Source organism: Somniosus microcephalus, unplaced genomic scaffold (genome assembly GCF_052327205.1).
Source record: "Somniosus microcephalus isolate GS21.2 unplaced genomic scaffold, FLI_Smic_1.0 unresolved_chr1, whole genome shotgun sequence".
Classification (NCBI taxonomy): Eukaryota; Metazoa; Chordata; class Chondrichthyes; order Squaliformes; family Somniosidae; genus Somniosus; species Somniosus microcephalus.
This window is the reverse complement of record NW_028225179.1, coordinates 47,850,811-47,994,989: the sequence shown is the minus strand read 5'-3', so window position 1 is coordinate 47,994,989 and position 144,179 is coordinate 47,850,811. Positions and strand designations below refer to the sequence as shown.

General features: G+C 49.6%; 1 protein-coding gene across 1 annotated transcript; it reads right to left on the bottom strand.

Moving 5' to 3' along the window:
* Positions 1-83,038: 83,038 nt before the first annotated feature.
* On the bottom strand, positions 83,039-137,582 carry LOC147094910 (BTB/POZ domain-containing protein 17-like). Its single transcript, XM_085974531.1, has 3 exons — positions 137,525-137,582; positions 125,184-125,300; positions 83,039-85,424 (listed from the first exon to the last, which is right to left on the bottom strand). Exons 2-3 carry the CDS (start codon positions 125,208-125,210, stop codon positions 84,111-84,113), a joined length of 1,341 nt encoding a protein of 446 aa, XP_085830657.1. The 5' UTR covers positions 125,211-125,300; positions 137,525-137,582; the 3' UTR covers positions 83,039-84,110.
* Positions 137,583-144,179: the final 6,597 nt, after the last annotated feature.

The following is a 144,179-nucleotide window of genomic DNA, read 5'->3' as shown; positions in this document are numbered from 1 at the left end:
TAGACACTTTTATTGAGCCATGTGGACTAGGTACAATATCTGTAGAGGCTTCCATCTTGACTGCTGCCTTGTGGGTAGCCTAGTGCCTCATGGGTAATGTAGTCTTAATATCATACAGCTGGGTAGTGTAGTCTTATACATACAGCTATATACAGCTCTACACAGCTCTACGGCTCCACCTAGTGTCCACTATAGAATGACATGTTATTGATCATTACATCCCCCTTTCTTTGAGGTTTAACAAAATCAATATCAATCAACTTTCAAGAAAACAATAAAGATAATATCAGTAACACTTTTGTTAGTGCTCTATAAACATAAACATTTTCAAAACAGTCAACACATTTTCAAAGCTTTACATTGTACTCAAAGATTAAGTCTATCAGGCTTTTTTACTTCACGTGTGGATCTTCTCAACACGGGTAAGTCTGGTGTGTCTTCATGAGATTGTTCTGGCGGTGAATGACAAGATGCAGTTGCGGCATTGTCATCGATCTGCTCTTGTATAGATCGAGGTCTCCTTGCGATCTTTGCTTGGAGAGGGTTTCAGTGTTTCCTTCACTCTTCATGCCATAACTCTCAATGTAGTCAATACACTCTCGAAAAACTGCTGGCAGCTGGATCACATCATACAGCATAGTCCTCTCAGCAGCCTCGGCTAATGGAACACCAAAGATTGGCCTGAGGGAAGAAGGAGTATCCACCGGAACTGCTTCCTGCTCTGGTGCAGGCTTCTTCTTTTTCTTTTTCTCTTTCCACTGCTTAACAACATCTGCTGCGGTTATATCTTTGGACTTTTTCTCCTTGTGTTTTTCCTCTTTGTGCTTTTCTTCCTTTGGCTTCTCTTTGACCTTAAAGTCTTTTTCTTTCTTCTTGGAGAAACTAGGCTTTTTGAAGACATGGATACCCTTTGGCCTTTTCATCCTTGATGGGCTCTCTGCTTCATCACCTGAGTCATCTGGTCTGCTTATGGCACAGTTTATACGGTAGACTCTCTTGACCAGTTCTAAGTCTTCACAAGCTTTGTCACCTAGTATCGAATCAAGTCTTTCAGCCACAACAGAAAACATGAGATGATGCACTTTGTCTTTGACTGTCACTTTGAGTGTGCATACACCTAAGCTATCTATTTTCTGTCCATTATAGTCCTTCAGTAGTACTGACTTTTTCTGTATTTTGGGCTTTCCTTTCATGTTTTTAATGTCACTCATACTGATTAAGTTTGCTTTTGCCCCAGTGTCCAGTTTCAATGTAACTAATGCTCCATTTATCTGCAGTGGGATCATCTATTTGTCCACTTTCACTGCATTGACTTTATGTTCAGCATTGTCCATTTCTGAGGGCTGCACGTTTTCTGTATCTTTTTTGATATCGTCACATGACACCATTCCTACAAAAAATGTCTCACTTAAATCAGTGTCCTCAATCACATTAACTCGTTGCCCTTTCTTAGTTTGTACTTTTGAAAAGCATTGTTTGGCAAAGTGATTCTTTCCATTACACTTTGTGCGCATTTTTCCAAACGCTGGGCATTGTCTTAACTGGTGTTTGTAACCACAGCGTTTACAATTAAAAATTTCATCCTCCGATTGCTTTTCATTTCTGTTCTGCCCACGTTTCTTCCCCTTGTAGGACACAGCACCGACAGCAGCATTATCACTCATTACAATCGCATCATTATTGATTTCACTGAAAGTCTTCGCGTGCTTTCGAGCTAGCTCACTGGCTTGGCATATTTTCACCGCATTTTCCAAATTTAGTTCGGTTTCTCTCAACAGACGTTCCCTGACTTTTTTATCATGAATACCAAACACAATCTGGTCACGAATCATGGATGCTTTGAGCTCAGAGAAATTACATGTCTGTGCTTTCAGTTTCAGATCAGTTATAAAGCTATCAAAAGTCTAATTTTGTTGCTGTGTCCGAGAACGGAAGATGTATCTTTCATACGTCTCATTCTTTTTGGGAGAGCAATGTGCATCAAATTTTTTTCGCACATCTTCTAATTTTTCTCTGTTCTCCTCTGGATTAAATACAAATGTATTAAATACCTCTATCGCCTGTGGGCTTGCAACCGTAAGCAGCAACGCTATCTTCCTTGCGTCTGGCTTCGTACCGAATCCGATGGCTGCAATGTAGAGTTCGAATTGCTGTTTAAAAGTCTGCCAATTGTAGTCGATTTTTTCTGTGAGTTTCAAACGCTCTGGTGGCTTCAAATTCTCCATGTGGCTTTTCACAATTTTCAGCAGATCTTTACCACCCTGGTACCATCTTATGTTCATTAATAAATAGACATTCTTATTATGAACACAGCTAGCTTTTGCTAGACACTTTTATTGAGCCATGTGGACTAGGTACAGTATCTGTAGAGGCTTCCATCTTGACTGCTGCCTTGTGGGTAGCCTAGTGCCTCATGGGTAATGTAGTCTTAATATCATACAGCTGGGTAGTGTAGTCTTATACATACAGCTATATACAGCTCTACGGCTCCACCTAGTGTCCACTATAGAATGACATGTTATTGATCATTACACTTCTGGCAGAATAAACATGGCTTCTGAAAGGCATTAGCAGGCGTCACTGTGCTGCTCTTTTTGGGAGATGAGTTCTGAGACTTTTCTTCCCCAGCTTGAGTGACGATAGTTGCAAAGCTGCTTCCCTTGGAACCACCTTTCCTGAGAGTCTTTGATTCAGCAGGCTTGGCTTTCACTCTTCCATCAGTAGTTGGGCTGACATCCTGGATGTTTCCGAACAATGGGTCCATAGCAACTTTAGCCTGTTTGTCTATGAAATTCACTAAGTCTGCAAACCTGGCTCTACTTTTCCATCTCTCCATTATCTTAAAGGCTTTTCCTCTCCATTGTTCTCTCATCCTGTAAGGAAGCTTAGAGATGATGATTCTCATAGTCGTAGGATTGTCCATCTCTTCCATGAATTCAACATCCTCCATGGTGTTGCGACATCCTATGAGAAAAAGAACATATGTGTTCAATGCCTCCCCGTCCTCCGATCTGATCTGTGGCCACTTGATAGCCTTTTCAATATATGTAGTGGCTATCTTCAGCTCATTGCCATAGTGCTCCTGCAGCAACTTCCTGGCTTCTATGTATCCCCGGTCCGGTCTCATGTGTTCACAGCTTCTGACCAGGTCTTGTGGTTTACCACTGGTGTACTGTCCCAGGTAGTACAACTTATCACTGCTGCTCTCTGTTTCGGAGTCAATGGCTTGTTCGAAGGATCTGATGAAGGGCTTATACTTGTGTGGGTCGCCTTGGAACACTGGTATGTTTCTTTGAGGGAGTCGAAACAGATTCTGTTGTTTTACAAGCATCTGTGTAATTTCGTTCTGACGTTGCATCACTCGGTATAGGCTTCTCTCTGTGTCTTCAGGCCTCTGGTGGTCATCAGCAGGGTCTAGTCTAGACCGTCTGATGTCTGGGGTAGCATCACATGCTCCTGTTAGTGGAAAGGCCTCTCTTCCACGCTGTAATGCCAGGAGATGTTCTTCAGACTCTCTTTTAACTTTTGAAGGTGTCCTGGATCCAACTCTGTGTGACACCATTGACTGGCAGTAGTCGTTCATGCCATCCTGTGAGCCTTCATAATCTTCAAACACTCTCAACTTGGCATTTGAGATCGCAATAGCTGTTTTTAGCTCCAGCTGTTCTTTCTTAGCCTTCAGTTGGGCCTGCAGTTGGGCTGTTGGGCCTGCAGTTGGGCCTTGTAATGAAATCTGTTTGTCTTGATCCTGTATTCGTTTTGCACTCATGTATATTACCCTCCCCCACTGTGTATAGTTTCACTTCCTCTTTCCCGACTAACCTGGGAGGTTCCAGGTCTTGGCTCTTGGCTCCGCCCCTGACTTCTCTTACATAAAGATCCCAGGATCTGTAAGACTCATTGTTGTGAACCAGTCGGCGTGTTGAGATGTTAGCTCTGATCTTAGTGATTAAAAGCCAACTTGTTTAAGTCTATAACTTCTAGTTTTGTGGTTATTGAAGGCCCATCAATTTTAATCACTAAAGAATACTAGGATGGATCAACTCCTAAAACCAGAGCGTCTGGACTTGGATCCACATTCTGCTGAAGCAGCAAATCAATTTGGACACTGGCTCAAATGCTTCGAACTCTTCGCGGGGGCCTCATCCGCTAGCGAGGTAGATAAACTGAGTCTACTGACTACTCGCGTAAGTCATCAGATTTATTCGTTCATCCGGGACGCCACCTCTTACATGGAGGCCATCACTATCCTGAAGGCCCAATACCAGAGGCCGGTAAACGAAGTGTACGCCAGACATCTGCTGGCTACACGCAGGCAGCGACCAGAGGAATCAATGGACGATTTCTTACAGGGCCTAAAGGACCTGGTCCGGGACTGTAACTGCAAGGCTGTGACGGCCAACGCGTACTCTGACGAATTGGTCCGCGATTCCTTCATCACGGGCCTCAAATTGAATTATATCCGGCAGAGACTGCTGGAGAAGGAGGTCCTGGACTTAAAAAAGGCAGTGGCCACTGCGCGATCGCTGGACGTGGCCCAGAAAAACTCTGACTCTTATTCTTCCGGCCATGCGGCCCTCACTGCCTCGTGCGCGCCGAGGGGGCCGCCATCTTGGAATCAGCCATCTTCTCCATCCAGGTCTCAGACCAGCTATACGCCGCCGGAGTCCCCACACAGAAGTTCACCCAGGAGTCCAACTACAGCGGCAATGTCTCGAGGCCTGAAATGCTACTTCTGCGGCCAGGCCAAGCACCCCAGACAACGATGCCCAGCGAAGGACGCTACATGCTTCAAATATAAGAAAAAGGGGCATTTTAGCAAAGTCTGCAGGGGGAATCCGATTTCCAACTCCATCACCGCCTCGTGCGTGCCGTGCAGGCCGCCATCTTGGGATCCGCCATCTTTTCCCAACTCAACGGCCGCCCAGGGCCCAACAGTGGCTTCGATCACGGTGGATCAATCCAGGCCATACCCGTTGACAAAATCGATGATGGACAGACAGGTAAACGGGAATTTAATGAAATGTTTAATTGACTGTGGGAGTACCGAGAGTTTTATCCACTCTAGCCTGGTACGGTGGCACTCATTAACGGTAACCCCTACACGGAGCAGAACTGCTATGGCTGCTAAGCCCCAGACTTCGGACATTTTGGGCTACTGTGTGGTAACACTGACTGTAAAAGGCACGGACTACAAGGATTTTAAACTCCTCGTGATGCCAGAGCTCTGTGTTAATGTAATCTTGGGCCTGGACTTCCAGTGCCACCACGAAAGTGTCACGCTAGCATATGGCGGGTCCCAGCCGCCACTCACAGTCTGTGGCCTATCAACCTTAAAAATTAGCCTGCCCTCTTTATTCGCTAATCTCGCTCCGAACTGTAGGCCCATAGCGACCAAAAGTAGACGGTACAGTCTGGAAGACAGACACTTTGTCAAGGCGGAAGTGGACAGACTCCTGCGGGAAGGCATTATTGAATGCAGTACCAGCCCGTGGCGTGCCCAAGTAGTCATAGTTAAAAATAGCGAAAAGAAATGGATGGTAATTGACTACAGCCAGACTGTTAATATTTATACCCAGCTGGACGCCTACCCTTTACCCCGCATATCAGAAATGGTCAACCAGATTGTGCAATACCGAGTCTTCTCGACTATCGACCTCAAATCCGTGTATCACCAGCTCCCCATTAGAACGGAGGACCGCCCATACACCGCCTTCGAGGCAAACGGGCGCCTCTACCATTTTCTCAGAGTGCCCTTCGGGGTAACAAATGGGGTCTCGGTCTTCCAACGTGAGATGGACCGCATGGTTGACGAGAATAAACTACAAGCTACCTACCCCTATCTGGACAATGTCACTATCTGCGGGCACAACCAGCAAGACCACGATCTAAATCTTGCGAGATTTTTAAAAACTGCCCTAAAGCTGAATCTAACCTACAACGAAGACAAATGTGTCTTCAACACAACCCGTCTCTGTATCCTCGGCTGTGTGGTGGAAGATGGGTAATTGGACCGGACCCTGACCGATTACGCCCCCTAAAGGAACTGCCCCTGCCACACAATCCCAAAGCTTTAAAAAGGTGCCTGGGTTTTTTTTCGTATTATGCCCAATGGGTGCCCAATTACTCTGATAAGGCCCGACCCCTCATTAAATCGACGTCCTTCCCACTATCAGCTGAAGCTCGGGAGGCTTTCACCAGTATTAAACAGGACATTGAAAGGGCTGCAGTGTGTGCAGTGGACGAATGCATTCCCTTTCAAGTCGAAAGCGATGCGTCAGACTTTGCCTTAGCTGCGACCCTCAATCAGGCTGGGAGACCTGTGGCCTTCTTCTCCCGAACCCTTCAGGGACCTGAAATCAGGCACTCTTCTGTCGAGAAGGAGGCACAGGCTATAGTGGAGGCAGTGCGGCACTGGAGACACTACCTAGCCGGCAAACGTTTCACCCTGCTCACCGACCAGCGGTCGGTGGCTTTCATGTTTAATAACAAACAAAGGGGGAAAATCAAGAATGACAAAATACTCAGGTGGAGGATCGAACTATCCACGTTCGACTATGATGTTATGTACAGGCCGGGAGCCCTTAATGAACCCCCAGACGCCCTATCACGGGGAATGTGTGCCAGCATTCATACGGACAAATTACAGGGTCTCCACAACGACCTCTGTCACCCAGGGGTCACCCGACTATACCATTTTATAAAGTCCCGCAATCTGCCCCACTCCATCAAGGAGGTCAGGGCAATGACCAGAGCCTGCCGCATCTGTGCGGAATGCAAGCCTCGTTTCTACAGGCCTGACCGTGCACAGCTTATCAAAGCCACACGGCCATTCGAGCGCCTAAGTCTGGACTTCAAGGGACCCCTTCCCTCTGCCGACCATAACGTATACTTCCTCAATATCATTGATGAATATTCCCGCTTCCCCTTCGCCATTCCCTGCCCAGACATGACCAGTGCCACGGTCATCAAGTGTCTCTGTAATCTATTCTGCATGTTTGGCATGCCAAACTACATACACAGCGATAGGGGGACGTCATTCATGAGTGACGAGCTGCGCCAGTTCTTGCTCTCGAAGGGGATAGCCACTAGCAGAACCACTAGCTACAACCCCCGGGGTAATGGGCAAGTGGAAAGGGAGAATGCTACTGTTTGGAAGGCTGTCACATTAGCCTTAAAGTCAAAAGGCCTTCCGACCTCCCGCTGGCAGGAAGTCCTCCCAGACGTGCTCCACTCCATAAGGTCTCTGTTATGTACTGCCACTAACGCTACCCCTCACGAAAAGATGTTCATTTTCCCCCGGAAATCCACCTCGGGCATATCTCTACCCGCGTGGCTGACGTCTCCGGGGACAGTGCTATTGCGGAAGCACGTGAGAGGCCATAAAACGGACCCCCTTGTGGAAAAGGTACAGCTCCTCCATGCAAACCCTCAGTACGCCTATATCGAATACTCTGATGGGCGAGAGGACACTGTTTCCATAAAAGACCTCGCTCCCTCGGGGAGCGGAGAGAACGACGGGAGATTACCCGATGAAGACCTACACTACAAAGAGACAGGACGCCCAGAGGTATCAATACCCAACTTTAACCTGGAGGACACTGCAGATAACCTGGAAGACACTGCGGAGGCCCAGACAGCAGAGGAACCAGAATCCACTCCCCTAGAGGCACCCCAACTGGCTTTGCGCCGATCACTGAGAACTGCAAAACCTCCTGACAGACTCACTTATACCAACTTTTAAGAAGCATCACCCCGATGGACTAAATCTATAGAAGGGGTGAATGTAATGAAATCTGTTTGTCTTGATGTATTCGTTTTGCACTCATGTATATTACCCTCCCCCACTGTGTATAGTTTCACTTCCTCTTTCCCGACTAACCTGGGAGGTTCCCGGTCTTGGCTCTTGGCTCCGCCCCTGACTTCTCTTACATAAAGATCCCAGGATCTGTATGACTCATTCCTGTGAACCAGTCGACGTGTTGAGATGTTAGCTCTGATCTTAGTGATTAAAAGCCAACTTGTTTAAGTCTATAACTTCTAGTTTTGTGGTTATTGAAGGCCCATCAGGCCTCTTCCCATTCAAGAGCTCGCTTCTCCAATAAAGATGCTGCGTGCGCCATCAACGCTGCCCGTTCAACCTCTCCTCTCATGCGTCGCGACGAGCATGTGGTAGAAGCGACTGACCTGTGTCCAGAAACAGAGCTACCTTCTTTTCGATTTTTGCTCAGTCTGGCTGAAGTCTCTGAAATGCTATCATCTGGCCGACTTCATCGTCATCTTTATCTTTCTCTGCTGTATCAGCATCTTGATGAATCTTTAACATCCACTGTTCTGTGGCCTTGACATAGTCCTTAATGCTGGATGATTTAAGATCAAACCAGTTGTGTTGATCAGTGTTTCCCTCTTCTTCAGACAAAAGCGCTAATACATTTTCATTGAGTACATTAAATTCTTCATGCAACTTGGAGAAATCATAATGCATTATGTCTTCAACTTTCTTAATATTAGCATTATCTTCCATGAGACAATCAATTATCTTCATTTTTCCAGTTATCTGAGCTAATTTAGCCCTCCTTGCACTTATGCTTCTATTTAACTTCTCTTCCATTGCCTTTGGGGTGAGCTTTACTTCCCTCTTTTGGCCAACAATTCTTCGTACAGCCGGGGGAAGCCCCTCACGGCTCCATAAGGCCTCGGCCATTTTACCCGCAGCTCTTATTTAGCTTCTCAATAGAATGAACAAGGCAAGTAACAGTCACTGTACCTTTGCTTTCTTATATTGTCGTCTGGCTCCGTGACCATTCCTGTTTATACGTTCGCCGACAATTCCATCCTTTCCTTCTTAGGGAGCTAGTTTTTGACTAATGTAGTGGCGCTCCGTAGTTTTCAATATGCAGCCACTGAGCTTTGAGGCTTTTAGCAACGAGTAGACGCGTGTCGAAATAAAACATTCCAAAACGTAACTTTGTCTTTTAACTGTTTACTGTAGTACATTTCAAACAGAATTTCAAAGTAAAACACGTTTAACACACACGGTCAAAAACTGTATTGCTCCACAAACCATCAAAGCTTCTACCTTTCCTAGCCTCATGGTGCTTGAACTGTAAAAATGGCTGGATATCATGTGACAAGCTTAAGGACTATACCATTGAAGCAAGAATAAAGGGGGTCTCTCAGACTATTGTAGTGTATGTAACCTGTACCACCTTAAGAGGATACCTTAAGGTGATGGACTACTTTTTGATGGCTCCTGTACATTGTAGTACCGGTGGTGACCACACCGGTATATAAACCCTGTGGAGCAAAGTGTATTCCAGTTCAGCCCTGACCCTCAATTACTAAAGACCTGTTTAATTATTTCTGTAATCTGTGTCCAGTTATTCAGCATAACTACATTTGGAAACACAGACTTAACAGTGGCGACGAGTCTGATCTTACCTAGCGGCAGTTACATCAAAGGAAGCTTCGCCTCTGAAACGGGCGTCGATCAAGGACATCCACCCTCAACATCCTGCTGGGCACTGCATAGCACGGGAGACAATCGGGAACCCGGGTTGGTTTCTGGCCACAAAGTCAAACATCAGTGAACATCCCTTCGATGACAGCGGCGGGTAAGCCCGATCGAGCGGCACGGGGGGGAAGTCGGCTGAGTTATCAGTAAGAGAAGGGGAGGGAAACGATGAAAAGGGCGGAGAACATGACCACAGCCGGTGTCAGGGGCCGGACTGCAATCGAGGCAGAGACGCGCAGCAGCCAGGAAAGCGTTTATGTCCACAAGGACCGCGGGAGCGGCGGGGAACAAGAGCAGCAGCGTAGGGGAAAATAAAGGACCGCTGGGAGGCGGGAACGGCAACAGCACGGTAATCGCCATTTTGAGTCGGCGGGGGAAGAAGACAAGCGCGGGAAAAGCCGCCAAACGCGGGAAGCCGCCATTTTGAAAAAAATAAAATAAAATAATAATCATATCCGAAGGAAAGGAAACTCAACAAGGATGCCAAAAACGGGTAACATCATTGCTTTTGATAGCGATGTGGAAGATTGGGCCACTTATGTGGAACGCGTCGAAGTTTACTGTACAACGAATGAGGTACCGGAGGATAAGAAAGCACTACCCCTATTAAACTCGATGGGTGCGAAGACGTACGGGTTATTAAGGAACCTTGTAACACCAGATAAACCGGTAGGAAAGAGTTTCACGGATATTGCTACTATCCTGCAAGAGCATTTAAACCCCACGCCACTGCTGATAGCGGAACAATTTAAATTCTACAAAAGAATTCAACTTAAAGAGGAAAGCAACGCTGAATTCTTAATCGAACTGCGCAAGTTATCAAAGTACTGTCAGTTCGGTACAGGACTAGCAGACGCACTGAGAGATAAGTTTGTGTGTGGGCTCCTAAGGGAAGGAACCCAGAAGCGACTGCTAGAGGAAAAGGATCTTACACTGGACAAAGCTTTCAGCATTGCAGCATCGCACGAGGCAGCAGCATGAGGCGCTGCAGAGATACAGCAAAGGCCATTGGAATTCAGCACCAATGAAATGGCATTGGGCGCAGTAAAGTGCTATCGTTGCGGAAGGACAACGCATGACCAGAACCAGTGCTGGTTCAAAGATAAAGAATGCAGGCAATGTGGCAAACTTGGTCACATAGCGAGAGTATGCTGGTCAGGAAAGAAGACCAGCAGCAAAAAGTTGCCGCAGGAGAAGTACAAAAAAGTACACAAGGTGACAGAGAACAGTTCGGATGAACAGAAGACGGATTCAGACTCCAGCAGTAAGGAACTGGGTTGTCTAAAAATACATAATGTGGGTAACACAGCAGACCACCAAACTATCTGGGTCATGCTTCGGATAGCAGGAGTCCAAGTGAAGATGGAATTGGACACTGGATCGGCATTGACAGTCATGAATAAGCAAGATTACAAAAGGTTATCCTCGCACATTCCCCTGAGGGATACGAAGATTGTATTGAAAACATACACGGGGCAAATAGTATACCCCATCGGAAAGATAAAAGTAAATGTGGTCTACAATGGTTAAGAAAGTCAGGAAATGGACTTGTATGTGTTACCTGATGGAGGTCCGCCATTACTGGGACGGGAATGGATCCGGAGAATGAATGTGGACTGGCATTCCATACAAGCACTAACTGTAGATTCCTGTAAAGAGGACGACGTCAAACCTAAACGACTGTCCAAAATATTGGATGATGCTAAGGAGGTGTTCCAACAGGGACTGGGAACACTGAAAGGAATTACGGCAAACATCAAGGTTGAAGAACATGCAAACCCAAAATTTTTCAAAGCCAGACCAGTACCTTATGCGATACGACCTGCTGTGGAAGCAGAGCTGGAAGGGCTAGAACATTCAGGAGTACTGTCAAAGGTGGACTGGAGCTAATGGGCCACACCCATTGTTCCTGTCATGAAGCGTTCGTTGAGCAACAAGCCGGGGGAACCTGGGAAGGTTCGCATCTGTGGCGATTTCAAGATCACTGTTAATCCGGTTCTTCACACGGTGCAATATCCGCTTCCGCGGATTGAAGATATCTTCGCTTCGCTGTCTGGCGGGAAACACTTCACCAAGATAGACCTGGCGCAGGCGTACCTACAGATGGAAGTTGATGAAGCGTCACGCCAGTATCTCACGATCAACACACATAAGGGCTTATATCGGTATAATAGACTGGTTTTTGGAGTGGCATCGGCTCCAGCGATTTGGCAAAGGGCCATGGAGCAGGTATTGCAGGGAATTCCAGGCACACAATGCTACCTGGACGACATTCTGATCACAGGAGATGATGATAAGGATCACCTCGCGAATTTGGAGCAGGTGCTCACCAGATTGAAAGAATATGGGCTCAGAGTTAATCGCCAGAAATGTGAGTTCTTTCAAAAGCGAATCTCGTACTGCGGCCATGTCACTGACCAGGAGGGGCTCCATAAGTCACCTGACAAGATCGAAGCTGTTGTGAAAGCTCCCGCTCCGGAAAATGTATCCCAGTTGAGGTCGTTCCTTGGGTTGGTTAACTATTACCACAAGTTTCTTCCAAATTTATCCATGGTGTTACACCCGCTGAACACTCTTTTGCAAATGGGAATACCATGGAAGTGGAGCGATGATTGTAAGCGGGCTTTTCAAAAAAGCAAGGCACTGATCACCTCTAAGAAAGTGTTGGCTCACTTCAACCCAACGCTGCCTATTCGCTTAGCTTGTGATGCTTCTCCATATGGTATCGGAGCAGTGCTCTCACATAAGTTTCCAAATAGCTTGGAAAGGCCAGTCGCGTTCGCATCCAGATCATTGACCTCCGCAGAGTGCAACTATGCTCAGATAGATAGGGAGGCTCTCAGCCTCGTGTGGGGAGTTAAGAAATTTAACCATTACCTGCAAGGCCAAAAGTTTACGCTGCTGACAGATCACCAGCCGTTGGTTTCCATTTTTAACCCTAAGAAGGGTGTTCCGGTTATGACGGCACAGAGGCTTCAGAGATGATCCCTTTTCCTAGGGGCACATCAATATGATATCGAATTCAAAGGTACAAAGCAACATGGTAATGCTGATGGGCTGTCGCGCCTGCCACTACCTACAGCGGAAGAGGCACCGGCAGTTGACCCTGTCGAGATATTTCACTCGACCATCATCGAATGTTTACCAGTCACCAATGCGGGTATTGAGAGAGAGACCCGAAACGACCCGACACTGTTTCGGGTCTACGATTTGACAGTGAAGGGATGGCCAGCACATGGCGACCCACTGTTACCAGCATTCTCAGCCAGACGAGAACAGCTGTCCGTCTGTCAAGGAATATTGATGTATGGAACAAGGGTGATTATTCCTCCTAAATTAAGGGAGAGAGTTCTGAAGGAATTGCATAAAGGTCATCTGGGGGGAGTCAAGATGAAAAGCCTTGCTAGGGCTTATGTGTGGTGGCCAGGTATCGACAAACAAATAGAGGATCTGACTAAAAGCTGCTCAGGGTGCCAAAAAGTTCAAAACGCGCCTCCAATTGCACCGCTGCATCCGTGGGAATGGCCTTCAACCCCATGGCAACGTGTGCATATCGACTTTGCAGGTCCATTCATGGATTCCATGTTTTTGATAGCAGTAGACGCACATTCTAAATGGCCAGAAGTGATTAAGATGTCGACCACTACCTCTGAAAAGACGATCGCAGTTCTAAGAACCATATTTGCAAGGAATGGGTTGCCGGAACAAATATGTTCAGACAACGAACCACAGTTCGTGTCAGAAGAATTCCAGAAATTCATGAAAAAGAATGGGGTGAAACACTTTCCATCTGCCCCATATCATCCGGCTACCAATGGGTTGGCCGAGAGATTTGTACAAACGTTCAAAAAGGCGATAAAGACCATGAGCGAAGACCATATTCCACTACAACACAAGGTGGACAATTTCCTGATGGCATATCGAAACGCCACGCATGCAGTGACAAATCAAAGCCCTGCCATAATGTTCTATAACAGGAGGTTGCGGTCCCGGTTGGATTTGTTAAAACCCAATGTGCGTAGGGAAGTCGAAAACAAGCAATTCCAGCACATAAATAACAAGGCCACTCGGAGTTTCGAAATAGGACAACCAGTGTTGGCCAGGGACTATAGGAATGATAAATGGCAATCCAGAACAATTCGTGCCCGACAAGGACCCTTGATGTACACGGTAGACGTTGGAGAGAACGTAATACGACGTCATGCTGACCAACTTGTGGAATCGAGAACAAGGGTCGACCCCATGTCTACGGCAGAGACACCAGTTGAAGAAGTTATTGAGCCTGTAGCATCTACCTCAGACTCGAACGTACATGATGATGTTCAATCCATAGGAGATCAAATGGATGAGTTACCCCAGCAACGAGAACCAGAGACCCCTGAAAGGCGTTATCCGGCCCGGATCAGGAGGCCTCCTCAGAGACTGAATCTTTGAACAGTTTTGTGTGAAAGTTGTTTATATGTTATCCATGTAATGTTTAAATTGGGGTGTACACTGTTAAGCTAAAAGGGGAGGAATTGTAGTGTATGTAACCTGTACCACCTTAAGAGGATACCTTAAGGTGATGGACTACTTTTTGATGGCTCCTGTACATTGTAGTACCGGTGGTGACCACACCGGTATATAAACCCTGTGGAGCAAAGTGTATTCCAGTTCAGCCCTGACCCTCAATTACTAAAGACCTGTTTAATTATTTCTGTAGCCTGTGTCCAGTTATTCAGCATAACTACATTTGGAAACACAGACTTAACAACTATACTATTGGAACAAGAAAAGAGGGGGTTTCTCAATGCAATAAGTCAGTCAGGTAAATTAACTATATTATACTAGAATATGCATCAATAATAAACAAATGTACATACAAACTGTACCATAATATTTAACCAATATTTTAAAGTATTTTCTTCCTTCTTTACACTTTCTTAAACTTTCATGACTCTTACAGAAAGGTTGGACAGGCAGGGCTGGTATCCGCTGGAGTTTAGAAGAGTAAGAGGTGACTTGATTGAAACATATAAGATCCTGAGGGGTCTGGACAGGGTGGATGTGGAGAGGATGTTTCCTCTTGTGGGAGAATCTAGAACTAGGGGTCACTGTTTAAAAATAAGGGGTCGCCCATTTAAGACAGAGATGAGGAGAAATTTTTTCTCACAGAGGGTCGTGAGTCTTTGGAACTCTCTTCCTCAGAGGGCGGTGGAAGCAGAGTCTTTGAATATTTTTAAGACAGAGGTAGATAGATTCTTGGTAAGCAAGGGGGTGAAAAGTTATCGGGGGTAGGAGGGAATGTGGAGTAATCAGATCAGCCATGATCTTACTGAATGGTGGAGCAGGCTCGAAGGGCCGAGTGGCCGACTCCTGCTCCTAATTCATCTGTTTGTATGTTCCTACTTTACAACAGTGACTACACTTCAAAAGCACTTCATTGGCTGTAAAGCGCTTTGGGACGTCCGGTGTTCATGAAAGGCGCTATATAAATGCAAGTGATGCTTGGTGAGACCACACCTGGAGTACTGTGTGCAGTTTTGATCTCCTTACCTAAGAAAGGATATACTTGCCATAGAGGGAGTGCAGCGAAGGTTCACCAGACTGATTCCTGGGATGGCAGGACTGTCGTATGAGGAGAGATTGGGTCGACTAGGCCTGTATTCACTAGAATTTAGAAGAATGAGAGGGGATCTCATTGAAACGTGTAAAATTCAGGCAGCGCTAGACAGGCTGGATGCAGGGAGGATGTTTCCCCTGGCTGGGGGGGTCTAGAATGAGGAGTCACAGTCTCAGGATACGGGGTAGGACATTTAGGACTGAGATGAGGAGAAATTTCTTCACTGAGGGTGTTGAACCTTTGGAATTCTTTACCACAGAAGGCCGTGGAGGCCAAGTCACTGGATATATTTAAGAAGGAGATAGATAAATTTCTAGATATAAAAGGCATCAAGGGGTATGGGAAGAGAGCGGGACTATGGTATTGAGATAGAGGATCAGCCATGATCATATTGAATGGCGGAGCAGACTCGAAGGGCCCAATGGCCAACTCCTGCTCCTATTTTTCTATGTTTCTATGTTTCTAAGTCTTCTCTGTCTCTCTCAATCTCATTCTCTGTCTCTCTCCCCCTCACTCTCTGCCTTTCTGTTTCTCTCTCTCTGTTTTTCTCTGTCTCCCTCTCTCAGAAAATGAGGGCAGCTCTAACAATACTCAAGAAGCTTGACACCATCCAGGACAAAGCAGCCCGCCTGATTGGCACCCCATCCACCACCTTAAACATTCACTCCCTCCACCACCGGTGCACCGTGGCTGCAGTGTGTACCATCTACAAGATGCACTGCAGCAACTCGCCAAGGCTTCTTCGGCAGCACCTCCCGAACCCACGTCCTCTTCCACCTAGAAGGACAAGGGCAGCAGGTGCATGGGAACACCACCACCTCCAAGTTCCTCCTCCAAGTCACATCCTGACTTGGAAATATATCGGCCGTTCCTTCATCGTCGCTGGGTCAAAATCCTGGAACTCCCTCCCTAACAGCACAGTGGGAGCAGCTTCACCACACGGACTCTTCTTCTTCCTACGCAGTCGCTCGGAACCGAGGAGGGCAGGTATCACTACTGCTCTGTAGACCATAAGCTTGGTGCTGGGTTTGAGGTCCTGGTCTTCAAACACTCTCTTCCTCAGGCGACCGAAGGCTGCACTGGCACACTGAAGGCAGTGTTGGACTTTGTAGGATTCGCAAAATTGAACTTTACATTATAAAGGGTCAAATGGCAGAAGAGGCCATGATTTTAAAGACTGTTTTAAAAGAAGTCCAGATAAAGGGGCATACAAAATGGCCGCCATACCACATGACCGGCTTATTGGGACATTTTAAAATGGTTCCTGCGAAACCTCAGACAGCTTTGTGGATTCAACCCACAGTAAGTTCTGGAAGCCGTTTCTGAGAGAACGAAACCAGACCCACACATATGCATATGGATTAGATGCAGATCCAGTCAAGATCGGCCTGGAGACAGAGGCCATCTAAATGTTGACCCAGACAAAAGGGGACAATTTCATATTCATGAGAACAGCACCAAGGACTAGATAACGAGATCAGCAGGACATTAAAAACAATGAAGGTCATTCCAGACCAGAGATGGGCCTTTACCGGCCATCTAAAATATTTTAAAATATAATAACTACCCCGCTGTGCTCCCAGCCCGCCAAAAGTTAAACAGAGCCTAACCTGATTTTGGGCGGGAAGTGGAGGCTCCTGAAGAAAAAGTATAATTGGAGGAGTTGGAGTTGTACAGAAAAGGGTTGCAGTGGAACAAGAGTGGAGCAGTTGCGGAGACAGTTGGAGTGGAGTCACAGTTGCAGTCGTCGGACAGGCGAGTCGCTGGAGAATAGCTGGGTAAAGAGGAGCTGGTTTGGGAGAAGATCAGCAAACTCCTCTCCACCATCGGAGGAAGATGAAGAAAACTAAGCCGCCATCAAGAAGACCGCTCGAGCCGGCGTCCCACCCCGGGGTCACACATCGGGAGATCATCGACCAACCCCGGGCCGTTGACGAAGACGAGAGGCCATCGACCCAACTCGGGAGAAGAGACAAAAACAAACTGAAGAAACGACGGGAGCCAGCCCAAGGCTCCTCTGACCGGGGTCGAGCCGACGATCCCCGACCCCGCCGACAGCCAGAACCAGCCGGTGTCCAGCCGCCCCCGACCCCCACCTCAGGAGAGAGGTGTGGCGCAGCTCGCTGGTGCTCCACGATCCACGTGGAGACGGGACGCCTGAAAGGACCAAACGCAGACTGGTTCAAAACCTTGCACTTCCTAGTGGGATTGGTGAGCATGTTTCTGGCCCTTCACAATCAGATCTAGATAGGTTTAAGGGGGTGGATTTAAGGGTACAATTAACATGAGTTGTTGTCCCTCAATGTTCCGTGTGTTTCCTTATTTCATGATGATTTTTGTAGAGCATAGGATACCTGTATTTGCCTTAGTTAGTATTGTGTCGTTATGATTTGTTTGTGTTTTTCCCTCCCATGTACTCTCTTATTTGCTTGCATTTGATTTATTTTTCCTTATGCAATAAAATTTCATTTTGTTTCATCAAACTTGGTCTACAAGAGTCTTCTCTACACTGTAGTTCCTGCCCCAAAGTCCAGTGTCTAGAATCTAAGGGGCGACTGGGTCGAACCTGTAGTGTATGTACCTTTAAGGGGAGAACTACTTTTTACAGCTCCTGTATACTGTAGTACCGGCAGTGACCACACCTGTATATAAACCCTGAGTAGGGATCTGTATGATTAGTTTTAGAGTAATCCTCATCCAGTAAATACCTGTTGATTGTTCCTGCAGTCTCGTGTCTAGTTATTGAAGGACACACAACAACAAAAGTACACGGATCTAACAGTGGTGACGAGGCAGATTCAAACCTACCTGCAACTCTGCATTACCTCCCAGGGATTCGCTCCTGGAAAACAGTGGAAGAAAGTTGAGGCCAGAAGCACGGGCGTCGACCACGAGCAACCGCCCAGTCATCCAACAGAGATTTGAGCATCGCAGGGGAGGCTGTTGAGAGCTCAGCTTGGTTCTCCAGTCATGGTGGTCCAGCAAAACGGGCTGGCAACAAGTACGGCGCAGACCCTTCCCGGACAGCGGCGGCTAGAGCTGACCGAGCAGCACAGAAAAAGGCCGACCAGCATCGACGGGAGAAGAGAGAGGGTAGAGCGCACAGGGCGCAGCCGGTGTTCAGGACCGAGTGGCGTCGACGGGAGAAGAGAGAGGGTAGAGCGCACAGGGCGCAGCCGGTGTTCAGGACCGAGTGGCGTCGACGGGAGAAGAGAGAGGGTAGAGCACACAGGGCGCAGCCGGTGTTCAGGACCGAACGGCGTCGACGGGAGAAGTGAGAGGGTAGAGCGCACAGGGCGCAGCCGGTGTTCAGGACCGAGTGGCGTCGACGGGAGAAGAGAGAGGGTACAGCGCACAGGGCGCAGCCGGTGTTCAGGACCGAACGGCGTCGACGGGAGAAGTGAGAGGGTAGAGCGCACAGGACGCAGCCGGTGTTCAGGACCGAACGGCGTCGACAGGAGAAGAGAGAGAGGCATGAAGGAAAATGCACAGAGCGCAGCCGGTGTTCAAGGGACGAGCAGCGTCAGCGGGGAAGAAAGGGAAACGCGCAGAGCGCAGCCGGTGTTCAAGGGCCGAGCAGCCGCAGCGGAGAAGAAGGGAGAGCGCGGGAAACGCCATTTTGAGCCGCAGCGGAGAAGAAGGGAAAGCGCGGGAAAACGCCATTTTGAGCCAGTCTAACCACACCCAGGGATGCCGAAGAGTGGCAGTATCACAGCGTTCGACAATGAAGTCGAAGATTAGATGACATATGTCGAACGCATAGAAGTGTACTGCAAGGCGAATGAAGTGCCAGATGAGAGGAAAGCGCTGGAATTGTTGAATTCCATGGGTGCAAAAACGTATGGCTTACTGTGAAACCTAGTAACCCCAGAGAAGGCAGTGGACAAGGATTTTGGAAACATAGTGTCAATCCTACAGAACCACTTAAACCCCACACTGCTGCTGATAACAGAAAGATTTAAGTTTCACAAAAGGAACCAGCATAAAGATGAAAGTAATGCTGAGTATTTAACGGAACTGCGCAAGCTATCGAAACACTGCCAGTTTGGAACGGGACTAGCAGACACTTTAAGGCACAAGTTTGTGTGTGGGCTTCAAAGTGAAGGAACCCAGAACAACGGAGACCGCAAGAATATGGCACAAATGAAATGTCATACGGAACAGTGAAGTGCTATCGTTGCGGCAGAACAACACATGACCATAATGATTGCTGGTTTAAGGACAAAGTGTGCAGACAGTGTGGAAAAGTAGGACACATAGCAAGAGTCTGCAGGTCGGGAAAGAAAACCAGCAGCAAGAAATCTCCACAGGAGAAGTACAAGAAGGTACATAAGGTGACGGAGAGTAGTTCAGACGAACAGAAAAGTGATACAGACTCCGGAAGCAAGGAGCTGGGTTGTCTGAAACTACATAAGGTGATCCAAATGGAGGATCATCAAACTATCTGGGTCACGCTCAAGATAGCTGGAGTCCAAGTGAAAATGGAATTGGACACAGGATCAGCCCTAACAGTCATAAACCGAAGGGACTACAAGCGGCTATTCTCACATATACCCTTGAGAGATACAGAGATTGTCTTGAAGACATACACGGGGCAAAAAGTCTACCCCAAAGGAAAAATAAGGGTGAACGTTGTATATAACGGTAAGGAAACACCAAAAATGGACCTATATGTATTGCCAGATGGAGGACCACCACTACTAGGACGTGAATGGATCCGGAAGATACAGCTAGATTGGCATTCCATACAAGCACTGACTGTAGATGCCAAAAAGGATGACGACGCCACACCTGGACGACTGTCAAAAATGCTAATTGACACACAAGAAGTGTTCCAGGAGGGACTTGGAACACTAAAAGGCATAACAGCGATGATCAAAATAGAGGAAAATGCAAGCCCAAAGTTTTTTAAGGCCAGACCGGTGTCTTATGCGATCCGCCCAGCCGTCGAAGCAGAGCTGGAAGGTTTGGAACGTTCAGGAGTACTGTCCAAAGTGGACTGGAGCGAATGGGCCACACCCATCATTCCTGTAATGAAGAGGTCGTTGAGTAATACGCCTGGGGAACCAAAGAAAGTTCGCATCTGTGGGGACTTTAAGGTGACAGTGAACCCAGTCCTTCACACGGTACAATATCCACTTCCGCGGTTTGAAGATATTTTTGCCTCGCTATCTGGAGGGAAATGCTTCACTAAGATTGATCTGGCCCAGGCGTACCTGCAAATGGAGGTAGAAGAAGCCTCGAAACAGTACCTCACGATCAACACTCATAAAGGTCTCTACCAATACAACCGGCTGGTGTTCGGGGTAGCATCAGCTCCGGCTATTTGGCAAAGGGCAATGGATCAAGTCCTGCAAGGGATTCCAGGGACCCAGTGTTATTTGGACGACATCCTGGTCACGGGCGAAAATGACAGTGCTCACCTTGCCAACCTGGAGCAGGTGCTCACTAGCTTGAAGGAATATGGGCTCCGAGCAAATCGCCACAAATGTGAGTTTTTCCAGAAGCAGATCTCGTATTGTGGCCATGTTATTGATGAAGAGGGGTTACATAAGTCCCCTGAAAAGGTTGAGGCAGTAGTCAAGGCTCCAGCACCAGAAAATGTGTCACAACTGAGGTCGTTCCTCGGGCTGGTGAACTACTACCATAAGTTCTTGCCGAATTTCTCTACAGTACTACACCCACTGAACACCCTACTGCAAATGGGGATACCATGGAAGTGGAATGTCAAATGTAAACGAGCTTTCCAGAAGTGCAAAGAATTGATCACATCAAAAGAGGTGTTGGCCCATTTCAACCCAGCACTACCAATTCGGTTGGCGTGTGATGCATCACCCTATGGCATTGGAGCGGTGTTGTCGCACAAGTTCCCAGACGGGCTGGAGAGGCCAGTAGCCTTTGCGTCTCGGTCACTAACCTCAGCCGAGTGTAACTACGCCCAGATTGACAGGGAAGCCCTCAGCCTAGTGTGAGGAGTGAAAAAGTTCAACCACTATCTGCACGGGCAGAAGTTTACCTTGCTGACGGACCACCAACCACTTGTCTCCATCTTTAATCCAAAGATGGGCGTGCCGGTGATGACTGCGCAATGGCTACAAAGATGGTCGCTTTTTCTAGGGGCGAACCAATATGAAATCGAGTATAAGGGCACGAAACAGCATGGAAACGCTGATGGGCTATCACGCCTGCCACTGCCTACTGCAGAGGAAGCACCAGCAGTGGACCCTGTCGAAATATTTCATTCGACTATAATTGAACGCTTGCCAGTAACTAACGCTGATATAGAGAAGGAGACCCGAAATGACCCGACACTGTCTCGGGTGTATGACTTGACGGTGAAGGGATGGCCAACACATGGCGACCCACTGTTGCCAGCATTCTCATCCAGAAGAGAACAGCTGTCAGTATGCCAGGGGACCTTGATGTGTGGATCCCGAGTGGTAATTCCACCCAAGTTAAGGGAGAGAGTGCTCAATGAGCTTCACGAAGGCCATCTGGGAGGGGTGAAAATGAAAAGCCTTGCTAGGGCTTATGTGTGGTGGCCGGAGATCGATCAGCAAATCGAGGACCTGACAAAGAGCTGCTCAGGATGCCAGAAGGTCCAAAATGCACCACCACATGCCCCTCTACACCCATGGGAGTGGCCCTCATCTCCATGGCAATGGGTGCATATTGATTTTGCTGGTCCATTCATGGACTCAATGTTTCCAATAGCCATGGATGCGCACTCGAAATGGCCTGAGGTGATCAAAATGTCGTCCACCACCACGGAGAAAACTATTGCAGTCCTACGGACCATATTTGCCAGGAACGGCTTGCCAGAGCAGATTTGCTCTGATAACGGACCACAGTTTGTGTTCGAAGAGTTTCGAAGATTCATGAAAAGGAATGGGGTAAGGCATTACACATCCGTCCCATATCATCCAGCCACAAATGGATTGGCTGAGAGGTTCGTACAAACCTTTAAGAAAGCAGTAAGGGCCATGTGCGATGACGACATTCCACTGCAGCATAAGGTGGACAATTTCCTGTTAGCCTACAGAAATGCGACACATGCAGTCACCAACCAGACCCCGGCCATGATGTTCTTTAGCCGAAGGTTGAGATCTCGTCTGGATTTGCTCAGACCAAATGTATGAAGAGATATTGAGAATAAGCAATTCCAGCACATCAATGAGAAGCCGACAAGGAGCTTCAATGTAGGGCAACCAGTCTTGACCCGCGACTACCGAACAGAGAAATGGCAACCAGGAACGATATGCACACGGCAGGGGCCACGAATGTACACAGTGGATTTTGGGGAGAACATTGTGAGACGCCATGTCGACCAGATCCTAGAGTCACAGGAACGAGTCAACCCCATGTCTCGCGCACCTGGTGTTGAACCCGACATACCGGTAGCATCTACCCCAGAAACAGTAGCATCGGAAGCTGATGAACCAACTGACGACAGGGGGCCTCCGCACCAAGAACAAGACACTCAGGAAAGGCGCTATCCAGAAAGGATCAGGAAGCTGCCCCAAAGACTGAATTTATAAATGGACTATTTTCAGTTAATGTGCATGTTAAAAGTGTTAATTGTTAAATGAATGTTATGGTACTGTCAATCTAAAAGGGGAGGAATTGTAGTGTATGTACCTTTAAGGGGAGAACCACTTTTTACAGCTCCTGTATACTGTAGTACCGGCAGTGACCACACCTGTACATAAACCCTGAGTAGGGATCTGTACGTTTAGTTTTAGAGTAACCCTCATCCAGTAAATACCTGTTGATTGTTCCTGCAGTCTCGTGCCTAGTTATTGAAGGACACACAACATCAAAAATACACGGATCTAACAGAACCACTCAAGGTTTTACTGTGCAAGAGAGAGAGGCCTCTAGAGAGAGAAACCTCTGCGATCTAAAACCCCTTACAAATTCATCGTCGACATCTGCCCTTGTTGACAGTAGGCTCCTGAGGTATGGAAAGTGGTCCACATTGTCCAAGGCCTTGTCATGGATTTTGATAATCGGGGGGCAGTACTGTGTGGCGGGGGCAGGTTCGTAGAGGACCTTTGCCTTACGGATGTTTAGTGTAAGGCCCATGCTCTCGTACGCTTCGGTGAAGGTGTTGACAATGGTTTGGAGTTCGACCTCAGAGTGAGCGCAAACACAAGCGTTGTCTGCATGCTGTAATTCGAAGACAGAGGATGGGACGACCTTCGATCTTAACAGGAGGCGACGGAGGTTGAACAGTTTCCCGTTTGTTCTGTAGATTAGCTCCATTCCAGCGGGGAGCTTACTGAGGGTGAGGTGGAGCATTGCAGCCAGGAAGATCGAGAAGAGCGTTGGTGCGATGACACAGCCTTACTTTACCCCGGACGGACGTGAATTGGGTCTGTGGTGAATCCGTTGGTCAGGATCACGACTTGCATGTCGTCGTGAAGCAGGCGGAGGATGGTGACAAACTTCACTTCACGGCAGCAACCATCCAGGACAAAGCAGCCCGCTTGATTGGCACCCCATCCACCACCTTAAACATTCACTCTCTCCACCACCGGCGCACCGTGGCTGCAGTGTGTACCATCTACAAGATGCACTGCCGCAACTCGCCAAGGCTTCTTCAACAGCACTTTCTAAACCCGCGACCTCTTCCATCTAGAATGACAAGTGCAGCAGGCGCATGGGAACACCACCACCTCCAAGTTCCACTCCAAGTCACACACCATCCTGACTTGGAAATATATTGGTCGATCCTTCATCGTCGCTGGGTCAAAATCCTGGAACTCCCTCCCTAACAGCACTGTGGGAGCACCTTCACCACACGGACTGCAGCGGTTCAGGAAGGCGGCTCACCACCACCTTCTTAAGGGCAATTAGGGATGAGCAATAAATGCTGGTCTTGCCAACGATGCCCACATTCTGTGAATTAATAAAAAACACTCTCTCTCTGTCTGTCTGCCTCTCTCTCTTTGTCTTCCTTTCTCAGTTTCTCACTCTCCCCCCCCCTGTCTCTCTTTTTCTGTATCTCTCTCCATCTCTCTCTCTCTTTGCAGAAACTTTGATTTAAATTCATTCTATAGGAAAGAGACCAGCACTCACCGACGATTCCAGCTCTTGAGTGAACTCACAGATGGTGGCCATGCTGAACTGTGGGAGGCGATGACCTTTAGCTCTTTGCTTTCAGTTTCATTTCTCTGTTCTGATGTAATTATTCGGTTCATGAGACTCTGACTCACACAGAAAGCACCATTAAAATCCCTTAACATCTAACTTTTACACAGCAGCTTTAAACATACAAATAACAAGTCCCAAGGCTCGTCATAGAGGTGCAACAACAACAACAACAACTTGCATTTATAAAGCACCTTTAACATAGTATAACATCCCAAGGCACTTCACAGGAGCAATTATCAGACAAAAAATTTTTTTATATTCGTTTATGGGATCAGGGCGTCGCTGGCAAGGCCAGCATTTATTGTCCATCCCTAATTGCCCCTTGAGAAGGTGATGAGACCGCGTGTCAGAAGGTGACCAATCAAGAAAGCTTCCTTGACGATGTGTCCTGTCCCGCGAACCCGAGATCGACAGTGTTGGGAATGTAGGTCCAGCTTGTGCGAGCAAAGTTCAGTGGGACACCAGCTCCCTCCCACCACGACCAAGCCTACACCGAAGACCGCCAGCCGAACCCCAACCGCAACAAAAACTCGACGACCAGACCACCACCAGAAGAGCAAAACCCGAAGTTTTCCACTCTACAAGCTAAAGTACCCAACAAAGACTTTACTCCCTATCTCTAATGGAGAAAAGCAGGTACTCACCCAGACAAATCCACAACTGCGCCTGTTATGTTCATTAATAAATAGACATTCTTATTATGAACACAGCTAGCTTTTGCTAGACCTTTTATTGAGCACATGTGGACTAGGTACAGTATCTGTAGAGGCTTCCATCTTGACTGCTGCCTTGTGGGTAGCCTAGTGCCTCATGGGTAATGTAGTCTTAACATATATACAGCTGGGTAGTGTAGTCTTATACATACAGCTATATACAGCTCTACGGCTCCACCTAGTGTCCACTATAGAATGACATGTTATTGATCATTACAGCGCCCTTACCGCATCTGCGGACTCCACCCAACTGAAGAATCTTCGCAGTTTCTAAGGCTGGGGCCACGTGGCGACGGCAGGCCCCAAAGGATACAAAGAGTGAACCCCAAAAATGCAACCGGCTTAATTGACAGGATTCGAACTGTCAAGAAACCCCTATTGGTGAGCATAATCCCTGGCTCTTGTAGTGCAATTTAGTTGGGTATTGGGGGTGGGACAAGGGTAGGGGGATTATTAATGTGATTTTCCCTCGTTGTACCGTTTGTTCCCCATTCTTAATTAAGTGTACTTTTGTATGCCTGTAATCACGCCAGTAATTTAAGTGTGTAAATTTTATTGTGACTCTAAATAAAATACAGTTTTCTTGCACCAAACCAGTTGTCTACTCCAATCCTGTATCGCCGCCCGTGCCTAAGTCCGGTGTCTAGAACCCAGGGGTGTGGGAGTGATTCGAACCGCTCAAAAACAGTCAGGGGCAAAGCTGACTGCACACACCACCCCCTACAGATGAGGAGGAATTTCTTCTCTCAGAGGGTCGTCAATCTGTGGAATTCTCTGCCCCAGAGAGCCGTGGAGGCTGGGTCATTAAATACATTTAAGGTGGAGATAGATTTTTTCAAGATAAGGGAGTGATGGGTTATGGGGTGAGGGCGGGGAAGTGGCTTTGAGCCCAAGTTCAGCCCTGATCTTATTGAATGGCGGAGCAGGCTCGAGGGGGCCGAGCGGCCTATTCCTGCTCCTACTTCTTATGTTCTTATGTTGCCTTGATGTCAAGGGCAGTCACTCTCACTTCACCTCTGGAATTCAGCTCTTTTTTCCATGTTTGGACCAAGGCTGTAATGAGGTCTGGAGCTGAGTGGTTCTAGCGGAACTCAAACTGGGCATCAGTGAGCAGGTTATTGGTGAGTAAGTGCCACTTGATAACACTGTCGACGACACCTTCCATTACTATGCTGATGATTGAGAGTAGACTGATGGGGCGGTAATTGGCCGGATTGGATTTGTCCTGCTTTTTGTGGACAGGACATACCTGGGCAGTTTTCCACATTGTCAGATAGATGCCAGTGTTGTAACTGTACTGGAACAGCTTGGATAGGGGCACGGCTGCTTCTGGAGCACAAGTCTTCAGCAAGATTGCAGGGTTGTTGTCAGGGCCCAAAACCTTTGCTGTATCCAGTGCGCTCAGCCGTTTCTTGATATCACGTGGAGTGAATTGAATTGGCTGAAGACTGTCTTCTGTGATGGTGTGGATCTCAGGAGGAGGCCGATATGGATCATCCACTCGGCACTTCTGGCTGAAGATGGTTACAAACGCTTCAGCCTTGTCTTTTGCACTCATGTGCTGGGCTCCACCATTATTGAGGATGGGGATGTTCATGGAGCCTCCTCCTCCCGTTAGTTGTTTGATTGTCCACCACCATTCACGACTGGATGTGGCAGGACTGCAGAGCTTTGATCTGATCCGTTGATTGTGGGATCGCTTAGCCCTGTCTATAGCATGCTGCTTCTGTTTTTTAGCATGCATGTAGTCCTGTGTTGCAACTTCCCCAGGTTGGCACCTCATTTTTAGGTACACCTGGTGCTGCTCCTGGCATGCTCTTCTACACTCCTTATTGAACCAGGGTTGGTCCCCTGGCTTGATGGTAATGGTAGAGTGAGGGATATGCCGGGCCATGAGGTTACAGATTGTGGTGGAATACAATTCTGCTGCTGCTGATGGCCCACAGCACCTTATGGATGCCCAGTTTTGAGCTGCTACATCTGTTCTGAATCTATCCCATTTAGCACGATGGTAGTGTCAGATAACACGATGGAGGGTGTCCTCAGTGTAAAGACGGGACTTCGTCTCCACAATGACTATGCAGTGGTCACTGCTACCATTGTTGTCATGGACAGATGCATCTGCGACAGGTAGATTGGTGAGGATGAGGTGAAGTAGGTTTTTCCCTCGTATTGGTTTTCTCACCACCTGTCGCAGGCCCAGACTGGCAACTATGTCCTTCAGGACTCGGCCAGCTCAGTCAGTAGTGGTGCTACCGAGCCACTCTTGGTGATGGACGTTGAAGTCTCCCACCCAGAGTATATTCTGTGCCCTTGCTACTCTCAGTGCTTTTCCAAGTGGTGTTCAACATGGAGGAGTATGGATTCGTCAGCTGAGGGAGGGCGGTAGGTGGTAATCAGCAGGAGGTTTCCTTGCCCATGCTTGACCTGAAGCCAGAGACTTCATGGGGTCCGGACAGTGCCGAGGGAGCTTTACTCTGTATCTAACCCGTGCTGTACCTGCCCTGGGAGTGTTTGATGGGACAGTGTAGAGGGAGCTTTACTCTGTATCTAACCCGTGCTGTACCTGCCCTGGGAGTGTTAGATGGGACAGTGTAGAGGGAGTTTTACTCTGTATCTAACCCGTGCTGTACCTGCCCTGGGAGTGTTTGATGGGACAGTGTAGAGGGAGCTTTACTCTGTATCTAACCCGTGCTGTACCTGCCCTGGGAGTGTTTGATGGGACAGTGTAGAGGGAGCTTTACTCTGTATCTAACCCGTGCTGTACCTGCCCTGGGAGTGTTTGATGGGACAGTGTAGAGGGAGGTTTACTCTGTATCTAACCTGTGCTGTACCTGCCCTGGGAGTGTTTGATGGGACAGTGTAGAGGGAGCTTTACTCTGTATCTAACCCATGCTGTACCTGCCCTGGGAGTGTTTGATGGGACAGTGTAGAGGGAGCTTTACTCTGTATCTAACCCGTGCTGTACCTGCCCTGGGAGTGTTTGATGGGACAGTGTAGAGGGAGCTTTACACTGTATCTAACCCGTGCTGTACCTGCCCTAGGAGTGTTTGATGGACAGTGTAGAGGTAGCTTTACTCTGTATCTAACCCGTGCTGTACCTGCCCTGGGAGTGTTTGATGGGGACAGTGTAGAAGGAGCTTTACTCTGTATCTAACCCGTGCTGTACCTGCCCTGGGAGTGTTTGATGGGACAGTGTAGAGGGAGCTTTACTCTGTATCTAACCCGTGCTGTACCTGCCCTGGGAGTGTTTAATGGGACAGTGTAGAGGGAGCTTTACTCTGTATCTAACCCGTGCAGTACCTGCCCTGGGAGTGTTTGATGGGGACAGTGTAGAGGGAGCTTTACTCTGTATCTAACCCGTGCTGTACCTACCCTGGGAGAGTTTAATGGGACAGTGTAGAGGGAGCTTTACTCTGTATCTAACCTGTTGAGTCTGTATGTCCCAGTTAGGTTTAGGATCAATCACTGGACACAGACAACAAGAATAACTTTTAACAGGTCTTTACTATTCGAAGGTCAGGGCTGAACTGCCCAGCAAATCCTTGCACAACACTTATATACTGGTGTGGTCACCACCGGTATTACAGTATTACAGTATACAGCAGCCAAGAGAAAGTAGTACATCTCTTAAGGTAGTTCTCTTAAGGTGGAACAGGTTACATACACCACAATCCTCCCTTTTTAGCTTAACAGTTATATCCCCATTTAACATAACATAATAACATATATATATACAACTTCATGCAAAACAGTTCAAAGATTCAGTCTCTGAGGAGGCCTCCTGATTCGAGTTGGATAACGCCTTTCAGGGGTCTCTGATTCTCGTTGCTGGGGTGACTCATCTAGTTGGTCTCTTATGGATTGGACATCATCATCAGGTACATTCACTTCTGAGGTAGATGCTTCAGGTTCACTAACTTCTTCCACGGTTGTCTCTGCCGTAACCATGGGTTCGACCCTTGTTCTCGATTCTACCAGTTGGTCAGCATGACGCCGTATTACATTTTCACCAATATCTACCGTGTACATCAGGGGTCCTTGTCCGGCCCGAATTGTTCCAGATTGCCATTTCTCGTTTTTACAGTCCCGGGCTAACACTGGTTGTCCTATTTCGAAACTCCGAGTGGTCTTGTTATTTATATGCTGGAACTGTTTGTTTTCAACTTCCCTCCGCACATTTGGTTTTAACAAGTCCAACCTGGACCGCAACCTCCTGTTGTAGAACATCATGGCAGGACTTTGGTTTGTCACTGCATGAGTGGCGTTTCGATATGCCAGTAGGAATTTGTCCACCTTGCGTTGTAGTGGAATCTGATCTTCGCTCATGGCCTTTATTGCTTTTTTAAACGTTTGTACAAATCTCTCGGCCAACCCGTTTGTAGCCGGATGATATGGGGCAGAGGTATAATGTTTCACCCCATTCTTCTTCATGAATCTCTGGAATTCTTCTGACACGAACTGCGGTCCGTTGTCTGAACATATTTGTTCTGGCAATCCATTTCTTGCAAATATCGTTCTTAACACCGCGATCATCTTTTCCGAGGTAGTGGTAGTCATCTTAATCACTTCTGGCCATTTAGAATGAGCGTCCACCGCAATTAAAAACATGGAGCCCATGAAAGGACCAGCAAAGTCAATATGTACACGTTGCCATGGGGTTGAAGGCCATTCCCATGGATGCAGCGGTGCAATCGGAGGTGCATTTTGCACTTTTTGGCACCCTGAGCAGCTTTTCGTCAACTCCTCTATCTGTTGGTCGATACCCGGCCACCACACATAAGCCCTAGCAAGGCTTTTCATCTTGACTCCCCCCAGATGACCTTCATGCAGTTCCTTTCGAACTCTCTCTCTTAACTTAGGAGGAATAATCACCCTTGTTCCATACATCAATGTTCCTTGACAGATGGACAGCTGTTCTCGTCTTGCTGAGAATGCCGGTAACAGTGGATCACCATGTGCTGGCCATCCCTTCACTGTCACTTCGTAGACCCTGGACAGTGTCGGGTCGTTCCTGGTTTCTCTTTCAATACTTGCATTGGTGACTGGTAAACATTCGATGATGGTCGAGTGAAATAACTCAACAGGGTCAACCGTCGGTGCCTCCTCCTCTGTAGGTAGTGGCAGGCGCGACAGCCCACCAGCATTACCATGCTGCTTTGTACCTTTGAATTCTATCTGATATTGATGTGCCCCTAGGAAAAGGGACCATCTCTGGAGTCTCTGTGCTGTCATCACCGAAACACCCTTCTTAGGGTTAAAAATGGATACCAACGGCTGGTGGTCTGTCAGAAGCGTAAACTTTTGGCCCTGCAGGTAATGATTAAACTTCTTTACTCCCCACACAAGGCTGAGAGCCTCCCTATCTATCTGAGCATTGTTGCGCTCAGCGGAGGTCAATGATCTAGATGCGAACGCAACTGGCCTCTCCTGGCCATTTGGCAACTTGTGTGAGAGTACTGCCCCAATACCATATGGAGAAGCATCACAAGCCAAACGAATAGGCAGCGTTGGGTTGAAGTGAGCCAACACTTCCTCTGAGGTGATCAATGCCTTGCTTTCGCGAAAGGCCCTCTTACAGTCCTCGCTCCACTTCCATGGTACTCCCTTCTGCAAAAGAGCATTCAGCGGGTGCAGCACCGTGGGTAAATTTGACAGAAACTTATGGTAATAGTTAATCAACCCTAGAAACGACCTCAATTGGGATACATTATCCGGAGCGGGAGCCTTCACAACAGCTTCGATCTTGTCAGGAGACTTATGAAGCCCCTCCTGGTCAATGACATGACCACAGTACGAGATCCGCTTCTGAAAGAATTCACATTTCTGGCGATTAACTCGAAGACCATATTCTTTCAATCTGGTGAGCACCAGTTCCAAGTTTGCAAGGTGTTCCTCGTCATCATCTCCTGTAATCAGAATATCGTCCAGGTAACATTCACAGAAATCACAGAATCACAGAAACCCCACAGTGCAGATAGAGGCCATTTCGGCCCATCGAGCCTGCACTGACACATATCCCACCCGATCCCCGTAACCCCCACACCAACACATATCCCACCCTATCCCTGTAACCCCATGTATTTAATCCCCCTAACACTAAGGGTCAATTTATCATAGCCAATCAACCTAACCCGCACATCTTTGGACTGTGGGAGGAAACCGGAGCACCCGGAGAAAACCCACGCAAACACGGGGAGAATGTGCAAACTCCACACAGACAGTCGCCCGAGGTCGGATTCGAACCCGGGTCTCTGGCGCTGTGAGGCAACAGTGCTAACCACTATGCCACCGTGCTACCTTAGACAGTACTCCTGAACATTGTGTACCTGGAATTCCCTGTAATACCTGCTCCATGGCCCTCTGCCAAATTGCTGGAGCCGATGCCACTCCAAAAACCAGTCTATTATACTGGTACAGGCCTCTATGCGTGTTGATCGTGAGATACTGGTGTGACTCTTCCTCAACTTCCATCTGTAAGTACGCCTGCGCCAGTTCTATCTTGGTGAAGTGTTTCCCGCCAGACAATGAAGCGAAGATATCCTCAATCCGTGGAAGCGGATACTGCACCATGTGAAGCACCGGATTAACAGTGATCTTGAAATCACCACAGATGCGAACCTTCCCCGGTTCCCCCGGCTTGTTGCTCGATGAACGCTTCATGACTGGGACAATGGGCGTGGCCCACTCACTCCAGCCTACCTTAGACAGTACTCCTGAACGTTCTAGCCCTTCCAGCTCAGCTTCCACAGCAGGTCGTATTGCATAAGGTACCGGTCTGGCTTTGAAAAATTTCGGGTTTGCATGTTCTTCAATCTTGATGTTTGCCGTAATTCCTCTCAGTGTTCCCAGTCCTTGTTGGAACACCTCTTTTGTATCGTCCAATATTCTGGACAATCGTTTAGGTTTGACATCTTTTGTACCGGAATCTACCGTTAGTGCTTTTAAGGAATGCCAGTCCATATTTATTTTCCTAATCCACTCCCGTCCCAGTAGTGGTGGACCTCCCTCAGGTAGCACATATAAGTCCATTCCTCGGCTTTCTTTGCCCTTGTGGACCACCTTTACCTCTATCTTCCCGATGGGGTATACTCTTTGCCCCGTGTATGTTTTCAATACAATCTCCATATCCCGTAGGGGAATATGTGGGAATAACCTTATGTAATCTTTCTTATTCATGACCGTCAATGCCGATCCAGTGTCCAATTCCATCTTCACTTGGACTCCTGCTATCTGAAGTGTGACCCAAATTGTTTGGAGGTCTGCTTCCTTACCAACATTGTGTACTCTTAGACTACCCAGTTCATTACTGCTGGCGTCTGAATCTGACTTCTGTTCGTTCGAACTGTTCTCTGTCACCTTGTGTACCTTTTTGTACTTTTCCTGCGGTGACTTTTTGTTGCTGGTCTTCTTTCCTGACCGGCATACTTTAGCTATGTGACCAAGCCTGCCACATTTTCTGCATTCCTGATTTTTGAACCAGCACTGGTTCTGACCGTGTGTTGTCTTTCCACAACGATAACATTTTACTGTACTCAAGACCATTTGATTGGTACAGAGTTCTGGTGACCATAGCTGCATTTCCACAGTGCCTCTTGCTGCGGCTTCTTGCGATGCTGCAATAGTGACAGCTTTATCAAGCGTAAGATCATTCTCTTCAAGCAGTCGCTTTTGTGTTCCTTCTTTTAACAATCCACACACAAATTTATCTCTCAGCGCATCTGCTAGCCCTGTCCCAAACTGACAGTACTTCGATAGCTTACGTAGTTCAATTAAAAATTCAGCGTTGCTTTCGTCTTTCAACTGCGTTCTTCTGTAAAATTTAAATCGTTCCGCTATCATCAGCGGTGTGGGGTTTAAATGATTTTTCAGGACAGTAACAATATTCGCGAAGGTCTGATCCGCTGGTTTAATTGGTGATAGAAGGTGCTTCAATAGCCCGTATGTCTTCGCCCCCATTGAGCTTAATAAGGTTAATGCTTTCTCATCATCTGGTACCTTATTTGCTTTACAATAAACTTCCATGCGTTCTACATACGTGGTCCAATCTTCGACATCACTATCAAAGGTATTAATGCTCCCATGTTTAGGCATCCTTGCAAGTTTTTAAAATTTTTAAAGTTTTTTTTTTAAATGGCGGCTTCCCGCACTTGTCTTCTTCCCCCGCCTACTAAAATGGCGGCTTCCCGCGCTTGGCGGTCTTTCCCGCGCTCGTCTTCTTCCCCGCCGACTACAATGGCGGATTCCTGCGTTTGCCTTCTTCCCCCGCTGGCTGCAATGGCGATTGCCTTGCTGCTGCCGTTCTCGCCTCCCCAGCAGTTCTCACTCCCCGACGCTGCTTTGCCTCGCAGCCCCGCTCGCAGCCCGGTCCTGTACACCGGCTGCGTTTGAGTTCTCCGCGGCTCTCGAGCCTTAAGCTGCCCCAGTCGCTGCGTCTCTCAGCCTCGATTGCAGCCCGGCCCTTTCTACCGGCCGTGGTCGAGCTCTCCGCCCTTATTCCTCCGTTTTCCCTCCCCTCCTCCACAGTCAACGCGGCCGGCTTTCTGCTCGTGTCGCTGATCGGCTTACCCACCACCATGGTAGAAGGGATGATCACTGCCTGTCGCTGATGGAGGGCTTCGTGGTCAGAATTCTTTTTCTTTTTAACCCGGGTTCTCGATGCCTCCCGTGCGATGGTGCTCAGCAGGATGATGAGGGCGGATGCCTCTTCTCGACGCCCGTTTTGAGGATGAAGCTGCCTTGGATGTAAATTTGCCGCAGGGTAAGATCGGACTCGTCGCCACTGTTGAGTCTGTATGTCCCAGTTAGGTTTAGGATCAATCACTGGACACAGACAACAAGAATATCTTTTAACAGGTCTTTACTATTCGAAGGTCAGGGCTCAACTGCCCAGCAAATCCTTGCACAACACTTATGTGGTCACCACCGGTATTACAGTATTACAGCATACAGCAGCCAAGAGAAAGTAGTACATCTCTTAAGGTAGTCCTCTTAAGGTGAAACAGGTTACATACACCACATAACCCGTGCTGTACCTGTCCTGGGAGTGTTTAATGGGACAGTGTAGAGGGAGCTTTACTCTGTATCTAACCCGTGCTGTACCTACCCTGGGAGTGTTTAATGGGACAGTGTAGAGGGAGCTTTACTCTGTATCTAACCCGTGCTGTACCTGCCCTGCTGTGTTTAATGGGACAGTGTAGAGGGAGCTTTACTCTGTATCTAACCTGTGCTGTACCGACAGTGGGAACAGTTTAAACTAAGGTTGTTGCTGTTCGCCACGCCTCACATTCCTGAGCATTAAACTCCATGAAAGTGTTTACGTTAGTTGCTCCTGTTGTTAAACAAACTCTCTCTCTGCCTCTTTCTGGAGTCCGGGTTCCACGGGCATTTCCTTCACGGGTCAGTGCTGAGTGTTGCTATTGAATCGTGGGAGGTGTCAGGGCCCGACCCCTTGTTATCTCCCTCTACAGGCCCGAGCCACCGACTCCATCTCTCTCCCCGGCCCCCGTCGGAGGCCGAACCAGACTCTTTGCAAACTCGGCGTCCTAATTCACCCGGAGCTGAGCTTTCGACTGCGTATCCACACCATCACTAAGACCGCCTATTTCCACCTCTGTAACATCGCCCATCTCCGCCCTTGCCTCAGCTCATCCGCTGCTGAAACCCTCATCCATGTCTTTGTTACCTCCAGACTTGACTATTCCAACGCACTCCTAGCTGGCCTCCCATGTTCATAATGTGGATAAATGCGAGGTTATCCACTTTGGTGGCAAAAACAGGAAGGCAGATTATTATCTGAACGGCAATAGATTGGGAGAAGTGGAAGTGCAACGAGACCTGGGCATCCTTGTGCACCAGTCGCTGAAGGTAAGCATGCAGGTGCAGCAGGCGGTTAAGAAGGCAAATGGTATGTTGGCCTTCGTAGCGAGAGGGTTTGAGTACAGGAACAAGGATGTCTTGCTGCAGTTGTACAGGGCCTTGGTGAGACCACACCTTGAGTATTGTGTGCAGTTTTGGTCACCTTATCTGAGGAAGGATGTTCTTGCCATGGAGGGAGTGCAGCGAAGATTCACCAGACTGATATCTGGGATGGCAGGAATGACATATGAGGAGAGATTGGGTCGATTGGGCTTATACTCGCTGGAGTTTAGAAGAATGAGAGGGGATCTCATTGAAACTTATAAAATTCTAACAGGACTAGACAGACTAGATGCAGGAAGGATGTTCCCGATGGCGGGGGAGTCCAGAACCAAGGGTCAGTCTAAGGATAAGAGGTAAGCCATTTAGGACAGAGATGAGGAGGAATTTCTTCACCCAGAGAGTGGTGAACCTGTGGATTTCTCTACCACACAAGGCAGTTGAGGCCAATTCATTAAATATATTCAAGAAGGAGTTAGATATATTCCTTAAGGCTAAAGGGATCAAGGGGTATGGAGAGAAGGCAGGGACAGGGTACTGAATTTGGATGATCAGCCATGATCTCATTAAATGATGGAACAGGCTCAAGGGGCTCAATGGCCTGCTCCTGCTCCTATCTTCTATGTTTCTATTCCACCCTACGTAAACTTAAAGCCATCCAAAACGCGGCTGCCCGTGTCCTAACTCGCACCGAGCCCCGTTCGCCCATCACCCCCTGTGCCCACATTGGGTCCCGGTTCAGCAACGCCTCAATTCACAACAAGAGGGCAAGACACAGGGGAGGGGGTAGAATTCGGTTTCGACTGTCGCACAAAACACCATCACCTCCAAGCTCCCCCCCTCCAAGTCACACACCACCCAGACTTAACATAAGAACATAAGAAATAGGAGCAGGAGTAGGCCATTCGGCCCTTCGAGCCTGCTCCGCCATTCAATGAGACCATGGCTGATCTTCTGCCTCAACTCCATTCACTGGCCCAATCACCATATCCCTTGATGCCCTTACTAGTCAGAAATCTATCGACTTCTCTTTTGAATATACCCAATGACTAAGCCTCCACAGCCCTCTGGGGTAGAGAATTCCAAAGATTCACCGCCCTCTGTGTGAAGAAATTTCTTCACATCTCAGTCCCGAATGGCCTACCCTTTATCCTGAGGCTGTGGCCCCTGGTTCTAGACTCCCCAGCCAAGGGAAACATTCTCCCTGCATCCATCCTATCAAGCCCTGTAATAATTTTGTATGCTTCAATGAGATCCCCTCTCATTCTTCTGAATTCAAGAGAATACAGGCCTAGTTTACTGAATCTTTTCTCATACGACAGTCCCGCCATCCCAGGAATCAATCTCGTGGACCTTCGTTGCACTCCCTCTATGGCAAGTATATCCTTCCTTAGGTAAGGAGACCAAAATTGTACACAGTACTCTAGGTGTGGTCTCACCAAGGCCCTATATAATTGGAGTAAGACTTCTTTACTCCTGTACTCAAATCCTCTTGTAATGAAGGCCAGCATACTGTTTGCCTTCCTAATGACTTGCTGCACCTGCACATTCACTTTCAGTGACTCACGTACAAGGACACCCAGGTCCCTTTGAGCATCTGCATTCCCCAATCTTTTACCATTTAGGATATAATTCTGCCTTTCTGTTTTTTCTACCAAAGTGGATAAGTTCACATTTATCCACATTATATTCCATCTGCCATGTTCTCGCCCACTCACTGAGCCTGTCGAGATCCCCTTGAAGCCTCTTCACATCCTCTTCGCAACTGACACTGCCACCTAGCTTTGTATAATCAGCAAATTTAGAAAGGTTACATTTAGTCCCCTCATCCAAATCATTGATATAGATTGTGAATAGCTGGGGCCCAAGCACCGACCTTTGCGGTACCCCACTAGTCACAGCCTGCCATCCTGAAAATGACCCGATTATCCCTACTCTTTGTTTTCTGTCTGATAACCAATTCTCAATCCATGCTAGTATATTACCCCCAATTCCATGTGCCCTAATTTTGTTCACCAACCTCTTGAGTGGGACCTTATCGAAGGCCTTCTGAAAATCCAGATACACCACATCTACCGGTTCCCCTTTGTCTACTCCACTAGTTACATCCTCAAAGTTCTTCGACGTTTATCGCCGTTCCTTCATCGTCACTGGGTCAAAAGCCTGAAATTACTTCTGTAACAGTATTGCGGGAGTACCTTCACCACCAGGACTGCGGCGGTTCAATTTGAACGCCCACCCTGTTCTCAGGGGGATGGCCAAGTAATGCCGGCCTTGCCAGCATCACCCATATCCTGGGAACAAATAGACAAGCAAATAACAAAGGAATAAAATCAAGGATTTTGCAATTCATAGAACATAGAAACAGAGAAGATAGGAGCAGGAGTAGGCCATTCGGCCCCTCGAGCCTGCTCCGCCATTCAATGAGATCATGGCTGATCATCCAGATTCAGTGCCCTGTCCCTGCCTCCCCCCATATCCCTTGATCCCTTAAGCCTTAAGATATATATCCAACTCCTTCTTGAATATATTTAATGGGCCAGAAATTCCAGAACGGGGCTTGCAGCGCGTGCAAGCCCCGTATTTGCACTTACCCCGCGCTCCTGCCGATCAGCTCCAGGGACGCCTGCACTTGCAGAAACTGAAAGAAGAATCCCGGGCAGCGTATGACGTCACGCCGCCCAGGAGTGCAGCCAGCGCGGACCCAGGAGCGTGCAGTGTAAGTGAGACACGCCCCTTGAGGTCTCAGTTTCACTGGACACGCCCCCAATGTTTCTGTCAAGCTGCTTTGCTTTTTTACATGCAAAGCAGCAGTTTAAATAGGTTTTTGGAAGTTTTTTGAAGATTTTGGTAACTTTTATAAACTTTTTAAAATGTTTACATTATTTTGAGTAATCTGAAGTAGTTTTAAAGAGAATTAAAGCAATTTAAAGACTTTTAAAAGCCCTAAAAGAATTTTTTTAATTCCATTTATTTATTTAGCAATGTCGTCGTCATACGTGTCTTCACACTGTTCCCTTTGGGGAACTGTATGAAGTGGTGGAAGGATTTATGGCCGTGATTAACGCTCATTCCGTGACCGTAACCATCTTTGAACCAGCCATTAGGGCGGTTAGTCCTATGGCGGGAGGGTTTTACGGGCTCCCACAAGCTATACAAGGAGGGGGGCCACCCACACCCACGGACGCAAATATCCCACTGGATGTCAACCCAGAATTTAGAGCTGGAGCTCCGACTCCACTTGCCGGGACTGTCTGGAGCGGGGTTCGAAACCCTACCCTGATCTGGCCCAGCGGTGGGGATCCTACCGCTATGACAAAGGCCCAATCCGATTAGCAACGTGAAATGGCAGCATAGGGCTCCAGTCACAGGGAGGGAAAAGGCGCAGGAAACGTATGGGTGTCACCTTTTGTGCGGAGTGGGCCTTTTGCGTAGCAGTAAGCATCCCCGCCGCTGGGCCAGAAGGAGTAGGGTTTTGAACCCCACTCCAGACAGTCCCGGCAAGTGGAGTCGGAGCTCCAACTTTAAATTCTGGGTGGACATCCAGCAGGATACTTGCGTCCGTGGGTGTTGGTGGCCCCCCCCCCTCAGATGGGTTGTGGGAGCCCGTAAAACCCTCCCGCCATAGGACTAACCACCGTAATGGCTGGTTCAAAGATGGTTACGGTCACGGAATGAGCATTAATCACGGCCATAAATCCTTCCACCACTTCATACAGTTCCCCAAAGGGAACAGTGTGAGGATACGTCCGATGATGACCTCTTGCGCAATGCACCTCCTTGGACCCTCAGTCGCAGATGCGAGGGGGCAAGTCGTGCAATTGTTAAATTTTTTATTTTATTGACATGTAAAATGTTGGCCCAATAATTCCCTTCCAAATGCGCTAGTACGGTCGGGGTACTTACGCATCTGGCCGGATGAAATGCCGGTTTTCAGCATGCACAGTGCATGTGGGGAAAACGGCATTTCCTGTCCTCTGAACGAAGGGGTTCAGAGGCAGAACGCGTGCGACTGCACAGGCAGCGCGTGCGCAGTATAATTCGCCGCTTTCATTAATGCTTTCAGTGAGGTCCAGTCATTACAACTTACACATGAAAAAAGCATGGGTACAGTTGCTACAGAGGCTGCGGAGGAAGATATTTCTTATCGTGGAGCTTCTGAAAGTATGTATGTCTGTATATATTCCTTTGCGTGTTATGTATATATTCCTTTACTTATGTGTATGAATGTATTATTTAATTATGACTTTCAGAGAAAGTAACTTATTTGAAAATCATAATTAAAAACATACATTCATACACATTAGTAAAGGAATATAAAACATACATACATATACGTAAAGGAATATATGTGGACATACATACATAACTCATTCTCACATTCCATTCACACAGCCACAATTGCTCCTTCTACCTACCGTTCTGAAAACCCTTTTAAAAAAAAAAATTTAAACTTTTAAACTTACTTAAAATTTCTTAAAATAACTTCCCTCCCTTTCCCAAACAAAAATATTGCATTTCAAAAGCTCCACGATTAAATATATCTTCCTCCGCAGCCAATGAACAACTTTACACTTGCTTTTTTCAAGTGTAACTTCTAAGGACTTAACCTCACGGATTTCATGAATGAAATCCACGAAGTTCACTGCGCAAGCGCTGCCTGTGCAGTCGCACGCGCTCGAGGTCTGGAAATGCCGGCGTTCCCCGCATGCGCTGTTCATGCTGAACGCCGGCATTTCCAACGGCCAGAAGCATCAGTAAGCCGACCGTACTCACGCTTCTGGCCTGGAATTTCTGGCCCAACGAATTGGCCTCAACTGCCTTGTGTGGTAGAAAATTCCACAGGTTCACCACTCTCTGGGTGAAGAAATTCCTCCTCATCTCTGTCCTAAATGGCTTACCCCTTATCCTTAGACTGTGACCCCTGGTTCTGGACTCCCCCGCCATCGGGAACATCCTTCCTGCATCTAGTCTGTCTAGTCCTGTTAGAATTTTATACGTTTCAATGAGATCCCCTCTCATTCTTCTAAACTCCAGCGAGTATAAGCCTAATCGACCCAATCTCTCCTCATACGTCATTCCTGCCATCCCAGGTATCAGCCTGGTGAATCTTCGCTGAACTCCCTCCATGGCAAGAACATCCTTCCTCAGATAAGGCGACCAACACTGCACACAATACTCAAGGTGTGGTCTCACCAAGGCCCTGTACAACTGCAGCAAGACATCCTTGCTCCTGTACTCGAATCCTCTGGCTACGAAGGCCAACATACCATTTGCAATTTGCTGATTGAAACTCAGGCGAGGCTTGTGTACAGCTTGTGGCGTCATCTTCGCTAAACAAATTGTCAACACCACTTGGCTCACCAGCCCGTTGTGTTTGCTTTTCTGCTGTGGCCTTGGTTCAGAGTACAAGTAACGATTCGACTCTGAGTCAAAACCTGCTGAACATCAATTGTACACATGGGATACGGACTCAGCTGCTTCTGGTATCACAAGATCATAGAATCACACAGCACAGAAGGAGGCCATTCGGCCCATTGTGACTGTGCCGGCTCTTTGAAAGAGCTCTCCAATTAGCCGCACTCTCCTGCTCCTTCTACATAGCCCTGCCAATACCTGGCTTCAAGTATTGATCCAATTCCCTTTTGAAAGTTACTGTTGAATCAGCTTCCACCGCCCTTTCAGGCAGCGCATTCCAGATCACCACAACTCGCTGCGTAAAGAGTTTCCCTTCTCACCTCTGGTTCTTTTGTCAATTATCTTCAATCTGTGTCCTCTGGTTACCGACCCTCCTGCCACTGGAAACAGTTTCTCCTTATTGATTCTATCGAAACCCCCCATAATTTTGAACATCTCTATTAAATCTCCCCTTAACCTTCTCTGCTCTAAGGAGAACAACCCCAGCTTCTCCAGTCTCTCCTCATAACTGAAGTCCCTCATCCCCGGTACCATTCTGGTCAACCTGCCCTTACCCTTCTCTGCTCTAAGGAGAACAACCCCAGCTTCTCCAGTCTCTCCATGTAACTGAAGTTCCTCATCCTTGGAACCATCCTGGTCAATCTCCCCTTAACCTTCTCTGCTCTAAGGAGAACAATCCCAGCTTCTCCAGTCTCTCCACACAACTGAAGTCCCTCATCCCCTGGTGCCATTCTGGTCAATCACCCCTTAACCTTCTCTGCTCTAAGGAGAGCAACCCCAGCTTCTCCAGTCTCTCCACATCACTGAAGTCCCTCATCCCTGGAACCATTCTGGTCAATCTCCCCTTAACCTTCTCTGCTCCAAGGAGAACAATCCCAGCTTCTCCAGTCTCTCCACACAACTGAAGTCCCTCATCCCTGGAACCATTCTGGCCAATCTCACCTGCCCCTATACCTCCCCACTTCCCACTGTCCAGGGCCCCAAACACCCCTTCCAGGTGAAACAGCGATTTACTTGTACATCTTGCAATCTATTATACTGTATTCGCTGCTCACGATGCGGTCTCCTCTACATTGGGGAGACCAAACGCAGATTGGGTGACCGCTTGGCGGAACATCTCCGTTCAGTCCGTAAGGGTGACCCCGAGCTTCCGGTCGCCTGTCACTTTAATTCACCGCTCCATTCCCACTCAGACCTCCCTGTACTCGGGCTCTTGTATTGTTCCACGGAAGCTCAACGTAAACTCGAGGAACAGCACCTCATCTTCCGATTAGGCACTTTGCAGCCTTCCGGACTCAATATCGAGTTCAACAATTTCAGATCATAACCTCGGCCCCTATTACATTTTTACTTATAATATTTTCCACCCCTTTGTTTTGGGTCCTCCTTTCCCGCACTCCCCCCCCCCACTTTCCTTTTGTTTCTGGCAGCTGTCTCTTACCTGCCAGTACACTTCACACCTAATCTCAGCTGTCTTTTGTCTCCACCGGCCTATTACCATCTCGTCTGGTTTTGAATACCTTTTATTGTCTCTTTTACTTCTTTTGTCGATCGCAGCCCTGCCTTCGATCTATTTTCTTTTCTTTCCAGTTTTGAAAAAGGGTTCCGACCCGAAACGTCAACTCAAATTTCTCTCCACGGGTGTTGCCTGACCTGCTGAGTTTTTCCAGCATTTTCTGTTGTTATTTCAGACTCCCCTTAACTTTCTCTGCTCTAAGGAGAACAATCCCGGCTTCTCCAGTCTCTCCACATAACTCAAGTCCCTCATCCCTGGAACCATTCTGGTCAATCTCCCCTTAACCTTCTCTGCTCTAAGGAAAACAACCCCAGCTTCTCCAGTCTCTCCACATAACTGAAGTCCCTCATCCCTGGTACCATTCTGGTCAATCTCCCCTTAACCTTCTCTGCTCTAAGGAGAACAACCCCAGCTTCTCCAGTCTCTCCACATAACTGAAGTCCCTCATCCCTGGTACCATTCTGGTCAATCTCCCCTTAACCTTCTCTGCTCTAAGGGGAACAACCCCAGCTTCTCCAGTCTCTCCACATCACTGAAGTCCCTCATCCCTGGTACCATTCTGGTCAATCTCCCCTTAACCTTCTCTGCTCTAAGGAGAACAATCCCAGCTTCTCCAGTCTCTCCACATCACTGAAGTCCCTCATCCCTGGTACCATTCTGGTCAATCTCTGCACCCTCTCCAAGGCCTTCACATCCTTCCTCAAGTGTGGTGCCCAAGAACTGGAGACAATACTCCAGCTGAGGCCTAACCAGTAACATCGCTGTATAAGTGTAACCAATTCACGGTGTAGTCTCCAGTAAACACGCTGAGACCGGGTCTCAGAAGGTGACCAATCAAGAAAGCTTCCTTGACGATGTGTCCTGTCCCGCGAACCCGAGATCGACAGTGTTGGCAATGTAGGTCCAGCTTGTGCGAGCAAAGTTCAGTGGGACACCAGCTCCCTCTGCTGGAGATGGAGATGCCGGACAGACTGAAGGCTGCGAGCGTCTCTCTGAGTTGCCAAGGAGACGAATCAGAGCGAATCCCGAGATATCTCGGCGAGAGGTGGTTGAACAAGTTCCGAGGAAAGATCACATGTAGACTTCAGGTGAAAGAAATATCGCGCCTTTCACCATCTCAGGATGTCCCAAAGCGCATCACAGCCAATGAGAACTTTTTGAAGGGGAGTTACTGTTGTGATGTGGGGAGAGGGGCAGCCGATTTGCGCACAGCAAGCTCCCACAAACAGCCATGTGATAATGACCAGATCATCTGTTTTAGATATTGGTCGAGGGATAATCCTCAGCCCAGCGCACTGGGGAGATCTCCCCTGCTCTTCTTCAAAATAGTGGTCGTGGAATATTTCACATCCACATGAGAGGGCAGACGGAACCTCGGTTTAACGTCTCAACCGAAAGACGGCACCTCCGACAGTGCAGAGCTCCCTCAGTACTGCCCCCCCGAAAGTGCAGCACTCCCTCAGCAGTGACCCTCCGACAGTGCGGCCCTCCCTCAGTACTGCCCCTCCGACAGTGTGGCGCTCCCTCAGTACTGCCCCTCCGACAGTGCAGCGCTCCCACAGTACTGCCCCTCCGACAGTGCAGCGCTCCCTCAGTACTCGACCTCCGACAGTGCAGCGCCCCCTCAGTACTGCCCCTCCAACATTGCGGCGCTCCCTCAGTACTGGGCCTCCGACAGTGCAGTGCTCCCTCAGTACTGCCCCCTCCGACAGTGCAGCGCCCCCTCAGTACTGCCCCTCCGACATTGCGGCGCTCCCTCAGTACTGGGCCTCCGACAGTGCAGTGCTCCCTCAGTACTGCCCCCTCCGACAGTGCAGCGCCCCCTCAGTACTGCCCCTCCGACAGTGCAGTGCTCCCTCAGTACTGTCCCTCCGACAGTGCGGCGCTCCCTCAGTACTGCACCTCCGACAGTGCAGCGCTCCCTCAGTACTGTCCCTCTGACAGTGCGGCGCTCCCTCAGTACTGCACCTCCGACAGTGCGGCGCTCCCTCAGTACTGCCTCTCCGACAGTGCAGCGCTCCCTCAGTACTGCCCTTCCGACAGTGCGGCACTCCCTCAGTACTGCCCCTCCGACAGTGCAGCACTCCTTCAGTACTGACCCTCCGAAACTGCAGCACTCCCTCAGTACTGCCCCTCTGACTGTGCAGCACTGCCTCAGTACTGACCCTCCAACAATGCAGCTTTCCCTCAGTACTGCACCGCCGACAGTGCGGCTCTCCCTCAGTACTGTCCCTCCTATTATGTCCGTGTATAATTGAGACATGGACTGCAGGAGTTGGTTATAACAGGTCTTTACTGAATGGAGGCAACCTGGAACTACTATGCAAATTTTACTTGTAATGAAATCTGTTTGTCTTGATCCTGTATTTTCCTGTATTCGTTTTGCACTCATGTATATTACCCTCCCCCACACTGTGTATAGTTTCACTTCCTCTTTCCTGACTAACCTGGAAGGTTCCAGGTCTTGGCTCTTGGCTCCGCCCCTGACTTCTCTTACATAAAGATCCCAGGATCTGTATGACTCATTCCTGTGAACCAGTCGGTGTGTTGAGATGTTAGCTCTGATCTTAGTGATTAAAAGCCAACTTGTTTAAGTCTATAACTTCTAGTTTTGTGGTTATTGAAGGCACATCATTACTACACAGGCTTATATACAGGGGTGGTCACTACTGGTACTGCAGTATACAGGGGCTGCAGAATATAGTTCCTTCTGCAAAGTACATACACTACAATTCCTCCCCTTTTAGCTAAACAGTACATAACATTCGATTAACAATGAAATAACATTTTTACAATTACAGTTGCTAGATACATTAGTTGAAGTTAAGCAATTATAAGTTCAGTCTTTGAGGAGGCTTCCTGATTCTGTCTGGATAACGCCTCTTTGGGGTATCAGGTTCTTCTGGCAACGTTGAGTCAGGATCAATGTCGTTGTTTGGTTCGTCTGCTTCCAATATCACCGATTCTGAGGTAGATGCAATTGGTACTTCGGTTTCATCGCCAGGTGTATCAGATCGTGGTGTGGAGTTGACGTTTCCCAGTGACTCTCGAATCTGGTCAGCATGGCATCTTACAATACTCTCTCCAACATCCACGGTATACATTAGAGGTCCTTGCCGTGTACAGATCGTTCCTGGCTGCCTTTTCTCTGTGCGGTAGTCCCGGGCCAAAACTGGTTGACCTATCTTAAAACTCCTGGTCGGCCTTTCATTCATATTCTGAAACTGCCTGTTCTCCACATCTCTTGTGATGTTTGGCTTAACCAAATCCAAGCGGCATCATAGTCTTTGATTGAAGAACATCATGGCTGGAGTTTGGTTGGTAACCGCATGTGTCGCATTCCGGTAGGCAAACAAGAAGTTATCCATCTTGTGCTGTAGGGGTATATCTTCATTACACATTGCCTTGATAGCCTTCTTGAAAGTTTGAACGAACCTCTCAGCCAATCCATTAGTGGCTGGATGATATGGGGCGGATGTGTAATGCTTAACACCATTGTTCTTTAAGAACCTCCGGAACTCTTCAGACACAAACTGTGGTCCATTGTCGGAGCAAATCTGTTCAGGCAGCCCATTCCTGGCGAATATGGTTCGTAAGACTGTGATAGTTTTTTCTGTGGTGGTTGAGGACATTTTTATTACCTCTGGCCACTTTGAATGTGCATCCACCGCAATTAAAAACATCGAGTCCATAAATGGACCAGCAAAATCAATGTGCACCCTTTGCCATGGAGATGAGGGCCACTCCCATGGATGTAGAGGGGCTTGTGGTGGGGCGTTTTGGACCTTCTGGCATCCTGTACAGCTCTTGGTCGTCTCTTCGATTTCTCTATCGATTCCTGGCCACCACACAAACGCTCTGGCTGAGTTCTTCATTTTTACCCCTCCCAGATGACCCTCATGAAGCTCATTGAGCACTCTATCCTTCAATTTGGGTGGAATTACTACTCTGGATCCACACATCAAGGTTCCTCTGCACACTGACAGCTGTTCTCTTCTCGGCGAGAATGCTGGCAGCAGTGGTTCGCCATGTGCTGGCCATCCCTTCACCGTTAAATCATAGACCCAGGAGAGCGTCGGGTCATTTCGTGTTTCCTTTTCTATGTTTGCATTCGTCACAGGGAGACATTCAACTATGGTCGAGTGGAATATCTCCACTGGATCCACTGCAAGTTCTTCTTCCACCGTCGGCAACGGTAGGCGCGACAATCCATCAGCATTCCCATGCTGTTTAGTTCCTTTGTACTCGATGTCATATTGGTGTGCCCCTAGGAAAAGGGACCACCTCTGTAGCCGTTGTGCTGTCATTATCGGTACGCCATTCTGAGGGTTGAAAATGGAGACAAGGGGTTGATGATCAGTAAGTAGAGTAAATTTCTGACCGTGCAGGTAGTGATTGAACTTCTTCGCCCCCCACACCAGGCTGAGGGCCTCTCTGTCAATCAGGGCATAGTTACGCTCGGCTGAAGTTAACGAGCGTGACGCAAAAGCTATCGGCCTCTCTGAACCATCAAGGAATTTATGTGACAGTACCGCCCCAATGCCGTAGGGAGACGCATCACACGCCAGTCTTATCTGTAGTGATGGGTTGTAGTGAGCCAATACTCCTCTTGAAGTGATTAGGTCCTTACTCTTCTGAAAGGCCCGCTTACATTCATCGCTCCATTTCCATGCTACTCCCGTTTGTAGTAGGGTGTTCAGTGGGTGCAGAACTGTGGACAAATTCGGCAAAAACTTAGGGTAGTAATTCACCAATCTGAGGAATGACCTCAGTTGCGACACATTTTCAGGCGCTGGAGCCTTAACTACCGCTTCAATTTTGTCAGGGGACTTATGTAACCCCTCTTCATCAATCACGTGGCCACAATACGATATCTGCTTCTTAAAAAACTCGCACTTGGGGCAATTGGCCCATAGTCCATGTTCACGTAGTCTAGTGAGCACCTGCTCTAGGTTGGCAAGGTGTTCACTGTCATCTTCACCTGTCACTAGGATGTCGTCCAAGTAACACTGAGTCCCCGGAATTCCTTGCAGGACTTGTTCCATCGCTCTTTGCCATATCACCGGAGCTGATGCTACTCCGAATACCAGTCGATTATACTGATAAAGACCTTTGTGAGTGTTTATCGTGAGATACTTCCTAAAGGATTCTTCAACCTCCATCTGCAAATATGCTTGTGCTAGGTCAATTTTTGTAAAACGCTTCCCTCCAGATAGTGAGGCGAAGATATCTTCTATCCTTGGGAAAGGATATTGTACTGTGTGAAGGACTGAGTTCACCATCACCTTGAAGTCCCCACAGATGCGAACCTTCCTTGGCTCCTCAGACTTATTGTTTAACGTTTTCTTCATGACAGGAATGAGGGGTGTCGCCCACTCGCTCCAGTCTACCTTAGATAACACGCTTGCATTCTCCAGATTCTCCAGCTCTGCCTCGACGGCTGGGCGAATTGCATATGGTACCGGTCTTGCTTTGAAAAACTTGGGAATTGCATTCTCTTCTATTTTTATTGAGGTGGTTATGCCTTTAAGAGTTCCCAGTTCTTGTTGAAATACCTCTTTGGCGTTAGCTAAGATTGTTGATAATCATCCAGGAGTGATGTCGTCATCCTTTTTACCAGCCACCGTCAGTGCCTGAATGGAGTGCCAGTCTAAACTTATCTTTCTGATCCATTCACGTCCCAATAACGGTGGTCCACCGTCTTGCAGTATGTACAGTTACAATTTCTGTCTTTCCTTGCCGTTGTATTCGACAGGCACCCTTATTTTTCCTCTGGGGTATACTTTTTGCCCCGTATACGTCTTCAAGACAATGGATGTCTCTTTCAAGGGTATGTGTGAGAATAGCCACTCGTAGTCTCGTCAATTCATGATGGTTAGAGCTGATCCTGTATCCAATTCCATTTTGACTTGGGACCCTGCTATCGTGAGGGTGACCCAAATGGTTCGGTGATCCTCTTTAGCAATTACGTTGTGAAGTTTGAGACAGCTTAGTCTCTTGTTCCCGGATTCACTATCGCTCATCTGGTCTTCGGAACTACTGTCCGTCATCTTTTGTACTTTCCTGTACGGTTCCTTAGTAGCCTTTTTGTTGTCGTCGCTCTTCTTCCCAGACCTGCAAACTCGTGCAATGTGTCCCATCTTTCCGCATTGCCTGCATATTTTGTCCTTGGACCAGCAGTCCTTCTGGTCATGGGTTGTTCTGCCGCAGCGATAACATTTTGCAAATCTCCGTGTCATTTTGTGGGTGCCGTATTCCTGTGGCTGTTGCTGTATTTCCGCAGCTCCCCTTACTGCTGCTTCGTACGATACTGCCACGCTGAAAGCCTTATCTGGCGTCAGCTCTTTCTCTGAGAGTAACCGCTTCTGGGTTCCTTCACTCAGGAGTCCACAGACAAATTTGTCCCGTAAGGTATCTGCCAGTCCTGCTCCGAACTGGCAGTGCTTTGATAGCTTGCGTAGTTCCGTAAGGTAATCAGCATTGCTCTCATCTTTATGCTGATTTCTCCTGTGGAATTTAAATCTTTCTGCTATCAGCAGCGGTGTAGGATTTAGGTGTTCCTGTAGGATAGCAACAATTTCGTTAAAACTCTTCGCCTTCGGTTTGGCTGGAGTAATCAGGTCCCGCAATAGGCCGTACGTTCTTGCGCCCATTAAGTTTAGCAGTACCGATGCCTTTTTCTCATCGGCTACTTCGTTTGCCTCGCAATATACCTCGACTCTTTCCACATACGTGGTCCAGTCTTCTTTTGCATTATCGAAGGCAGTGATATTGCCAGGCTTTGGCATCTTGGAAATCTAAAATGGCGCCTCCCGCGCTTTGCCTTCTTCCCCGATTTAACAAAATGGCACCTCCCGCGCTTTGCCTTCTTCCCCCGCTGGATTAAAATGGCGCCTCCCACGCTTTCTATCTTCTCCGCTGTTGCTAGCACTGTTGCTGGCATTTTATGCCTTGATGGCGACGCCCTATGGTCTTCGCGCACTTCCCCCCACGCTGCTGCTAATGCCGCTCTCCGCGGTTCCCGTGGCAAACTGCAGCTCCTCGCGGCTTTCTGCGCATTTAATTTTTATTATTTCCCCGTCGTCGGAACAACCCTGCGGGACTCTTGCCCCCCTCTTCTCGGTCTGTACGCTGCCCGGCTTCGTAGCACCGGCCACGCCCTGTGTGCTCCACCCTCTCTCTCTCTCCTCTTCCCGACAACGCTGCTCGGCCCCGTTGCAAGGCACCCGCTCGAGCTCTAGACCGCCGCAGCCCAGGAAGGATCAGTGTACTACCTGCCACCAGCCCGATTAGCTGAAGCACTATCGACGGGATAACCAAGCCCCGCTCTCGACAGCTTCTCCTGCAAATCTTCAACTCCGCTGACTCAGAGGCGGATGTCCACGGTCGACGCCCGTTTCTTCTGTTTCTTTCTTCCTTCTGGCCTCGACCTGTAAGATTCGAAATTTTCAGGAATTCAATCATGCTACAAAACAGGGTTGATAAGACAGTTTATTGACCAAGAGAAAGCTTGTACAGAAAAACCTTTGATAAAAAGGGGCATACAAAATGGCCACCGGACCTCGTGATCAGTTTCTGGGACCATTTGATTTCTGTTACTGCAAGCCAGACAGGCTTGTGGATTGAGGACAGTAAGCCCGTGAAAGCCAGTATCGGGAAACCGAAACTCAGGGAACTGAGCATACATATTAATTGGATTCTAAGTACAAGACAGTTTCAGGTAACAGGATGGGGCCCATCAAGAAATGGGCGGACAATTGAATGAACACTTAAACCCATTTACTGTACAAAGGAAAGACCGTTTAACAGCCATCAAGGGCAATCTCCAGACCGATCAATATACGAACCGAGTTACGGTGACAAAGTAAAAGACATTATCGGCCAGGAAGGCCAGTTAAGTTATCACCGGCTCCCGTTACAAGACAAAGCGCCCCTGCAGAGATTTCTGCCCGCCAAAAATATTACAAAGAGTGGACTATGATTTGGCGGGAGATAAGACTGTCCCAAAAAGGTATAACTATGGATTGAAAAGTCCATCAGTACGTTTAATGCTTCAGAACTTCGTCAGGAGCTTCGGAACTCAAACGGTTCCTCTACGGTACGCTTCTTCTGGAATTCAAGCTTCACCTCGGGTTTTCATTTCTTCAACGCACCGGGACAGACTCTCCGGTTAAGACAACACTTCGGTTTCGGGACGTGGTCGATGTTCGGCCAGGCAAGGCTCGGCCACGACGAGAAGACAACGAGGGTGGCCCGGGTACTTTTGTCGGGAGATCATCGACGACCCAGGCCGAAGAAGAAGACACCCTCAGGAAAACCGACGATCCAGGCCGGAGAAAAAGGACATTCCGGGCCTAGCCCTCCAGGGCCTCAACATACCATTCAACCAGGGATCGGTGACTGAGTCCCCCATGTGCATCCAGTTCTTCAACAACTTTTAACGGATTCAGTCATGACAAGCGCTCATCGAAGCTGTGTCCGCTGCCTCATCGCCTGAGAGAGAGAAAAACAAGCTGTGCCAGAAGTTTCCAAATCCACGTGACGACGGAAAGCTGTGCCAAAAGGGCTGCGAACCCCCTCTTTTGCGAATCTGAAAGTGGTGAGCATGATTCCGAGTTCCTCAAGTCGAAACTTAGTCTAGGTCTAGGGGAGGGGGTAAGGGTAATCGTAATGTGTTTCCCCTTTTACGATGTGCCGTGTGTTCCCCATTTCCATAGAGTTAAGTTTATAGATATGTGCATGCTTGTAGTTACATTAATCTGTGTTTATGACATGTATTTTATAATGCTGCAAACTGTTTAATAATAAAAGCATCCATTTCGTGCTATTCAACCTGGTCTATTGAGTTTTCTCTGCACTACAGTTCCCTGCACCTAAGTCCAAGGTCTAGAACCGTAGGGGAGAGTGGGTCGAACCACTCAAGGGTAATTATTGCACGAAGCCTGGTAGGAGACCAGAACGTGCAAGAGAAATCCCCTACAGACCTCTGATAACTCCGCTTCAGGGGTGGATCCCCATGAGGTGGTGCAGACTGTAGGTAAGTTCGTATCTGCTCATCGCCAGTATTATGTCCGTGTATAATTGAGACACGGACTGCAGGAGTTGGTTATAACAGGTCTTCACTGAATGGAGGCAACCTGGAACTACTATGCAAATGTTACTACACAGGCTTATATACAGGGGTGGTCACTACTGGTACTGCAGTATACAGGGGGTGCAGAATATAGTTCCTTCTGCAAAGTACATACACTACACCTCCGACAGTGCGGCGCTCCCTCAGTACTGACCCTCCAACAGTGCGGCTCTCCCTCAGTACTGCCCCTCGGACAGTGCGGCACTCCCTCAGTACTGCCCCTCCGACAGTGCGGCAATCCCTCAGTACTGCCCCTCCAAGAGTGCAGTGCTCCCTCAGTACTGCCTCTCCGACAGTGCAGTGCTCCCTCAGTACTGCCTCTTCGACAGTGCAGCGCTCCCTCAGTACTGACCCTTCGACAGTGCGGCGCTCCCTCAGTACTGACCCTCTGACAGTGCGGCGCTCCCTCAGTACTGACCCTCTGACAGTGCGGCGCTCCCTCAGTACTGACCCTCTGACAGTGCGGCGCTCCCTCAGTACTGACCCTCTGACAGTGCGGCACTCCCTCAGTACTGTCCCTCCGACAGTGCGGCGCTCCCTCAGTACTGCCCCCTCCGACAGTGCGGCGCTCCTTCAGTACTGCCCCTCCGACAGTGCAGCGCTCCCTCAGTACTGCCCCTCCGACAGTGCAGCCCTCCCTCAGTACTGACTCTCCGACAGTGCAGTGCTCCCTCAGTACTGTCCCTCCGACAGTGCGGCGCTCCCTCAGTACTGCCCCCTCCGACAGTGTGGCGCTCCTTCAGTACTGCCCCTCCGACAGTGCATTGCTCCCTCAGTACTGCCCCTCCGACAGTGCAGCACTCCCTTAGTACTGCCCCTCCGACAGTGCAATGCTCCCTCAGTACTGCCCCTCCGACAGTGAAGCGCTCCCTCAGTACTGCACTGGAGTGTCAACCTAGCTTTTTGTGCACAAGTCTCTGGATTGGGACGTGAACCCACAACATCCTCACTGAGAGGTGAGAGTGCTACCCACTGAGCCTCGGCAATCCGAGCTGAGCTCCCACAAGACTCTCAAAACGTTTTGAACTCATGGTTTTATTAACAGTAAACCTGTGCAGGGTTACAATCTTTAAATCAGTGGTACGATTCAAAACTCAGATTGCATGATTGCTCTGTTTTATGAAGACTGAAAGGTTAATTCTCCACCAATATTTTTTTTATATTTGTTTTTGGGATGTGGGCGTCACTGGCAAGGCTGAGCATTTGATGCCCATCTCTGAGTGCCCTTGAGAAGGTGATGGTGAGCTGCCGCCTTGAACCTCAGAGGGGCAGTTAAGTGTCAACCACGTTGCTGTGGGTCTGGAGTCACATATAGGCCAGACCGGGTAAGGGCAGCAGGTCTCCTTCCCTGCAGAATATTATTGAACCAGATGGGTTTTTTACAACAATCTGGTAGCTTTATGGTCACCATTTCTGATACTAGCTTTTAATTCCAGAATTACTCAATTGAATTTAAAATCCCCATCTGCCTGTGGTGGGATTTGAATTCCTGTCTGCCTTGGATCAGTATACCAGGCACTCTGGATTATTAGCCCAATTACATTAACACTAAGCTACCATACCACATCCGACACTACCGACTTCTACCGCTGCACTATAGAGAGCATCCTGACAAACTGTATCACAGTATGGTACGGCAGCTGTAGCTCCCATGACCGGAAAGCCCTGCAGCGGGTAGTCAAAGCTGCCCAATGCATTACCGGCACCCGGCTACCAACCATAGAGCATATATATCAGAAACGCTGTCTACGGAGGTCACGGTCCATCATCAAAGACCCTACCCACCCCAGCCACACTCTGTTCGCCCTCCTACCATCTGGAAGACGCTACAGATGCATTCGCACCCGTACGACCAGATTTAGGAACAGCTTCTTTCCCAGGGCTGTCATCCTACTGAACTCCACAAATAAACACTAAAGCCTGCACATCTGCCAATGCACTTTATTATGGTCATATTTATGCTAATATACTGCAAGCCAAATGTATAAATGTATGTTGAATGTTTAAGTGTCCTAATGCAAATTGTACACTCTCGGGAGCCGCAAGCCTACATTTCGTTGTACTGCGCTTGTGCACTAACAATGACAATAAAAGTTGATTTGATTTGATTTGATTTGACATGTCGAGCGGTTAATATTCTACCCACTTCATCTGGCCATGCCTTCAGCCGCCTGGCACCTAAGCTCTGGAAATTCCCTTCCTAAACCTCTCGGCCTCTTCACCTCTCTCTTGTCTTCTAAGACGCTCTTTAAAACCTACCTTTTTAGCTGAGCTTTGGGTCACCTGTCCTATTGGGCCAGATATTCCGATCCCTACCGGTGGGTACGAGCTGTGTTTTAGGCATACACTTCAAGAATGCTCTTGACAGATCAGACGCAAGCCCTGGAGTCGGGCTTTCTGGACAACCTCCGCCCACAGAAAACCCTTACAATTCTTACACCTGGGAAGGCCTGCTGTTACCAGCATAAGAGTTAAAAAAGAGTTTAAAAAAAAAAAAAATTTCACTCATTTATAATTTAAAAATACTTTTAAAAAAGGCAAGTTTATTTTTAGCCCCGTAAAAAACTTTAATTATATTTTTCAATAAGTTAAATTTTTGTTTGAAATATTTAATTTGTTAATTAATTGGCCCAGAACTTCAGGTCTCCACGAGCGAGTACGCACGGGGTACTCACCCGTAAGCCCAATGAAAGTGCCGGTTTCGTGCATGCACTGCGCATGCGCAGGAAACCGGAACTTCCGTTCCCCTGAAAGAAGGGGTTCAGAGTTCGAACGCGTGCGCCGGAGAGGCAGCGCGTGCGCATCGAGCCTACGATTTTTTTCCAGGTTTTCCCGGGAGGGTAAGTCTCCAGGAGTTACACTTTTAAAAAGCAGGTGCAAGGCCGGCTATTAACAAGGTAAGTGGTGAATTAATTAAAATTAAAACATTTCTTCCACAGGTTTATTATTTTTAAATACTTTAAAGAAAGGTAAGTTTATTTTTAGACCCGTTAGAAAATGTAATTAATTTTTTCAAAATTTTAAATTATTGTTTAAAATAGTTATTTCGTGTAATTTATCGTTATTTTAAAAATGCGATTTAAAAAAAAAATTATTTGAAGTCTTAGTTATGTTTTGGGGCTTATAGTATTTATAGGTTTGACAGCTCTTCCTGTCAATTTTATGAATGAAGTATTCCCTGCTACCATTGGCTCTCCATGGCCCACGTGATCCCAGGGGACGCTTCGAACTAACTGCGCCCCTGGGATACGCAAGCACTGCGCGCCGGCCGTTGCAGGAGGCCCAGGATCGGAATCCCACGTGGCCCCACAGCTCAATGGCCGGCGCGCTAGGTAAGTGCAGGTCGGAGGCTTGTGCCCGCGGGAAGCCCCCGACCCGAATATCTGGGCCATTGTAATTTCAACTCATTTTAAAAACGTAATTTTTTTTACAAAATGTATTTAATGTTTTAGGGGTGATCTCCATTCATGATTTTGACAGGTCTATCTGTCAAGTGCATGAAGGGAGATTCCCTTCTCCTATTGGCTCCCCATCGCCCACATGATCCCAGGGACGCTTGCGAACTGCCTGCACCCCTGGGGTACGTGGGCCCTGCGCATTTCGAGTTTGGAGAGCAGTCACTGTGCACCAGTCACTGAAAGCAAACATGCAGGTGCAGCAAGCAGTTAGGAAGGCCAATGGTGTGTTTGCCTTCATTGCAAGAGGATTTGAGTACAGGAGCAAGGAAGTCTTACTACAGTTATACAGGGCCTTGGTGAGACCACACCTGGAGTACTGTGTGCAGTTTTGGTCTCCTTGCCGAAGGAAAGATATACTTGCCATAGAGGGAGTGCAGCGCAGGTTCACCAGACTGATTCCTGGGATGTCAGGACTGTCGTACGAGGAGAGATTGGGTCGACTAGGCCTGTATTCACTAGAGTTTAGAAGAATGAGAGGGGATCTCATTGAAACGTATAAAATTCTGACAGGGCTAGACAGACTGGATGCAGGGAGGATCTTTCCCCTGGCTGGGGGGGTCTAGAATGAGGGGGCACAGTCTCAGGATACGGGGTAGGACATTTAGAACTGAGATGAGGAGAAATGTCTTCACTCAGAGGTTGGTGAACCTTTGGAATTCTCTACCACAGAAGGCTGTGGAGGCCACGTCACTGAATATATTTAAGAAGGAGATAGATAGATTTCTAGACACAAAAGGCATCAAGGGGTATGGGGAGAGAGCGGGAATATAGTATTGAGATAGAGGATCAGCCATGATCATATCGAAGGGCCGAATGACCTACTCCTGCTCCTATTTTTCTATGTTTCTATGAGAGGCCCAGGCGGGGAAGTATCCGGACTTCGGGAGCCCTCAGGTAAGTTCGTAGATTTTTTCCAGATTTGAGGCCTCCGCACGCAGGAAGCCTCCGATCGGAAAATACGGCCCAATATCTCCTTACGTGGCTCGTGTCAAACTTTGTCTGATTGACTCTCCTGTGAAGCCTTGGATGTTTTACTAGCGTTAAAGGCAGTAGATGCAATGTAATTTAACTCGTTTTTCAAAAGGCCCTCGATAAGGTACCGCATAATAGACTAATGGACAAGGTCAGTGAATGCGGAGTCAGGGGACAAGTAGCAGAATAGATTGCTGGCTGGCTTCAGGACAGAAGAAGAACAACGAGCACCATTAATGTAGTAAAACATCCCAAGGCGCTTCACAGGAGCATTAGAAGACAAAAAAATTGACACCGAGCCCCATAAGGAGAAATTAGGGCAGATGGCCAAAAGCTAGGTCAAAGAGGTAGGTTTTAAGGAGCAACTTAAAGGAGGAGAGAGAGGTAGCGAGGCGGAGAGGTTTAGGCAGGGAATTCCAGAGCTTAGGGCCTAGGCAACAGAAGGCACGGCCACCAATGGTTGAGCGACTGTAATCAGGGAAGCTCAACAGGGCAGAATTAGAGGAGCGCAGATATCTCGGGGGGTTGTGGGGCTGGAGGAGATCACAGAGATAGGGAGGAGCGAGGCCATGGAGGGATTTGAAAAGATGGATGAGAATTTTAAAATCGAGGCGTTGCCAATGTAGGTGAGCGAGCCCAGGGGTGATGGGCGAACGGGACTTGGTGCGAGTTAGGACACGGGCAGCCGAGTTTTGGATGACCTCAAGTTTACGTAGGGTGGAATGTGGGAGGCCAGCCAGGAGTGCGTTGGAATAGTCAAGTCTGGAGGTAACAAAGGCATGGATAAGGGTTTCAGCACTGGAAAGCAGAGTGTAGGGGTAAAGGGAAGCTATTCAGAGTGGCAGAAGGTGGGTAGTGGTGTTCCACAGGATCAGTGCTGGGACCACTGTTGTGCACAAATTATATTAACGATTTAGACTTTGGAATCAAAAACACAATTTCTAATTTTGCGGATGACACCAAATTAGGGGTGGATCGTCAATACTGAGGAGGACTCCAACAAGTTACAGGAGGACATTAATAAACTCATAGAATGGGCATAAAATTGGCAAATGAAGTTCAAAACAGATAAATGTGAGGTATTACATTTTGGTAGGAAGAATAGGGAGGTCACTTATCACTTGGAGGGCGGGAGTCTAGGTGGGGTAGAGGAACAAAGGGATCTCGGAGTACAAATACACAAATCACTAAAAGGCCATAAAAAAAGCAAACCAAGCACTAGGGTTTATTTCTGGAGGTATAGAATTGAAAAGTAGGGAAGTTATGCTAAACCTGTATCGAACCTTGGTTAGACCACACTTGGAGCACTGCGTACAGTTCTGGTCGCCATATTATAAAAAGGATATCGAGGCACTGGAGAGGGTGCAGTGAAGATTTACAAGGATGATACCAGAAATGCGAGGGTAACATATCAGGAAAGGATGAACAGGCTGGGTCTCTTCTCTTGAAAAAAGAAGGCTGAGGAGTGACCTAATCGAGGTCTTTAAAATGATGAAAGGTTTTGATAGAGTGGAAACAGAGAGAATGTTTCCACTTGTGGGGAAGAGCATAACTAGAGGCCATCAATATAGGATAGTCACCAAGAAATCCAACAGGGAATTCAGGAGAACCTTCTTTACCCAGAGAGTGGTGAGAATGTGGAACTCGCTGCCACAGGGAGTGGTTGAGGCGAATAGTATCGATGCATTTAAGGGGAGGCTAGACAAGCATATGAGGGAGAAGGGAATCGAGGGTTATGCTGATAGAGTTAGACGAGGAAAGACGGGAGGAGGCCCGAGTGGAGCATAAACACCGGCATGGACTGGTTGGGCCAAATGGCCTGTTTCTGTGCTGTATATCCTGTGTAATCCTAGGTAAAGGCGCTATATAAATATATGTTATTGTAGTCGCGTTCCTCCGGACTTTTTATTAATTCGTTTATGGGATGTGGGCGTCGCTGGCAAGGCCAGCATTTATTGCCCATCCCTAATTGCCCTTGAGAAGGTGGTGGTGAGCTGCCTCTTGAACCGCTGTAGTCCGTGTGGTGAAGGTCCTCCCACAGTGCTGTTAGGGAGGGAGTGCCAGGATTTTGACCCAGCGACGATGAAGGATCGGCGATATACTTCTAAGTCAGGATGGTGTGTGACTTGGAGGGGAACTTGGAGGTGGTGGTGTTCCCATGCGCCTGCTGCCCCTTGTCCTTCTAGGTGGAAGAGGTCGCGGGTTTGGGAGGTGCTGCCGAAGAAGCCTTGGCGAGTTGCTGCAGTGCATCTTGTAGATGGTACACACTGCAGCCACGGTGCGCCGGTGGTGGAGGGAGTGAATGTTTAAGGTGGTGGATGGGGTGCCAATCAAGCGGGCTGCTTTGTCCTGGATGGTGTCGAGCTTCTTGTTGGAGCTGCACTCATCCAGGCAAGTGGAGAGTATTCCATCACACTCCTGACTTGTGCCTTATAGGCATTGGGGAGTCAGGAGGTGAGACACTCGCCGCAGAATACCCAGCCTCTGACCTGCTCTTGTTGCCACAGTATTTATGTGGCTGGTCCAGTTAAGTTTCTGGTCAATGGTGACCCCCCAAGGTGTTGATAGTGGGGGATTCGGCGATGGTAATTGTAATGATCAGTAACCTGTCATTCTGGAATGGTACACTAGGTGGTGCTGTATGTATATAAGAGTGGGCTACCCACGATGCACTAGGCTACCCACAAGGCAGCAGTCAAGATGGAGGCCTCTACAGATACTGTACCTAGTCCACATGTGCTCAATAAAGTGTCTAGCAAAAGCTAGCTGTTCTTAATAAAAACGACTAGTTATTAATGAACTTAACATGGTACCAGGATTGGTAAGATCTGCTGAAAATTGTGAAAAGCGACATAGAGAATTTGAGGTCACTGGAGTTTTTGAATCTCATGGGAAATGTCGACTACAATTGGCAGACTTTCAAACAACAATTCGAACTCTACATTGCTGCCATCGGATTCGGTACGAAGCCAGACGCAAGAAAAATAGGGTTGCTGCTCACGGTTGCAGGCCCACAGGCGATAGAGGTATTTAATACATTTGTATTTAATCCAGAGGAGAACAGAGACAAATTAGACGATCTGCTAAAGAAGTTTGATACCCATTGATCTCCCAAAAAGAATGAAACCTATGAGAGGTACATCTTCCGTTCTCGGACACAGCAGCAAAATGAGACTTTTGATAGCTTTTTGACTGATCTGAAACTGAAAGCACAGACATGTAATTTCTCTGAGCTGAAAGCATCCATGATTCGTGCCCATATTGTGTTTGGTATTCATGATAAAAACGTCAGGGAACGTCTGTTGTGAGAAACCGAACTAACATTGAAAATTGCTGTGAAAATATGCCAAGCCAGTGAGCTAGCTCGACAGCACGCGAAGACTTTCAGTGAAATCAATAATGATGCGATTGCAGTAAGTGCTGCTGTCGGTGCTGTGTCCTACAAGGGGAAGAAACATGGGCAGAACAGAAGTGAAAAGCAATTGGAGGAAGGAATTTTTAATTGGAAACGCTGTGGTTATAAACACCAGTTAAAACAATGTCCAGCGTTTGGAAAAATGTGCACAAAATGTCATGGAAAGAATCACTTTGCCAAACAATGCTTTTCAAAAGTAAAAACTAAGAACGGGCAACGAGTTAATGTAATTGAGGACACTGATTTAAGTGAGACATGTTTTGTAGGAATGGTGTCATAGAAACATAGAAGCTAGGAGCAGGAGTAGGCCCTTCGAGCCTGCTCCGCCATTCAATGAGATCATGGCTGATCATCCAAATTCAGTACCCTGTCCCTGCCTTCTCCCCATATCCCTTGATCCCTTTACCTTAAGAAATATATCCAACTCTTTCTTGAATATATTTAATGAACTGGCCTCCACCGCCCTCTGTGGTAGAGAATTCCACAGGTTCACCACTCTCTGGGTGAAGAAATTCCTCCTCATTTCAGTCCTAAATGGCTTACCCCTTATCCTTAGACTATGACCCCTGGTTCTGGACTTCCCGGCCATCAGAAACATCCTTCCTGCATCTAGTCTGTCCAGATCTGACAGAATTTTATAGGTTTCGATGAGATCCCCTCTCATTCTTCTAAACTCCAGTGAGTATAAGCCCAATCGACCCAATCTCTCCTCATACGTCATTCCTGCCATCCCAGGTATCAGTCTGGTGAATCTTCGCTGCATTCCCTCCATGGCAAGAACATCCTTCCTCAGATAAGGTGACCAAACTGCACACAATACTCAAGGTGCGGTCTCACCAAGGCCCTGTCCAACTGTAGCAAGACATCCTTGTTCCTGTACTCGAACCCTCTCGCTACGAAGGCCAACATACCATTTGCCTTCTTAACCGCCTGCTGCACCTGCATGCTTACCTTCAGTGACTGCTGCACAAGAACACCCAGGTCTCTTTGCACTTCCCCTTCTCCCAATCTATTGCCATTCAAATAATAATCTGCCTTCCTGTTTTTGCCACCAAAGTGGATAACCTCACATTTATCCACATTATAGTGCATTTGCCATGTTTCTGCCCAATCACCCAACCTGTCCAAATCGTACTGGAGTTTCACGACATCCTCCTCACAGCTTACTCTCCCACCCAGCTTTGTGTCGTCTGCAAACTTGTAGATATTACATCCAATTCCCTCATCCAGATCATTAATATATATTGTGAACAGCTGGGGTCCTAGGACCGATCCTTGCGGTACCCCACTAGTCACTGCCTGCCACTCGGAAAACGACCTGTTTATTCCAACTCTTTGCTTTCTGTCCGCCAACCAGTTCTCTATCCAAGTCAATACCTTGCCCCCAATCCCATGTGCCTTAATTTTGCACGCTAATCTCTTATGTGGGACCTTATCGAAAGCCTTCTGAAAGTCCAGATACACCACATCCACTGGTTCTCCCTTATCTATTTTACCAGTTACATCCTCAAAAAATTCCAGTAGATTAGTCAAGCATGATTTACCTTTTGTAAATCCATGTTGACTTTGTCCGATCCTGTCACTCCTGATCCTGATCCGATCCAAGTGCTCTGCTATTACATCTTTTATAATAGACTCTAGCATTTTCCCCACTACCGATGTCAGGCTTAATTCCCCGCTTTTTCTCTACCACCTTTTTTGAATAGTGGGGTAACATTAGCTACCCTCCAATCCATGGGTACTGTTCCAGAGTCTATCGAGTTCTGCAAGATGACCAGCAATGCATCTACTATTTCTAGGGCCACTTCCTTAAGTACCCTGGGATGTAGATTATCAAGCCCTGGGGATTTATCGGCCTTCAGTCCCATTAATTTTCCTAACGCCATTTCCCTAAAATTACTGATTTCTTTCAGTTCCACACTTTCATCAGACCCTATGTTCCCCGGCATCGCTGGGAGGTTATTTGTGTCCTCCTTTGTGAAGACAGAACCAAAGTATGAATTAGTTGGTCTGCCATTTCTTTGTTTCCCATTATAAATTCCCCTGATTCTGACTGCAAGGGACCTACGCTTGACTTCACCAATCTTTTTCTCTTCACATATCTATAAAAGCTCTTACAGTCAGTTTTTATGTTCCTTGCTAGCTTACTCTCATATTCTATTTTCCCTTTCTTAATTAATCCCTTTGTCCTCCTTTGTTGACTTCTAAACTGCTCCCAATCCTCAGGATTATTGCTTTTTCTGGCCAATTTATATGTCGTCTCCTTGGATCTTATGCTATCCCTAATTTCCCTTGTTAGCCACGGTTGAGTCACCTTTTTTGTTTTATTTTTATGCCAAACTGGGATTAACAAATTCTGTAACTCATCCATTCGGTCTTTGAATGTTTGCCATTGCCTATCCACCGTCAACCCTTTGAGTAACATTCCCCAATCAATCCTACCCAACTCGCGCCTCATACCATCGTAGTTTCCTTTATTTAACTTGAGGACCCTAGTCTCTGAGTCAACTACTTCATTCTCCATCTTAATGAAGAATTCGATCATATTATGATCGCTCCGACCCAAGGGGCCTCGTACAACAAGATTGCTAATTAATCCTTTCTCGTTACATAATACCCAGTCTAAGATGGCCTGATCTCTGGTTGGTTCCTCGATATATTGGTCCAGGAAACCATCCCGTAAACACTCCAGGAATTCCTCCTCCACAGTATTGTTACTAATTTAGTTGGCCCAATCTATATGTAGATTAAAGTCACCCATGATGACTGCTGTGCCCTTATTGCACGCTTCTTTAATTTCCCTTTTCATGCCATCCCCAACCTCCGCCTTACTGTTGGGAGGTCTATATACCACTCCCACTAATGTTTTTTCCCCTTAGTATTTCTCAATACTACCCATACAGATTCCACATCATCAGAGCTGATATCCTTCATTACAATTGTATTAATCCCTTCTTTAACCAGTAATGCTACCCCACCTCCCTTTCCTTTTTGCCTATCTTTCCTGAATATCGAATACCCGTGGATGTTGAGTTCCCAGTCTTGGCCATCCTTGAGCCACGTTTCCGTAATCCCAACCAAATCATATTCGTTTACCTCTATTTGTGCAGCCAATTCGTCCACCTTATTACAAATGCTCCTCGCATTAAGACACAAAGCCTTCAGGCTTGTTTTTTTAACGCTCTTAGACCTATTAGAATTATTATTTACTGTGGCCACGTTTGATTTAAACCGTTGATTTTTCTGACTGCCACTTTTGTTTTTCTCCTTCCTATCTTTTGCTTTTATCCCTGTTTCCCTTTCCTCTGTCTCCCTGCTCAGCTTCCCAACCCCGTGCCATTTTAGTTTAAACCCCCCCGAACAGTGCTAGCAAACCTCCCCGGAAGGATATTTGTCCCGTTCTGGTTCAGGTGCAACCCGTCCGACTTGTACAAGTCCCACCTTCCCCAGAAGCAGGCCCAGTGATCCGGGAAACTTTACTCTGTATCTAACCCGTGCTGTACCTGCCCTGGGAGTGTTTGACGGGACAGTGTAGAGGGAGCTTTACTCTGTATCTAACCCATGCTGTACCTGCCCTGGGAGTGTTTGATGGGACAGTGTAGAGGGAGCTTTACACTGTATCTAACCCGTGCTGTACCTGCCCTGGGAGTGTTTGATGGGACAGTGTAGAGGGAGCTTTACTCTGTATCTAACCCGTGCTGTACCTGCCCTGGGAGTATTTGATGGGACAGTGTAGAGGGAGCTTTACTCTGTATCTAACCCGTGCTGTACCTGCCCTGGGAGTGTTTGATGGGACAGTGTAGAGGGAGATTCACTCTGTATCTAACCCGTGCTGTACCTGCCCTGGGAGTGTTTGATGGGACAGTGTAGAGGGAGCTTTACTCTGTATCTAACCCGTGCTGTACCTGCCCTCACGAGCAAATTTGGCTAGGGTAAATAAAATCAGAGACTTAAATGCGTGGCTCAAAGACTGGTGTCGGAGAAATGGGTTTTGCTTCTTGGGACACTGGCACCAGTACTGGGACAGTAGAGAGCTGTTCCGTTGGGATGGACTTCACTTGTCCAGTGCTGGGACTAGAATCCTGGCGAATCGAATAACTAGGGCTGTTGAGAGGGCTTTAAACTAATTCGTGGGGGGGAGGTTTCAAGAGAGCGAAAAATAAAAATGTCAGCGGAGAAGGCAATAGAGCAAGGTAGCAGTGGGGGAATTAAAAACCAGAGTGTGTCAGGAAGGGACAGAATATATAAAGATAAAGGTAAAGTAGTAAAGGGGTAAAAGCAGGAATAAATTGTCACAAAACATATTTAAAAGTTCTTTATCTGAATGCATGCAGCATTCGTAACAAAATAGACGAGTTGACAGTACAAATAACTACACATGGGTATGAATCTGGTGGCCATTACGGAGACATGGCTGCAGGGTGACCATGACTGGGAACTAAACATCCAGGGGTATTTGACTATTAGGAAGGACAGACAGGAAGGAAAAGGAGGTGGGGTGGCTGTGTTAATAAAGGATGGAATCACTGCAATAGTGAGAAATGATATTGGGTCAAAGGATCAGGATAGTGAAATGGTTTGGGTGGAAATAAGGAATAATAAGGGGAAAAAGTCACTAGTGGGCGTAGTCTATAGGCCTCCTAACAGTTGCAACTCTATTGGTCGGAGTATAAATCAGGAAATAGTTGGGGCTTGTAATAAGAGAACAGCTATAATCATGGGAGATTTTAACTTTCATATTGACTGGACAAATCAAATTGGGAAGGGCAGCCTTGAGGAAGAGTTCACAGAGTGCATTAGGGACAGGTTCCTTGAGCAGTATGTTACTGAACCAACCAGGGGGCAGGCAATCTTAGATCTGGTCCTGTGTAATGAGACAGGATTAATAAAAAATGTCCTGGTAAAGGATCCCCTTGGAATGAGTGACCATAACATGGCTGAATTCCAAATTCAGTTGGAGGGTGAGAGAGTTGGATCTCAAACCAGTGTACTAAGCTTAAATAAAGGAGACTATGAAGGTATGAGAGCAGAGTTGACTAAAGTGGACTGGGAAAATAGATTAAGGTGTAAGACGGTACATGAGCAGTGGTGTACATTCAAGGAGATATTTCACAACTTTCAAGAAAAATATATTCCACTGAGGAAAAAGGGGCGTAAAAGAAAAGACAGCCATCCGTGGCTAAGTAAAGTAATAAAGGATAGTATCCGACTGAAAACAAGGGCATATAAAGCAGCCAAATGTAGTGGGAGGATAGAAGATTCGGAAGTATTTAAAAGCCAGCAAAGAATAACTAAAAGATTAATTAAGAAAGGGAAGATAGATTATGAAAGTAAACTAGCAAAAAATATAAAAACAGATAGCAAGAGTTTCTACAGTTATATAAAAAGAAAAAGGGTGGCTAAAGTGAATGTTGGTCCCTTAGAGGACGAGACCGGGAAATTAGTAGTGGGGAACATGGAGATGGCAAAAACGCTGAACAAATATTTTGTATCAGTCTTTACAGTAGAGGACACTAAAAATATCCCAACACTGGACAAACAGGGGGCTATGGGGGGAGGAGCTAAACACGATTAAAATCACTAAGGAGATGGTACTCGGTAAGATAATGGGACTTAAGGCAGATAAATCCCCTGGACCTGATGGCTTACATCCTAGGGTCTTAAGAGAGGTAGCGGTGGGGATTGCGGATGCATTGGTGGTAATTTTCCAAAACTCCCTGGATTCAGGCAAGGTCCCAGCAGATTGGAAAACTGCTAATGTAACGCCCTTATTTAAAAAGGGAGGTAGACAAAAGGCTGGAATCTATTGACCAGTTAGCCTAACATCTGTGGTTGGTAAAATGTTGGAGTCCATTATTAAGGAAGCAGTAACAGGACATTTGGATAAGCATAATTTAATCGGACAGAGTCAGCATGGTTTTACGAAGGGGAAGTCATGTTTGACAAATTTGCTCGAATTCTTTGAAGATGTAACAAACAGGGTGGATAACGGGGAACCAGTGGATGTGGTGTATTTAGACTTCCAAAAGGCACTTGACAAGGTGCCACACAAAAGATTACTGCACAAGATAAAAAATCACGGGATTGGGGGTAATATACTGGCATGGGTGGAAGATTGGCTATCTAACAGAAAACAGAGAGTTGGGATAAATGGTTCGTTCTCGGGTTGGCAACTAGTGGTATTCCGCAGGGGTCAGTGCTGGGGCCCCAACTCTTTACAATCTATATTAACGATTTGGAGGAGGGGACCGAGTGCAACATATCCAAGTGTGCCTCCGATACAAAGATGGGAGGGAAAGCAGTGAGTGAGGAGGACATAAAAAACCTGCAAAAGGACATAGACAGGCTAAGTGAGTGGGCAGAAATTTGGCAGATGGAATATAATGTTGGAAAGTGTGAGGTTATGCACTTTGGCAGAAAAAAATCAAAGAGCAAGTTATTATCTAAATGGAGAGAAACTGCAAAGTGCTACAGTACAAAGGGATCTGAGGGTCCTGGTGCATGAAACACAGAAGGTTAGTATGCAGGTACAGCAGGTGATCAGAAAGACCAATGGAATCTTGGCTTTTATTGCAAGGGGGATGGAGTATAAAAGCAAGGAAGTCTTGCTTCAGTTATACAGGGTACTGGTGAGGCCACACCTGGAATATTGCGTACAGTTTTGGTTTCCATATTTAAGAAAAGATATACTTGCTCTCGAGGCAGTTCAGAGAAGGTTCACTCGGTTGATTCTGGAGATGAGGGGGTTGACTTATGAGGAAAGGTTGAGTAGGTTGGGCCTCTACTCATTGGAATTCAGAAGAATGAGAGGCGATCTTATCGAAACATATAAGATTGTGAGGGGGCTTGATCGGGTGGATGCGGTGAGGATGTTTCCACTGATGGGTGAGACTAGAACTAGGGGGCATAATCTTAGAATAAGGGGCTGCCGTTTCAAAACTGAGATGAGGAGAATCTTCTTCACTCAGAGGGTGGTAAATCTATGGAATTTGCTACCTCAGATAGCTGTGGAAGCTGCGACATTAAGTAAATTTAAAACGGAGATAGACAGTTTCCTAACTGATAAGGGAATTAGGGGTTACAGGGAGTGGGCAGGGAAGTGGACGTGAGTCTAGGTTCGGATCAGCCATGATCCTATTGAATGGCGGAGCAGGCCCGATGGGCCGTATGGCCTACTTCTGCGCCTACTTCTTATGTTCTTATGTTCTTTTTCTCTTCACATATCTATAAAAGCTTTTACAGTCAGTTTTTATGTTCCCTGGAAGCTTACTCTCATATTCTATTTTCCCCTTCTAAATTAATCCCTTTGTCCTCCTTTGTTGAATCCTAAACTGCTCCCAATCCTCAGGTTTACTGCTTTTTCTGGCCAATTTATATGTCCTCTCCTTGGATCTTCTGCTATCCCTAATTTCCCTTGTTAGCCACAGTTGAGTCACCTTTTTTGTTTTATTTTTATGCCAAACTGGGATGAACAAATTCTGTAGTTCATCCATGAGGTCTTTGAATGTTTGCCATTGCCTGTCCACCGTCAACCCTTTTGAGTGACATTCCCCAATCAATCCTACCCAACTCGCTCCTCAGACCATCGTAGTTTCCTTTATTTAAATTGAGGACCCTTGTCTCTGAGTCAACTACTTCATTCTCCATCTTAATGAAGAATTCGATCATATTATGATCACTCCGACCCAAGGGGCCTCGTACAACAAGATTGCTAATTAATCCTTTCTCGTTACATAATACCCAGTCTAAGATGGCCTGATCTCTGGTTGGTTCCTCGACATATTGGTCCAGGAAACCATCCCGTAAACACTCCAGGAATTCCTCCTCCACAGTAGAGGACATGAGAGGGAGGGAGGGCAGCACGGTGGCATAGTGGTTAGCACTGTTGCCTCACAGCGCCAGGGGACCCGGGTTCGAATCCAGCTTCGGGTGACTGTCTGTGTGGAGTTTGCACATTCTCCCCGTGTTTGCGTGAGTTTCCTCCGGGTGCTCCGGTTTCCTCCGACAGTCCAAAGATGTGCGGGTTAGGATGATTGGCTATGATAAATTGACCCTTAGTGTTAGGGGGATTAAATACGTAGGGTTACGGGGATAGGGTGCGATATGTAGGGGTTACGGGGATCGGGTGGGATATGTGTCGGTGCAGGCTCGATGGGCCGAAATGGACTCTATCTGTACTGTGGGGTTTCTGTGAAATCTGGAGGAGGTGGGTGTCCCTTTAAATGTGGAGGGGGTAGGTGTCCCTTTAAATGTGGAGGGGGTGGGTGTCCCTTTAATTGTGGAGAGGCGGGACCGCGCATGCTCATTCGGCCCCCTCACCACACCACGAGGCTGCCAGTGCGCCTGCGCGGGGCCTCCGGGATCAGACGAAAGGCCGGGCCGGGGAAGAGGTGGAATCAGCAGCCGGGGTAAAGTGTTGTGGAATCGATGTAAATCGAGGTGAGGGGGGGAAGCGCAGAGCGAAATTATAAAGTAAAATACGAGAAAAACCAAACCTGAGAGTAGGGCGGGACCTCCGCGGACGCCGAACGGAGCAACGTGATTCTGACTGACGGGAGCGCTACCCAATAGGAAGAGGGCTGAGCTGGGAGGCGTGAACAAGGCGGCCTGGTCGTCCAACCAATGGCGGCCTGGTCGTCCAACCAATGGCGGCGCGGCTAGGGGGCGGGACCTTCCCTCCCCGGCGCTGAGGCTGGGGCCCGGTTGTGACGTCATCACAGGACCAGGTCCATTCATATGAATGGAGGCTCGGCCTGTGACTGACGGGAGCTCTGACCAATAGGAAGAGGGCTGAGGTGGGAGGACTGAACTGGGCGGCCTGGTCCTCCAACCAAAGGGGGCGGGGCCTCCTCTCCAGCTCAGGTGCGCTGGGGACGATTGTGACGCGCTGTCCCCGGGTGAGAGTTGCTCAGTCAGCACAGAGCTGGGGCTGGAATCTGGGAGAGGGGCCGCAGGCAGCACAGAGCTGGGGCTGGAATCTGGGAGAGGGGCCGCAGGCAGCACAGAGCTGGGGCTGGAATCTGGGAGAGGGGCCGCAGGCAGCACAGAGCTGGGGCTGGAATCTGGGAGAGGGGCCGCAGGCAGCACAGAGCTGGGGCTGGAATCTGGGAGAGGGGCCGCAGTCAGCACAGAGCTGGGGCTGGAATCTGGGAGAGGGGCCACAGTCAGCACAGAGCTGGGGCTGGAATCTGGGAGAGGGGCCGCAGGCAGCACAGAGCTGGGGCTGGAATCTGGGAGAGAGGCCGCAGGCAGCACAGAGCTGGAATCTGGGAGAGGGGCCGCAGGCAGCACAGGGCTGGGGCTAGAATCTGGGAGAGGTGTAAGGATTTCAGGGCTTCTTTAAACTGGTTTAAAGTAATTTTCCTGGTCTTGCAGCCTTTGCCTGCAATCAGACCAATTTACAAATAAAACCAATTTTAAAACAGCGGTTTCGAATCGCTACCCTACCTTCCAGTTCTGACTGCAGGGCTTATAATTATTGATATTATTAAAACAGACACGTAGTTTGGATGAGAGAAAAAAATCAAGCTTTATTAACTAAAAGAAACCATAATCACAATATCAAACTATCCCACATGAACACAGTAATTACAGTAAAATTGCTTAACAGGGGTTGCAGACGGCGAAAACGAGGGGTAAGTGACTACAATGTTGGTTAAACAATCTTATTAATATCCCCTTAAATTACCATCCCCCAAACTCCTGCTAGGTTGTCTTGTTGAGGAGTCAGAAACTCTGCTCACCTTTGGTCCAGCGAAGTGAGAGAGAGAGAGAGAGCTCACCTATGGTCCCAGGAAGTCAAGAGAGCGAGCTGGCTTCTCAGCCCTTTCTTTATACCTGGTGAGCCCCTCCCGTCCTGCCTTGCAAGGGCTGTGTGCAAAATTCCCCACCCAAAAGGGTCCAATGCACAAGAGAAATACAGCCGCTCTATTGTCCAGTACTGGGTGATTTAAAATCCATTCAAATGTTAACGTTTCCCATTCAAGATACAAAAAGTCTCTTCTGCAGTTTAGATGTATCCACTCGATATACAAACAAATGCTAATAGCATTCAGTTGCTTTGTAAACAAAGCATTGTCCTTTGTCTTCATCGAACCTTACTTCCAGACACAGAAAGCTGCATTCCAAACCTCTTTTGTCATTCGGCCATGTGGTGCGACTGCCATTTTTTACCCCTGGAAATTTAAAAGCACATTGCCCAGGGATCTTTAATCAAAAAAATGAATCTTCCGAACTGTAAATTATTGCGAATTCTTACACTCCGCCCTTGGATACTTCCAGCTTGCTTGTAGTATCCTCTTGAAGAAATGAGCAATGATTTCTGACCCCCCACAAACAACCATCCCCTGTATTTACCTAATAGCTATCTGCCACTGATCCCCGTCCCGTCTATTCCCCTTAAATTCCAGAAAAAAAACCCTGGTATGGTAGGCATCTTACAGGTACTTCAGTTTTCAATAAGGGGCCTCATACCCCTACACGCTTGTAAAATTATACAGTGTAAACCAAATATACAATCACTTTTTTTTACATCATAAGTGAATTACAAAATGTTGCAATCTTAGTTACACAATGTATTCAAAAATTATCGCAAGCACGGAGAGGGTCCTACGCCTCTGCTCAACTTGGAGTTGTCATAAAATGGTCCCAAGCACGGAGAGGGTCCTACGCCTCTGCTCAACTTGGAGTTGTCACAAACTGGTCCCAAGCACGGAGAGGGTCCTACGCCTCTGCTCAACTTGGAGTTGTCATAAACTGGTCCCAAGCACGGAGAGGATCCGACGCCTCTGCTCAACTTGGAGTTGTCATAAACTGGTCCCAAGCACGGAGAGGATCCGACGCCTCTGCTCAACTTGGAGTTGTCATAAACTGGTCCCAAGCACGGAGAGGATCCGACGCCTCTGCTCAACTTGGGGCTGCAACCCAAATACAAAAAATCATTAAACAACATGCTTAAATGAACCCCGATCATCACGTGCCGATGATGGGTCGCGAAATTCGAGTGGGTATTGCTCCTCCCACTCGGGCAGTAAAAGTACCTTCCACCCCCCTTTGATCAGCTTAAACTTTAAAACAGGCAGACTGGATTTACCGACCAGCCTGTTCCGCCAGCCCCGAACCGTTCCCTTGTCCCTTTGTGGAGGCGGGGTACCCCTCACATTTAAAATTACCTTCCACAGACCGAGACCGGGGAGTATGGGATCTCATGACTCCCAGTCCCTCCCCCTCCCGTCTTCCCTCGACTGGCTGCAGAAAATGATGGGTGCCTGTGTGGCGGCACTCCCTGGCCCCACACTGATCCGGCCACCCACTCATCCTTCCCAGCCACAACTTATCTTCTTTGCCCGTGGGCCCCCGGGTGAGTTCCTCCCTCCCCCGACCGCACCCACGCGACTCTTGGGTCTCCCCCCTCCTCTATACAATCATTCCCGGGCCATCACCACCCACCCCCGAGGAACGCGTCCCTATGAACAGGCGCCCGCGCTTCCCCATCGTGACTCCTCGACAGCGAGGTCTCCCGCACGTGAACTTCGGTCAGGATAGTGCTGGGTTGGGGGCCGTGCCCCACCCAGCTGGGGCCATCTCCTCCCCGTAGGAGGAGTAGGCAAGTTCCTCCAGACTCTGTCCGGTTTTTCCCGAAGATCACTGCGGGGTCTCCTGGATTCGTCCAGTGGCGAGGTGATCCCCAACATTCCGTATCTTCATTCGATGTCCAGCTCGGGCTGGGCGAACATGGCTGCTTCATTTTCCCATCTCCTGCAAAAACTTAAAAGGGACATGCAGCCAGGTCTCACTGACCTGCTGCCTTAGGTGGAGACATGGTCGGGTCCCTCGACCTCGGACCAAAATACAAACATTCGGCACACATGTAAATTTAAACTCTTTAAACTTAAACTTAAGACTAGTTAAATCAACAAAACTTAAAATACACCTTAAAGCAAGCTATATACACACACATAGCTATCATTCAAATGCCGCCCGTCTCCGGACGGCCAGGCTAATCTCTGGCACTGTCACAGATTGCTGCTGGCTGCAGCGAAGCTGGACTGCCTCCTGTCTCTGGTCCCCCGCAGCTTATGGCTGTTGAGTGGGGGCCTCTGTTCTCTGGCTTCTCCCCGGCTCGGGAGACCGCCCTACTCCACTGTAAAGTGGGTGACCATGCTTTCTTAGGCTGGGGCACCCGCTGAGACCTTCTGAGGGGTGTCTCTATGGGGGAAACTTTGGCTGGCGGACCCTGAGCTTGGGTCACAGCCCCAGCTGGCTGGGAACCTTCTCCCCCATGTCCAAATAGCCCGCACTGTATAATATACCTGGCAGCCTGCCGGTGCAAATCTCTCTCTGGGTTTGTCTGCTCTTCCCTGCCCACTCCTGTGCTGGGGGCAGGTATACTCTCACCACCCGCTGCTGGTGGCTGGAAATTTTCCTCCCCATGTTTAAAACCTGGTGTCAGCTCCCTCCCTATGTCTCCTGCAAGAGGGATTGCTATCCCTGCCCCCGCAGGGTCCCACATCATGGGGGGGACCACTCTAGAAGCTGGCCCCTTTAAACAGGCCACTGTGCCTGTCTTTACAGGCGGTGAACTTGAACTTGCATGGACAGCAAACTCATGTTCCCTCACCCAGGTGGCTTTAAATGGGGAATTTTGGACCTGCCTTTCGTCTGGGGCCAAAACTATCCCCTGTGTGCCTCCCTTGTCTCGGATTTCTGCTACTGGATCTGCTCTGCAGGGGTCCCAGAACTCTCCTGTTCCCTGGCTTAAACAGCTTACTCTGAATATGAATGGCTCCTCCCCCCACACAAGCCACAGTGCTTGCCTGTGAACTCGAACATGCTGTGGGCTGAGGATTCCTATTCTCAGGCTCACTCCTCACGGGCGGACCGTACCTCCGTTGTTGGGGGGGGTACACAGGTCCTGGTCCCCGCCTGCCTAGCGGGACCTGCTGGTGTTCTCCTACCACCCCATTTTCCACCCCTCCTTGCTGCCAGAGCTCCTCAAAACCCGGAGCTGTGGGCTGCTGTCTTGGGATCTCTAATTCCCTAGCCAGCCTTTCCCTGGGTGTTGCCTGTGGGGCGGTTTGATTTGGGCTGCCAGTAAAGTCCAGCTGACCTGCCTTCGGGCTGATCATGCAAATCATTCCCCTTGCTATCTTTAAAGCCATGTTAAGGCTTTCTATCTTTGCCCTACAGGGGCCATGATCTGCTTCACTAAACCTGACATTCTCTTCCCGCAGTCTCATCTCATTTTCCCTGGCCTCAGTGATTTGGTACTTTAGGAATTCTATCTCGTTTCTCGCATGGCTCTCTCTCTCACTAGCTTCTTGGGTGAGGTGTGCATTCTCCTCTTGTAGCCTCATCTCTCTGTCCCTCGCCTCTGTGACTTCCTGCACAAGGCACTCTATAAATGCCTGGCATTTCGTGACCTCTAGTGTGAGGCGTGCATTCTCTTCCCGCACCCTCATACCACTAGCTCTGGCCTCATACACCTCTCTGAGGCGTTCTACCTCCGCCTGGCATTTTTCAAGCTGGGACTCCCGATTCTTGGCCTCTTTAAACTCCTCCTGCTCTCCCATCTCACCCTTCCTAGCCCAGCCACCTATACCCCGATAGGTCAGCTTACACACTGCCACTACCTTCCGCAGGGCTGCCCACAGACTGAAAGCAAGAAAGACAATAACTGATGCTTTCTCTAGATCCAGACCACTTATCATATCAAAAACTGCCTGCAGTCCTGCCGCGGTCGCCATTGTAAGGATTTCAGGGCTTCTTTAAACTGGTTTAAAGTAATTTTCCTGGTCTTGCAGCCTTTGCCTGCACTCAGACCAATTTACAAATAAAACCAATTTTAAAACAGCGGTTTCGAATCGCTACCCCACCTTCCAGTTCTGACTGCAGGGCTTATAATTATTGATATTATTAAAACAGACACGTAGTTTGGATGAGAGAAAAAAATCAAGCTTTATTAACTAAAAGAAACTATAATCACAATATCAAACTATCCCACACGAACACAGTAATTACAGTAAAATTGCTTAACAGGGGTTGCAGACGGCGAAAACGAGGGGTAAGTGACTACAATGTTGGTTAAACAATCTTAGTAATATCCCCTTAAATTACCATCCCCCAAACTCCTGCTAGGTTGCCTTGTTGAGGAGACAGAAACTCTGCTCACCTTTGGTCCAGCGAAGTAAGAGAGAGAGAGAGAACTCACCTATGGTCCCAGGAAGTCAAGAGAGTCAAGAGAGCGAGCTGGCTTCTCAGCCCTTTCTTTATACCTGGTGAGCCCCTCCCGTCCTGCCTTGCAAGGGATGTGTGCAAAATTCCCCACCCAAAAGGGTCCAATGCACAAGAGAAATACAGCCGCTCTATTGTCCAGTACTGGGTGATTTAAAATCCATTCAAATGTTAACGTTTCCCATTCAAGATACAAAAAGTCTCTTCTGCAGTTTAGATGTATCCACTCGATATACAAACAAATGCTAATAGCATTCAGTTGCTTTGTAAACAAAGCATTGTCCTTTGTCTTCATCGAACCTTACTTCCAGACACAGAAAGCTGCATTCCAAACCTCTTTTGTCATTCGGCCATGTGGTGTGACTGCCATTTTTTACCCCTGGAAATTTAAAAGCACATTGCCCAGGGATCTTTAATCAAAAAAATGAATCTTCCGAACTGTAAATTATTGCGAATTGTTACAGAGGGTCCGCAGTCAGCACAGAGCTGGGGCTGGAATCTGGGAGAGGGGCCGCAGGCAGCACAGGGCTGGAATCCGGGAGAGTGGCCGCAGGCAGCACAGAGCTGGGGCTGGAATCTGGGAGAGGGGCCGCAGGCAGCGGGCCTGGCAAAGTGGCACAAGCTTCACAATACAAGCTTCTTTCAAATGCAAAATTGTTTCCTACAGACAGCCTTGGTCACTCTGCAAAAAAAACTGTTTAACAATTCATCATAACTCCCCTGCTTTAGGAGAGGGATAGAGTGCAAAAGCAAGGAAGTTATGATGAAACTGTGTAAAAGACTGGAGTCAGCTGTGGCTCAGTGGATAGCAGTCAGAAGGTTGTGGGTTCAAATCCCGCTCCAGGGACTTGAGCATATAAAGCGAGGCTGACACTCCACAGTGCGGTGCTGAGGGAGCACCGCACCGTCGGAGGGGCAGCGCTGAGGGAGCGCCGCACTGCCGGAGGAGCAGCACCGAGGGAGCGCCGCACCCTCGGAGGGGCAGCACTGAAGGAGCGCCGCACCGTCGGATGGGCAGCACTGAGGGAGTGCCGCACTCGGAGGAGCAGCACTGAGGGAGCACCGCACTGCCGGAGGGCCAGCACTGAGGGAGCGCCGCACCGCCGGAGGAGCAGCAGCACCGAGGGAGCGCCGCACCGCCGGAGGGGCAGCACTGAGGGGGGGCCGAACCGTCGGAGAGGCAGCACTGAGGGAGCGCCGCACCGCCGGAGGGACAGCGCTGAGGGGGGGCCGAACCGTCGGAGGGGCAGCACTGAGGGAGCGCCGCACCGCCGGAGGGACAGCGCTGCGGGCATGTGACAATATCAAAAAGGATACAGAAAATGTGCAGCCCTCAGGAATTAACAGTGCTGAACATAAAGTTTGTTGAATCTGTAAATCTTAAGGTATGGTGTTCTTCAATAACTAGACGGAGGCTGCAGATTAACAATCAACAGGTGTTTACTGGAGGAGGGTAGTCTAAAGACTAACAGTACAGATGCCTGCTCAAGGCTTATATACAGGTGTGGTCACTGCCAGTACTACAGTATACAGGAGCTGTAAAAGTAGCTCTCTCTCAAAGGTACATACACTACAATTCCTCCCCTTTTTAGATTAACAGTACCCATACATTCAAATAACAGTTAACACTTTAACATGCACATTTAACTGAAATAGTCCATTTATAGATTCAGTCTTTGGGGTGGCTTCCTGATCCTTTCTGGATAGCGCCTTTCCTGAGTGTCTTGTTCTTGGTGCGGAGGCGATTCTGGCCCCCTTTCGTCGGTTAGTTCATCAGTTTCCGCTGCTACTGTTTCTGGGGTAGATGCTACCGGCATGTCGGGTTCATCCCCAGGTACGCGAGACATGGGGTTGACTCGTTCCTGTGACACTAGGATCTGGTCGACGTGGCGTCTCACAATGTTCTCCCCGACATCCACTGTGTACATTAGTGGCCCCTGCCGTGTGCATATCGTTCCGGGTTGCCATTTCTCTGTTCGGTAGTCGCGGGCCAAGACTGGTTGTCCTACATTGAAGCTCCTTGTCGGCTTCTCACTGATGTGCTGGAATTGCTTATCCTCAACATTTCTTCGCATATTTGGTCTGAGCAAATCCAGACGAGATCTCAACCTTCGGTTAAAGAACATCATGGCCGGGGTCTGGTTGGTGACTGCATGTGTCGCATTTCTGTAGGCTAACAGGAAATTGTCCACCTTATGCTGTAGTGGAATGTCATCATCGCACATGGCCCTTATTGCCTTTTTAAAGGTTTGTACGAACCTCTCAGCCAATCCGTTTGTGGCTGGATGATACGGGGCGGATGTGTAATGCCTTACCCCATTCCTTCTCATAAATTTCCGAAACTCTTCGGACACAAACTGTGGTCCGTTATCAGAGCAAATCTGCTCTGGCAAGCCGTTCCTGGCAAATATGGTCCGTAGGACTACAATCGTTTTCTCCGTAGTGGTGGAGGATATTTTGATCACCTCAGGCCATTTCGAGTGCGCATCCACTGCTATTAACATTGAGTCCATGAATGGACCAGAAAAATCAATATGCACCCGTTGCCATGGAGATGAAGGCCACTCCCATGGGTGTAGAGGGGCATGTGGTGGTGCATTTTGGACCTTCTGGCATCCTGAGCAGCTCTTTGTTAGGTCCTCGATTTGTTGAACGATCCCCGGCCACCACACATAAGCCCTAGCAAGGCTTTTCATTTTCACCCCTCCCAGATGGCCTTCGTGAAGCTCATTGAGCACTCTCTCCCTTAACTTGGGTGGAATTACCACTCGGGATCCACACATCACTGTCCCCTGGCATACTGACAGCTGTTCTCTTCTGGATGAGAATGCTGGCAACAGTGAGTCGCCATGTGTTGGCCATCCCTTCACCGTCAAATCATATACCCGAGACAGTGTCGGATCATTTCGGGTCTCCTCTATATCCGCGTTAGTTACTGGCAAGCGTTCAATTATCGACGAATAAAATATTTCGATGGGGTCCACTGCTGGTGCTTCCTCCGCAGTAGGCAGTGGCAGGCGTGATAGCCCATCAGCGTTTCCATGCTGTTTCGTGCCCTTATACTCTATTTCATATTGGTTCGCCCCTATAAAAAGGGACCATCTTTGTAGCCGTTGTGCAGTCATCACCGGAACGCCCTTCTTTGGATTAAAGATGGAGACAAGTGGTTGGTGGTCAGTCAGCAAGGTGAACTTCTGCCCATGGAGATAGTGATGAATTTTTTTACTCCCCATACTAGGCTGAGGGCCTCCCTGTCAATCTGGGCGTAGTTACGCTCGGCTGAGGTTAGTGACCGAGACGCAAAGGCTACTGGCCTCTCCAACCCGTCTGGGAATTTGTGCGACAGCACCGCTCCAATACCATACGGTGATGCATCACACGCCAACCGAATTGGTAGTGCTGGGTTGAAATGGGCCAACACCTCTTTTGATGTGATCAATTCTTTGCACTTCTGGAAAGCTCGTTTACATTCATCATTCCACTTCCATGGTACCCCGTCTGCAGTAGGGTGTTCTGCCGCAGCGATAACACTTCCCTGCTCCATATGACATTTCATCGGTGCCATATTCTTGCAGTCTCTGTTGTATCTCTGCAGTGCCCCGTGCGGCTGCTTCGTGTGATACTGTCATGCTGAAAGCCTTGTCCAGCGTAAGATCCTTTTCTGAAAGAAGCCGTTTCTGGGTTCTTTCACTTTGAAGCCCACACACAAACTTGTCCCTTAATGTATCTGCTAGTCCCATTCCAAACTGGCAGTGTTTCGATAGCTTGCGCAGTTCCATTAAATACTCAGCATTACTTTCGTCTTTATGCTGGTTCCTTTTGTGGAATTTAAATCTTTCTGCTATCAGCAGCGGTGTGGGGTTTAAGTGGTCTTGTAGGATTTCCACTATGCTTTCGAAATCCTTATCCACTGGCTTCTCTGGGGTTATTAGGTTTCGCAGTAAGCCATACGTTTTTGCACCCATGGAATTCAACAAAACCAGTGCTTTCCTGGCATCTGGCACTTCATTCGCCTTGCAGTACACCTCAATGTGTTCCACATATGTCGCCCAATCTTCGACTTCATTGTCGAACGCAGTGACACTGCCACTCTTCGGCATCCCTGGGTGTGGTTAGACTTTCTAAAATGGTGTCTCCCGCGCTCTCCCTTCTTCTCCGCTGGCTCAAAATGGCATCTCCCACGCTTTCCTTCCTGCGCTCGCCCTTTTTCTCCGCTGCGGCTTCAAAAATGGCGTCTCCCATGCTCTCCCTTCTTCTCCGCGGCTCAAATGGCGTCTCCCGCGCTCCCTTTCTTTCCCCGCGGACGCTGCTCAGCCCTTGAGCCCTGGCTGCACTCTGCGCATTCTCCTGTGCGCCTCTCTCGTTGCCACCACTCAGCCCTGAACCCCGGCTGTGCTTTACCCTCTCTCTTTGTTTTCCGTCGACGCCGCTCGGTCTACAACCCCCAGCTGCGCCATGTGCTCTTTACCCTCTCTCTTACCCCGTTGACGCTGCTCGGCCTTTTCTGTGCCATCGGTCGGCTCCAGCCGCCGCTGTCCGGGAAGGGTCTGTGCTGTACCTGTTGCCAGCCTGTTGCTGGATCGTCGTGGCTGGAGAACCAAGCCCAGCTCTCAACAGCCTCCCCTGCGACGTTCACTCTCTGCCGGATGACTGGGCAGTTGCTCGTGATCGACGCCCGTGCTTCTGGCTTCGACTTTCTTCCACCGTCCTCCCGGAGCGAATCCTTGGAAGGAATTGCAGAGTTGCAGGTAGATTCGAATCGACCTCGTCGCCACTGTTGAATCCGTAAATCTTAAGGTATGGTGTTCTTCAATAACTAGACGGAGGCTGCAGATTAACAATCAACAGGTGTTTACTGGAGGAGGGTAGTCTAAAGACTAACAGTACAGATGCCTGCTCAAGGCTTATATACAGGTGTGGTCACTGCCAGTACTACAGTATACAGGAGCTGTAAAAGTAGTTCTCTCTTAAAGGTACATACACTACAAAGTTAATGCAGTAAAAGAGGACAAATGGATGATTCCACTGCAGGTAAATGGAGCATTAGTTACATTGAAACTAGACACTGGGGCAAAAGCAAACTTAATCAGTATGAGTGACATTAACAATATGAAAGAAAAGCCCAAAATACAGAAAAAGTCAATACTACTGAAGGACTATAATGGACAGAAAATAGATAGCTTAGATGTATGCAGACTTAAAGTGACAGTCAAAGACAAAGTGCATCATCTCATGTTTTCTGTTGTGGCTGAAGGACTTGATTCACTACTGGGTGACAAAGCTTGTGAGGACTTAGAACTGGTCAAGAGAGTCTACCGTATAAACTGTGCCATAAGCAGACCAGATGACTCGGTGGATTCTGTAGTGAATAATTTCCAGGATGTGTTCAAAGGATTTGGAGTTCTACCATTCACTTACAAGATCCAGCTAAAGGAGGATGCTCAGCCAGTGGTACATGCTCCACGGAGAGTTCCAGCACCCCTGCGTGACCGGCTCAAGAATGAACTGGACAGAATGACCACACTAGGAGTCATCAGGAAAGTCGAAGAGCCAACAGACTGGGTTAACTCCATGGTATGTGTAAAGAAAAAGAACAATGATCTAAGAATATGCATGGATCCAAAGGACTTAAATGCAAACATAAAACGTGAACACTACCAGATTCCCAAGCGAGAAGAAATCACCAATGAAATGTCAGGTGCCAGATACTTTACAAAGCTCGATGCCTCACAAGGATTTTGGCAACTAAAACTGGATGAAGAGAGCACCAAATACTGTACCTTCAACACACCATTTGGCAGGAATTGTTTGCTCAGAATGCCTTTCGGGATAATATCTGCATCTGAAATCTTTCATAGAGCGATGGAACACATAATTGAAGGTCTGGAAGGAGTTTGGGTCTATGTTGATGACATCATCATCTGGGGCTCCACACTGAAAGAACACAATGAGAGACTGACTAAAGTGCTACAGAGCATACGCCGGAATGGACTGATGCTCAACAAAGCCAAGTGTCAGTTTGGCGTCCAGGAAGTCCCTTTCCTAGGAGATAATCTATCTGGTAAAGGAATAGAGCCAGATATGGAAAAAGTAAACGCCATACTCAAAATGCCCCGACCCACTGACAAAAAAGGAGTGCTACGCATCATGGGGATGATAAACTTCATTGGAAAGTTCATTCCTAACTTGTCAGCCAAGACAGCCTGTCTGCGAGACCTGCTACATAAAACAAATGAGTTCGCATGGACAGAAAGACATGAACAAGCGTGGATAAACCTCAAAACAGTGCTGACAACCACACCTGTACTCACCTTCTTTGACCCAACAAAAAGAATCAAAGTGTCAACGGATGCATCAAAAGGTGGCCTAGGTGCGCTCTTGCTACAAGCAGAGGGTGAAGATTGGAAGCCTGTTGCCTATGCCTCCAGGTCTATGACTGATACTGAGTGTCGATACGCCCAGATTGAAAAGGAATGTCTAGGCTTGGTAGTTGGACTAGAAAAGTTTCATGGCTACATATATGGACTTCCCACCTTCACAGTTGAGACAGACCACAGCCCACTGGTTGCCATCATAAAAAAGAACCTGAATGAGATGTCTCCAAGGATTCAACGCCTCATGATGAAGCTGCAAAGATATGACTTTGAACTGATCTACACACCAGGCAAACACATAGTGTTAGCAGATGCACTATCCCGAGCACCCACAATGAGTCATGTGAGCTCTACTGAAGAAGACGTGGATGTTCATGTGAGTATGGTCACTGCTGCGCTGCCCGTGTCAGACACAATCAAAGCAAATAGCAGAAGAAACAGTGAAAGATACAGTATTACAAACCGTAATAGAGAACATTCATCATGGTTGGCCAAAAGGTTCCTGTCCAAAATATTTTCACACAAGGTCAGAATTGAGTGTTGCAAGTGGACTATTACTAAAACAGAACAGAATAGTCATTCCACAGGCTCTACGTCAAGACATGCTCAAAAGGATTCATGAGGGACACCTCGGAACTGAAAAATGCAAAAGGAGAGCAAGAGACACTGTTTATTGGCCTGGCATAAATAAGGACATTGGGAACATGATAGGCAAATGTGAGACATGTCAGAAACACCAAAACAAACAAGCAAAGGAACCAATGATAGTAGCTGACATACCAACAGCACCATGGCAAAAGGTTGGTATGGACCTTTTTCATTTAAATGGTAAAGACTATCTAATAGTGATTGACTACTATTCTAACTATCCTGAGATGGCGCTGCTCTCAAGCACCACAGCAAGCAGTGTCATAATGCATGTGAAATCCATCTTCGCCAGACATGGAATTCCCAGGATTGACGTTAGCGACAATGGTCCGTGCTTCAACTGTAAGGAGTGGCAACAGTTTGCAGCACATTATGACTTTCAACACATCACATCCAGTCCTTTGTATGCTCAGTCGAATGGTAAGGCAGAGAAAGGTGTTCAAGTTCTCAAGCAGCTACTGAAGAAAGCGACAGAAAGCAAGTCTGATCCTTATCTCGCCCTGCTGAGCTACCGAGCCTCACCTTTAGACTCTGGTTCTTCACCTGCTGAACTCCTAATGGGTCGCAAGTTGCGTACCACGCTACCCTGCTGTGCAAAAGAAAAGCAGAGTAAGGAACTGAGACAGAGACTTCAACTGTTAAAGCTGAAACAGAAATCATACTATGACAAGTCATCCAAAACTCTGAAACCATTGACAAGGGATGATGTTGTCAGGATTGAGGATCCAGATGCATGGAACAGGAAAGCTACAGTTCTTGAGGAAGTAGGACCAAGGTCATACACTGTTAGAACTGAGGAAGGACAGATTCTCAGGAGGAACCGCCGTTCCCTCCTAAAAACACAAGAGACTATCGAAGAGTAAATCGATGACAATGCCGCAACTGAATCTTGTCACCACCAGAACAATCTAACACAAATACACATACAGGCTCTCATGAAAACACATCAGACTTACCTGTGCTGAGATGATCCACACGTGAAGTAAAAAAGCCTGATAGACTTAATCTTTGAGTACAAAGAAAACTACATTGAAAATGTATTGACTGTTGAAGATGTTTATGTTGTTATTGATTGATATTGATTGATACTGATTTTGTTTAACCTCGATATAAGAGCGGGCTACCCATGATGCACTAGGCTACCCACAAGGCAGCAGTCAAGATGGAGGCCTCTACAGATACTGTACCTAGTCCACATGTGCTCAATAAAGTGTCTAGCAAAAGCTAGCTGTTCTTAATAAAAATGACTAGTTATTAATGAACATAACAGTAATGCCATTGAATGTCACGGGGAGGTGGCTAGACTCTCACTTGTTGGAGATAGTCATTGCCTGGCACTTGTGTGGTGCGAATGTTACCTGCCACTTATCAGCCCAAGCCTGAACTGCCCCATGCAAGGAGCCCTGGTCAGTCTGGTGGACTGCCTCTTTGACCATTTTTCCTGACAATCGTAATCCCTCTCAGTAATGTTTCTCTCTCCCATGGTCACACAGACAGATGTTACCCAGCAGCACCTGGTGTTTACACTGCTTTCCCCACTGTCGCTCGAGGCCTCCTTATCCGTAGCATTCCAGACAGCCGGCAGAACGCTTTTGGAGTTTAGCCAAGCTTCCCAGCATGCCTCTCTCGAACAGCCAGTTTTAACAAATTCTATTCGGCAGCGGCTAACCCAGGTCATGTCCAAAGGTCCATCAGGTGACATTGCATTCGGTCTTCAGGTAGATCGGGATCTACTGAGAGCAGTTTCGTTTATCGCCTTATAGCCGGTGATGTCCCAAGGGCGGCAGAAATTCCCCAATCGTAGAATGGTTACAGCACAGAAGGAGGCCATTCGGCCCGTCGAGCCCGTGCTGGCTCTCTGCAAGAGCTCCTCAACTAGTCCCGCTCCCCCGCCCTTTCCCCGTAGCCCTGCCAATCTTTTCCCTTCAGGTACTTATCCAACTCCCTTTTGAAAGCCATGATTGAATCTGCCTCCACCACCCTCTCAGGCAGTGAATTCCAGATCCTAGCCACTCGCTGTGTAAAAAAGTTTTTCCTCATGTCACCTTTGGGTCTTCTGCCAATCCCCTTAAACCTGTGTCCTCTGGTTCTCGACACTTCCACCAATGGGACCAGTTCCTCTCTATCTAACCTGTCCAGGCCCCTCACGAATTTGAACACCTCTATCAAATCTCCTCTCAACCTTCTCTGCTCCAAGGAGAACAACCCCAGCTTCTCCAGTCTATCCACGTAACTGAAGCCCCTCAGCCCTGGAACCATTCTGGTCAATCTTTTCTGCACCCTCTCTAAGGCCTTCACATCCTTCCTAAAATGCAGTGCCCAGAATTGGACACAATACTCAAGTTGAGGCTGAATCGGTGTTTTATAAATGTTCATCATAATTTCCACACTTTTGTACTCTGTGCCTCTGTTTATGAAGCCCAGGATCCCTTATGCTTTTTTAAACCATTTATTGTATTCAATTCTGGACACCACACTACGATGGTCCCAGGGGTGAGGCACTTCAGTTATGTGGAGAGACTTAGAGAATCATAGAACCATAGACTGATACAGCTCTGGAGACCATTCAGCCCATCGTGCCTGTGCCGGCTCTTTGGCCGAGCTCTCCAATTAGACACACGCTCCCCTGTTCTTTCCCCATAGCTCTGCAATTTTTTACTTTTCAACTATTTGCCAATTCCCTTTTGAAAGTTACTATTGAATCTGCTTCCACCGCCCTTTCAGGCAGCAACTCGTTCTCATCTCCCCCTCTTGTCGATTATCTTAAATCTGTGTCCTCTGGACTTTCTGTTTCTCCTTATTCACTCTAACAAAACCCTCCGTGATCTTGAACCCCTCCATCAAATCTCCCCTTAACCTTCTCTGCTCCAAGGAGAGCAAAAGGTTGGTACGCAGGTACAGCAAGTAATTAGGAAAACAAATCGAATGTTATCATTTATTGCGAGGGGAATTGAATACAAAAGTAGGGAGGTTATGCTTCAGTTATACAGGGCATTGGTGAGACCACATCTGGAGCACTGTGTACAGTATTGGTCTCCTTATTTAAGGAAGGATGTAAATGCGTTGGAAGCAGTTCAGAGGTGGTTTACTGTGTAGGAATGGTCTAATTCCTATCGAGAGACTGAGGTCAACTCAGGCGATCAATCAAAAGATGTTTAATGTAAAACAACTGAGATTTAACAGCAAGAGAACTACGGATACAGGTCTTAAACAGTTCGAAGGCTCCGCGAGGACTGCCTGGGCGGTCCCGAGGACGGCGTCATGGCATCATCACATTTTTCCCGCGGTTGGGGATCACGTGACTAACAGCATGACGTCATCGCATTTGCCTGCGCTCTTAAAGGGACCGCGCTCTGTACATGCAAACAGTATATACAAAGATACAGATTCAGGCTGTAGCTAACAGATTGTTAAAGGGAATTATGTACAGTTGTTTGGAGTCTCTTAGTGGCTCTGCCACAACTAGACTAATACCTGGAATGGGCCGGTTGTTTTATGAGGAAAGGTTGGACAGGCAGGGCTGGTATCCGCTGGAGTTTAGAAGAGTAAGAGGTGACTTGATTGAAACATATAAGATCCTGAGGGGTCTGGACAGGGTGGATGTGGAGAGGATGTTTCCTCTTGTGGGAGAATCTAGAACTAGGGGTCACTGTTTAAAAATAAGGGGCCGCCCATTTAAGACAGAGATGAGGAGAAATCTTCTCAGAGGGTCGTGAGTCTTTGGAACTCTCTTCCTCAGAGGGCGGTGGAAGCAGAGTCTTTGAATATTTTTAAGGCAGAGTTAGATAGATTCTTGATAACCTTTCACCCCTTGCTTATCGGGGGTAGGAGGGAATGTGGGGTAATAAGATCAGCCGTGATCTTATTGAATGGCGGAGCAGGCTCGAGGGGCCGAGTGACCGACTCCTGCTCCTAATTCGTGTATTCGTATGTATGTTCGTACACCCTGCTTCTCCAGCCTCTCCACATCACTGAAGTCCCCTTCATCCTTTTGAAAATGTGGCGCCCAAGAATTGGCCACAACACTCCTCGCCACGCCCGCTAACATTTCTCAGAGATGGTCTGACCCACGAGATGCAGCTTCATGGTGTCGTCGCTGACGTACTGTTCCCGCTCCGACAGGGGGATCAGGTCGTCTATCTTGGCGTTCCCCGTGTGTGGGACCTCGAGGGTTTTCACGTCAGACACAAACCACTCACCATTGACACACCGGTAGAGCAGAACGCTCAGCTTGTGAGAGTGGTTCTTGTCAGCTGTGTCGCAGCCTTTCAAGTGGACAGAAAGTGTTGAGAAGTCATCCTCTTGCACAACCTCATCATATCTACCGTAGTACTGGTTGTAATTCTGCTGTGTTACAATCCGTTGCCCTTTCGGGGAATAGGTGAGGTTCCATTCAGTCGTCAGGTGGAAGAATTTGGTGGATAGGGTTTTATTAAGAGCAGTTTTGGCCATCGCCTTGTAACCTGGGATGTCCCAGGGCATGCTGAAACTGCCTGACGTATACAGCCTCATGGTGAAAGGGATGGCGGTGATGTCGTGGCGCCGGCCAATGGCCTCCGCGGGCAGAAGGTGAGCCTGGTAGGCCAGCAGGCTCTCACGGAGCAGGTAGGAAGAGATGGCCGCGGGCAGGCATCCGGGGCCTTGCAGGTCAAACAGCTTCTCGGGAGGCATCATGGGGTAGCGAATGTGGGCGAGCATTTCCTCAGCGTGGGTGGGATGCAGGGAGAGCCAGCTCGCCAGGGCTTGGAAAAGGACCACTTCATCTTCCACCACAGTGTTGGAGCTTTGGAGGAGAGCAGAGAGCTGCTGGGCTTCCATGAACGTCCAGTCTGGGGACTTGATCACAGTGCCAATGTTCCAGCCTATAAACCTCAGGCATTCCTCTTCCAGTTGGGCAAGGCCTGCCAGCTTGGCGTACATGTGCCAGGTGATGGCATGGTTGGAGGAGCCCCGGGCGGACACGTTGGCCAACATGAACCGCTGGCAGCTTTCCCTCAGATCCCGGACGTTGTACTTTTCCGACAGAACGTGAAGGGGCAGCGCGCTCCCGGTGCTGAGGGTGACGCTGCCACTGTAGAGGTACCTCAGGAATTCGGGGAAGTGGGCCAGGCAGCCCTCGTCCTCGGTGAGGTGGACAACCCGGCCTCTGGCGTCCGACCAGCTCTCGGTGTCCAACAGGGCCTTGAAGACGTCGCTGCGCGCGGCCAAGATGAAGCGGTGGGCGTTCAGCGTTAGCTTCTTGTTCACGGTCAGTCGGAGGTCACTGAGCTCCTCCTTGTTGAACAGGGCGGAGAGGATCTCGATCAACTTGGCCTGGTGATCCAGAGGCTCCAAGGGCCCCGCGACATCCATGACCTGGCGGTGAAGGGCAAACGATGCAGTTAACGTACAGATCAGCCAGCTCTTTCTCTGTCTCTGTCTCTCCCCTCTCTTTCACTGTCACAGAGTCATAGAGTCATAGGGCTAGAAATTGGGTGTGTAGCGCCACCTGTTAACGCCTAAAGAGGCAGTCAGTGGCTGTAGCGCCCCTGGCCGCGCCTCCCATGATACTCAGCGGGGGCGCTAATGGTGGCGTTAGCCTGATGCGCTGCGCCGCCACGGATGACGTCATCGGTGTGCGCAGTGCCCCATTAGCGCCCCGATCGCGATATTTGGTAGCGAACGCCGCTGTAGCGCCGTTCGCTACCCGCGCCCGGTTCGCGGGGCCTTGCTGTGCCGGTGGAGGTGCGAGGCAGCCGCTTTTTTCAGCGGCCGCCTGCCAGCACCTCCGTCCCCGACCTCCTTACCCTTCTCCCCCCCCCACCGCGGCATTGCCGGCTGTTTCCCGAGAGCCCGGCACTTCACCTCGGTGCCGGGCTGTTTTGCCGGCACTCGCGATCGGGGATCGCGCTGTTCCAGGCCCCTCCCCCTTAACAATGAGAGGGAGGCCTGCAGTACCGCAGCGTCTGGCGCTGTGGCACGTTGCACTGCGATATTCAGTTTCAGCACCCTAAGAGGGACGCGGAGCACCTCGAACCTTGCCCCGTGTCCCTCTAGGGGCGCTGAAACTGAATTTCTGCCGTTCGCAATTGCTCCGAACGCGGCGCAAATTTCAGCGCCCTGGCGAACTTGGCGCCACTGCCGAATTTCTAGCCCATAGAGTTATACAGCACAGAAAGAGGCCCTTCAGCCCATCGTGTCCACGCCAGCCATCAAGCCCTGTCTATTCTAATCCCATTTTCCAGCACTTGGTCCGTAGCCTTGTATGCTAAGGCGTTTCAAGTGCTCATCTAAATGCTTCTTGAATGTTGTGAGGGTTCCTGTCTCCACCACCCTTTCAGGCAGTGAGTTCCAGATTCCAACCACCCTCTGGATGAAAACGTTTTTCCTCAAATCCCCTCTAAACCTCCTGCCCCTTACCTTGAATCTATGCCCCCTGGTTATTTGCAGATGACACAAAGCTGGGTGGGAGGGTAAGCTGTGAGGAGGATGTCGTGAAACTCTAGTACGATTTGGACAGGTTGGGTGATAGTGCATTTGCCATGTTTCTGCCCAATCATGTGGATAAATGTGAGGTTATCCACTTTGGTGGCAAAAACAGGAAGGCAGATTATTATTTGAATGGCAATAGATTGGGGGAAGGGGAAGTGCAAAGAGACCTGGGTGTTCTTGTGCACCAGTCACTGAAGGTAAGCATGCAGGTGCAGCAGGCGGTTAAGAAGGCAAATGGTATGTTGGCCTTTGTAGCGAGAGGGTTCGAGTACAGGAACAAGGATGTCTTGCTACAGTTGTACAGGGCCTTGGTGAGACCACACCTTGAGTATTGTGTGCAGTTTTGGTCGCCTTACCTGAGGAAGGACGTTCTTGCCATGGAGGGAGTGCAGCGAAGATTCACCAGGCTGATACCTGGGATGGCAGGAATGACGTATGAGGAGAGATTGTGTCGATTGGGCTTATACTCACTGCAGTTTAGAAGATTGAGAGGGGATCTCATCGAAACCTATAAAATTCTGTCAGGCCTGGACAGACTAGATGCAGGAAGGATGTTACTGATGGCCGGGGAGTCCAGCACCAGGGGTCACAGTCTAAGGATAAGGGGTAAGCCATTTAGGACTGAAATGAGGAGGAATTTCTTCACCCAGAGAGTGGTGAACCTGTGGAATTCTCTGCCACAGAGGGCGGTGGAGGCCAGTTCATTAAATATATTCAAGAAAGAGTTGGATATATTTCTTAAGGCTAAAGGGATCAAGGGATATGGGGAGAAGGCAGGGACAGTGTACTCAATTTGGATGATCCGCCATGATCTCATTGAATGGCGGAGCAGGCTCGAAGGGCCGAATGGCCTTCTCCTGCTCCCATCTTCTATGTTTCTATGTTATTGACCCCTCTACTAAGGGGAAAAGTTCCTTTCTATCTACCCTATCTATGCCCCTCATAATTTTGTACACCTCAATCAGGTCCCCCCTCCGCCTTCTCTGCTCTAAGGAAAACAACCCCAGCCTGTCCAGTCTCTCTTCATAGCTGAAGTGCTCCAGCCCAGGTAACATCCTGGTGAATCTCCTCTGCACCCTCTCCAATGCAATCACATCCTTCCTATAGTGTGGCGACCAGAACTGCACACAGTATTCCAGCTGTGGCCTAACTAGTGTTTTGTACAGTTCCATCATAACCTCCCTGCTCTTATATTCTATGCCTCGGCTAATGAAGGCAAGTATCCCATATGCCTTTTTAACCAGCTTATCTACCTGTCCTGCTGTCTCTCCCTCCTCAGCGCTCCCTCAGTACTGCCCCTCCGACAGTGCAGCGCTTCCTCAGTACTGCCCCTCCGACAGTGCAGCACCCCCTCAGTACTGCCCCTCCGACAGTGCAGCACCCCCTCAGTACTGCCCCTCCGACAGTGTGGCGCTCCATCAGTACTGCATCTCCGACTGTGCGTCGCTCCCTCAGTACTGCCCTTCCGACAGAGCGGAGAGGATCCCGATCAACTTGGTCTGGTTATCCACCGGCTCCAAGGGCCCCGCGGCATCCATGACCTGGCGGTGAAGGGCAAACCATGCAGTTAACGCCAGCTCTTTCTCTGTCTCTGTCTCTCCCCTCTCTTTCGCGGTCTCTCCCTCATTTTCACTGTTCCTATCTAAGCATATTATCTAAATGGTGAGAGATTGCAGAGCTCTGAGATGCAGAGGGATCTGGGTGTCCTAGTGCATGAATCGCAAAAGGTTACTATACAGATACAGCACAAAAAAGCTTCAGTTATACAGGGCATTGGTGAGACCACATCTGGGGTACTGTGTACAGTATTGGTCTCCTTATGTAAGGAAGGATGTAAATGCGTTGGAAGCAGTTCAGAGAAGGTTTACTAGACTAATACCTGGAATGGGTGGGTTGTTTTATGAGGAAAGGTTGGACAGGCTAGGCTTGTATCCGCTGGAGTTTAGAAGAGTAAGAGGTGACTTGATTGAAACATATAAGATCCTGAGGGGTCTGGACAGGGTGGATGTGGAGAGGATGTTTCCTCTTGTGGGAGAATCTAGAACTAGGGGTCACTGTTTAAAAATAAGGGGTCGCCCATTTAAGACAGAGATGAGGAGAAATTTTTTCTCAGAGGGTCGTGAGTCTTTGGAACTCTCTTCCTCAGAGGGCGGTGGAAGCAGAGACTTTGAATATTTTTAAGACAGAGGTAGATAGATTCTTGGTAAGCAAGGGGGTGAAAAGTTATCGGGGGTAGACGGGAATGTGGGGTAATCGGATCAGCCGTGATCTTACTGAATGGTGGAGCAGACTCAAAGGGCTGAGTGGCCGACTCCTGCTCCTAATTCGTCTGTTTGTATGTTCCTACTTTACAACAGTGACTACACTTCAAAAGTACTTCATTGGCTGTAAAGCGCTTTGGGACGTCCGGTGGTCGTGAAAGGCGCTATATAAATGCAAGTGATGCTTGGTGAGACCACACCTGGAGTACTGTGTGCAGTTTTGATCTCCTTACCTAAGAAAGGATATACTTGCCATAGAGGGAGTGCAGCGAAGGTTCACCAGACTGATTCCTGGGATGGCAGGACTGTCGTATGAGGAGAGATTGGGTCGACTAGGCCTGTATTCACTAGAGTTTAGAAGAATGAGAGGGGATCTCATTGAAACATATAAAATTCAGACAGGGCTAGACAGACTGGATGCAGGGAGGATGCCCCCCCTGGCTGGGGGGGTCTAGAACAATGGGTCACAGTCTCAGGATACGGGGTAGGACATTTAGGACTGAGATGAGGAGAAATTTCTTCACTGAGGGTGGTGAACCTGTGGAATTCTTTACCACAGAAGGCCGTGGAGGCCAAGTCATTGGATATATTTAAGAAGGAGATAGATAGATTTCTAGACACAAAAGGCATCAAGGGGTATGGGGAGAGAGCGGGAATTTGGTATTGAGATAGAGGATCAGCCATGATCATATTGAATGGTGAAGCAGACTCGAAGGGCCCAATGGCCAACTCCTGCTCCTATTTTTCTATGTTTCTATGTTTCTAAGTCTTGTCTGTCTCTCTCAATCCCATTCTCTGTCTCTCTCCCCCTCACTCTCTGCCTTTCTGTTTCTCTCTCTGTTTTTCTCTGTCTCCCTCTCTCAGAAAATGAGGGCAGCTCCAACAATACTCAAGAAGCTCGACACCATCCAGGACAAAGCAGCCCGCTTGATCGGCACCCCATCCACCACCTTAAACATTCACTCCCTCCACCACCGGCGTACCGTGGCTGCAGTGTGTACCATCTACAAGATGCACTGCAGCAACTCGCCAAGGCGTCTTCAGCAGCACCTCCCAAACCCGCGTCCTCTTCCACCTAGAAGGACAAGGGCAGCAGGCGCATGGAAACACCACCACCTCCAAGTTCCTCCTCCAAGTCACATCCTGACTTGGAAATATATCGGCCGTTCCTTCATCGTCGATGGGTCAAAATCCTGGAACTCCCTCCCTAACAGCACTGTGGGAGCAGCTTCACCACACGGACTCGTCTTCTTCCTACGCAGTCACTCGGAACCGAGGAGGGCAGGTATCACTACTGCTCTGTAGACCATAAGCTTGGTGCTGGGTTTGGGGTCCTGGTCTTCAAACACTCTCTTCCTCAGGCGACCGAAGGCTGCACTGGCACACTGAAGGTGGTGTTGGACTTCGTCGTCGACATCTGCCCTTGTTGACAGTAGGCTCCTGAGGTATGGAAAGTGGTCCACATTGTCCAAGGCTTTGTCGTGGATTTTGATAATCGGGGGGCAGTACCGTGTGGCGGGGGCAGGTTGGGAGAGGACCTTTGTCTTACGGATGTTTAGTGTAAGGCCCATGCTCTCGTACGCTTCGGTGAAGGTGTTGACAATGGTTTGGAGTTCGACCTCAGAGTGAACGCAGACGCAAGCGTCGTCTGCATGCTGTAATTCGACGACAGAGGATGGGACGACTGTAGTGTCCGAGTATCAATAATACACGGACTGCAGGAGAACAATAATAACAGGTATTTACTGAACAGGGGGTACTCTTTTATTTGGACCCAAAAAAAACCAATTCGACTGTAAATAAACAAAAGTTCAACTAAAGCTTAACAAATCAAATTAAAATTTGGTTTTCCGTGTTGATGATGCACTCCAGTCCCCGCGGCGCCCACCGGTCGCGGAAATACTCAAGCGCACCGGCGGACACCGCGTGCTCCATCTCCAGGGCCACCCGGGCGCGAACATGGCCGCGGAAGAGATGCAGGCAATCCGGCTGGACGACCCCCTCGACCGCCCGCTGCCTGGACCAATTGATGGCTCTTTTAGCCAGGCCCAGGAGCAGGCCCACAAGGAGGTCCTCCAACCTGTCCGCTCCCCTCCGCACCGGGTGACCGTAGATCAAGAGCGTGGGACTGAAGTGCAACCAAAAATCGAGGAGCAGCCCCTTCAAGTAGTGAAAGAGGGGCTGCAACCTCTCACAATCCATATAAACGTGAAACACGGACTCCTCCAGGCCGCAAAAAATGCAGGCGGCCTGGGAGTCCGTGAACCTACTTAAAACCTTATTGCACGGGACCGCTCCATGCAACACCCTCCAGGCCAAGTCCCCGATGGAACAAGGGAGGACTCCCGCATAGAGAGCCCTCCATTGGGGACCTCCGCTACCGCCGGTCGGCAAAACGCCACGCCAAGGCGTGTCCGGACGGTAGACGAAGATGGCAAAGTGGAGAGTGTGCAGGAGCAGCCCGTACAGGAAACCCCTCCGCGCGGAATGAAAAGGCACGGAGGGTATTTCCTCGAGACGGCTCAAGTTGTGAGGCGCCGGTTCCCGAGGGGAGTTTCGGGGCCGGGCGCCGATGAGGAATTCCGTCCGAACGGGGGTAAGCTCGGACGGGATCGCCCCACGTGCTTGAGCCGCCTCGATACACCTAGTGGAGTCGGGGCCCAGTGCCGCTTTTACCGATTCGATGGTTTCGACCGCGAGCTGGACGTTGGCCCAGGACAGGCGCCGCGCCAGCTCCTCCGGCGCCATCCAGCCCGCTCCTCCGCCATCGAGCAGGTCCCCGACTCTAGTCACCTTGCCAGCCACAGCCCTACCCTCCGCCAGCCGCCCGAACCCGTGTTCGTGGAGGTGCGGATTCCTGAGCAGCGGCTCCCGAAGGAGAGCCGCCGCTCCTGACGGGGGAGAGCTCCGCCTGGAAGCGACGTAGTTCCAAACCCATAGTAGTTCCTGGTAGAAGACAGGCAGCTCCCGCAGGCCGGCACGCCTGCTGCCCACTTTCGCAAACAGGAGCTGCGTGTCGTAATTGAGGCCATGCAGCTGGCGGAAGAAAAACGTCGCCAGCGCACACCATCTCGGAGGATTCTCGACGTACAGGTATCTCTGCAGCGTCTGAAGATGGAAAGTCGCAGCCTGGGTGCGAAGGCACACCAGCGCCTGACCGCCCTCCCTAAGCGGGAGACACAGAACCGCGGCAGAGACCCAGTGCTTCCTTTTGTCCCAGAAGAAGTCGATGAGCTTCTTCTGAATCTTGGCGACAAACGCAGGGGGAGGGATCAAAGTGACCAACCGGTACCACAACATGGCGGCCACCAGCTGGTTTATGACCAGCGCTCGACCCCTGTAGGACAACACTCGGAGCAGTCCTGTCCAGCGTCCTAGGCGAGCGGTGACTTTGGCCTCCAGCTCTTACCAGTTCGCCGGCCAAGCGTCCTCGGCAGGGCTAAGGTAGACTCCCAAATAGAGGAGGTGCGTGGTGCTCCAGGCGAAAGGCCTGAACTCCTCCGGCAGGGAGTCCACCCGCCACTGACCCACCAGGAGTCCGGAACATTTCTCCCAGTTGATCTTGGCGGAGGATGCGTCCGAGTAAATCTGCTGGCATTCCCGCATCCTCCGCAAGTCAGCGGGATCCGTGACCGTGAGGAGCACGTCATCGGCGTAAGCCGAGAGGACCACCTCCACGCCCGGCCCTTGCAGAGCCAGTCCCGTCAACCTCTTCCGCAAGAGGCGCAGGAAAGGCTCCACGCAAATGGCATATAACTGACCGGACATGGGGCATCCCTGACGCACCCCCCTCCCGAAGCGAAGGGGCGCCGTCAAGGACCCGTTAACTTTAATCAGACACTCCGCGGCGGCGTACAGAAGTCGGATCCGGGCGACGAAATGCGTCCCGAACCCGAATGCGCGCAGAGTCCCGAAGAGATACTCGTGATCCACCCTGTCGAACGCCTTCTCCTGATCCAGGGAAAGGAAGGCGACCGACAGACCAGCCCTCTGGGAGTGGTGGACCAGGTCCCGGACCAGATGGATGTTATCGTGGATGCTCCGGCCCGGGACCGTGTAGGACTGGTCGGGGTGGATCATGTGGGCCAGCACGGTGCCAAGGCGAGCAGACATGGCCCTGGCAAAGATTTTATAGTCCGTGCTGAGGAGGGAGACCGGGCGCCAGTTCTTAAGGAGGCGGAGATCGCCCTTCTTAGGCAGCAGGACAATGACCGCCCTGCGCCAAGAGAGGGGCATCTCCCCGGTCGCCAGACTTTCCCCCAGGACCCGCGCGTAGTCGCCCCCCAAGACGTCCCAGAACGCCCTGTGGAACTCCACGGTCAGCCCGTCCAGCCCCGGGGACTTTCCCCTAGAGAGCTGGCGGAGGGCGCCGGTCAGCTCCGCCAGACTTAGCGGAGCGTCCAATTTTTCGGCGCCCTCCGGGCCAACCTTAGTCAGGTCCTCCCACAAAACTCTGCGCGCATCCTCGCTGGACGGATCCGGAGAGAACAGAGCCCCGTAATAGGCGCGGGTCTCCGCGCTGATTCCCTCCGGATCCGAGACCAGAGATCCGTCGTCGGCCAGCAGCCCCAAGAGCTGCTTACGGACCCCCCGTCTTTTTTCCAGCGAGTAGAAGAAGGGGGAGCCGCGGTCCAGGTCCCGGAGGAGCTGGATCCGCGACCTCACGTACGCGCCTCGGGACCCGACGAGCTGCAGGTCCTTCAGCGCGCCCTTCTTCTCTTCGTACACCTTCCGCAGGGCCGGGTCCTCGACGACCTGACCGAGACGGGACTCCAGGTCGAGCACCTCCTTCTCCAACCGCCCGACCCGGGCCTCCCGCCTCTTGGTCGACCCCTTCGCGTACTCCTGACAGAAGAGACGGATGTGAGCCTTGCCCACATCCCACCATAGCCTCAAGGAGGGGAAGCCCCCCTGCTTCCTTCTCCAGTCGGCCCAGAATCGACGAAACGAATCCCGGAACCGTGCGTCCTCCAGCAGCAGGTTGTTAAAATGCCAGTACACGGACCCCCCCCGCGCGCGCAGCGGAGCGAGCTCCGCCCACACCAGGTGGTGGTCCGTGCACGGCACCGGCCGCATGGAAGCTGCCGGAACGCAGGAGACGAACGCCCGGGAAATGTAGAGGCGGTCGATTCTGGACCTTCCTCCCCCAGACCTCACGCTAGTGAAGGCGCTGGAGTCGGGGTGGAGATTTCGCCAGACGTCCACCAAGTCGAAGGACCCAACCAGGTCCCTCAACTTCTCCATCGCCGCCGGGCTTCGCGGGGGACCCGAACGGTCCCTCGCCTCGAGGGTGCAGTTAAAATCCCCCCCGAGGATGACGCACTCGCCCACGTCGATGGAGCCCAAGAAAGCGGACACTTCTTCGAAGAAGCGCACTTGCTGCGCACTGGTCTGAGGGGCGTACACGTTCACTAGATGGAGCGGCACGCCCCCCAGGCGAACAGTGACATGGAGCAAGCGGCCCGGCACGTGCTCCTTGACCCCCAAGATCTCCGGCTGAAAATGCGGGGCCAGCAAGATAGCCACCCCGCTGGAATTGTTGGAGAGGTGACTCATGCTGACCCCTCCTTGCCACTCCAGGAGCCACGTGGCTTCGTCTCCCGGAACGGTGTGGGTTTCTTGCAGGAAGCACACCGCATACTTCCCGTCCCGAAGGACCGAGAAGTTATTGAATCTGCGGCGCGCCTCCCTGCTGCCATTGATGTTGAGGCTGGCTATGGTTATCTTCATGTCAGAAGCATAGTGCAACCTCTACCTACACCTAACGGGGCGAGGAAGCGCAGCCGCTGGTCCGCCGCCACTTCCTCAGCAGCCCAGTGAGAAACGTTGTGAGCCGACGCAGCTCGAGCGGGTTCACACCCTCGTCCGCGCCCAAGATCTTAACGGCGGCGCGGACGGAATCGATGAGCAGCGCCAGCTCCGACCACCTGTCGAGGGCCAGCCGGACCTTATTGCGCTGACCCAGGCACGTGGCCATAAAATCCCGGAGTTCCCTTACGGAAATGAGGGGAGACTCGGCAAGGGGCACGAGGTCATCCATCGCCACATCGGCGCTGGAGTCCGAATCGTCCTCCGTGCCCATCACCGAGTCCCCATCCTCCTCCAGGGGGTCGTCACCAGCGGCCGACCCGTCCGCCGCGCAGTGCGAAGCGAACGACTCGGCCGCGCCAGCCAGCCCCGCCTCCGCCCGGATCCCACCCCCAGGATCGGCGGCAGAGGATTTCTCCCTGGGCTCCTCTAGGGGTGCCGGGCCAGAAGACGGCGGCGGTTCAGAGCTCCCCTCCGCCTCAGACGCCGGAACGACCGGAGAAACCGGGGAGAGAACAATTTCCAGCTCCTCCAGTACGTCCGGCACCAGAGACGCAGCCAGGGGGCCATCCTCCTCCCCGCCACCAACCTCCGACCCAGCGGACGGGGGGTTTTGAATTAAAAGCTCTACCAGGACGAGCATCCCCTGGGAGACGTCCGGGTCGCATTGGGCGAGCTCATTGTCCTCGAGCTCGCCCGACCCAGCCCCCAGGCTGCCCGACCCGGCGAGTGGTAACGACACCGATAAACGGTCAACTTCAATTACTGCCGCGGGTTGTTCTGCAACCCCCCCCACGGGCAGGGTCTCATCCCCATCCCCGGGAGGCACGTGCTGGACAGACACATCTGCCTCAGCCTCCCGAGGGACAGGCAACCCCTGCCGATCGCTGGTGATGACGACAGCGCTGGGGGGGCGGGGGGGCGCAGTACCCGCGGCGGGCGACGACTCCCCCTGCTCGGAGGGACCTTCCTCCTCCCGGTCCTCCTCCTCATCCAGGGGGTCGCGCCTTCTTTTTAGCACGGAGGGAGCGAGGGAGACCTCCATGTCTGCAAAGGCCTCCTCCTCGACTCCCTCCGGCGGAGCAGGTTTGTCGGGTTCCTCGGGCCCGAGCCCGGCCGCAGGTATTGGCATTACCGCTGCGGCGGTTGCGGCCACAGGCTCGGGCACGGGGCCCCTCCCGCTCACATCTGCCCTGATCAACTCCGCGAGGAGCACGGGTGTAAGGGGCTCAAGGGGCAAGGGCTCACCATCCACGGGGGGGCCTGCCCCAAGGTGCTTCTTTTTTCCCCGCGCCTTCTTTCCGGCCGGACACGCTCCCTCCCCCCCGGAGGCCTTGGTGGCATCGGCCCCCGACGTCAACCGCGCATCAGACGTACTTGACGCGCGGGCAGATCCGGGGGGAAGGGCGGCGGCAGCGGCGCCAGCCTCGGCCGCACGAGATGATCCGGTGGCCTTGGAGGCAGGGCAGTTCCTCCTGATGTGCCCCACCTCCCTGCAGGCATGGCACCTCACACCGTCCGACGTCCAAAAGGCGCGGTAGGCGGTCCCCTCGTGGAGGACGACGAACGCCCCTTCAGTGTCCTCCTCCCGCGCCAGCTGGATAAACAGCTGGCGCCGGAAGGAGAAGACGTGGCGAAGGCTGGCCTCCCGGAAGCCGAGCGGGATGGGCGTGATCCCCGACCTCACCTCCCCAAGTTGTCGCAAATGGGGAAGGAGGAGCTCACCAGGAACATAGGGCGGGACGTTGGAAATAATGATCCTCTGCGCGGTGGCCTCGAGAGGATCCACCGGCAGGAAGGTCCCGCCCACGGTGAGCCCCTTGGCGACAGCCAGGGACACCGCCCGCTCCGACCCCAGGAAGAACACAGCCTTCCCATACATTTTCGAGGCCGCGACGATGGCTGAGGGGCCGACAACCCCAGCCATGGCCTTGACGCAGGCCTCGATGGTCATAGTGGGGTGAGTGTAGCTCTTCACCCCAAGCTTTTTCGTTATTAATCGAAAAGGTGACGGGGCAGCAGGAACAGCGGGAGCAGCTGTGGCTGTGGCTACCACTCTCGCATAGGTCCCGGCTGGCCCCGCCACCGGCGAAGATGCAGTCGCCATTCTGGGGTGCTTTTTTTTAAGGGCTACACTCACCCCAAGTCACAGGCCTGAAGGTGTTAATGGCCTCGGTGTATATATATATATATTTTTTTGTCCTCTATTGAGCAGAGGGAGCTGATTAAAATGAGGACACACCTCTCTCCTTATTGATTTAAATTGGGAGAGTGGCCTCTCCCCTCTGCTCAATTGGCAATTAATAAAATAGATGAAACTAAGGTGCCTTAGAAAGACAGGCAGAGAGAGACAAAGAGAGAGAGAGAGGTGGGGGGGGGTGGGAAGGAGGGAGGCCGCAAAGGGCAGTGTTGCCACTCAGGATGGTGGGTGGGTGTAGGCAGGGTTGCACTCTCCGATGGAAAAAGTCTTTGGTGATGGTGGTCTTCTGGCAGGGGGAGAAGACGTCTTCACCTGGAAAAGCTGGAGAAGCCCAGGCTTAGTCCTGCAACAGGTCTTAACGATGTAATTAAATTAAATTAAAGACTTCACCTTGGGCAGCTCCAAGCTCTCCCAGGGCAGGCAATAGAAGGGATGCTAATTAGTGGTGTGTGTGGCCTAGCTTTTAACAAGAGCACACACACACACTACACCCCTTGATGATCCGGCCTTGCTTCTTCTTTTCTCCCCCCACCTAAAATACAAAGTCTTGGGAGAGTGCCCCAAATAACACCCACCTGTAGATGTTCCGGATGAAGTTTTCTTCCCTCCTTTCAAGCAGTTGGTTTCTCTCCCCTCTCTCCCTCTCCTGAAGTGGAGGCCAATTTGGGGAGGCAGTGATAGAAAGGCCTCTCCCCTGGTTGATGTTGATGTAGGCCTCCTTTCTCTTTCTCCTTCTCCTCCTCTGTCCTCTCTCTCCAGGCACCTCAGTTGATGTAATGATGGTGGAGTTGGTGGTGGTGGTCCAACGTTCTCCTCCTCTTCCTGGTCAGGGGACCACCACTTTAATCCACTCTCCAAAGTCTGGCTGCTCCCTCTGCTCGTGCTTGCAGCTGAACAGAGGGTAACTTAAGACTGAAGTGCAGAAGCCTGCTATGGCTTTATATACAGGTGTGGTCACTGCCGGTACTGCAGTATAAAATCAGTTCTCTCTTAAAGGTACATACACAACAATTCCTCCCCTTTTAGATAAACAGTACATAACATTCATTTAACAACTAAATAATAACTAATTACAATTACAATTTTCTCTGTACTATATACATCAACTGAAATATTCATTTATAAGTTCAGTCTTTGAGGAGGCTTCCTGATCCTGACTGGATAGCGCCTTTCTCGAGTATCCTGTTCTTGCGGTGGAGTCGATTCTGGCTCATTGTCATTGGTTGGTTCGTCAGCTTCCAATACCACTGATTCTAAGGTAGACGCAATCTGTACTTCGGGTTCATTACCAGGTGCACATGCTCGTGGTATGGGTTTGGCTTATTCCTGTGACTCTAGAATCTGGTCAGCATGGCATCTCAGGATGCTCTCTCCAACGTCCAGTGTGTACATTAGTGGTCCCTGCTGTGTGCATATCGTTCCTGGCTGCCATTTTTCTGTTCGGTAGTCGTGGACCAAGACTGGTTGCCCTATCTTGAAGCTCCTGGTTGGCTTCTCATTGATGTACTGGACTTGCTTATCCTCAACATCTCGTCTTATGTTTGGTTTGAGCAAATCCAGGCGACATCTTAGCCTTCGGTTGAAGAACATTATGGCTGGAGCTTGGTTCGTGACTGCATGTGTCGCATTCCGGTAAGCAAACAAGAAATTATCCACCTTGTGTTGCAGTGGTATGTCGTCGTTACACATCGCGTTTATTGCCTTTTTAAAGGTCTGAACAAACCTCTCAGCCAATCCATTTGTGGCTGGATGATATGGGGCAGATGTGTAATGTTTCACCCATTATTCCTCAGAAACCTCCGGAAATCCTCGGACACAAACTGTGGCCCATTGTCGGAACAAATCTGTTCTGGCAAGCCATTCCTGGCGAAGATGGTCCGTAGGACTGCAATAGTTTTCTCCGTGGTGGTGGAGGACATTTTGATGACCTCTGGCCATTTTGAATGGGCATCCACGGCGATTAGGAACATGGAGTCCATAAATGGACCAGCAAAATCAATGTGTACCTGTTGCCATGGAGATGAGGGCCACTCCCATGGATGTAGCGGGGCCTGTGGTGGAGCGTTTTGGACCTTCTGGCATCCTGTGCATCTCTTGGTCATATCCTCGATTTCTTTATCGATTCCCGGCCACCACACAAATGCCCTGGCTAGGCTCTTCATTTTTACCCCTCCCAGATGACCCTCATGAAGCTCATTGAGCACTCTATCTCTCAACTTGGGCGGAATTACCACTCGGGATCCACACATCAAGGTCCCCCGGCACACTGACAGCTGTTCTCTCCTTGGCGAGAATGCTGGCAACATTGAGTCACCATGTGCTGGCCATACCTTCACCGTCAAATCATACACCCGAGAGTGTGTCGGGTCATTTCGGGTTTCCTTCTCTATACTTGAGTTTGTAACAGGTAGACATTCGACTATGGTCGAATGGAATATCTCAACAGGGTCCACTGCAGGTGCTTCCTCCACCGTAGGCAACGGTAGACGCGACAGCCCATCAGCGTTTCCATGCTGTTTCGTACCCTTGTACTCTATGTTGTACTGATGTGCCCTTAGAAAAAGTGACCATCTTTGCAGCTGTTGCGCCGTCATCACTGGAACGCTCTTCTTTGGGTTAAAAATGGAGACCAGGGGCTGATGGTCAGTCGGTAGGGTGAATTTCTGCCCATGCAGATAGTGATTGAACTTCTTCACCCCCCACACCAGGCTGAGGGCCTCCCTGTCAATCTGGGCGTAGTTACGCTCGCTGAGGTTAACGAGCGCAACGCAAAGGCTATTGGCCTCTCTGAACCGTCAAGGAATTTGTGTGACAGCACCGCTCCAATGCCGTAGGGAGACGCATCACATGCCAACCGAATCGGTAGTATTGGATTGTAGTGGGCCAATACTTCTTTTGAAGTGATTCGGCATTTACATTTCTGAAAGGCACGCTTACACTCATCACATTGTGTAACTTTAGACAACTTAGTCTCCTGCTCCCGGAGTCATTATCACTCTCCTGATCTTCCGACCTACTGTCTGTCAATTTCTTTACTTTCTTGTACTTCTCCTTAGTAGTTCTTGTAGTGTTGGTTTTCTTTCCCGACCTGCAGACTCTTGCTATGTGTTCCATTTTCCCACATTGCCTGCATACTTTGTCCTTAAACCAGCAGTCCTTCTGATCATGGGTTGTTCTGCCGCAGCGATAGCACTTTTCTGCTCCATACGCCATTTCGTTAGCGCTGTATTCTTGTGGTTTCTGTTGTATTTCCGCAGCTCCCCGTGCTGCTGGTTCGTAGGATACTGCCACGCTGAAAGCCTGTTCTAGCGTCAGGTCCTTTTCTGAAAGTAGTCGTTTCTGGGTTCCTTCACTCTGGAGCCCGCAGAGAAACTTATCCCTTAAGGTGTCTGCCAGTCCTGCTCCGAACTGGCAGTGCTTCGATAACTTGCGTAGTTCCGTAAGATAGTCAGCATTTCTCTCATCTTTGTGCTGGTTTCTTTTATGGAACTTGAATCTTTCTGCTATCAGCAGCGGTGTAGGGTTTAGATGTTCCTGTAAGATATTGACAATTTCCTCAAAACTTTTCTCCATTGGTTTAGCTGGGGTAATTAAATTCCGCAATAGGCCTAACGTTCTCGCGCCCATCAAATTTAAGAATACTGCCGCCTTCTTTCCATCGGCCACCTCATTTGCCTTGCAGTACACTTCAATTCTTTCCACATACGTGGTCCAGTCTTCTACCTCGTTGTCGAAAGCAGTGATACTGCCACTCTTCGGCATCTTGGGTGATTTAAAATGGCGCCTCCCGCGCTTTTTCTTTTTCCCCAATGGATTAAAATGGCGCCTCCCGCGCTTTTCCTTCTTCCCCAATGGAATAAAATGGCACCTCCCACGCTTTTCCTTCTTCCCCTTGCTGCCACGCTGCTCCTAGTGTTCTACAGGGTAATGGCGGCGACCCGCGGCTTTGGCGCGTCTCACTTTTCCTTCCCCTCATTTATTTTCGCTACGCTGCCCGGTTCTTGAGCACCGACCGCGCCCTGTGCGCTCCACCCTCTCTCTCTCTCTTTTCCTCCCGACGATGCTGCACGGCCCCTTTGCAGAGCCGCTCGATCGAGCTCGAGCCCGCCGCAGTCCGGAAGAGTCAGCGCACTACCTGCTACCAGCACGATTTGCTGGAACACCTTGACTGGAGAGCCAAGCCCAGCTCTCCACAGCCTCTCCTGCAACTCTCCGAACTCCGATGGATCCTTGGGCAGTTGCCCGCGGACGACGCCTGTTGCTCTGACTTCGACCTCCAAGAGCAGGGAAAGATCCCCGTGAGGTGATGCAGTACTGCTGGTGAGTTCGAACCTGCTCGTCGCCAGTGTAGTGTCCGAGTATCAATAACACACGGACTGCAGGAGAACAATAATAACAGGTATTTACTGAACAGAGGGTACTCTTTTATTTGGACCCAAAAAAAAACCAATTCGACTGTAAATAAACAAAAGTTCAACTAAAGCTTAACAAATCAAATTAAAATTTGGTTTTCCGTGTTGATGATGCACTCCAGTCCCCGCGGCGCCCACCGGTCGCGGAAATACTCAAGCGCACCGGCGGACACCGCGTGCTCCATCTCCAGGGCCACCCGGGCGCGAACATGGCCGCGGAAGAGATGCAGGCAATCCGGCTGGACGACCCCCTCGACCGCCCGCTGCCTGGACCAATTGATGGCTCTTTTAGCCAGGCCCAGGAGCAGGCCCACAAGGAGGTCCTCCAACCTGTCCGCTCCCCTCCGCACCGGGTGACCGTAGATCAAGAGCGTGGGACTGAAGTGCAACCAAAAATCGAGGAGCAGCCCCTTCAAGTAGTGAAAGAGGGGCTGCAACCTCTCACAATCCATATAAACGTGAAACACGGACTCCTCCAGGCCGCAAAAAATGCAGGCGGCCTGGGAGTCCGTGAACCTACTTAAAACCTTATTGCACGGGACCGCTCCGTGCAACACCCTCCAGGCCAAGTCCCCGATGGAACAAGGGAGGACTCCCGCATAGAGAGCCCTCCATTGGGGACCTCCGCTACCGCCGGTCGGCAAAACGCCACGCCAAGGCGTGTCCGGACGGTAGACGAAGATGGCAAAGTGGAGAGTGTGCAGGAGCAGCCCGTACAGGAAACCCCTCTGCGCGGAATGAAAAGGCACGGAGGGTATTTCCTCGAGACGGCTCAAGTTGTGAGGCGCCGGTTCCCGAGGGGAGTTTCGGGGCCGGGCGCCGATGAGGAATTCCGTCCGAACGGGGGTAAGCTCGGACGGGATCGCCCCACGTGCTTGAGCCGCCTCGATACACCTAGTGGAGTCGGGGCCCAGTGCCGCTTTTACCGATTCGATGGTTTCGACCGCGAGCTGGACGTTGGCCCAGGACAGGCGCCGCGCCAGCTCCTCCGGCGCCATCCAGCCCGCTCCTCCGCCATCGAGCAGGTCCCCGACTCTGGTCACCTTGCCAGCCACAGCCCTACCCTCCGCCAGCCGCCCGAACCCGTGTTCGTGGAGGTGCGGATTCCTGAGCAGCGGCTCCCGAAGGAGAGCCGCCGCTCCTGACGGGGGAGAGCTCCGCCTGGAAGTGACGCAGTTCCAAACCCATAGTAGTTCCTGGTAGAAGACAGGCAGCTCCCGCAGGCCGGCACGCCTGCTGCCCACTTTCGCAAACAGGAGCTGCGTGTCGTAATTGAGGCCATGCAGCTGGCGGAAGAAAAACGTCGCCAGCGCACACCATCTCGGAGGATTCTCGACGTACAGGTATCTCTGCAGCGTCTGAAGACGGAAAGTCGCAGCCTGGGTGCGAAGGCACACCAGCGCCTGACCGCCCTCCCTAAGCGGGAGACACAGAACCGCGGCAGAGACCCAGTGCTTCCTTTTGTCCCAGAAGAAGTCGATGAGCTTCTTCTGAATCTTGGCGACAAACGCAGGGGGAGGGATCAAAGTGACCAACCGGTACCACAACATGGCGGCCACCAGCTGGTTTATGACCAGCGCTCGACCCCTGTAGGACAACACTCGGAGCAGTCCTGTCCAGCGTCCTAGGCGAGCGGTGACTTTGGCCTCCAGCTCTTGCCAGTTCGCCGGCCAAGCGTCCTCGGCAGGGCTAAGGTAGACTCCCAAATAGAGGAGGTGCGCGGTGCTCCAGGCGAAAGGCCTGAACTCCTCCGGCAGGGAGTCCACCCGCCACTGACCCACCAGGAGTCCGGAACATTTCTCCCAGTTGATCTTGGCAGAGGATGCGTCCGAGTAAATCTGCTGGCATTCCCGCATCCTCCGCAAGTCAGCGGGATCCGTGACCGTGAGGAGCACGTCATCGGCGTAAGCCGAGAGGACCACCTCCACGCCCGGCCCTTGCAGAGCCAGTCCCGTCAAGCTCTTCCGCAAGAGGCGCAGGAAAGGCTCCACGCAAATGGCATATAACTGACCGGACATGGGGCATCCCTGACGCACCCCCCTCCCGAAGCGAAGGGGCGCCGTCAAGGACCCGTTAACTTTAATCAGACACTCCGCGGCGGCGTACAGAAGTCGGATCCGGGCGACGAAATGCGTCCCGAACCCGAATGCGCGCAGAGTCCCGAAGAGATACTCGTGATCCACCCTGTCGAACGCCTTCTCCTGATCCAGGGAAAGGAAGGCGACCGACAGACCAGCCCTCTGGGAGTGGTGGACCAGGTCCCGGACCAGATGGATGTTATCGTGGATGGTCCGGCCCGGGACCGTGTAGGACTGGTCGGGGTGGATCATGTGGGCCAGCACGGTGCCAAGGCGAGCAGACATGGTCCTGGCAAAGATTTTATAGTCCGTGCTGAGGAGGGAGACCGGGCGCCAGTTCTTAAGGAGGCGGAGATCGCCCTTCTTAGGCAGCAGGACAATGACCGCCCTGCGCCAAGAGAGGGGCATCTCCCCGGTCGCCAAACTTTCCCCCAGGACCCGCGCGTAGTCGCCCCCCAAGACGTCCCAGAACGCCCTGTGGAACTCCACGGTCAGCCCGTCCAGCCCCGGGGACTTTCCCCTAGAGAGCTGGCGGAGGGCGCCGGTCAGCTCCGCCAGACTTAGCGGAGCGTCCAATTTTTCGGCGCCCTCCGGGCCAACCTTCGTCAGGTCCTCCCACAAAACTCTGCGCGCATCCTCGCTGGACGGATCCGGAGAGAACAGAGCCCCGTAATAGGCGCGGGTCTCCGCGCTGATTCCCTCCGGATCCGAGACCAGAGATCCGTCGTCGGCCAGCAGCCCCAAGAGCTGCTTACGGACCCCCCGTCTTTTTTCCAGCGAGTAGAAGAAGGGGGAGCCGCGGTCCAGGTCCCGCAGGAGCTGGATCCGCGACCTCACGTACGCGCCTCGGGACCCGACGAGCTGCAGGTCCTTCAGCGCGCCCTTCTTCTCTTCGTACACCTTCCGCAGGGCCGGGTCCTCGACGACCTGACCGAGACGGGACTCCAGGTCGAGCACCTCCTTCTCCAACCGCCCGACCCGGGCCTCCCGCCTCTTGGTCGACCCCTTCGCGTACTCCTGACAGAAGAGACGGATGTGAGCCTTGCCCACATCCCACCATAGCCTCAAGGAGGGGAAGCCCCCCTGCTTCCTTCTCCAGTCGGCCCAGAATCGACGAAACGAATCCCGGAACCGTGCGTCCTCCAGCAGCAGGTTGTTAAAATGCCAGTACACGGAACCCCCCCGCGTGCGCAGCGGAGCGAGCTCCGCCCACACCAGGTGGTGGTCCGTGCACGGCACCAGCCGCATGGAAGCTGCCGGAACGCAGGAGACGAACGCCCGGGAAATGTAGAGGCGGTCGATTCTGGACCTTCCTCCCCCAGACCTCACGCTAGTGAAGGCGCTGGAGTCGGGGTGGAGATTTCGCCAGACGTCCACCAAGTCGAAGGACCCAACCAGGTCCCTCAACTTCTCCATCGCCGCCGGGCTTCGCGGGGGACCCGAACGGTCCCTCGCCTCGAGGGTGCAGTTAAAATCCCCCCCGAGGATGACGCACTCGCCCACGTCGATGGAGCCCAAGAGAGCGGACACTTCTTCGAAGAAGCGCACTTGCTGCGCACTGGTCTGAGGGGCGTACACGTTCACTAGATGGAGCGGCACGCCCCCCAGGCGAACAGTGACATGGAGCAAGCGGCCCGGCACGTGCTCCTTGACCCCCAAGATCTCCGGCTGAAAATGCGGGGCCAGCAAGATAGCCACCCCGCTGGAATTGTTGGAGAGGTGACTCATGCTGACCCCTCCTTGCCACTCCAGGAGCCACGTGGCTTCGTCTCCCGGAACGGTGTGGGTTTCTTGCAGGAAGCACACCGCATACTTCCCGTCCCGAAGGACCGAGAAGTTATTGAATCTGCGGCGCGCCTCCCTGCTGCCATTGATGTTGAGGCTGGCTATGGTTATCTTCATGTCAGAAGCATAGTGCAACCTCTACCTACACCTAACGGGGCGAGGAAGCGCAGCCGCTGGTCCGCCGCCACTTCCTCAGCAGCCCAGTGAGAAACGTTGTGAGCCGACGCAGCTCGAGCGGGTTCACACCCTCGTCCGCGCCCAAGATCTTAACGGCGGCGCGGACGGAATCGATGAGCAGCGCCAGCTCCGACCACCTGTCGAGGGCCAGCCGGACCTTATTGCGCTGACCCAGGCACGTGGCCATAAAATCCCGGAGTTCCCTTACGGAAATGAGGGGAGACTCGGCAAGGGGCACGAGGTCATCCATCGCCACGTCGGCGCTGGAGTCCGAATCGTCCTCCGTGCCCATCACCGAGTCCCCATCCTCCTCCAGGGGGTCGTCACCAGCGGCCGACCCGTCCGCCGCGCAGTGCGAAGCGAACGACTCGGCCGCGCCAGCCAGCCCCGCCTCCGCCCGGATCCCACCCCCAGGATCGGCGGCAGAGGATTTCTCCCTGGGCTCCTCTAGGGGTGCCGGGCCAGAAGACGGCGGCGGTTCAGAGCTCCCCTCCGCCTCAGACGCCGGAACGACCGGAGAAACCGGGGAGAGAACAATTTCCAGCTCCTCCAGTACGTCCGGCACCAGAGACGCAGCCAGGGGGCCATCCTCCTCCCCGCCACCAACCTCCGACCCAGCGGACGGAGGGTTTTGAATTAAAAGCTCTACCAGGACGAGCATCCCCTGGGAGACGTCCGGGTCGCATTGGGCGAGTTCATTATCCTCGAGCTCGCCCGACCCAGCCCCCAGGCTGCCCGACCCGGCGAGGGGTAACGACACCGATAAAAGGTCAACTTCAATTACTGCCGCGGGTTGTTCCGCAACCCCCCCCACGGGCAGGGTCTCATCCCCATCCCCGGGAGGCACGTGCTGGACAGACACATCTGCCTCAGCCTCCCGAGGGACAGGCGACCCCTGCCGATCGCTGGTGATGACGACAGCGCTGGGGGGGCGGGGGGGCGCAGTACCCGCGGCGGGCGACGACTCCCCCTGCTCGGAGGGACCTTCCTCCTCCCGGTCCTCCTCCTCATCCAGGGGGTCGCGCCTTCTTTTTAGCACGGAGGGAGCGAGGGAGACCTCCATGTCTGCAAAGGCCTCCTCCTCGACTCCCTCCGGCGGAGCAGGTTTGTCGGGTTCCTCGGGCCCGAGCCCGGCCGCAGGTATTGGCATTACCGCTGCGGCGGTTGCGGCCACAGGCTCGGGCACGGGGCCCCTCCCGCTCACATCTGCCCTGATCAACTCCGCGAGGAGCGCGGGTGTAAGGGGCTCAAGGGGCAAGGGCTCACCATCCACGGGGGGGCCTGCCCCAAGGTGCTTCTTTTTTCCCCGCGCCTTCTTTCCGGCCGGACACGCTCCCTCCCCCCCGCCGGAGGCCTTGGTGGCATCGGCCCCCGACGTCAACCGCGCATCAGACGTACTTGACGCGCGGGCAGATCCGGGGGGAAGGGCGGCGGCGGCGGCGCCAGCCTCGGCCGCACGAGATGATCCGGCGGCCTTGGAGGCAGGGCAGTTCCTCCTGATGTGCCCCACCTCCCTGCAGGCATGGCACCTCACACCGTCCGACGTCCAAAAGGCGCGGTAGGCGGTCCCCTCGTGGAGGACGACGAACGCCCCTTCAGTGTCCTCCTCCCGCGCCAGCTGGATAAACAGCTGGCGCCGGAAGGAGAAGACGTGGCGAAGGCTGGCCTCCCGGAAGCCAAGCGGGATGGGCGTGATCCCCGACCTCACCTCCCCAAGTTGTCGCAAATGGGGAAGGAGGAGCTCACCAGGAACATAGGGCGGGACGTTGGAAATAATGATCCTCTGCGCGGTGGCCTCGAGAGGATCCACCGGCAGGAAGGTCCCGCCCACGGTGAGCCCCTTGGCGACAGCCAGGGACACCGCCCGCTCCGACCCCAGGAAGAACACAGCCTTCCCATACATTTTCGAGGCCGCGACGATGGCTGAGGGGCCGACAACCCCAGCCATGGCCTTGACGCAGGCCTCGATGGTCATAGTGGGGTGAGTGTAGCTCTTCACCCCAAGCTTTTTCGTTATTAATCGAAAAGGTGACGGGGCAGCAGGAACAGCGGGAGCAGCTGTGGCTGTGGCTACCACTCTCGCATAGGTCCCGGCTGGCCCCGCCACCGGCGAAGATGCAGTCGCCATTCTGGGGTGCTTTTTTTAAGGGCTACACTCACCCCAAGTCACAGGCCTGAAGGTGTTAATGGCCTCGGTGTATATATATATATATATTTTTTGTCCTCTATTGAGCAGAGGGAGCTGATTAAAATGAGGACACACCTCTCTCCTTATTGATTTAAATTGGGAGAGGAGCCCTCGCCCCTCTGCTCAATTGGCAATTAATAAAATAGATGAAACTAAGGTGCCTTAGAAAGACAGGCAGAGAGAGACAAAGAGAGAGAGAGAGGTGGGGGGGTGGGAAGGAGGGAGGCCGCAAAGGGCAGTGTTGCCACTCAGGATGGTGGGTGGGTGTAGGCAGGGTTGCACTCTCCGATGGAAAAAGTCTTTGGTGATGGTGGTCTTCTGGCAGGGGGAGAAGACGTCTTCACCTGGAAAAGCTGGAGAAGTCCAGGCTTAGTCCTGCAACAGGTCTTAACGATGTAATTAAATTAAATTAAGGACTTCACCTTGGGCAGCTCCAAGCTCTCCCAGGGCAGGCAATAGAAGGGATGCTAATTAGTGGTGTGTGTGGCCTAGCTTTTAACAAGAGCACACACACACACACACACTACACCCCTTGATGATCCGGCCTTGCTTCTTCTTTTCTCCCCCCACCTAAAATACAAAGTCTTGGGAGAGTGCCCCAAATAACACCCACCTGTAGATGTTCCGGATGAAGTTTTCTTCCCTCCTTTCAAGCAGTTGGTTTCTCTCCCCTCTCTCCCTCTCCTGAAGTGGAGGCCAAATTGGGGAGGCAGTGATAGAAAGGCCTCTCCCCTGGTTGATGTTGATGTAGGCCTCCTTTCTCCTTCTCCTCCTCTGTCCTCTCTCTCCAGGCACCTCAGTTGATGTAATGATGGTGGAGTTGGTGGTGGTGGTCCAACGTTCTCCTCCTCTTCCTGGTCAGGGGACCACCACTTTAATCCACTCTCCAAAGTCTGGCTGCTCCCTCTGCTCGTGCTTGCAGCTGAACAGAGGGTAACTTAAGACTGACGTACAGAAGCCTGCTATGGCTTTATATACAGGGGTGGTCACTGCCGGTACTGCAGTATAGAATCAGTTCTTCTCTTAAAGGTACATGTAATGATATCAGCAAATAGTGATGTTATTTGCCTGTTTGATTATCATGTCTTACCAGCATAGTTGCCTGATTGATTACTTATGCCTGACCAGCAGAGGTCATGTGACCAAGACAAGCAAGGCAGTTTAGTTTTAGTTTCAGTTTCGTTCTAGATGCATCACTAGCAGAGTGTCTCCTGAAATGCTGTATAAAGAGTTGAACAGACTTTAGATAAAAACTCATTCTCTTTCATAAATGTCTAATCATTGAACCCACAAAGAAATCAATACATGGTGTCAGAAGTGGCTGAAAGAGATGAAGAGAAAAACTCTGAAGTTAAATCAGCTCTCCACAAATTAGCAAGCCAAAAGAGAACATCGTTGCTTACCATTGAAGAATAGCTAACGAAGTGAAAGAATGGAAGATTTACACCCACCGGCGACGCTTCAGTTGACAGGTAATGTGGCTGAAAATTGGAGAAGGTTCAAACAACGTGTGGGGTTGTATTTATCAGCAATCGGAGCTGACGAGAAACGTAATAAACAGAAATCGTCACTGTTCTTACATGTCGTGGGTGATGAAGCGCTGGAGGTGTATAATAATTTCACATTCGCTGCTAATGGAGACAAAATGAAGCTAGATAAAATAATGGAACAGTTTGAGGCCTATTGCATACCTAAACGTAACGTGACGTTTGAGAGGCACAGATTTTTCACAAGTGTACAGAAAACGGGAGAGACTATTGATCAGTATGTGACTGAACTGAGAAACAGAAGCAAATCGTGTGAATTTGGGGGACTGACAGACTCGCTGATAAAAGACAGACTGGTGTGTGGTATTCCGGATAATGGTCTAAGGGAAAGACTGCTAAAAGAGCAAGGTCTAGACCTGGGAAAAGCCATAGCACTGTGTAGGGCTACAGAGACTGTGAAGTTGCAGGCAAAGGAGCTGTTCAGTGACAGTAGCTGCAACGTGGATGCAGTGAGTAAGAACGGACACAAACCGTTTAACAAAACGAGCGCCAATGTGAAAAAAGAGGCGTGGCCAGCGAACGAAAATGAAAGGGACAATCGAAAGTCATGTAGTCGATGCGGTACACAGCATCCACCAAAAAAGTGTCCAGCATATGGTACAACATGCAATAGTTGCAACAAGAACAACCATTATGCCCGTTGCTGCAAGAACCAAGTGCAACAAAGCAAGGTCCATGCAGTAGATGAAAGTGACATAGAGGAGTTCTATGTAGATGTTGTGTCTGAAAACAAAAAAGAAGAAAGAGACTGGATGTTGACACTAAAAGTGAATGACATACACATTCCATTTAAATTGGATACTGGAGCACAAGTTAATGTGATATCAGAGACTGATTTAAAGAAAATTAGACCCAGACCAAAGATACATGGAATCAAAGTGAAAGTGACAGGATACTCAGGTACTGATATACCAGTGAAAGGAAGATGCATTGTCAAAGTAACACACAAGGACAGAGAGCACACGCTAGCATTAATCATGGTGCCAAAGGATGTGCAAGCCATACTAGGTTTAAAAGCCTGTGAGAGACTGAACCTGGTAAAGAGAGTCCTCGTTGTGGAAAGCGAAGGAGAGACAGTCTATGATGAACTCATGAAAGAGTACAAAGACCTATTTAAGGGTCTAGGCTGCATTCCAGGAGAACACACGATCAGAGTAGATAAAAGTATGACACCGGTCATACATCCATGCAGAAAAGTTCCGTTTGCTCTTCAAAAGCAACTGAAGGCAGAGTTGGACAGGATGGAAAGCCTGAACGTGATTCAGAAGATAGATGAGCCAACGGAGTGGGTGAGTTCCCTCGTCGTAGTGGACAAAAGGAATGGAAAGCTCAGAATTTGCCTGGATCCAAGAGATCTAAACAGAGCAATAAAGAGAGAGCACTTCAAGCTTCCTACACGTGAGGAAATCATGGCACAGTTTGCAAATGCAAAGTATTTCAGCAAGTTAGATGCATCATCAGGATTTTGGCAGATGAAATTGGACAAAGCAAGTTCAAGACTGTGCACGTTCAACAGTCCATTTGGCAGATACAGATTCCTAAGGTTACCATTTGGCATTGCCTCAGCTCCTGAAGTGTATCACAAAACAATTCATATGATCTATGAGCACCTGGAGGGAGTTGATACATCAATGGATGACATCATAGTATGGGGAACCACGAGAACTGAGCATGACGAGAGACTGAAAAAAGTGCTGGAAGCAACAAGGAAAACAAACCTACCCATCCCGGAGAACCTCCTGAAAACAAAAGAGGGGGAGAAAGTGAGGAAGTTCAAAGAGCAACAGAAAGAAAAGCAAAAGTACTACTATGACAGAGGAACACAAAACCTACTTGAACTCCACACTGGTGACCAAGTAAGGTTGAAAGACAAAACAAACAGATGGACTCAGAAGGGAACTGTCCTGAGTGAAGTTCAACCAAGGTCATACACCATTCAGACAGATGAGGGTGCTGTTCTGAGAAGAAATCGTCGAGATCTTCTCATGGGACCAGCCACAGCAGGTCAAGAGACTGATACTGTTGAACAACCTGATCACACAGCTGAGAACCAATCATCTGAGGCAACAACTCAGATTCAAGGACAATCAATCAGAAAATCCTCAAGAGACGTGAAGCCTCCTGAGAGACTCATTGAGCAAATTTAAGGACTATTGTTATAGAAGGAAGTAATGTTATCTTATTCTTTCTTCAAGTTCTAGTGTATTGACATATTTCATGTGAACACACAAAGCAAGGTTAAAAAACCTTGATCATGATAATGATAATGTAAGTTCATTAAGTGTTACAGTTAAAATGCAGATTAATACAAAGAAAACATGTTGTTAGTTAAAAGTAAAATACTTTTGTTTTAAGAAAAGGAGATGTAATGATATCAGCAAATAGTGATGTTATTTGCCTGTTTGATTATCATGTCTTACCAGCATAGTTGCCTGATTGATTACTTATGCCTGACCAGCAGAGGTCATGTGATCGAGACAAGCAAGGCAGTTTAGTTTTAGTTTCAGTTTCGTTCTAGATGCATCACTAGCAGAGTGTCTCCTGAAATGCTGTATAAAGAGTTGAACAGACTTTAGATAAAAACTCATTCTCTTTCACAAATGTCTAATCATTGAACCCACAAAGAAATCAATACAGTACATACACAACATTTACGACCCTCTGAGAGAAGAAATTCCTCCTCATCCCAGTTCTAAAAGGGCGACCCTTTATTCTAAAACTGTGCCCCCGCGTTCTAGATTTCCCCACGAGTGGAAACATCCTCTCTGCATCTACCTTGTCGAGCCCCCTCAGTATCTTATATGTTTCAATAAGATCACCTCTCATTCTTCTAAATTCCACTGAGTATAGGTCCAACCTGCTCAACCGTTCCTCATAAGTCAACCCCCTCATCTAAGGGAATTAACCGAGTGAATCGTCTCTGAACTGCCTCCAATGCAAGTATAGGAAACTCTTTGGTACCCGGCACTGACGAGACCGGGATGGTGCCGGTTGATTAACAATTCCGGATGACGGAGAGGGTTATATACCGAGGCTATTTTTAACAAACAAAAGTTTAAAAAGTCACGAAATGTGCAGTATACAGTAACTGGGTACTCGCCTACAGAATGTTGTGTTAAATGCATGGTGGAAGATGCTTGATTAAGTACAGTACTGCCAGTTGAGGGTAATCCATAACTCTTTAATTGCTTAACAGTAAAACAAAACCTATACAGTAAACGACTGCAAACAGTACTGTAGTTGACTGTACACTTATTCCAAGTCCTTTTGCTTGGACCAACTTTTGGGAATTCCATAATACAAGATGGGGGAGATAATTCACGATAAAGATGGAGAGACACAGAGAAAAATGGCGGATCGGGAAAGACTCCCGGCAGCGCGGGAGAGTCAGACTCCTGTTATTGAGGTGTTCGGAATTCCGACAGAGCCAGGAAGTCGAGTAGTGGCAGTTTGGAGAACGACCCCCACTGACTAACTCGGCCACCGCGGGAGACTCGGACTCGGCAACATTTCCGGTTATTGAGGCGTTGTTTTCGGAGTATGAATTTTGCCGGTTAATAGGGAATTCCGGATGATGCAGGTGCCATTTAAACGAGAGTTTCCTGTATATCCTTCCTTAAATAAGGAGACCAAAACTGTCCCCAGATTCGACGATTCTCCGAAAGGCACGGTTGAGGGGTTGGAGCATCAGATGAGCCGAGGCAGGGGCGGAGACGGGGCGATGTTACCGGATGTGGAAGTGGGCGGACCTGGTGATGGACAGGATATGGGATCGCCAAGGTTGTGAACAGTCTGGATCAGCCTCAGTGTCCGGGGAGAGGGGATGGAGTCAGTGGTGAGGGAACGGGGGTTTGTGGCAATTTGTATAATTGGAGGAAATTCCTGCTCATCCAAGACTTGATGTCGGGCAAGCAGCCTTTTTTTTTATTCGTTTATGGGATGTGGGCATCGCTGGCAAGGCCCAGCATTTATTGCCCATCCCTAATTGCCCCTTGAGAAGGCGGTGGTGAGCCGCCTTCTTGAACCTCTGCAGTCCCATGTGGTTTTCACTGCAGCAACTCGCCAAGGCTTCTTCGGCAGCACCTCCCAAACCCGCGACCTCTTCCGCCTAGAAGGACTAGGGCAGCAGGCGTATGGGAACACCACCACCTCCAAGTTCCTCCTCCAAGTCACACACCATCCTGACTTGGAAGTATATCGGCCGTTCCTTCATCGCCACTGGGTCAAAATCCTGGAACTCCCTCCCTAACAGCACTGTGGGAGCGCCTTCACCACACGGACTGCAGCGGTTCAAGGCGGAGGCTCACCACCACCTTCTCAAGGGGCAACTAGGGATGGGCAATAAATGCCGGCCTTGCCAGCGATGCCCACATTCCATAAACGAATATTTAAAAAAAATGTCTTACAATCGCTCCTATGAAGTGTCTTGGGACGTTTCACTATGTTAAAGGTGCTATATAAATGCAAGTTGTTGTTGTTGTTGCACCTCTATGATGAGCCTTGGGACTTGTTATTTGTATGTTTAAAGCTGCTGTGTAAAAGTTAGATGTTAAGGGATTTTAATGGTGCTTTCTGTGTGAGTCAGAGTCTCAGGAACCGAATAATTACATCAGAACAGAGAAATAAAACTGAAAGCAAGGAGCTAAAGATCGCCGCCTTCCACAGTTCAGCATGTCCACCATCTGTGAGTTCACTCAAGAGCTGGAATCGTCGGTGAGTGCTGGTCTCTTTCCTATAGTATGAATTTAAATCAAAGTTTCTGCAGAGAGAGAGAGAGAGATGGAGAGAGATACAGAAAAAGAGAGACGGGGGGGGAGTGAGAAATTGAGAAAGGAAGACAAAGAGAGAGAGACAGAGACAGAGAGAGAGTGTTTTTTATTCATTCACAGAATGTGGGCGTCACTGGCAAGACCAGCATTTATTGCCCATCCCTAGTTGCCCTTAAGAAGGTGGTGGTGAGCCGCCTTCTTGAACCGCTGCAGTCCGTGTGGTGAAGGTACTCCCACAGTGCTGTTAGGGATGGAGTTCCAGGATTTTGACCCAGCGACGATGAAGGAGCAGCCGATATATTTCAAGTCAGGATGGTGTGTGACTTGGAGGGGAACTTGGAGGTGGTGGTGTTCCCATGCGCCTGCTGCCCTTGTCCTTCTCGGTGGAAGAGGTCGCGGGTTTGGAAGGTGCTGTTGAAGAAGCCTTGGCGAGTTGCGGCAGTGCATCTTGTAGATGGTACACACTGCAGCCACAGTACGCCGGTGGTGGAGGGAGTGAATGTTTAAGGTGGTGGATGGGGTGCCAATCAAGTGGGCTGCTTTGTCCTGGATGGTTGCTGCCGTGAAGTGAAGTTTGTCACCATCCTCCACCTGCTTCACGACGACATGCAAGCCGTGATCCTGACCAACGGATTCACCACAGACCCAATTCACGTCCGTCTGGGGTAAAGTAAGGCTGTGTCATCGCACCAACGCTCTTCTCGATCTTCCTGGCTGCAATGCTCCACCTCACCCTCAGTAAGCTCCCCGCTGGAATGGAGCTAATCTACAGAACAAACGGGAAACTGTTCAACCTCCGTCGCCTCCTGTTAAGATCCAAGGTCGTTGTTGTGTATGTACCTTTAAGAGAGAACTGATTTTATACTGCAGTACCAGCAGTGACCACACCTGTATATAAAGCCACAGCAGGCTTCTGTACTTCAGTTTAAGCTTACCCACTGTTCAGTAAATACCTGTTATTATTGTTCTCCTGCAGTCCGTGTATTATTGATACTCGGACACTACACTGGCGACGAGCAGGTTCGAACTCACCTGCAGTACTGCATCGCCTCACGGGGATCTTTCCCCGAAAAGAAGCTTCTTGGAGGTCAAAGGCAGAGCAACGGGCGTCGACCGCGGGCAACCGCCCAGGGATCCATCGGAGTTCGGAGAATTGCAGGGGAGGCTGTGGAGAGCTGGGCTTGGCTCCCCAGTCAAGGTGTTCCAGCAAATCGTGCTGGTAGCAGGTAGTGCGCTGACCCTTCCGGACTGCGGCGGGCTCTAGCTCGATCGAGCGGCTCTGCAAAAGGGGCCATGCAGCGTCGTCGGGAGGAAAAGAGAGAGAGAGAGGGTGGAGCGCACAGGGCGCGGTCGGTGCTCAAGAACCGGGCAGCGTAGAGAAAATAAAACTAGGGGAAGGAAAAGTGAGACACGCCGAAGCCGCGGCTCGCCACCATTACCCTGTAGAACGCTAGGAGCAGCGTGGCAGCAAGGGGAAGAAGGAAAAGCGCGGGAGGCGTCATTTTATTCCATTGGGGAAGAAGGAAAAGCGCGGGAGGCGCCATTTTTATCCATTGGGGAAGAAGAAAAAGCGCGGGAGGCGCCATTTTAAACCACCCAAGATGCCGAAGAGTGGCAGTATCACTGCTTTCGACAACGAGGTAGAAGACTGGACCACGTATGTGGAAAGAATTGAAGTGTACTGCAAGGCAAATGAGGTGGCCGATGGAAAGAAGGCGTCAGTATTATTAAATTTGATGGGCGCGAGAACGTACGGCCTATTGCGGAATTTAATTACCCCAGCTAAACCAATGGAGAAAAGTTTTGAGGAGATTGTTAATATCTTACAGGAACACCTAAACCCTACACCGCTGCTGATAGCAGAAAGATTCAAGTTCCATAAAAGAAACCAGCACAAAGATGAGAGCAATGCTGACTATCTTACGGAACTACGCAAGTTATCGAAGCACTGCCAGTTCGGAGCAGGACTGGCAGACACCTTAAGGGATAAGTTTGTCTGCAGGCTCCAGAGTGAAGGAACCCAGAAACGACTACTTTCGGAAAAGGACCTGACGCTAGAACAGGCTTTCAGCGTGGCAGTATCCTACGAAGCAGCAGCACGGGGAGCTGCGGAAATACAACAGAAACCACAAGAATACAGCGCTAACGAAATGGCATATGGAGCAGAAAAGTGCTATCGCTGCGGCAGAACAACCCATGATCAGAAGGACTGCTGGTTTAAGGACAAAGTATGCAGGCAATGTGGGAAAATGGGACACATAGCAAGAGTCTGCAGGTCGGGAAAGAAAACCAACACTAAAAGAACTACTAAGGAAAAGTACAAGAAAGTAAAAAAAATGACAGACAGTAGTTCGGAAGATCAGGAGAGTGATAATGACTCCGGGAGCAGGAGACTAAGTTGTCTAAAGTTACACAACGTGATCACAAAGGAGGATCACCGAACCATTTGGGTCACCCTCATGATAGCAGGGTCCCAAGTAAAGATGGAATTGGACACAGGATCAGCCCTAACTGTCATGAATCGACGAGACTATGAGCGGCTATTCTCACACATACCCTTGAAGGACACGTCCATTGTATTGAAGACATACACGGGGCAAAAAGTCTACCCCAGAGGAAAAATAAGGGTGCCAGTTAAGTACAACGGCAAGGAAACACAGAAACTGTATCTATATATACTACAAGATGGAGGACCACCATTATTGGGACGTGAATGGATCCGAAAAATAAAATTGGATTGGCATTCCATTCAGGCGCTAACTGTGACTGACAAAAAGGATGATGACGTCACACCTGGACGACTGTCAAAAAATCTAACTGACGCGAAAGAGGTGTTCCAACAAGGACTTGGGACTCTAAAAGGAGTAACGGCAACGATAAAAATCGAAGATAACGCAAACCCAAAATTTTTTAAGGCCAGACCGGTACCGTACGCGATCCGCCCAGCCGTTGAAGCAGAGCTGGAGAGTCTGGAACTTTCGGGTGTGCTGTCCAAGGTGGACTGGAGCGAGTGGGCCACACTCATCATTCCTGTAATGAAGAAATCATTGAGCAGCACGCCTGGGGAGCCGAAGAAGGTTCGCATCTGTGGGGACTTCAAGGTAACTGTGAACCCAGTCCTGCACACAGTACAATATCCACTTCCACGGATAGAAGATATTTTCACCTCACTATCTGGAGGGAAACGCTTTACGAAGATTGATCTGGCCCAAGCGTATCTACAAATGGAGGTGGAAGAAGCATCTAGGAAATACCTCATGATAAACACTCACAAAGGTCTTTACCAGTACAACCGACTGGTATTCGGGGTAGCATCAGCCCCAGCTATTTGGCAGAGGGCGATGGAACAAGTCCTGCAAGGGATCCCGGGGACCCAGTGTTATTTGGACGACATCCTGGTTACGGGCGAAAATGACAGTGAACACCTTGCCAACCTGGAGCAGGTGCTCACTAGATTACAAGAATATGGGCTACGAGCCAACCGCCCCAAATGCGAGTTCTTCAGGAGACAAATCTCGTATTGTGGCCACATGATTGATGAGGAAGGGTTGCATAAGTCCCCAGACAAGATTGAGGCTGTAGTCAAGGCTCCAGAACCGGAAAATGTGTCGCAACTGAGGTCGTTTCTCGGGTTGGTGAACTACCACCATAAGTTCTTGCCGAATTTATCTACAATTCTGCACCCACTGAACGCCCTGCTGCAAATTGGAGTAACATGGAAATGGAGTGATGAGTGTAAGCGTGCCTTTCAGAAATGTAAATGCCGAATCACTTCAAAAGAAGTATTGGCCCACTACAATCCAATACTACCGATTCGGTTGGCATGTGATGCATCTCCCTACGGCATTGGAGCGGTGCTGTCACACAAATTCCTTGACGGTTCAGAGAGGCCAATAGCCTTTGCGTTGCGCTCGTTAACCTCAGCCGAGCGTAACTACACCCAGATTGACAGGGAGGCCCTCAGCCTGGTGTGGGGGGTGAAGAAGTTCAATCACTATCTGCACGGGCAGAAATTCACCCTACCGACTGATCATCAGCCCCTGGTCTCCATTTTTAACCCAAAGAAGAGCGTTCCAGTGATGACGGCGCAACAGCTGCAAAGATGGTCACTTTTTCTAGGGGCACATCAGTACAACATAGAGTACAAGGGTACGAAACAGCATGGAAACGCTGATGGGCTGTCGCGCCTACCGTTGCCTACGGTGGAGGAAGCACCTGCAGTGGACCCTGTTGAGATATTCCATGCGACCATAGTCGAATGTCTACCTGTTTGATATACCTATCAATTCATTCCATGAAAAGCGACGAGTTAAGATAGTAACTATAGCTTTTTATTGGCTAAATAACAGAGCCCACCCTCGTGGGTGATCGGTTCCAGCAAGGAAGAATACTAGCCAAGCAATCACCTTTATACCTGGGCAAGCAGGCGGAGCCAAGGGCGGAGTCAGCTGAGGTATGCCTAGGTATAACAGTGTGCGAGGCAAGAGGTAACCTTGTGTAGGTGATAACAACAGTGTAACAATAACAGTGGTTTACCACATTCACCCCTTGTTTAAAATTGAGTCCGGCGGGGTGAAGTGTACTACTAGTTCGTGTATGTCAGTCTATCAGGAGGCCTCGTAAGCCTTTCTGACCGGCGCAGTAGTGGCGGCAGTGGTGCCATATCCGATGTTAATGCTGCTGTCTGCGTGGTCGACGAAGGCCCCTGAGGTTCCGGCATGCCGCTTACAGGAGCTGGATTTGGGGGAGTGGTGGGGGATAACGGTGGTGTCTCAGGGGTGCCCGAGGGTGCGAGGTCTCGCAAGGAGACTGTGTCCTCCCACCCGTCTGGGTATTCCACATAGGCATACTGGGGGTTGGCGTGCAGAAGGTTCACCCTCTCGACCAGGGGGTCCATTTTATGGGTCCTCACGTGCTTCCGCAGCAGGACGGGCCCCGGAGAAGTCAGCCATGTTGGTAGCGAGGTTCCCGTAGTCGACTTCCTGGGGAAAACGAACATTTGCTCATGAGGGGTGGCGTTAATGGCAGTACAAAGCAGTGACCGGATGGAATGGAGCGCTGCCGGGAAGACTTCCTGCCAGCGAGAGGTTGGGAGGCCCTTAGACTTTAGGGCTAAGAGGACGGCCTTCCAAACTGTCGCGTTCTCTCTTTCCACCTGGCCGTTCCCCCGGGGGTTGTAGCTGGTGGTCCTGCTCGCAGCGATACCTCTCGCAAGCAGGAACTGGCGAAGTTCCTCGCTCATGAAGGATGAGCCCCGGTCACTATGTATATAGTTCGGGAACCCGAACAAGGCGAAGAGGTCGTTCAGGCATTTGATGACCGTGGTACTGGTCATGTCTGGGCAGGGGATGGCAAAGGGGAAACGGGAGTACTCGTCAATAATGTTGAGGAAGTACACATTACGGTCAGAGGACGGGAGGGGCCCCTTAAAATCGATGCTCAAGCGCTCGAAGGGGCGGGTGGCCTTGATCAGGCTTGCTCTGTCCGGCCTATAGAAATGCGGTTTGCATTCGGCACAGACTTGGCAGTTCCTGGTCATGGTCCTGACCTCCTCGATGGAGTAGGGCAGGTTGCGGGCCTTAATGAAGTGGTAAAGTCTAGTGACCCCGGGGTGGCAGAGGTCGTTGTGGAGGGTCCGCAGTCTATCAACTTGCGCGTTGGCGCATGTACCTCATGATAGAGCATCTGGGGGCTCGTTGAGTTTACCCGGCCGGTACAAGATATCGTACTCGTAGGTGGAGAGCTCAATTCTCCACCTCAAGATCTTGTCGTTCTTGATTTTGCCCCTCAGCTTGTTATTAAACATAAAAGCAACCGAACGCTGGTCGGTGAGGAGGATAAATCGTTTGCCTGCCAGGTAATGCCTCCAGCGTCGTACCGCTTCCACAATCGCCTGGGCCTCCTTCTCGACAGAAGAGTGTCGGATCTCAGGGCCCTGGAGGGTCCTTGAGAAGAAGGCCACAGGTCTCCCCGCCTGGTTAAGGGTTGCAGCTAGGGCGAAGTCGGATGCATCGCTCTCCACTTGGAAAGGGAGGGACTCATCCACTGCGAGCATTGTGGCCTTCGCAATGTCTCCTTTTATGAGGGAGAAGGCTGCGCATGCTTCTTCTGTCAGGGGGAAGGAGGTGGACTTCATGAGGGGTCTGGCTTTGTCCGCATAATTGGGCACCCATTGGGAATAGTAAGCAAAGAGCCCCAGGGTTCTCTTCAGTGCCTTTTGACAGTGGGGAAGGGGAAGCTCCATGAGGGGGCGCATTCTTTCGGGGTCGGGGCCGATGACTCCGTTCTCTACTACGCAGCCAAGGATGGCAAGGCGCGAGGTGTTAAATATACATTTCTCCTTATTGTAAGTGAGATTCAGCCGTTGGGCCGTACGGAGGAATTTCTCCAGATTAACATCGTGGTCCTGCTGGTTGCGGCCGCAGATGGTGACGTTATCTAGATAAGGAAATGTGGCCTGCAGCGCGTTCTGGTCAACCATCCGGTCCATCTCCCTTTGGAAGACCGAAACCCCGTTGGTGACACCGAAGGGAACCCTAAGGAAGTGGTAGAGGCGGCCATTCGCCTCGAAGGCGGTATACTGGCGGTCCTCAGGGCGGATAGGGAGTTGGTGATAGGCCGACTTAAGGTCGATGGTGGAGAATACCCGGTACTGTGCAATCTGGTTGACCATGTCAGATATGCGGGGAAGGGGATATGCGTCCAGCTGGGTGTACCGGTTTATGGTTTGGCTGTAGTCGATGACCAGGCGGTGTTTATTGCCGGTCTTAACGACTACGACCTGGGCACGCCAAGGGCTGGTGCTCCCCTCGATGATGCCCTCCTTCAGGAGACGCTGCACCTCAGTGCTAATAAAAGCTCTGTCCCCGGCGCTGTACCGCCTGCTCTTGGTAGCGACGGGTTTACAGTCGCGGGTGAGGTTAGCGAACAAGGATGGGGGGCGGGACTTTGAGAGTGGAGAGGCCGCAGGTGGTATGCGGCGGGCGGTTTAAAAACTGCTGGTTGTAGACTGTGAGTCGGGGGAGGGGTCCACCATATGCCAAAGTGACACTTTGGAGGTGGCATTGGAAATCCAGCCCTAGTAGGACGGCAGCGCAGAGCTGGGGCAGGACGAGAAGTTTAAAGTTTTTATATTCCGTGCCCCTAACCGACAGGGTCACCACACAGTATCCGCTGACGTCTGTTGAATGGGACTTCGACGCCATCGAGATCCGATGGCATGTTGACCGGACAGTGAGGGAGTAGCAGCGCACCGTGTCTGGGTGAATAAAACTCTCCGTACTCCCGCTGTCGAACAGGCAGGTCGTGGCGTGGCCGTTTACCTCGATGTCCATCATGGACCTGGACAGATGATGCGGGAGAGCTTGGTCCAGTGTGACGGAGGCCAGTGTATGGCTGAGTGTGCTGCTGTCGTCGGCAGGTGAGGCGGTGGTCGGGTCTGGAGACAACATGGCGGCCGAGTGCGGCGAACAAAATGGCGGAGAAGATGGCCGCCCCCACGACTCACATGAGGCACTGCTGGCGTCTGTGGCCTTGATCAAAGATGGCCGCCCCCACAACTCACATGAGGCACTGCTGGCGTCTGTGGCCTTGATCAAAGATGGCCGCCCCCACAACTCACGAGGCACTGCTGGCGTCTGTGGCCTTGATCAAAGATGGCCACCCCCACAACTCACATGAGGCACTGCTGGCGTCTGTGGCTTTCCCTCTGCAGGCGTTCGCGAAGTGGCCTTTTTTTCTGCAGCCAGAGCAGGTCGCGTTCCTTGCAGGGCAGCGCGCCCTTTGATGTCTCGCCTGGCCACAGAAATAGCAGCTGGCGGCCCGATCGCGGGGCTCCGCTGCCGCAGCAGGTCCCGGGGGTGGCGGTCCCGATCGATTCCGGGACACCGACGCCATAGTAGGTCCCAGGAGCGGCGGTGCGAGGGGTATTGCGGCCGGAGTCGGGCCCGAGACCCACGATCGCACAGCACTGTACCCGGAGTACGCCTCGAGGTCCCGATGGGCCACTTCCAGGGAGCGAGTGAGGGCTGCAGCTGCTTTCAAGTCGAGGTCCTTTGATTCAAGCAGTCTTTGCCGTGAGTAGTCGGACCGAAGGCCTTTCACGAAGGCATCACGGATATTTCCTTCAGCATGTTGTGCAGCCGATACAGCTTTAAAGTCACAGTCCCTGCCGAGTGTTTGTAGCGCCCGTAAAAATTCATCTACAGACTCTCCTGGCTGTTGCGAGCGGGATCTTAGGAGATGTCTGGCATACATTGAATTTACTGGGCTCCGGTACTGCTCTTTTAGCAGGTCGAGGGCCTCCTTGTATGTAGTAAGGTCCCGGATGAGTGCAAATACTTTAGGGCTCACCTGGGCGGTCAGAACTCTTAGTTTGTCGGCTTCCGATGGCACGCCGGAGGCTACCAGGTAGGATTCAAAGCAGCTCAGCCAGTGGTCGAAGTCGAGGGCTGAATTCGCTGCCTGTGGATTTAGATCCAGGTACGGCGGTCGGAGGGCTCGCAGCCAAGTCGGCTGCTGGGGCTGGTCAGTGATTTCAAAATTTAGCCAATAAAATTGATATACCTATCAATTCATTCCATGAAAAGCGACGAGTTAAGATAGTAACTATAGGTTTTTATTGGCTAAATAACAGAGCCCACCCTCATGGGTGATCGGTTCCAGCAAGGAAGAATACTAGCCAAGCAATCACCTTTATACCTGGGCAAGCAGGCAGAGCCATGGGCGGAGTCAGCTGAGGTATGCCTAGGTATAACAGTGTGCGAGGCAAGAGATAACCTTGTGTAGGTGATAACAACAGTGTAACAATAACAGTGGTTTGCCACACTGTTACAAACTCAAGTATAGAGAAGGAAACCCGAAATGACCCGACACTCTCTCGGGTCTATGATTTGACGGTGAAGGGATGGCCAGCATATGGCGACTCACTGTTGCCAGCATTCTCGCCAAGGAGAGAACAGCTGTCAGTGTGCCGGGGGACCTTGATGTGTGGATCCCGAGTGGGAATTCCACCCAAGTTGAGAGATAGAGTGCTCAATGAGCTTCATGAGGGTCATCTGGGAGGGGTAAAAATGAAGAGCCTAGCCAGGGCATTTGTGTGGTGGCCGGGAATCGATAAAGAAATCGAGGATATGACCAAGAGATGCACAGGATGCCAGAAGGTCCAAAACGCTCCACCACAGGCCCCGCTACATCCATGGGAGTGGCCCTCATCTCCATGGCAACGGGTACACATTGATTTTGCTGGTCCATTTATGGACTCCATGTTCCTAATCGCCATGGACGCCCATTTGAAATGGCCAGAGGTCATCAAAATGTCCTCCACCACCACAGAGAAAACTATTGCAGTCCTATGGACCATCTTCACCAGGAATGGCTTGCCAGAACAGATTTGCTCCGACAATGGGCCACAGTTTGTGTCCGAGGATTTCTGGAGGATTCTGAGGAATAATGGGGTGAAGCATTACACATCTGCCCCATATCATCCAGCCACAAATGGATTGGCTGAGAGGTTTGTTCAGACCTTTAAAAAGGCAATAAAGGCAATGTATAACGACGACATACCACTGCAACACAAGGTGGATAATTTCTTGTTTGCTTACCGGAATGCGACACATGCAGTCACCAACCAAGCTCCAGCCATAATGTTCTTCAACTGAAGGCTAAGATGTCGCCTGGATTTGCTCAAACCAAACATAAGACGAGATGTTGAGGATAAGCAATTCCAGCACATAAATGAGAAGCCAACCAGAAGCTTCAAGATAGGGCAACCAGTCTTGGCCCGCGACTACCGAACAGAAAAATGGCAGCCAGGAACAATATGCACACAGCAGGGACCACTAATGTACACAGTGGACGTTGGAGAGAGCATCGTGAGACGCCATGCTGACCAGATTCTAGAGTCACAGGAACAAGCCAAACCCATACCACGAGCATGTGTACCTGGTAATGAACCCGAAGTACAGATTGCGTCTACCTCAGAATCAGTGGTATTGGAAGCTGACGAACCAACCAATGACAATGAGCCAGAATCGACTCCGCCGCAAGAACAGGATACTCGAGAAAGGCGCTATCCAGTCAGGATCAGGAAGCCTCCTCAAAGACTGAATTTATAAATGATTATTTCAGTTGATGTATATAGTACAGAGAAAATTGTAATTGTAATTAGTTATTATTTAGTTGTAAAATGAATGTTATGTACTGTTTATCTAAAAGGGGAGGAATTGTTGTGTATGTACCTTTAAGAGAAGAACTGATTCTATACTGCAGTACCGGCAGTGACCACCCCTGTATATAAAGCCATAGCAGGCTTCTGTACTTCAGTCTTAAGTTACCCTCTGTTCAGTAAATACCTGTTATTATTGTTCTCCTGCAGTCCGTGTATTATTGATACTCGGACACTACAGTAAACCTGTGGAATTCTCTGCCCCAGAGAGCCGTGGAGGCTGGGTCATTAAATACATTTAAAGTGGAGATAGACAGATTTTTGCAAGATAAGGGAGTGAAGGGTTATGGGGAGCGGGCGGGGAAGTGGCTTTGAGCCCAAGATCAGCCCTGATCTTATTGAATGGCGGAGCAGGCTCGAGGGGGCCGAGCGGCCTGTTCCTGCTCCTATTTCTTATGTTCTTATGTTACGTTCTTATGTTATCATAGAAATTTACAGAGCAGAAGGAGGCCATTCGGCCCATCGTGTCCGTGCCGGCCGACAAAGAGCTATCCAGCCTAACCCCACTTTCCAGCTCTTGGTCCGTAGCCCTGTAGTTTACAGCACTTCAAGCGCATATCCAAGTACTTTTTAAATGCAATGAGGATTTCTGCCTCTACCTCCCTTTCAGGCAGTGAGTTCCAGACCCCCACCACCCTCTGGGTGAACAAAGTTCCCCTCAAATTCCCACAAACCCTTCTACCAATTACGTTAAATCTGTGCCCCCTGGTTATTGACCCCTCTGCTAAGGGAAATAGGTCCTTTCTATCCACTCTATCTGGACCCCCCATAATTTTATACACCTCAATTAGCCTGCTCTGTTCCAAAGAAAACAACCCCACCCTATCTAATCTTTCCTCATAGCTAAAATTCCCCAGCCCAGGCAACATCCTTGTAAATCTCCTCTGTACCCTCTCTAGTGCAATCACATCCTTCCTGTAATGTGGTGACCAGAACTGCACGCAGTACTCTAGCTGATGCCTAACCAGTGTTTTATACAGTTGAAGCATAACCCTCCTGCTCTTGTATTCTATGCCTCGGCTAATAAAGGCCAGCATTCCGTATGTCTTCTTAACCACCTTATCTACCTGGCCTGCTACCTTCAGGGATCTGTGGACATGCACTCCAAGGTCCCTCTGTTCCTCTACATTACTCAGTGTCCTACCATTTAATGTGTATTCCCTCGTTGTGTTAACCCTCCCCAAACGCATTACCTCACACTTCTCCGGATTGAATTCCATTGGTCACTGTTCTGTCCACCTGACCAGTCAATCGATATTCTCCAGCAGTCTACAGCTTTCTTCCTCTCCCCTGAAGTGAGGGCCACAAGCCTGCCAATCCAAAAAAACACTGTTTGGAATTTTCTCCTTTGATTTCATTCTCAATATCGTGTTTTCAGCACCACAACGCTTAATTCGATGGCCTGAAGGCGGATCCAGCAATTGCCTCACTTTACCATTTCTTTATTTTCCAAAAGACGGCTCCTGTGACAGTGCAGCACGCTCTCTGCCTCTCTTCCTCCTCTCTCTCTCTCTGTCTCTATGTCTCTCTCCCTCTGTCTGTCTGTCTGTCTGTCTGTCTCTCTCTCTCTCTGTCTATCTCTCTCCCTCTCTCTGTATCTCTCTCTCTCTCTGTATCTCTCTCTGTCTCTCTCTCCCTCTGTCTGTCTGTCTCTCTCTCTGTCTCTCTGCCTCGCTCCCTCTCTCTCTCTCTGTCTCTCTCTCTCTGTCTCTCTCTCTGTCTCTCTCCCTCGCTCTGTCTCTCTCTCTCTCCCTCTCTCTGTCTCTCTCCCTCTCTCTCTGTCTCTCTGTATCTCTCTCTCTCTCTCTGTGTCTCTCTCTCTGTCTCTCTCTCTGTCTCTCTCTCCCTCTGTCTGTCTGTCTCTCTCTCTGTCTCTCTGCCTCGCTCCCTCTCTCTCTCTCTGTCTCTCTCTCTCTGTCTCTCTCTCTGTCTCTGTCTCTCTCCCTCGCTCTGTCTCTCTCTCTCTCCCTCTCTCTGTCTCTCTCCCTCTCTCTCTGTCTCTCTGTATCTCTCTCTCTCTCTCTGTGTCTCTCTCTCTGTCTGTCTCTCTGTCTCTCTCTCTCTCTCTCTGTCTCTGTCTCTGGCACTGTCTCTCACTCTCTCTCTGATCTTTCTCTCCCTCTCGGATCTCTCATTCTTTCTCATTCGATCCGGCTGCCTCTCTCCGTGTTTCTCGTGCGCCCTCCCTCCTACTCTCGGGACTGACCATCTTCCTTCTCTTCGTTCTCCGCAGGGACCATCTTCGCCCGAGTCTTCATTCGCCCCATGTCGAGAAATGTTTCAACCGTCACCCACAAGACGTACCAGTTGATTCAGGCGCTGATCTGCCGCTCTCGGCGTCTGGTAGATCTACATGTGAGTGTGCTTGTGTCCGTGTGTCAACATTAATAAACTCATAGAATGGGTATATAATTGGCAAATGAAGTTCAACACAGATAAATGTGAGGTATTACATTTTGGTAGGAAGAATAGGGAGGTCACTTGTCACTTGGAGGGCGGGAGTCTGGGTGGGGTAGAGGAACAAAGGGATCTCGGAGTACTAATACACAAATCATTAAAAGTAGCGACACAAGTTAACAAGGCGATTGAAAAAAGCAAACCAAGCACTAGGTGACATCAATCTTGTCATTCATGGGAAATGACTTATGAAATAATACTGGGCGGCCTGCTGGTGGCGCTGTCCAGGGAGTGTATAAATACTCGGGCATGGACCCAGCTTGCTCAGGACATTCTTTAACAGGAACTAGTGAAGGACACAACTAGATCTCCACATTGAAAAACAGTTGATTAAAGCCTTGTTTAATACTCAGACCAAGGGCCTAGTAGTTTTCTTGCGTCACTAGGGTTTATTTCTGGAGGGAAAGAATTGAAAAGTAGGGAAGTTATGCTAAACCTGTATCGAACCTTGGTTAGACCACACTTGGAGCACTGCGTACAGTTCTGGTCGCCATATTATAAAAAAGATATAGAGGCACTGGAGAGGGTGCAGAGAAGATTTACAAGGATGATACCAGAAATGCGAGGGTAACATATCAGGAAAGGATGAACAGGCTGGGTCTCTTCTCTTGAAAAAAGAGGGCTGAGGGGTGACCTAATCGAGGTCTTTAAAATGATGAAAGGTTTTGATAGAGTGGAAACAGAGAGAATGTTTCCACTTGTGGGGAAGAGCATAACTAGAGGCCATCAATATAGGATAGTCACCCAGAAATCCAATAGGGAATTCAGGAGAACCTTCTTTACCCAGAGAGTGGTGAGAATGTGGAACTCGCTACCACAGGGAGTGGTTGAGGTGAATAGTATCGATGCATTTAAGGGGAGGCTAGACAAGCATATGAGGGAGAAGGGAATAGAGAGTTATGCTGATAGAGTTTGACGAGGAAAGACGGGAGGAGGCCCGAGTGGAGCATAAACACCGGCATGGACTGGTTGGGCCGAATGGCCTGTTTCTGTGCTGTATATCCTGTGTAATCCTAGGTAAAGGCGCTATATAAATATATGTTATTGTAGTCGCGTTCCTCCGGACTTTTTATTAATTCGTTTATGGGATGTGGGTGTCGCTGGCAAGGCCAGCATTTATTGCCCATCCCTAATTGCCCTTGAGAAGGTGGTGGCGATCCGCCTTCTTGAACCGCCGCAGTCCGTGTGGTGAAGGTCCTCCCACAGTGCTGTTAGGGAGGGAGTGCCAGGATTTTGACCCAGCGACGATGAAGGATCGGTGATATACTTCTAAGTCAGGATGGTGTGTGACTTGGAGGGGAACTTGGAGGTGGTGGTGTTCCCATGCGCCTGCTGCCCCTTGTCCTTCTAGGTGGAAGAGGTCGCGGGTTTGGGAGGTGCTGCCGAAGAAGCCTTGGCGAGTTGCTGCAGTGCCTCTTGTAGATGGTACACACTGCAGCCACGGTGCGCCGGTGGTGGAGGGAGTGAATGTTTAAGGTGGTGGATGGGGTGCCAATCAAGCGGGCTGCTTTGTCCTGGATGGTGTCGAGCTTCTTGTTGGAGCTGCACTCATCCAGGCAAGTGGAGAGCATTCCATCACACTCCTTACTTGTGCCTTATAGGCATTGGGGAGTCAGGAGGTGAGACACTCGCCGCAGAACACCCAGCCTCTGACCTGCTCTTGTTGCCACAGTATTTATGTGGCTGGTCCAGTTAAGTTTCTGGTCAATGGTGACCCCCCAAGGTGTTGATAGTGGGGGATTCGGCGATGGTAATTGTAATGATCAGTAACCTGTCATTCTGGAATGGTACACTAGGTGGTGCTGTATGTATATAAGAGTGGGCTACCCACGATGCACTAGGCTACCCACAAGGCAGCAGTCAAGATGGAGGCCTCTACAGATACTGTACCTAGTCCACATGTGCTCAATAAAGTGTCTAGCAAAAGCTAGCTGTTCTTAATAAAAACGACTAGTTATTAATGAACATAACATGGTACCAGGATTGGTAAGATCTGCTGAAAATTGTGAAAAGCGACATAGAGAATTTGATGTCACTGGAGTTTTTGAATCTCATGGGAAATGTCGACTACAATTGGCAGACTTTCAAACAACAATTCGAACTCTACATTGCTGCCATCGGGTTCGGTACGAAGCCAGACGCAAGAAAAATAGCGTTGCTGCTCACGGTTGCAGGCCCACAGGCGATAGAGGTATTTAATACATTTGTATTTAATCCAGAGGAGAACAGAGACAAATTAGACGATCTGCTAAAGAAGTTTGATACCCATTGATCTCCCAAAAAGAATGAAACCTATGAGAGGTACATCTTCCGTTCTCGGACACAGCAGCAAAATGAGACTTTTGATAGCTTTTTGACTGATCTGAAAGTGAAAGCACAGACATGTAATTTCTCTGAGCTGAAAGCAGCCATGATTCGTGCCCAGATTGTGTTTGGTATTCATGATAAAAACGTCAGGGAACGTCTGTTGTGAGAAACCGAACTAACATTGAAAAATGCTGTGAAAATATGCCAAGCCAGTGGGCTAGCTCGGCAGCACGCGAAGACTTTCAGTGAAATCAATAATGATGCGATTGCAGTAAGTGCTGCTGTCGGTGCTGTGTCCTACAAGGGGAAGAAACATGGGCAGAACAGAAGTGAAAAGCAATCGGAGGAAGGAATTTTTAATTGGAAACGCTGTGGTTATAAACACCAGTTAAAACAATGTCCAGCGTTTGGAAAAATGTGCACAAAATGTCATGGAAAGAATCACTTTGCCAAACAATGCTTTTCAAAAGTAAAAACTAAGAACGGGCAACGAGTTAATGTAATTGAGGACACTGATTTAAGTGAGACATGTTTTGTAGGAATGGTGTCATAGAAACATAGAAGCTAGGAGCAGGAGTAGGCCCTTCGAGCCTGCTCCGCCATTCAATGAGATCATGGCTGATCATCCAAATTCAGTACCCTGTCCCTGCCTTCTCCCCATATCCCTTGATCCCTTTACCTTAAGAAATATATCCAACTCTTTCTTGAATATATTTAATGAACTGGCCTCCACCGCCCTCTGTGGTAGAGAATTCCACAGGTTCACCACTCTCTGGGTGAAGAAATTCCTCCTCATTTCAGTCCTAAATGGCTTACCCCTTATCCTTAGACTATGACCCCTGGTTCTGGACTTCCCGGCCATCAGAAACATCCTTCCTGCATCTAGTCTGTCCAGATCTGACAGAATTTTATAGGTTTCGATGAGATCCCCTCTCATTCTTCTAAACTCCAGTGAGTATAAGCCCAATCGACCCAATCTCTCCTCATACGTCATTCCTGCCATCCCAGGTATCAGTCTGGTGAATCTTCGCTGCATTCCCTCCATGGCAAGAACATCCTTCCTCAGATAAGGTGACCAAACTGCACACAATACTCAAGGTGCGGTCTCACCAAGGCCCTGTCCAACTGTAGCAAGACATCCTTGTTCCTGTACTCGAACCCTCTCGCTACGAAGGCCAACATACCATTTGCCTTCTTAACCGCCTGCTGCACCTGCATGCTTACCTTCAGTGACTGCTGCACAAGAACACCCAGGTCTCTTTGCACTTCCCCTTCTCCCAATCTATTGCCATTCAAATAATAATCTGCCTTCCTGTTTTTGCCACCAAAGTGGATAACCTCACATTTATCCACATTATAGTGCATTTGCCATGTTTCTGCCCAATCACCCAACCTGTCCAAATCGTACTGGAGTTTCACGACATCCTCCTCACAGCTTACTCTCCCACCCAGCTTTGTGTCATCTGCAAACTTGTAGATATTACATCCAATTCCCTCATCCAGATCATTAATATATATTGTGAACAGCTGGGGTCCTAGGACCGATCCTTGCGGTACCCCACTAGTCACTGCCTGCCACTCGGAAAACGACCTGTTTATTCCAACTCTTTGCTTTCTGTCCGCCAACCAGTTCTCTATCCAAGTCAATACCTTGCCCCCAATCCCATGTGCCTTAATTTTGCACGCTAATCTCTTATGTGGGACCTTATCGAAAGCCTTCTGAAAGTCCAGATACACCACATCCACTGGTTCTCCCTTATCTATTTTACCAGTTACATCCTCAAAAAATTCCAGTAGATTAGTCAAGCATGATTTACCTTTTGTAAATCCATGTTGACTTTGTCCGATCCTGTCACTCCTGATCCTGATCCGATCCAAGTGCTCTGCTATTACATCTTTTATAATAGACTCTAGCATTTTCCCCACTACCGATGTCAGGCTTAATTCCCCGCTTTTTCTCTACCACCTTTTTTGAATAGTGGGGTAACATTAGCTACCCTCCAATCCATGGGTACTGTTCCAGAGTCTATCGAGTTCTGCAAGATGACCAGCAATGCATCTACTATTTCTAGGGCCACTTCCTTAAGTACCCTGGGATGTAGATTATCAAGCCCTGGGGATTTATCGGCCTTCAGTCCCATTAATTTTCCTAACGCCATTTCCCTAAAATTACTGATTTCTTTCAGTTCCACACTTTCATCAGACCCTATGTTCCCCGGCATCGCTGGGAGGTTATTTGTGTCCTCCTTTGTGAAGACAGAACCAAAGTATGAATTAGTTGGTCTGCCATTTCTTTGTTTCCCATTATAAATTCCCCTGATTCTGACTGCAAGGGACCTACGCTTGACTTCACCAATCTTTTTCTCTTCACATATCTATAAAAGCTCTTACAGTCAGTTTTTATGTTCCTTGCTAGCTTACTCTCATATTCTATTTTCCCTTTCTTAATTAATCCCTTTGTCCTCCTTTGTTGACTTCTAAACTGCTCCCAATCCTCAGGATTATTGCTTTTTCTGGCCAATTTATATGTCGTCTCCTTGGATCTTATGCTATCCCTAATTTCCCTTGTTAGCCACGGTTGAGTCACCTTTTTTGTTTTATTTTTATGCCAAACTGCGATTAACAAATTCTGTAACTCATCCATTCGGTCTTTGAATGTTTGCCATTGCCTATCCACCGTCAACCCTTTGAGTAACATTCCTCAATCAATCCTACCCAACTCGCGCCTCATACCATCGTAGTTTCCTTTATTTAACTTGAGGACCCTAGTCTCTGAGTCAACTACTTCATTCTCCATCTTAATGAAGAATTCGATCATATTATGATCGCTCCGACCCAAGGGGCCTCGTACAACAAGATTGCTAATTAATCCTTTCTCGTTACATAATACCCAGTCTAAGATGGCCTGATCTCTGGTTGGTTCCTCGATATATTGGTCCAGGAAACCATCCCGTAAACACTCCAGGAATTCCTCCTCCACAGTATTGTTACTAATTTAGTTGGCCCAATCTATATGTAGATTAAAGTCACCCATGATGACTGCTGTGCCCTTATTGCACGCTTCTTTAATTTCCCTTTTCATGCCATCCCCAACCTCCGCCTTACTGTTGGGAGGTCTATATACCACTCCCACTAATGTTTTTTTCCCCTTAGTATTTCTCAATACTACCCATACAGATTCCACATCATCAGAGCTGATATCCTTCATTACAATTGTATTAATCCCTTCTTTAACCAGTAATGCTACCCCACCTCCCTTTCCTTTTTGCCTATCTTTCCTGAATATCGAATACCCGTGGATGTTGAGTTCCCAGTCTTGGCCATCCTTGAGCCACGTTTCCGTAATCCCAACCAAATCATATTCGTTTACCTCTATTTGTGCAGCCAATTCGTCCACCTTATTACAAATGCTCCTCGCATTAAGACACAAAGCCTTCAGGCTTGTTTTTTTAACGCTCTTAGACCTATTAGAATTATTATTTACTGTGGCCACGTTTGATTTAAACCGTTGATTTCTCTGACTGCCACTTTTGTTTTTCTCCTTCCTATCTTTTGCTTTTATCCCTGTTTCCCTTTCCTCTGTCTCCCTGCTCAGCTTCCCAACCCCGTGCCATTTTAGTTTAAACCCCCCCGAACAGTGCTAGCAAACCTCCCCGGAAGGATATTTGTCCCGTTCTGGTTCAGGTGCAACCCGTCCGACTTGTACAAGTCCCACCTTCCCCAGAAGCAGGCCCAGTGATCCGGGAAACTTTACTCTGTATCTAACCCGTGCTGTACCTGCCCTGGGAGTGTTTGACGGGACAGTGTAGAGGGAGCTTTACTCTGTATCTAACCCATGCTGTACCTGCCCTGGGAGTGTTTGATGGGACAGTGTAGAGGGAGCTTTACACTGTATCTAACCCGTGCTGTACCTGCCCTGGGAGTGTTTGATGGGACAGTGTAGAGGGAGCTTTACTCTGTATCTAACCCGTGCTGTACCTGCCCTGGGAGTATTTGATGGGACAGTGTAGAGGGAGCTTTACTCTGTATCTAACCCGTGCTGTACCTGCCCTGGGAGTGTTTGATGGGACAGTGTAGAGGGAGATTCACTCTGTATCTAACCCGTGCTGTACCTGCCCTGGGAGTGTTTGATGGGACAGTGTAGAGGGAGCTTTACTCTGTATCTAACCCGTGCTGTACCTGCCCTCACGAGCAAATTTGGCTAGGGTAAATAAAATCAGAGACTTAAATGCGTGGCTCAAAGACTGGTGTCGGAGAAATGGGTTTTGCTTCTTGGGACACTGGCACCAGTACTGGGACAGTAGAGAGCTGTTCCGTTGGGATGGACTTCACTTGTCCAGTGCTGGGACTAGAATCCTGGCGAATCGAATAACTAGGGCTGTTGAGAGGGCTTTAAACTAATTCGTGGGGGGGAGGTTTCAAGAGAGCGAAAAATAAAAATGTCAGCGGAGAAGGCAATAGAGCAAGGTAGCAGTGGGGGAATTAAAAACCAGAGTGTGTCAGGAAGGGACAGAATATATAAAGATAAAGGTAAAGTAGTAAAGGGGTAAAAGCAGGAATAAATTGTCACAAAACATATTTAAAAGTTCTTTATCTGAATGCATGCAGCATTCGTAACAAAATAGACGAGTTGACAGTACAAATAACTACACATGGGTATGAATCTGGTGGCCATTACGGAGACATGGCTGCAGGGTGACCATGACTGGGAACTAAACATCCAGGGGTATTTGACTATTAGGAAGGACAGACAGGAAGGAAAAGGAGGTGGGGTGGCTGTGTTAATAAAGGATGGAATCACTGCAATAGTGAGAAATGATATTGGGTCAAAGGATCAGGATAGTGAAATGGTTTGGGTGGAAATAAGGAATAATAAGGGGAAAAAGTCACTAGTGGGCGTAGTCTATAGGCCTCCTAACAGTTGCAACTCTATTGGTCGGAGTATAAATCAGGAAATAGTTGGGGCTTGTAATAAGAGAACAGCTATAATCATGGGAGATTTTAACTTTCATATTGACTGGACAAATCAAATTGGGAAGGGCAGCCTTGAGGAAGAGTTCACAGAGTGCATTAGGGACAGGTTCCTTGAGCAGTATGTTACTGAACCAACCAGGGGGCAGGCAATCTTAGATCTGGTCCTGTGTAATGAGACAGGATTAATAAAAAATGTCCTGGTAAAGGATCCCCTTGGAATGAGTGACCATAACATGGCTGAATTCCAAATTCAGTTGGAGGGTGAGAGAGTTGGATCTCAAACCAGTGTACTAAGCTTAAATAAAGGAGACTATGAAGGTATGAGAGCAGAGTTGACTAAAGTGGACTGGGAAAATAGATTAAGGTGTAAGACGGTACATGAGCAGTGGTGTACATTCAAGGAGATATTTCACAACTTTCAAGAAAAATATATTCCACTGAGGAAAAAGGGGCGTAAAAGAAAAGACAGCCATCCGTGGCTAAGTAAAGTAATAAAGGATAGTATCCGACTGAAAACAAGGGCATATAAAGCAGCCAAATGTAGTGGGAGGATAGAAGATTCGGAAGTATTTAAAAGCCAGCAAAGAATAACTAAAAGATTAATTAAGAAAGGGAAGATAGATTATGAAAGTAAACTAGCAAAAAATATAAAAACAGATAGCAAGAGTTTCTACAGTTATATAAAAAGAAAAAGGGTGGCTAAAGTGAATGTTGGTCCCTTAAAGGACGAGACCGGGAAATTAGTAGTGGGGAACATGGAGATGGCAAAAACGCTGAACAAATATTTTGTATCAGTCTTTACAGTAGAGGACACTAAAAATATCCCAACACTGGACAAACAGGGGGCTATGGGGGGAGGAGCTAAACACGATTAAAATCACTAAGGAGATGGTACTCGGTAAGATAATGGGACTTAAGGCAGATAAATCCCCTGGACCTGATGGCTTACATCCTAGGGTCTTAAGAGAGGTAGCGGTGGGGATTGCGGATGCATTGGTGGTAATTTTCCAAAACTCCCTGGATTCAGGCAAGGTCCCAGCAGATTGGAAAACTGCTAATGTAACGCCCTTATTTAAAAAGGGAGGTAGACAAAAGGCTGGAATCTATTGACCAGTTAGCCTAACATCTGTGGTTGGTAAAATGTTGGAGTCCATTATTAAGGAAGCAGTAACAGGACATTTGGATAAGCATAATTTAATCGGACAGAGTCAGCATGGTTTTACGAAGGGGAAGTCATGTTTGACAAATTTGCTCGAATTCTTTGAAGATGTAACAAACAGGGTGGATAACGGGGAACCAGTGGATGTGGTGTATTTAGACTTCCAAAAGGCACTTGACAAGGTGCCACACAAAAGATTACTGCACAAGATAAAAAATCACGGGATTGGGGGTAATATACTGGCATGGGTGGAAGATTGGCTATCTAACAGAAAACAGAGAGTTGGGATAAATGGTTCGTTCTCGGGTTGGCAACTAGTGGTATTCCGCAGGGGTCAGTGCTGGGGCCCCAACTCTTTACAATCTATATTAACGATTTGGAGGAGGGGACCGAGTGCAACATATCCAAGTGTGCCTCCGATACAAAGATGGGAGGGAAAGCAGTGAGTGAGGAGGACATAAAAAACCTGCAAAAGGACATAGACAGGCTAAGTGAGTGGGCAGAAATTTGGCAGATGGAATATAATGTTGGAAAGTGTGAGGTTATGCACTTTGGCAGAAAAAAATCAAAGAGCAAGTTATTATCTAAATGGAGAGAAACTGCAAAGTGCTACAGTACAAAGGGATCTGAGGGTCCTGGTGCATGAAACACAGAAGGTTAGTATGCAGGTACAGCAGGTGATCAGGAAGACCAATGGAATCTTGGCTTTTATTGCAAGGGGGATGGAGTATAAAAGCAAGGAAGTCTTGCTTCAGTTATACAGGGTACTGGTGAGGCCACACCTGGAATATTGCGTACAGTTTTGGTTTCCATATTTAAGAAAAGATATACTTGCTCTCGAGGCAGTTCAGAGAAGGTTCACTCGGTTGATTCTGGAGATGAGGGGGTTGACTTATGAGGAAAGGTTGAGTAGGTTGGGCCTCTACTCATTGGAATTCAGAAGAATGAGAGGCGATCTTATCGAAACATATAAGATTGTGAGGGGGCTTGATCGGGTGGATGCGGTGAGGATGTTTCCACTGATGGGTGAGACTAGAACTAGGGGGCATAATCTTAGAATAAGGGGCTGCCGTTTCAAAACTGAGATGAGGAGAATCTTCTTCACTCAGAGGGTGGTAAATCTATGGAATTTGCTACCTCAGATAGCTGTGGAAGCTGCGACATTAAGTAAATTTAAAACGGAGATAGACAGTTTCCTAACTGATAAGGGAATTAGGGGTTACAGGGAGTGGGCAGGGAAGTGGACGTGAGTCTAGGTTCGGATCAGCCATGATCCTATTGAATGGCGGAGCAGGCCCGATGGGCCGTATGGCCTACTTCTGCGCCTACTTCTTATGTTCTTATGTTCTTTTTCTCTTCACATATCTATAAAAGCTTTTACAGTCAGTTTTTATGTTCCCTGGAAGCTTACTCTCATATTCTATTTTCCCCTTCTAAATTAATCCCTTTGTCCTCCTTTGTTGAATCCTAAACTGCTCCCAATCCTCAGGTTTACTGCTTTTTCTGGCCAATTTATATGTCCTCTCCTTGGATCTTCTGCTATCCCTAATTTCCCTTGTTAGCCACAGTTGAGTCACCTTTTTTGTTTTATTTTTATGCCAAACTGGGATGAACAAATTCTGTAGTTCATCCATGAGGTCTTTGAATGTTTGCCATTGCCTGTCCACCGTCAACCCTTTTGAGTGACATTCCCCAATCAATCCTATCCAACTCGCTCCTCAGACCATCGTAGTTTCCTTTATTTAAATTGAGGACCCTTGTCTCTGAGTCAACTACTTCATTCTCCATCTTAATGAAGAATTCGATCATATTATGATCACTCCGACCCAAGGGGCCTCGTACAACAAGATTGCTAATTAATCCTTTCTCGTTACATAATACCCAGTCTAAGATGGCCTGATCTCTGGTTGGTTCCTCGACATATTGGTCCAGGAAACCATCCCGTAAACACTCCAGGAATTCCTCCTCCACAGTAGAGGACATGAGAGGGAGGGAGGGCAGCACGGTGGCATAGTGGTTAGCACTGTTGCCTCACAGCGCCAGGGGACCCGGGTTCGAATCCAGCTTCGGGTGACTGTCTGTGTGGAGTTTGCACATTCTCCCCGTGTTTGCGTGAGTTTCCTCCGGGTGCTCCGGTTTCCTCCGACAGTCCAAAGATGTGCGGGTTAGGATGATTGGCTATGATAAATTGACCCTTAGTGTTAGGGGGATTAAATACGTAGGGTTACGGGGATAGGGTGCGATATGTAGGCGTTACGGGGATCGGGTGGGATATGTGTCGGTGCAGGCTCGATGGGCCGAAATGGACTCTATCTGTACTGTGGGGTTTCTGTGAAATCTGGAGGAGGTGGGTGTCCCTTTAAATGTGGAGGGGGTAGGTGTCCCTTTAAATGTGGAGGGGGTGGGTGTCCCTTTAATTGTGGAGAGGCGGGACCGCGCATGCTCATTCGGCCCCCTCACCACACCACGAGGCTGCCAGTGCGCCTGCGCGGGGCCTCCGGGATCAGACGAAAGGCCGGGCCGGGGAAGAGGTGGAATCAGCAGCCGGGGTAAAGTGTTGTGGAATCGATGTAAATCGAGGTGAGGGGGGGGAAGCGCAGAGCGAAATTATAAAGTAAAATACGAGAAAAACCAAACCTGAGAGTAGGGCGGGACCTCCGCGGACGCCGAACGGAGCAACGTGATTCTGACTGACGGGAGCGCTACCCAATAGGAAGAGGGCTGAGCTGGGAGGCGTGAACTAGGCGGCCTGGTCGTCCAACCAATGGCGGCCTGGTCGTCCAACCAATGGCGGCCTGGTCGTTCAACCAATGGCGGCGCGGCTAGGGGGCGGGACCTTCCCTCCCCGGCGCTGAGGCTGGGGCCCGGTTGTGACGTCATCACAGGAACAGGACCATTCATATGAATGGAGGCCCGGCCTGTGACTGACGGGAGCTCTGACCAATAGGAAGAGGGCTAAGGTGGGAGGACTGAACTGGGCGGCCTGGTCCTCCAACCAAAGGGGGCGGGGCCTCCTCTCCAGCTCAGGTGCGCTGGGGACGATTGTGACGCGCTGTCCCCGGGTGAGAGCAGCTCAGTCAGCACAGAGCTGGGGCTGGAATCTGGGAGAGGGGCCGCAGGCAGCACAGAGCTGGGGCTGGAATCTGGGAGAGGGGCCGCAGGCAGCACAGAGCTGGGGCTGGAATCTGGGAGAGGGGCCGCAGGCAGCACAGAGCTGGGGCTGGAATCCGGGAGAGGGGCCGCAGGCAGCACAGAGCTGGGGCTGGAATCTGGGAGAGGGGCCGCAGGCAACACAGAGCTGGGGCTGGAATCTGGGAGAGGGGCCGCAGGCAGCACAGAGCTGGGGCTGGAATCTGGGAGAGGGGCCGCAGGCAGCACAGAGCTGGGGCTGGAATCTGGGAGAGGGGCCGCAGTCAGCACAGAGCTGGGGCTGGAATCTGGGAGAGGGGCCGCAGGCAGCACAGAGCTGGGGCTGGAATCTGGGAGAGGGGCCGCAGGCAGCACAGAGCTGGGACTGGAATCCGGGAGAGGGGCCGCAGGCAGCACAGAGCTGGGACTGGAATCTGGGAGAGGGGCCGCAGGCAGCACAGGGCTGGGGCTAGAATCTGGGAGAGGGGTAAGGATTTCAGGGCTTCTTTAAACTGGTTTAAAGTAATTTTCCTGGTCTTGCAGCCTTTGCCTGCACTCAGACCAATTTACAAATAAAACCAATTTTAAAACAGCGGTTTCGAATCGCTACCCCACCTTCCAGTTCTGACTGCAGGGCTTATAATTATTGATATTAAAACAGACACGTAGTTTGGATGAGAGAAAAAAATCAAGCTTTATTAACTAAAAGAAACTATAATCACAATATCAAACTATCCCACATGAACACAGTAATTACAGTAAAATTGCTTAACGGGTTGCAGACGGCGAAAACGAGGGGTAAGTGACTACAATGTTGGTTAAACAATCTTAGTAATATCCCCTTAAATTACCATCCCCCAAACTCCTGCTAGGTTGTCTTGTTGAGGAGTCAGAAACTCTGCTCACCTTTGGTCCAGCGAAGTGAGAGAGAGAGAGCGCTCACCTATGGTCCCAGGAAGTCAAGAGAGCGAGCTGGCTTCTCAGCCCTTTCTTTATACCTGGTGAGCCCCTCCCATCCTGCCTTGCAAGGGCTGTGTGCAAAATTCCCCACCCAAAAGGGTCCAATGCACAAGCTGCTCTATTGTCCAGTACTGGGTGATTTAAAATCCATTCAAATGTTAACGTTTCCCATTCAAGATACAAAAAGTCTCTTCTGCAGTTTAGATGTCCTCCACTCGATATACAAACAAATGCTAATAGCATTCAGTTGCTTTGTAAACAAAGCATTGTCCTTTGTCTTCATCGAACCTTACTTCCAGACACAGAAAGCTGCATTCCAAGCCTCTTTTGTCATTCGGCCATGTGGTGCGACTGCCATTTTTTACCCCTGGAAATTTAAAAGCACATTGCCCAGGGATCTTTAATCAAAAAAATGAATCTTCCGAACTGTAAATTATTGCGAATTCTTACAGTCCGCCCTTGGATACTTCCAGCTTGCTTGTAGCATCCTCTTGAAGAAATGAGCAATGATTTCTGACCCCCCACAAACAACCATCCCCTGTATTTACCTAATAGCTATCTGCCACTGATCCCCGTCCCATCTATTCCCCTTAAATTCCAGAAAAAAAACCCTGGTATGGTAGGCATCTTACAGATACTTCAGTTTTCACTAAGGGGTCTCATACCCCTACACGCTTGTAAAATTATACAGTGTAAACCAAATATACAATCACTTTTTTTTACATCATAAGTGAATTACAAAATGTTGCAATCTTAGTTACACAATGTATTCAAAAATTATCGCAAGCACGGAGAGGGTCCTACGCCTCTGCTCAACTTGGAGTTGTCATAAACTGGTCCCAAGCACGGAGAGGATCCGACGCCTCTGCTCAACTTGGGGCTGCAACCCAAATACAAAAAATCATTAAACAACATGCTTAAATGAACCCCGATCATCACATGCCGATGATGGGTCGCGAAATTCGAGTGGGTATTGCTCCTCCCACTCGGGCAGTAAAAGTACCTTCCACCCCCCTTTGATCAGCTTAAACTTTAAAACAGGCAGACTGGATTTACCAACCAGCCTGTTCCGCCAGCCCCCGAACCATTCCCTTGTCCCTTTGTGGAGGCGGGGTACCCCTCACATTTAAAATTACCTGGGCACAGACCGAGACCGGGGAGCATGGGATCTCATGACTCCCAGTCCCTCCCCCTCCCGTCTTCCCTCGACTGGCTGCAGAAAATGATGGGTGCCTGTGTGGCGGCACTCCCTGGCCCCACACTGATCCGGCCACCCACTCATCCTTCCCAGCCACAACTTATCTTCTTTGCCCGTGGGCCCCCGGGTGAGTTCCTCCCTCCCCCGACCGCACCCACGCGACTCTTGGGTCTCCCCCTCCTCTATACAATCATTCCCGGGCCATCACCACCCACCCCCGAGGAACGCGTCCCTATGAACAGGCGCCCGCGCTTCCCCATCGTGACTCCTCGACAGCGAGGTCTCCCGCAAGTGAACTTCGGTCAGGATAGTGCTGGGTTGGGGGCCATGCCCCACCCAGCTGGGGCCATCTCCTCCCCGTAGGAGGAGTAGGCAAGTTCCTCCAGACTCTGTCCGGTTTTTCCCAACGATCGCTGTGGGGTCTCCTGGATTCGTCCAGTGGTGAGGTGATCCCCAACATTCCGTATCTTCATTCGATGTCCAGCTCGGGCTGGGCGAACATGGCTGCTTCATTTTCCCATCTCCTGCAAAAACTTAAAAGGGACATGCAGCCAGGTCTCACTGACCTGCTGCCTTAGGTGGAGACATGGTCGGGTCCCTCGACCTCAGACCAAAATACAAACATTCGGCACACATGTAAATTTAAACTCTTTAAACTTAAACTTAAGACTAGTTAAATCAACAAAACTTAAAATACACCTTAAAGCAAGCTATATACACACACATAGCTATCATTCAAATGCCGCCCGTCTCCGGACGGCCAGGCTAATCTCTGGCACTGTCACAGATTGCTGCTGGCTGCAGCGAAGCTGAACTGCCTCCTGTCTCTGGTCCCTCGCAGCTTATGGCTGTTGAGTGGGGGCCTCTGTTCTCTGGCTTCTCCCTGGCTCGGGAGACCGCCCTACTCCACTGTAAAGTGGGTGACCATGCTTTCTTAGGCTGGGGCACCCGCTGAGACCTTCTGAGGGGTGTCTCTATGGGGGAAACTTTGGCTGGCGGACCCTGAGCTTGGGTCACAGCCCCAGCTGGCTGGGAACCTTCTCCCCCATGTCCAAATAGCCCGCACTGTATAATATACCTGGCAGCCTGCCGGTGCAAATCTCTCTCTGGGTTTGTCTGCTCTTCCCTGCCCACTCCTGTGCTGGGGGCAGGTATACTCTCACCACCCGCTGCTGGTGGCTGGAAATTTTCCTCCCCATGCTTAAAACCTGGTGTCAGCTCCCTCCCTATGTCTCCTGCAAGAGGGATTGCTATCCCTGCCCCCGCAGGGTCCCACATCATGGGGGGGACCACTCTAGAAGGGGGCTGGGAAGCTTGCCCCTTTAAACAGGCCACTGTGCCTGTCTTTACAGGCGGTGAACTTGAACTTGCATGGACAGCAAACTCATGTTCCCTCACCCAGGTGGCTTTAAATGGGGAATTTTGGACCTGCCTTTCGTCTGGGGCCAAAACTATCCCCTGTGTGCCTCCCTTGTCTCGGATTTCTGCTACTGGATCTGCTCTACAGGGGTCCCAGAACTCTCCTGTTCCCTGGCTTAAACAGCTTACTCTGAATATGAATGGCTCCTCCCCCCACACAAGCCACAGTGCTTGCCTGTGAACTCGAACATGCTGTGGGCTGAGGATTCCTATTCTCAGGCTCACTCCTCACGGGCGGACCGTACCTCCGTTGTTGGGGGGGGTACACAGGTCCTGGTCCCCGCCTGCCTAGCGGGATCTGCTGGTGTTCTCCTACCACCCCATTTTCCACCCCTCCTTGCTGCCAGAGCTCCTCAAAACCCGGAGCTGTGGGCTGCTGTCTTGGGATCTCTAATTCCCTAGCCAGCCTTTCCCTGGGTGTTGCCTCTGGGGCGGTTTGATTTGGGCTGCCAGTAAAATCCAGCTGACCTGCCTTCGGGCTGATCACGCAAATCATTCCCCTTGCTGCCTTTAAAGCCATGTTAAGGCTTTCTATCTCTGCCCTACAGGGGCCATGATCTGCTTCACCAAACCTGGCATTCTCTTCCCGCAGTCTCATCTCATTTTCCCTGGCCTCAGTGATTTGGTACTTTAGGAATTCTATCTCGTTTCTCACATGGCTCTCTCTCTCGCTAGCTTCTTGGGTGAGGTGTGCATTCTCCTCTTGTAGCCTCATCTCTCTGTCCCTCGCCTCTGTGACTTCCTGCACAAGGCGCTCTATAAATGCCTGGCATTTCGTGACCTCTAGTGTGAGGCGTGCATTCTCTTCCCGCACCCTCATACCACTAGCTCTGGCCTCATACACCTCTCTGAGGCGTTCTACCTCCGCCTGGCATTTTTCAAGCTGGGACTCCCGATTCTTGGCCTCTTTAAACTCCTCCTGCTCTCCCATCTCACCCTTCCTAGCCCAGCCACCTATACCCCGATAGGTCAGCTTACACACTGCCACTACCTTCCGCAGGGCTGCCCACAGACTGAAAGCAAGAAAGACAATAACTGATGCTTTCTCTAGATCCAGACCACTTATCATATCAAAAACGGCCTGCAGTCCTGCCGCGGTCGCCATTGTAAGGATTTCAGGGCTTCTTTAAACTGGTTTAAAGTAATTTTCCTGGTCTTGCAGCCTTTGCCTGCACTCAGACCAATTTACAAATAAAACCAATTTTAAAACAGCGGTTTCGAATCGCTACCCCACCTTCCAGTTCTGACTGCAGGGCTTATAATTATTGATATTATTAAAACAGACACGTAGTTTGGATGAGAGAAAAAAATCAAGCTTTATTAACTAAAAGAAACTATAATCACAATATCAAACTATCCCACACGAACACAGTAATTACAGTAAAATTGCTTAACAGGGGTTGCAGACGGCGAAAACAAGGGGTAAGTGACTACAATGTTGGTTAAACAATCTTAGTAATATCCCCTTAAATTACCATCCCCCAAACTCCTGCTAGGTTGCCTTGTTGAGGAGAGAGAAACTCTGCTCACCTTTGGTCCAGCGAAGTAAGAGAGAGAGAGAGAGCTCACCTATGGTCCCAGGAAGTCAAGAGAGTCAAGAGAGCGAGCTGGCTTCTCAGCCCTTTCTTTATACCTGGTGAGCCCCTCCCGTCCTGCCTTGCAAGGGCTGTGTGCAAAATTCCCCACCCAAAAGGGTCCAATGCACAAGAGAAATACAGCCGCTCTATTGTCCAGTACTGGGTGATTTGAAATCCATTCAAATGTTAACGCTTCCAATTCAAGATACAAAAAGTCTCTTCTGCAGTTTAGATGTCCTCCACTCGATATACAAACAAATGCTAATAGCATTCAGTTGCTTTGTAAACAAAGCATTGTCCTTTGTCTTCATCGAACCTTACTTCCAGACACAGAAAGCTGCATTCCAAGCCTCTTTTGTCATTCGGCCATGTGGTGCGACTGCCATTTTTTACCCCTGGAAATTTAAAAGCACATTGCCCAGGGATCTTTAATCAAAAAAATGAATCTTCCGAACTGTAAATTATTGCGAATTCTTACAGAGGGTCCGCAGTCAGCACAGAGCTGGGGCTGGAATCTGGGAGAGGGGCCGCAGTCAGCACAGAGCTGGGGCTGGAATCTGGGAGAGGGGCCGCAGGCAGCACAGAGCTGGGGCTGGAATCTGGGAGAGGGGCCGCAGGCAGCGGGCCTGGCAAAGTGGCACAAGCTTCACAATACAAGCTTCTTTCAAATGCAAAATTGTTTCCGACAGACAGCCTTGGTCACTCTGCAAAAAAAACTGTTTAACAATTCATCATAACTCCCCTGCTTTAGGAGAGGGGTAGAGTGCAAAAGCAAGGAAGTTATGATGAAACTGTGTAAAAGACTGGAGTCAGCTGTGGCTCAGTGGATAGCAGTCAGAAGGTTGTGGGTTCAAATCCCGCTCCAGGGACTTGAGCATATAAAGCGAGGCTGAGACTCCACAGTGCGGTGCTGAGGGAGCGCCGCACCGTCGGAGGGGCAGCACCGAGGGAGCGCCGCACCGCCGGAGGGGCAGCACTGAGGGAGCACCGCACCGTCGGAGGGGCAGCA

What these genes read in the sequence shown, in the direction of transcription:
- LOC147094910 (XM_085974531.1), bottom strand. Translation starts at nt 125,210, where the DNA reads ATGGAATTCAATCCGGAGAAGTGTGAG. An exon ending in TCAATCCGGAGAAGTGTGAG is followed by an intron (nt 85,425 to 125,183) that starts GTAATGCGTTTG and finishes CTTCACCGCCAG; the next exon opens with GTCATGGATGTCGCGGGGCC.